General features: G+C 44.1%; 1 protein-coding gene across 2 annotated transcripts; it reads right to left on the reverse strand.

Moving 5' to 3' along the window:
* Positions 1 to 14494: 14494 nt before the first annotated feature.
* Clint1 (clathrin interactor 1) lies at positions 14495 to 74650 on the reverse strand. 2 transcript variants are annotated; one of them, XM_041676073.1, is made up of 12 exons: positions 74356 to 74650; positions 43503 to 43607; positions 42879 to 42975; positions 40514 to 40622; positions 39512 to 39676; positions 36339 to 36516; positions 33317 to 33563; positions 32345 to 32414; positions 21998 to 22072; positions 18769 to 19055; positions 17221 to 17425; positions 14495 to 16200 (listed from the first exon to the last, which is right to left on the reverse strand). In XM_041676073.1, the coding sequence occupies exons 1-12, from the start codon at positions 74394 to 74396 to the stop codon at positions 15854 to 15856; spliced, it is 1926 nt and encodes a 641-aa protein (XP_041532007.1). In that variant the 5' UTR covers positions 74397 to 74650; the 3' UTR covers positions 14495 to 15853. The 2 variants fall into 2 exon arrangements, with proteins under 2 accessions (XP_041532007.1, XP_041532008.1); XM_041676074.1 differs by having other exon boundaries at positions 17221 to 17371; positions 74356 to 74648.
* Positions 74651 to 144179: the final 69529 nt, after the last annotated feature.

Here is a 144179-nt window from a genome sequence, read left to right on the forward strand (position 1 = left end):
GGAAGCTGAGAAAGGAAAATTGAGCAATCTGAAGCGGGAGTCTACATTAACATATGCAACTATGCGCCGGAAAACAGTCCTCTTCAGGCGGTCTATAAACAACTCCTATGGCAGCTGCGGCGACCGACCGTGCACGACAATAAATGTAGAGACAGTATCAGTGTGTGCTGTGTAACACCGGGCCAGAAATAAATGCCATCTGCAGGGGCTGGAGAGATGGCTCAGAGGTAAAGAGCACTGGCTGCTCTTCCAGAGGCCTTGAGTTCAATTCCCAGCAACCACATGGTGGCTCACAACCATCTGTAATGAGATCTGGTGCCCTCTTCTGGACTGCAGGATACTGATAGGAAGAACCCTGTATACATAATAAGTAAAAATCTTAAAAAAAAAAAGTTCAAATGTCATCTGCAAAGGGAGCATTAGAAACACTTGTTTATAAGAAACGAAACCAATTTGCCGTAATGGGGAACCTTGGACCAGGGACCTGGAAGTTTCACGTTTCATTTTGAGAAAACTATTATCCTTGCAGGAATCTCGACACCAAAGGCCTTTCTGGAAGCCACAAATGAGCAGCTTTTAAGTTGAAACAAACCCAGGGCTTTATTTACATACACCTTTGACTCCAAAGTCACAGATTCTGTTCCACCCTCGCTGTCCATAACCCAGACGTAACTTCTTCTGTAGCCCACCACCGTTTAACACTAAAGCAAGTGCAAAGCAGGCGTGTTTGCGGTGTAGCCCCGTTTGCTTTTCCAGTCACTAGCCAGCTTCTGCCCTCAGCCCACTCATGGTCCTCCTGCCTCAGCCTCCTGTGGGCCTGAATTATCAGGATGCGCAACACTTGGTTTTCTTTTATAATAGTAAGAGTACTAGCCAGACATGGTGGTGCACTTTAATCCCAGCACTAGGGAAGCAGAGGCAGGCCTTAGATTCCCTCCAGTTTATCCCAGCGTGTACTATGTTTGCTGTGTGTGTTTTGGAGCAGAACCTGGAAGCAATACTCTCACCTATGCTCTCTCAGGCAGTCTGAGGGCTTAGGAGGAACTGGCAATGCTTCCATCCAGCATGGGAGACACTGCTGGCTTTGACTTGGGAAGTGCAACCAAATTCAATCCTGGTAATGGCCGGTGGTACTTCACAGGATTCCGTGGCCAAAATTGTTCCATGAGATATCGAATAAGGGGTGCAAAAAACTATGCCTGGAGTTTAGGGAACACATAACAAATGGCAGGTGCCATGCCCAGAAACAAGGTAGCTGAACATTGACACACCCTGTTGGCTCTCTGTCCATGAGACCTCAGCTTTGCCTTTGTCCTCGCCTCTTTCCACGTGGCCCCAGTTCTGAAGGTCATCTATGCTCACCTGGACAATTCAGTTAGCCTTTAAGATCAAAAACACCAATAACTTATGCTGGAGAGGATGTGGAGTAAGGGGAACACTCTTCCATTGCTGGTGGGAATGCAAACTTGTACAACCACTTTGCAAATCAGTATAGCGGTTTCTCAGAAAACTGGGAATCAAGCTACCTCAGGACCCAGCAATACCACTCTTGGGCATATACCCAAAAGATGCTCAGTCATACTAAAAGGACATTTGTTCAACTATGTTCATAGCAGCATTATTTGTAATAACCAGAATCTGGAAACAACCTAGATGACCCTCAACCAAAGAATGGATTAAAAAATAAATGTGGCACATTTACACATTAGAGTACTACTCAGCAGTAAAAAAACAATAACTTCTTGAAATTTGCATACAAATGGATGGAACTAGAAAAAAACATTCTGAGTGAGGTATCCCAGACCCAGAAAGATGAACATGGTATGTACTCACTCATAAGTGGATACTAGCTGTAAAGCAAAGGATATTGAGCCTATATATAGTTCATGAGCCTAGAGACGCTAAATAACAAGGTGAACCTGAAGAAAAACATACATAGATCCACCTGGAAGAAGGAAATAGACAAGAAAGCCTGACAAAATCAGGAGCATGGGGGTTGGGGGATAAGGCGGGCAGAAAGGGAAGACAAGGGGAAGAAGGTGGGGAGGAGAACTTGAGGGAATGGGATAATTGAGATGGAGGAAAGAAAGAGATATTTTGATTGAGGGAGCTATTATGGGGCTAGCAAGAAACCTGGCACTAGAGAAATTCCCAGGAATCCACAAGGATGACCCCAGCTAAGACTCTAAGCAATAGAGGAAAGGGTGCCCGAATTGGCCTTGCCCTGATGACTATCTTAAATATCACCAAAGAACCTTCATCCAACAACTGATGGAAAAAGAAGCAGAAACGTGCATTGGAGCACTGAACTGAGCTCCCAAAGTCCCGTTGAGAGTGGGAGAAATAAGAATATGAGCAAAGAGGTCAAGACCATGATGGGGACACCCACTGAAACAGTCTACCTGAGCTAATGGGAGCTCACCAACTCCAGCTGGACAGGGAAGGAGCCAGCATAGATCCAAACTAGTCTCTCTGAATGTGGGTGACAGTTGTATGGCTGGGGCAGACCACGGGACCACTGGCAGGGGCACCAGGATTTATCCCTACTGCTTGTAGGCTTTTTTGGAATCTATTCTCTTTGGATGGATACCTTGCTCAGCCTAGATATAGTAGGGAGGGCCTTGGGTCTTCCCCAAAGCAATGTGCCTTACCCTCTCTGGGGAGTAGATAAGGGGTAGGTGGGGGATAGGTGGAGGGAATAAGAGGAGAGGAGGGAGTAGGAACTGCTGGGATTGGTATATAAAATGAAAAAAGATAGTTTGTTTTCTTTTTTTAAAAAAAAGTATTAAAAAACCCAATTCAGTTAACCTTCTCATTTGTCCCTCAAGGGTGTCTGTGCACTGTTGACCCACACAGCTGGTAAGATGCTAGAGGCTTCAAGCAGAGTATTCTAGTGAAAGGGATTTATACATAAGAAGCCCAGTTTCTGGCCGGGTGATGGTGGAGCATGCCTTTATATCCCAGGATTTAGGAGGCAGAGGCAGGCAGATCTTTGAGTTCGAGGCTAGTCTAGTCTACAGCATGAGTTCCAGGATAGCCAGGGCTACACAGAGAAACCCTGTCCTGAACCTATCCACCCACCCACCAAAAACAAACAAACAAACAAACAAACAAAAAAACCCACAAAACTTAATTTCCATAGCTGGTTAAAAAAATCAAGCAGAAGCCGGGCAGTGGTGGCGCACGCCTTTAATCCCAGCACTTGGGAGGCAGAGGCAGGCGGATCTCTGTGAGTTCGAGGCCAGCCTGGTCTACAAGAGCTAGTTCCAGGACAGGCTCCAAAACCACAGTGAAACCCTGTCTCGAAAAACTAAAAAAAAAAAAAAAAAAAAAAATCAAGCAGTACCAGGGTTTGAGTTTAGAGGGTGTGTGAATTATGATTTTTTTGTTTTTGTTTTCTTTGACCTCTACCTCATGGTGTCAGTATGGCTGCTCTAGCTCCAAATATCACCTCTACTTATGATATCATCCAAGGGCACAGAAAATGTCTTTTTCTCTCCACCAAAAAGAAAAATTCTTCTAGAAGCGTCCTAGTATTCCTCAAAGCACAACTAACTTAAACCAACCATAGGCGGAGTGGAATAGAATTACAATGACCGGCTGTCCCTAGGCCTGGGTCTGTGTTCTCTGAGCATCGTGTTCGCCTAACATGGTCAGGATTCCTGTATCAAGGAAGGCATGATGACTGTTGAAGAAACAATTTCAGCCAGTCCTTCCTACGCTCTACTGGCACATTCAAGTCTGTCTGGCTTGGGCAAGCCTCACCCAAAGCCTATGCAGAGAAGCTCAGGCTCGACCTGTGATCAGGAGTTCCCTCCCTATTCTAGCAGACAGGGGCTCATTTGCTGGCAGATATCTTTCCTTCATAACTCCTCGGCGCCTTTTAGAATTATCCAAAGCGGGACAGCATGGCTGATGATGTCCAGCTACAAAGTGAAATCTCCAAGAGGAGGGATGGACCTGTTTTCTTCTCATGAGGCCCAACACCTGGCACAGAAATCAGACAAGGTTTTGGTCTTTCCTTCCTTCCTTCCTTCCTTCCTTCCTTCCTTCCTTCCTTCCTTTTCTTTCTTCTCGCTTCCTTCCTCCCTCTCTCTCTCTCTTCCCTCCCTCTCTTTCTTTTCTTTTTGGGCTGTGGATGAATGTATAAATGTACATACTTGCCCGAGGGAGCAGGCAGCAGTATCAACAGCTAGACATTTAATTTGGCAAGCACAGGTTTCTATGTGGTTCTGCAAAGAGGTTGAAAGAATTTGGTGCCTGAATATCACCAACATTTTGTTGAAGGACTGATTGCTGAACTCCCCCCCACCCCCGTGCACCGGGGACCATTAGTAATTCCGTAGCTATGCAAATTAAAACCCTGATGTATGATTTATAGCTTTAATAACATTCTGAAGGCTCTTAAATTTTAATCACTTGCAACATCCTTTTTAATATTCAATTACTTTATTAACTAATTAGGTCACTTGCTGAAGAGGCACATAAGGCCGGTGCTATTTTAATATCAGCTGAGCCTCACAAAATACCTTTGAAATGGTGCAAATGGTTTATTTATTTTAAACAGATCATTAAGATGCTATAATTAATAAACCAATTATGAGAAAGAGGCTCTATAGTGATAGATGCTGGCGTACAATAGCAGTGTCCGACAGATTAGTCATTTTTATATACGTACATCAAGGGGCAAAATTTAAATGAAACCCCACCATAAAAAGCGGTCTCCTAAATAATTCACTTGCTCTGTGACGGATAACCCTATCGAAGCAAGCCCAACTTGAAGCGTATTCATCACGCCAACCTGGACGCCTGCTTCCATTTCAACTTATGACAGCCTGGGTAGGGAATCCCCAGCCAGCTAAACCTGTGCCTCTTGAATACTTACAAGGACCCTTCCTTTGCAGGCGGAGCTGGGCTCCTCACCACTTACTGGCCGGTGGGCTGGAGTGAGCCCAGCCTCCCAGAGGAGAGTGGAAAAGAGCCACTCTCAGGGTCAGCAGCAAGCGGGCTTATTGATTTCTCAGTGCCTGCGAAGGGCTTCAAACAAACAAAGTGAACAAAGGAAGCAGAGGCCAACCCTGCGAGTTAGGCCAAGGATTTTTAGGAGCAGCAGGATGGGGGTGGGGCTACTAAAACACCCCGATGCTCGACCTTGGCTGGTCGGGAGGGACGGCTTTCAGGCTCTAGGGAGGATTGTTTTCTGGGGTCAGAGAGAGGCAAGAGGAAATAAATGCTTTCACTGCGAAAGAACACTCTCAAATTCTAGGGGCCAGGTCATCTTCCTGGCTAACAACACATGATAATAAAAGCCCAACAGCTTCTTTTATTGAGTGCTTGCTGTCTACCGGATTCCCGGTCATCCCCTGGGCTAGTTCCTTCGCTGTCCTCATGTCTCTCAGAATCCACCTGACACTTCTCCCTAGGGTTTCTTTCTTCAGGATGAATTGCAGTTCGATGCGTTCCACATGTCCCCTTTGTCTTCCGTAGTTGAGGGTATGTGTTTTGTACCCTAAAGGGGGCGATTTATTAAGCACAAGGGCCAGCCCCTGGGTTGGCATCAGAGACGCCGGCACAGAGACCTTGCTTTCATGTTGCTTGTATTATCTTGGGACAGATGGACAATCTGCAAGGAACAGAGTGTGAAAAAGAATGTTCGCTGGTATAAAGAATTAGGCAGATAACATTAAAAAGAGGAGGGCTGTCAAGAGAGCACCCTAGGCAAAGGCAACTGTTGCCAAGCCCAAGGACCTGGGTTCGATCCCTGGAATCCACATAGGGAGGAATCAACTCCGACAAATTGTTCCCTGAGACCGCAGAGAGGCGGTTGAGTAAGAAAATGATGGAGGAAACGGGCTGAGGTTCTGTTAAGTCATGATCATCATCAAGTCTGGGAACTTGGCTGCGATGAACGTGTGTGTGTGTGTGTGTGTGTGTGTGTGTGTGTGTGTATGTGTGTATACCATAGGGCATACCTGTGGAGGTCACAGAGGTCAGAGGATGGCTCTGGGGAGTTTTTTCTTTCCTTCTACTTTATTGAGGTATGGTCTATCTTCTTATTTCTGCCGCTCTCCTCCAGACTAGCTGACGTAGGTGCTTCTTCTCCCTGCTGTAGATTAATAAAAATTTAGGGATAGAAACTGGGGTTCAACCTAAAGGTCAGAAAAGCTCTTACCTAGACCTCAGTTCAAAAATGGTGTTCCAGCCTTCTGGAGACTCAGAATGAGACTGTGTGTCTAAGAGCCACCTCCTCCTGTTTTATAATCCTCTCTAGGGCTGGGATTTAAGGTGTGCACCACTGGGATTAAAGGCATGCACCACCCGGTTTCTATGGCAACTAGTGATTAAAGGTATATGTTACCGCTGCCTGGTCTGTAAGGGTAACCAGTGGGACTGTTTTACTCTCTGATCTTCAGGCAAGCTGTATTTATTAAAAAAGAAATGAAATGAAATTGATGCCCTTGCAGTGCTGAAGCATGTGTGGGCGGCTCGTATATCGCGGTTCTGTTAAACTTGTCCACATTGGGTTTCCTGATCTAAAATGAATGTTTTGATGAGGACAACTGACCAGGTCTCTTCCTCAGGAGGGCACCAGATCTCATTACAGATGGTTGTGGATCACTATGTGGCTGCTAGGAATTGAATTCAGGACTTTTCCGGAAGAGCAGGCAGTGCTCTTAACTGCTGAGCCATCTCTCCAGCAAACATAATGGTTAGTCAGGAGAGGCTGAGGCAGGAGGATTGCTGCCTCTGAGTTCAAGACTGGTCCAGATAACACAAAGAGGCTCCCATCTAAACCAACAACAAACAGAACTATATATAGTACAGTAATTCCACATCTAGGTGTGTACTTAACTGCAAGCAGGGAGTCGAACAGACATTTGTATAGTACCTGCGACACATCCTTCTTTGCAAAGAGCGGAAATGACTCAAGCATGGCGGATACAGACAACGAAACATTAGTCAGCCTTAAAAAAGGGGTGAAAGCCTGAGGCATGATGTGACACTGATATGAACCAGTCACACAGAATGAATACTATACAGCATGAGATACTTAGAGCACACTCAAGAGACAGAGGGCGGGATGGTGGCCACCAGCAGCTCAGAGGGCACACTCAAGAGACAGAGGGTGGGATGGTGGCCACCAGCAGCTCAGAGGAGTGAGACGGCTGGGAAATTAGTGTTTGTTGGGGAAGATGAGAGACTCAAGAGGATGGATGGTAGTGACAGCTCTGTGGCAATGAGTGACCGAATGTCACTGAGCTGTCTGCTTAAAAAATGATAAATATTGCTAGGCGGTGGCGCACACCTTTAATCCCAGCACTCGGGAGGTAGAGGCAGGCGGATCTTCGTGAGTTCGAGGCCAGTCTGGTCTACAAGAGCTAGTTCCAGGACAGTTAGGACTGTTACACAGAGAAACCCTATCTCAAAAAACAAAAACAAAAAAGGTAAATGTTATAGTATTGTGTGCTTATATACACATATTTACCAAAGTTATACACTTAAAACAAAAGTATATTTCACCATGAGTTAAAGGGTAAGGTGTGCCGGAGAGGTAGTTCAGGTACCAGCCTGGCTCATTATCCTGGTGTCGTATAAACAGGGTGTGTTGGTGCACATATGTAATCCCAGCACTCACGGAGGGGAGGCAGGACAGTCAGTTTAAGGTTGTCCTCAGTGACATGGTAAGTTTAAGGTCAGCCTGGACTGTATGAGACCATATCTTTATACAAAAGGATTAGTCCAGTGAAATCCAGAAGGTAGTTGAAAGAGCCTCCAAGAGTTTACTCTTCCTGTTGTCCTGGCATTCTCCCAAACACCTGAGTACTTGGATGAGAACTGAGCCAAGGGTGCTGTAGGAAATTCTCAATTCTGAGCTAGTGTGGGATTTAAGCGTCCATCTTCACGAGGGCACATGTTTGATTGTGAAAGTCCTAGACCCCGTCTCTCACCTGGGAAATAACCTCAGGCGAGGCTTCTAGGAACCTGCCTTTCTAGACCTCACCCAGGAAACATGAAGGCTGACTGTAAGCACACACCAGTCACACGAAGACATTGCTGACCCTGGGCTGTGAGCACACACACACCAGTCACACAGAGACATTGCTGACCCTGGGCTGTGAGCACACACACACCAGAGTCACACGGAGGCATTGCTGACCCTGGGCTGTGAGCACACACACACCAGAGTCACACGGAGGCATTGCCTACCCGGATGTGTGTGTGGTGGGGGAGGGGCGTGGGGAGGAGTCCCTCAAAAGGACCCAACAAACGCCAAACCCAACTTTCTTGTTATGTACATAGGTTTCTAAGAATTTGCTAGCTCCCCGGGAGACACACAAAACCAATTTGACGTCGACACCCTCCCTACCTTTCTCTAACGGGGATGATGCCTTCATTTTAGAGTCTTGGTGATGAGCCTGTAATTTAGGAGAACAAAATGGAAGACTTTTCAAACACGGACATTGTAAGCTTCGTATCAGGCACTCAGGGAGGAACAAAGTTGGACACGGAAGCATGGCCAGCAGTCTGGGCAGGGTTTTCGAAGCGAGGTGTTACAGAAGCAGTATGGAATCGTTAACGTCTCAAACTCAATTCAATGCGGCAATGACACTTCGCAGCATATTGCGTCCGATCTCATTTGAAGCTGACGAAGATTGCTTCTGCTTTCCATCTACTGGTTTATTAATGGGCTGCAGCCTCTAAGGCTGATGAATATTCATTAGGTAGCCAGCTGTTAGGAGGTTCCCAGATGTCGAATGTAACTCTCTTGGAACAGTTTTTTCCCCCTCCTTATCAGGAAAACAAAGTAATTGAGGCTTTATTAAGGAACTGGTTAATTACTAGAGCGGCTCCTTATGGCAACCTTTTATCATTCAAATCCAAGAACTCTTGGGACAATTAAAAGTTGGGTGACGACACAGTACTTAAGAGCCAACATTTTTATTACATACACAAAGATAGGTGACATAGGTGCTGTACACAGAGAAACACGCGATTACACACAATTCCACAGTAGAGGAGCTAAGAGTGTGTGGAAAGTTCTTTTTTATTTACTTGCGTGCATCCACTCCCTAGTGCAAGTGCGGTGGTCAGAGAAGTCAGCTTCCTCCTCCCACCACGTGGGTCACAGGGCTCGAACTCAGACCCTCAGCCTTGGTGGCTGGTGTCTTTACCTACTGAGTGAGCCTTCTCAGTGGTCTCTGTATGAAGGATTTGTTTGAAGACAGGGTTTCTCTGTGTAGCCCTGGCTGTCCTGGAACTCCCTCTGTAGACCAGGCTGGCCTCGAACTCAGAGATCCTCCTGCCTCTGCCTCACTGCATCACCACCATCTGGCTAAGAAAAGTTCTTAACTGTTTTTTCTATTACAATATCCTTTATTAGTTTATTACAGGGATGAGAGCAGAAGGACAAAATTAATAAGCCAAGTAAATTTAAATCCAAGTGCTTTAATATTTTTTATTTAACCTTATTACTTTCCTGTAAAAGAGGACTTAACATTTGTGTATGTGTGGTCCATGTTCAAATCTTTTTATATTTGCTACCCCCCATCCATCAAAAACAAACTCAACAAGTGGTAATCCAAGAGAGGTTCTCAAATGGCCGAGTGTTGTCTGAACAGCCTCCAAAGCCCTTAACAATGTCCATTCAAACATGCCCTGAAGAACATCCTTACCAGCGAGGCAGTGCAATTAATCAGTACTGGAGTTCAGAGACAGGTGGATCTCTGAGTCTGAGGCAAGCCTGGTCTACAAAGTGAGTTCCAGGATAGTCAGGCCTACAAAGAGAAACCATCTCGAAAAACACAAGAAGAACCTTACCTATAGAAATCCTTATCTAGTTTGTTTTGGTGGCAGGGCCTCTCCATTCTGTTTCCCGAGAGTTAGAGTCACGTGAGCATACACATGCTTTTGAAACCACTGTGCTTTCTGAAACGGATCCCTTCACGCGGCCACCCGGTCTCACCACCTTCTGCCTGCATCTTATTCATGACCTCCCTTTTGACCATTTGAGGTACCTCTGGGTTAACTTGCTCTGACTTTGCCGGGTTTTTCTGCTTTCTAGATTTGGTTGATGTTTTATGTGTGTGTGTGTATAAGAGACATGTTCATTTCTGGAAAATATACAAAAAAGCTTTCCCTCTAGAAGAGTGTGTAGGGTTTTATTTGCTGCGAGGCTTATCTTCCACTGCCGACCTATAGGAAATGCAAATAGGCGATACAAATATTCCATGCTTACTTAAAAACACTCGTTAAGGTCTGGTGAGAAAGCTCTGTGGGTAAAGGTGCTTGCTGCCAAGCCTAACAACCCAAGTTGGATCCCCAGAACTCACATGGTCAAAAGAAAGAACTGACTCTCAAGTTGACTTCTACAATTATGCTGTGACAAGCATGCATGCTGCACATGTATGTGTACAGACAGACAGACACACACATTTTCCACAAGCCAAATATAATCAGTTGTATATTGTATGTGGAGCGTTTGGGGATCAAGAGAAAGCGGACAGTTACCTGTGACCTGTGAAATGCCTGCAATACTAATAAACAAGTAACGAAGGAGGGTGGGATGAAATGGAATGTGAATTCCAGGGCCTGGAAGTCATGGCCTCTTCCCTAAAGACTGTGGTCTCTCCAGTCTGTACAGAAAAGCTGTACAGCCTTGCTGTCTTAGGTTGGGGCTGTTGTGCCAATCGGAGAAGAAATAACTGTGAACACACTCTTTGACCATAATAGATACATGAACACGACCGTCTGAAATACTCAACTGGCTTGTATAGTGGCCCCTTGGACTCACCCTTCACACACAATTAACTGTCAATGCATTTGTTGTTCAATTGAAGCACACCATACAAATTTTCACTGGTCTTTTTTTTTTTTCCTTCGAAGCTGAGGACCAAACCTAGGGCCTTGCCCTTGCCTGCTCTACCACTGAGCTAAATTCCCAACCCCTCCACTGATCTTTTAAAGGCCAAGTAAAGCTTCTCTCTTTTGTTAGACAGTGCTTCATGTGTTTAGTTAAACTGGCTTTGAACTGTGTGTAGCCACTGATGACAATGGACTCTTGTCTTCAGCGCCGCCCTGTTTATGTGGACCAGGACTTTGTGCATTAGCCAAGCACTCCGCCACTGAGCTCCACCCCCAGCCCATTGTCAACCAGAAAGGAGGAGGTGGGGTTGCTTCATAATGGTCCAGGTTGAGAGTCCTGTGAGGAACTCCTTACTAAGGAGTGGAATGCTTGCTAAGCCCATCTGTCCACACTCACCTGGCACCTTCTGTCTCCAGGACTGGTCTCTCTTCTCACCGAGCACAGCTGCCTCCTTCCCATTCAATTCTCCTGGCATAGCCTTGCGCCTCAGAGGGGGTCCCTAGTCACCACAGGCTTTCTGTTTTTCCATGGCACTTCTCTAAGAACATTACCCTGACCTCCCTTTGTCACACGGAAGCCTTGTCCGCACATCCCCCGGTGGTCTTGTGGCTGTGTTGCAACGACACAGCAGAGGACTTGAGGTAGGGCAGACGGAAGGCACGTGGTTAAGTCTGAATAAGCGCACCTAAGGAACACTGGGTAGTTTTGTGTTTTGGAAGAACCTTCAATACTGCAGTCTTATTTTCCAGTTCAGAAGATTTGGGCTTATTAAATTTTTGGTTAACTGCAAAAGTAAAAATACCATGGGGAAAATACAATCACTGGGACCTAGTCCACTAGCCAGTTGCATTTAAAAAAAGAAAAAAACCTGGGCATGGTGATACACACCTTTAATCCTAGCACCCGTGAAGAAGCAGGGCTAACCTGGTCTACACCTGTACCACTTACCTCCAAAACACCAAAACAATTAAGAAAAAAAAAAGCTGGGTGTGGTGTCAATAGCCTGTAATCCCAGCCTGGAGCTGGGGGGTAAACGAAAGGATCATGAATTTAGGGCCAGCCTGGACAATTTACCAAGGCATCCAGTCTCAAAAAGGCAAACCAGGCCTGTAATCCCTGCTGCTTTCGGGGCTGAGGCAGGAGGACTGCAGGCTCAAGGCCTGCCTCAGCTACAAAGTGAGTTCATTAAGAATGGGCAATTTAGTAAGACCTTGTCTTAAGAAAAGTATTTAATAAAATCTACAGGTTATGATCTAGGACATCACATTTTTAATGTTCTAGTCATGAAAAAAGGAATTCTGTATCTACACTACAAACTAGTTTCCAAAAGAAGCCGAGATGAGGATTCCGGGTGGCATTGCCTTTCCATGACAAGCCCATCAGCAACTGGGTGACTGCAACACAACCATCTTTACTTGGGAGACCACTCTTTTAGACCCCCCCCCTTTTTTTGTATTGCCCATTCTTTATGGTAAGGAAATAGTATCCGATCAGCTGGGAGAATGAAGGGAACTGAGTGGACAAGGCTGTCCCCAGCTCAGATTTTACTGCTGCATTCATAGATGAAAAGGCTCTTGAGGTCTTCCTTCTTATGGTTTGTTACACAGGGATCTTGGAACCACAATGCTTCACATACAACCTTATCTTATTATAAACTAGGAAACACATGTGCCTGGGGTAAAGACTATACTTTCAAGACGTAAGCTAAAAAAAAAAAAAAGGAAAAAAAGAAAAGGAAAAGGTCTCATATTATGAGCTACTTCGAAAAATAAAGCCCACTTTTGCTCATCAGGACTTCAATGCTTCTGGAAAGCTAAACTTTGGAGTCAGCTGCAGGCCAGTTCCTCACCTATAGCCTTGAAGGATCTTATTTTCTCCCTTTGACTTTTAAATGTAATCACTCACCTGCATCTCAAAGGAGCAAAGTCAACCAGTTAACAGATTGGAGATCTCTACAGCTCATAAAAAGCAGGGCTGGTGTGGTGGAACGCACTGTGATGCTAGCTTGGAGGAGGTTGAGAGGACGAGCACATCCTCAAGGCTATCCTGGGCTACATAGTGAGTTGGAGGTCAGCCTGGGGTACATGCAACTTTGCCTCAAAAGTAAATAAACAAGCTGTAAATATTGTGCAGATCTTAGACCAAAAGCACACTAAACAGCTCTCTCTCAGACACCTCCATGTCCATGGTAAATCCATGCGGAGTTGGTGATAATTCCTTTGACAGTTAAAAACATTTAAAGAGTGCTGTTAGATTCACAAAGGCAGCACAAATCTCAGTCACTACAGAAACCACTCCTAAGACAGCCACCTGGCTTTTTCAATGACTTGACGTTTAGGAACTTTGGAATTCTGCTGTATCAATTAAGAGACATCACAAGAAAGGGCAAAACAGCAAAGAGCAACAGGCTGAAATAGAGTTGGTGGCTAAGCACGTGTGCATAAGTAAGGCGGAGGTAGAGGACAACTGTGGGAGTCGGTCTCTCCTCCCACCACGTGGGCCCTGGCGGCAAGTGCCTTTACTCTCTGAGCCATCTCACGGGCTCCGAGTTTATGGCTCTTGAAGCTATGAGAGAAGGGAACACAGAGCTAGGGGAAATCCACAGAAATGGACCTGAACTGTCGGTGAATCCGCTGCTAGTAGCTTCCCCATTACACAACTTATAGAGTAAAGAGATCCCAACAGACAAACCCTACAGTAAACAGGCCCTTGCAGGCGTGGTGGCACATACCTGTAACCCTCGCAGGCGTGGTGGCACATACCGTAACCCTCGCAGGCGTGGGGGCACATACCTGTAACCCTTGCCTCAGGAAGCTAACAAGTTCGAGGCAGCCTTTGCTATGCAGGGAGACTATCTCAAAAGGCAAGAGAACTGGACAGGCCCTGACAGAGGGTGCACTTAGCCTTTTTCTGTGGTGGATTTTGAAACAAAAACCACTCTGGAGATGGCAAACTAAGTGTTGAGGTCCAGTGAGAAAGGGGAAGGGGTCCTTCACGTCCTCAGAGAAACAACAAAGAAAAGCAAGGGCTGGAAAAAATGTCTTGAGATAAATGGTACCAGAAAAACCAAAACCCAACAACAGCAAAAACACGCTCAGGTATAAAACATTTACTTCCTTTAAAAACTATATATATTTGAGAAAGTGAAGACATACTCCTCAATTAAAAATAAACTAAGATTACAGGGTTCAAACGTAAATGAAGACAGCCTAGCCCACTGCCAGCAGAGGTGGCTGGACCGCTTTGAAGTAACAACATTTGAAAGCTCCCATTCTTTGAAACTAATTTAAACACACAGAATTGTTGAAAGATTAAAAACCGCAGTCAGCTAATTACACCCTCTCTCATCTCTTATTCAGCAAATGAATCACTTCTCCTGCCCACTTAGCTGAGGTACATGGGTTTCTGCCTAATTAGAAATGTTGTAGACGGGACATTAGCGGGAGCGGAGCAGGCCGGGGCGTCTCTGCCGCTTCATGTTTAATTCCTGACAGCACAGCCTGATAGCAAAGAATAGAGAAGTCATTAAATAATTTTAAATTATTTATAAAAATTACTTTGCCCAAATTATAATTATTTTTCCCCAAATGGGCTCGCGTCTAGTGGAGTGAGGGAAGAGGCGGTTCCACGTTGATTTTAATGAACATTTTAATGTTGTATATAACAGAACATCATGAATACAATGGAAACAAAGTTGTATCAATTGAATAAAAAAATTTTCAACATAAGTGGGGAGGTAATAATTCGATACTTATAGTATTTATTTTAAAAAATATTCCCAGCTTGAGGCTGAAACATTTAATTTTGCATTCCAAACTCTAGCATCATGATTTTCACGTGAGCTTAATGCAGAATCACAGCAGGAAAACAAAAAATTTAATTAATTTCCTTTATTTGTCATTAAATCAATAAAATCTCTGACTGCTACAGGTCTCCTTTAATAATATATATCGAACTTCTATTGGAACCATATTGCTAATGCCGTATTATAGACACTCGAAACCCAAACAAAACAAATACTGTATAAAATCTAAACGTGAACATGGCTGAGTCCTAACATTTATATTTAACTTAAGGTTTTAATGCATTTTTACCTTTCAATTTTTTGAAAAGACACCAAAAAAGATAAAAATAAATATTTTTCTCTTCTGACTGTTTCTGACTTGAATGATGGCTACGGGGAGGTGCACAGAAGGCAGCCTTGCCAAGTCACCCACTGCGAAGTGCAGCCACCAACTGCTGCAGACAAACGACACAAGAGGTCTTCCTTCTCCAGCTTTTAAAGGAAACCGCAGTGCAGTCTTGAAAAAAAAAGTTTTCCCAGTTCTGCACGGGGCAGTAATAGAAGGAGACATGGGTGAAGCTCACAGCTATGCCAGCTGCGGACACAGGGTTCAATCCTGTAGAACTCAGATGGCCTGTCAGCAGTGTTGCTGGGACCTCGGCAAAGGTATATACATCAAGCTACCTTTGATTTAGCCATAATCACATATGTATGCCTTTTTTTGGACAAAAATATATATTTTTATAAAAAACTGATCATCCAACTTTAATGATTTCATATACGGACTCGAGAGTGGTAGCAAAGGAACAGACCCAATTATGACAAGGCGAGTGAGGGACAGAAAAATCAAGTTCCTCAGGAAAAGCAAAGTATAAAGTTAGAGAGAAGCACATTTCCTCAGCCCTGTACCAGTCCTCCCACGGACTATCCTGTGACATGCGCTCTCCGACTTGGAAAGGCCTTTGCGGTCTCCTCACCATGAGTTGGGCATCTTCACTGGGGAAATCGATCCTGACTGCCTCGTTTGAAGTGGGTTTGTGTTGCTTCTGAAACAGACACTTCACTTTATGCCTCAGACTTTTTGGTTCTTTATGTGGGTTATTTAATTAACTGATAAAAGAAAAGGGAACTGCTTAGCACTTTCCATCCCAGCATCACCTACTTGCAGCTACACATTCTTCTTCCACTTGCTTCTTTATGATCTTTTATTTGCTAAAGTTGGCAAAGTTTGCAAAGGCATCTTGCTTGGGCTGCACAGTTCCAGAAGGCATGGCCATGTTGGGCACGCCCATCCCCACTGGGCCTGTCAAGCCCATCCCCGTGGCTGACAGCCCCATGTTCATGTTCATGCCCATCATGCCCTGGCTCATCACTGGGGCGTTTCCCAGAGGGGCCATCCCCATGGTGCCCGTCATCACACCGGGCATGTTCATAGGCATGGGTCCCCCCATCAGAGGGTTAGTTTGTGGCCGGACAGGAAGCATGTTTGACGGAGAACTGAGGTTCACAGCTCCAAAGCTTTGTGTCATCACATTCAGAGGCTGTTGCATATCTACCAAGAGAAAGGAAAAGGTGACTTCAACAGAAGTGAATTCTTAAGATTCACAGAGCAGAAAAATAAGACACATTTTCCTGACTGCCAATCCTTCTAAACCCAAGAAAGAAGTTGATTAATTTGTCCTGGTTACATTCAACAAATATTCAGCAGATGTTGCTTTGGTCTCCTAGAGACAAAACATGACTCCAAAACATTGCTGAATCCTTCCTAACAAACTGTCAAAAGCAGTGTCTACCAAAAGCCTTTAAAAAGTTTATATTTGTTGACTCAAAATATTATATGAAGGAAAAAGCAGATGTACAGAATGTATGCAAATTTTTATGGTTAAAAAAGAGTTGGAAACAATTTAAATGACCAACAGGGAGCTGTGCAATGGTACAGGGGGAAAATCTAAAGATCATTTTTCTCTGAAAATGCTCAATAGAGGATAAACCATCATATTAATGTTGTTAAATGCAAATACCAAGAAAGAAAACAGTACATATATCCACATTATCACTCGGCACACTGAAAGAGAGAGGACAACAACCATGAGACAGGGCCCTGAGCTGGGGAGTTCAGATGGCTTTGTTTCTTCAGCACTGTTTACAAAAACAGCTGTACAGTAATTCTGAAAAAAACAAACAAAACCCAACTTCCTACTTTGGATCACTATGGAGCAAAAGCTGTACCAATGAGCTCTGACTTGGTGCTTGGGTTTCTAACAGTCTCCTATGTAGTTCAGGCAGTCCTAGTAACTCAAAAGCCTCTTATGTGCTGGGATTAATGGCATGCACTGTTCTCAGAAGTATTTTTATTTTAGAAGACCAGAGCCTTAGAACTCATAAATCTTATCCTACCAGAAGCACAACACAGAGTTGGTGTGCTAGGAGGAGGGGTACCAACTGAACACTAAGCAGAAAATCTTAGGTGAATATGGTTATCTTCACATATACCCCATGTGTCCTCAGTGTACGTCATCTCTATTTGAATACAGAAGATCTGAAACACAGATGGGCATTTGAGGTAACTTACTCTGTTGTTGAATCATTGTGTTAAGCGATGGCTGCTGGGGCTTGGAAGGTTGCATACCAGGTAGTAAGTTGTCTAGGCTGATGTTGACGCTGGGGTCAGACCAAGTAGAGGGCAGGGTTTTGCTGGCCGACTTCTGGACCATATCTGCATTCTGATTATAGAGAGGGTTAGGCTTCTGCAGCACTGCACTAACGTTCTGCAGAGGCTGGAAAAGAAAAGTACGATCTAGGAATCAAGACAACACCTTCATCACATACTAGCAAATTAATACTTCAGTGCCCTGAGAAACTTCCTAAATGGAACCCTCCGAAGACTCTGGGTATTCTCCCGTATAGCAATGCCCAGTTCTTTAAAAGGTACTATCTGTAAAAAACACCCAGGGCAATTACCAACTTGAGGTTACTATAGGCCCCGACCCCCAGGAAAACAGACTGAGTAGATTCCAAAGGGCAGCATCTGAATAACAGCAAAGAACCACCTGCCAGGTTAGCACAACTGAAGGTGGACAGGTGGAAATGCTGCAGCCTTACAAACAATGCAGGCCGGTCTGCTCATGTTATAAAGCCCAAGCCATCAAGCAGCAAGTTCACTGCACAGGCCCTGACTGGTGTTTCCCAGCTCTGTGCACCTCTAACTGCCTCGAGTGAGCGCCTCCAGTGGCACTCATCCATGCATGGACTCACAAAGGAAAAACTCAGGAGAAAGAAGCAGAGGTGCACGGTGGCTACTAAAGAAAGATAAATTTATAAAGGGACAGAAACAAAGAAAGGACGAGAGAAAAGAACGACCAAGGCAAAGGGTCAAAGGAGGACAACAGAGGCTGAAAGAAAGCCACCGGCCCTCTCACAATCACCTTTCTGCTTCTTTCTTCCCCTCCTTCATCCCAAACCCCAAAGATGAGGATCTATACGTTAAAACAAGCGATTAGTATTAGAAACACATCAGTAACTCAGTCAAAACTAACAAGTCCCAAGTACAACTCGGACACTCTTTTACCTCTGTCCATTCAAAATTCTACTGTTAAGCAATTTGTATTTAACTCCTAAAATGTGAATTTAAAAACTCCCACTAGTTTTCCTTTATGAAAATGAAGGTTGACAATAGGCCCAGAATGGGGGGAACATTCATCACTCAGACAATGGTTTTCTACATGAGCAATGATGTACAGAGAAACTTGGATAAGACAGAACCAGAACTTATTCACTATTTTCCATGGGTCAAAAAATGTATCTGCTCCCCAAAACAATTTTGTGACCCAACAGATTTCAGCATGTCTCCTTGTGCCAGCTACCATGCTTGGTATTTTAGGGACTCACGTAGGTAAGACGGCCTTGCCCTCTAGAACACACCTGACTCTACCAAGACACAGTGGGTGATTAGCACAACCTACAAAACAGGCACAACCCCACCTCTGTTGTGCAGTCACGTGCCACCTAATGGTGTTTAGGTCCACAGTAGACTATGGGAAGGAGGGTTCTCTGTTGTCTTACACTAACCCATCATCTTAGCAGGTGCAATAACAATTCCCAAGGAAAGCAGACAACTTACCTGTGATCTTGACATAGGCAAACCAAGCCCCACAGTGTTAGTGCTCATCAGAGAGAAATTCATACTCTGGGAAGACGTCATGGTTGCCTGGGATGAGCCCATAAGATCAAACAGGTCTGAGGAGTTTGAGGCAGCAGGAGGTGGGCCTAAAGCTGGCTGTGAGCCACTGATGAGTTCTACTGCAGGCTGTGGGGCGCTGCCAAAGAGCTCACTACCGGAAGCAACGGGGCCTGATGGGGCTTGGTTGAAGGCACTCCAGTCACCAAAGTCTCCATTCCCACTTGTTGCTGTTATCAAAACAGAAAGAAGACAGAGTAAGACGCACTCTGAACTACACAGACAAATGCAAACTCTACGAACCGCAGCTAACTGAAGTTGATAGGAGTCCACGCAGGTTAGCATCTGTGGGTCGCATCTCCATCTGGACATTATCCTTCCTCATGAATATTACAAGACTGTTAACATGTGGCAAAGAAAAGAGCTAGAACTCTCAAAGTAAAACCTACCTCTTGGCAGGTCTGTTCATGATACACAAAAAGCACCATGAAATGACTCCAACCAAGTCTGCATCAGTTAAACACATGGGACTCAAAAACAGAGGAAATTCTATACTGGTTAACTTCTTGCTAGGAGTGAGGACAACTACACAGAGTCAAATTTTGCTCATCATTTAGAAGGTTCAAAGAGAAATCCAGTTGTAAATTATAGCTGTGTAATTGGTGAAACCCCAAGTTCATGATATAAAATTTATTAAGAACAAACAGAAATCGTGAAAGATAAAAAGCTAATAAAACAAAGTGTGGGTATTTAATACATTTCTGTTAGAAGCTCTCCCTCTCCTTTTGCTTTCATGGACTCCACAGGAGCTACCATCGAGACTGCCGCTCCAGTGTGCTGACTGCTTAGTGGATGTCAATGAACAGCAGGGGAACTCAGGTTTGAATTGATGCAGTCTGAAGGGGCAGATACTAAAGGCTTAGTCTGCAGTTTGTGCCACTAAGAGGCGACTGGATGGTGACTGTGTTAAGTTTATCAATGGGCCATTTTAGTGATGAGTTCACGCAGAGTAGGTCATCAGGAGGTGGGGCCCGGCTGGAGGAAGGGTGTGCCTTTGAAGGGTGTATTTTGTCACAGTCCTGTTCTGGCAGCCTCTCCGCTTCCACTCTGAGAACAGCAGCCTTTCTACCACAGGCCCAGAAGCAAGAACCAGCTGACTCTGGAGCCTCTGAAGCTGGGAGCCAAAGGAGACTTCTCACACGTCCTCTCACAGTGATGGGAAGCTAACGCTTCAAGCTAGCTTTAGAAAGTCACCAGTAAGAGCTCATACGTTCCAGAGGCAAACTATTAAAAAGCAACTAATCAGCTAGCTCCTCTAAACCCGACTTTCAAATCTACACTGTAAAGATGGAGTAAGGGCACGTGCGGCATCAAAATTATTACTTTGGACAATTCAAATTGAGTGTACTGCATAGAAATGCTGCGTCTGGCTTCTGGAACAGCTGCATAACTATCTGTAATGTACTGATTACCCAAGGAAGTCATAGTTAAACATTAGTTTGACTAGGCTACACATGATTCCAAGTAAATACACCTGTCCTTTAGGGAGGGACATCCACATGAATAGGAGTCAGTGGCAGCTGAAAAAGCAGAAAGTAAAGAAACGCCATTTCTGGACCATCATCTGGAATTGTAAGTGCACAGCTCCACGGTCTCTATGGTCTGGGAATACGTGTCCAGCCTGAAAGGTCACCTCCACAGCAGCACTGTCTCATGAGGAGACCAGTCACATGATGCCTTGAAGCCTGCACTCCTCTATCACTGTAGTAATATGCAGCACCCTCAGGAGAGAAACCCCACACTGTGCTGACAGTTTCAGGTAAGAGTGGGGCTGCTATTCTTTATCCAGGGTTTTACTATAACCAGCTGTTAATCTTTACAAGATACTGTATTAGTCATTTTTATAATTCCTTCTTGATTATTAGATATTTTAAAACCATTTAAAATAAGGCTGCTGAATGAACATAAACTTTATCCTAATTTTCCATTTGCAGGATCCATTAAGCAGAATATGAGTGGAAATGGGCAAAGCATGCTGCTCCATCTGAAAACTCAGCCATCGGGATGATTAATCATGAAAGGACAAGATTTCAAACGGTGCAGACGCTGTTCAGAGATGATTAATCACTGTTGTAGGTTCAGCCCCTGTGTGGTGGTGATCAGACTATATTAATCACACATATATGAATGGAGATGTATGAGAAGGCTGAACTAACATATTCAAGTAATTTGCATACTAGACAACTTCATATATACAAAATAAAGTCAAGGATTACCGAGGGAGCCTGTACAAGTAGGCCATGTTTACCTTCTACTTTGATGCGCCTATAGCACATCAGCCTTGGGAAGGTGTGCCACACTCCCAGAAGGAAGCAGTTAATCAATCACAGAACAAATCTAGTTTGGGGGGAAACACTTGGAATTTATAGGAGGAGGTTGTCAAAATAATGCAAACTATCTTCAAAGTTATGTGCTTTTCTTCCTAACCACTCCCTGAACTTACATTAGGTATCATTCAATATAAAGTACAACCCAGGTTATTATAACAGCAACAGAGTCTACGTGATCTGGAGAGTAACACTGACTCAGTTACATACATTTCTCCCCTGGCCCTCATGCCTCTGATTCTCATAGCTATTGTTAAGTGCTCTCTCACAGTGTGGGCCACACAGATTCTATGAAAAAAAAAATACCACAATGCCTTCACACCCCGAGGAAAAAGACCAAAGGACCTTAGTCTGCACTCTCCAGATCTCTAGAGAGATAACTATCTATATAAGGAACCATGGTAGGCGGTGTTTATCCTTAGCTTGAGAGAGCTGCCCATTTTCATTCCTGGAAAACCAGGCCAACTAAGGGAAACACAAATTATTGTGCTTTTGCTCTAAAATGAGACCCATGTACTTACACTCATCCCTGGAGGACTAAAGAGTATGCTATTGATATAGGTGGGGTTTGCTGGCTTAGTTTGAGTCGTATACAACTAAGTCAACTGATCTAGCACACCTAAGACACTGAACCAATTTATCTTGTGGATAAAATGATTGGGAATTAAGAATTATAAATACCATAGGGATTAAAAATGCTGATTAATAGCTCTGTGTTTATGCATGTCAACTTTTCTGATAACTTTCTACAACTTCTGGTTGTGGACAGTCAAATCATCTCATACCTTGGGAAGGGAAATTGCCTGATGCAGCAGCTGAGCTGAAGTCAGCAAATCCCCCAAATAAGTCAGTGGATCCTCCTAGAAGGCAAAAATGGGGACAATGTTTTGAACAATTACAATCAATTTCAGGAATCCTTTTAAGGCAACACACAAAAATATGCCACAGGAGAGGTCCATGCTCACCAGACAAGCTGGCCTGCTTGCCTGTGGTTCTCCCAGCCAAGGTTCTTGGACTCCTTGACTTTTTGACATTTCTTCCCCCAATCTGTTAAAACTTTATCCCTCCCCCACAACCACACACACTGAAATTAACCAGACTCAAAGTCCATACATCTCAGTGGACTTCTATACAGTTAGAATAGTCATTCTGAAGCTGTGGACCTTCAGATGGAATTTTACATTTTTACTATCAGATGTATTTCCACCACCACCAAGTGAAAATTCCATGTTAGATTAAACCAGAAAAAACAACTGACTGTACATCCTCTTTCAAAAACGACACAGAGTGATGGAGGAAGGTCATTGGCTAATAAAGGAACTGCCTTGGCCCATTTTATTGGTTAGGACGTAGGTAGGTGGAGTAAACAGAACAGAATGCCGGGAAGAAGAGGAAGTGAGCTCAGAGTCTCGACAACTCTCCTCTAGGGAGTAGATGCCTGAGAGAGACGCCATGCCCCGCTCCCGGGATGAAGCTCCAACCCAGGATGGACATAGGCTAGAATCTTCCCGGTAAGCGCACCTTGGGGTGCTACACACAGATGATTAGAAATGGGCTAAATTAATATGTGAGAATTAGCCTAGAAGAGAATGGGCCAAGCAGTGATTAAATGAATACAGTTTGTGTGTTGTTATTTCGGGGCATAAGCTAGCCGTGCAGGCGGCCAGGGTACTGGGGACGCAGCCCCGCCGCCTCCCTAATTACTACAGTTGGCGCCCAACGTGATGGACTAAACCCACTTAAAAAACCTGAGAAGGCTTAAAAATAAGGGAGAGAGAGTTTAACACAGATTTTTGCTGTTTGTTGGTGGCGTGCTGTAGAGAGATTTCCTGATTCGGCAACAGTAGCAGAAAAAACGCTGTGTCATTTTAAAGCGTGACTTCCTGGGGCTGTGCCGCCATTGCGATCTTTGTCTGGCTCCTGCGGGAGACAGAGCTTTTGAATAGAGCATTTGGAGTAAAGTGCTACGATTTGTTTGATGTCAACTAGACTCGCTGTGTTCTCGGGTCTGCTCTGCTTGTTAGAGGTAAGCATGCGCTTTCTTCTAAGAGAAGCTTCCTGACTCAGCTTTAGCTGCAAAGCCTACAGCTCATTAAGAGGTCCTGCCACGAAACACTTAAACGGTGTTGACGAAAAGCTGAACGCATGCTTTTCAGTTTCAGCCATAGCAGGAAAAAAGCTGCGCCGTTTAAAAATGCCGGCTTTCTGGGCCATCCTGCCAGGGCAAACTCTGACTGTTTGAGGCAGGAGAGCCGGCTACCGAGAGAGGACTTGAGTGTTGTCTGTTGTAGCTCACTTGCTGGCAGGGACCTTGAAATGCCATACAGTTGTTGCAGTAAACATTACTACAGCCTGTATATCCGCCATGAGGCTGGAAAGCTAAGGAATGGACTGGATCTAGCTGGCAAAGCCACGCCTTTAGTCCTACTGAGATTGCTTGGTAAATTAAAGATTCATGTGGTCAGAAAAAGAGAGATATACAGTAAAGAGAGATTCAAAGACAGAGAAAATTTCTGAATGGTTTAAAGTGTGTTAAAAATATATGCAGACTAAAAGTTGAAGTTCTTAAAGTAAAAAACAAAAAAAGGAAGAGAGTTGTTGTGTGTAGTAACACACACCTTTAATCCCAGTGCCTAGAAGGCAGAGACAAACAGATCTCTGTGAGTTCAAGGTGTAGTAGTGTACACCTTTAATCCCGAATGCCTGGGAGGCAGAGACAGGCGGATCTCTGAGAGTTCAAAGACAGCCTGGTCTACAGAGTTACTTCAGGTCAAAGATACAGAGAACCTGTCTCAAAAAGCAAAGAGTTAAAAGTAAAAATAAACAAAATAGAGGTTAAAACAAAGCTGCACAAAGATGGAAAATACACAGAGAATTTTGATACTGTATGCTATTGTGCTCTCTTTGAATTGTTTGAATGCTAAGGAAAGAGCAAAAGCTACTAAAAGATATTTGTTTATAAATGCTGCTGAACTAATCCAACATAGATATTTTGAATTTGGATCTAAGGATATGATACTTTGGAAAAGAGATTCTTCTTTTCTTTTCACAGAGGATGAGACGCTGTTCATTTCTTCTATTCCAATTTGGTATGATGGACCACGCCCTCCTGAAGAGTTGTTGTGAACATCTTCAGAAAATTGCTTCGCTCAACTGCCAACTGAGATGAAACTAACACACAGGTTATACCGTGAAAGACCTAATTAACGACGCCCCCATTCAGCAGGAAGCAGTTTGGAGAGAAATAACTGCACCCATATTCCCAAAAAATGTTTATGAATGTTCTTTTACATTTAAAGGGGGATATGATATAGGTATGAATAATTTACATTAGTATAGATTTTGCTTTATTGATAGAGATTTACGGTTAATTTTGTTATATGTATATGTATTTCTGATATTGATTAAGGTATTGTGATTGTGTAGTTCATTAAAAAATGTAATGTATAATTAGGAAATATAAGTTGTTAATAGATAATCATAAATAATAGTCAAGTTTGTAGTCATGTTAGTTAATATTTTCTAGATGTGTGTAGATATATTTTAGATAGACATTCTTCATGTCTTTCAAAGATTACAGAATAGGACATTTAATGTTTTAATAACTTAGGACTTTTTATGACAATGAGACACTCTGCTCCTGGCAGCACCAATCTACTTCAAGAGGAAGATGGGCATCGAAGAGGCTCGTTATGGAGTTTGATAGCCATTTGGGCAAGAAACTGCTCTTGCCTGGACTACTGCATAAACTGGACACAGAGAACCCGCAGAGAGAGGACTACTGAACTTGCCTAAGGTGAGATGATCTTTCGGGGTTCCTGATTCATGAAAGAGTCTGCGAGACATTCTGCAGGACACAACAGATAGTGACTGAACTGACTTCGAATTTTTCTGCTTTATGGAAATGTCTGCTGGATACCATGGGCCTGAAGGCTGAAGATGGATGCCCCAATGGTACAGAGGAACTTTGGGTGACTATCCAGGCAGCGAGATGTCTCTGTCATTTCTAGAGTTTAAAAGTTGTTTTTTTCTTGTTTGCTTAGGTAGTATTATATCTTTCTGGAGTCTTTGATGGAGTTAAGAATAGTTAGTTATAGTTATAGTTTTCCTTAGTTATGATAAAGATTATTGTAACTTTTACTTGATAACTGTTTCGTTATATGTAATTTTGCTATGTTAAAGTTAAAGCCTTTTTTTTTTTAAACCGAAAAAGGGGAAATGATGGAGGAAGGTCATTGGCTAATAAAGGAACTGCCTTGGCCCATTTTATTGGTTAGGACATAGGTAGGTGGAGTAAACAGAACGCTGGGAGGAAGAGGAAGTGAGCTCAGACTTGACAGCTCTCCTCTGGGGAGCAGACGCCTCAGAGAGACGCCATGCCCCAGCTCCCAGGCAGATGCACACTATGAAGCTCCGATCCAGGATGGACAGAGGCTGGAATCTACCCGGTAAGCGCACCTAGGGGCGCTACACAGATGATTAGAAATGGGCTAAATTAATATGTGAGAATTAGCCTAGATAGAAATGGGCCAAGCAGTGATTAAATGAATACAGTTTGTGTGTTGTTATTTCGGGGCAAAAGCTAGCCGAGCAGGCGGCTGGGGTGTTGGGGACACAGCCCCACCGCCCTTATTACTACAACAGAGCAAACCATGAAACAAAGAACCGGACACACCCTGGGGAGGTGGGGAGGCGTCGGCATCAGATCTCCTTGGAATTGGAGTTGCAGAAGGTCGTGATGTGGATGCTGGGAACTGAACTTGGGTCCCCTGCAAGGGTAGTGCATGATCTAAACCACCGAGTCATCTCTCCTGCTTCCAATTTCAATGTTGTTGTTGGCTTTTGTTTGGTTGTTGCTTTTTTTCTCCCATGTCAGGATTTTTCTGTGTAGCCCTGGGTTAACCTGGAACTCACTTTGTAGACCAGGTCTGCCTTGAACTCAGAGATCTGCTTGCCTTTGCCTCCCTAGTGCTGGGATTAAAGGCACGTGCCACAACCACCTGGCTTACAATTTTATGTTTTAAAACAAAAACTTGGGGAAAAACTTGAAGTTGGTTTGCAAAAAAAATCAATTTGAACAGACAATGGGAGAAAACTCAGCGTGATAATGGTGCCTTTTCTCTCTTGCTCACTTCACAAAAGATTAAATACCTTTTCATTTTTTTAACACATGGGGGAAAATCAGCTTTTTGCTACTATTTACTTACTCACTATTTTTATTGTGTGTATGTGTGTCTCATGACACATGCTCTGGCATACAAGCAGAGGTTATAGGTCAGGATCTGCTTGTGTAATTTGAGCCATCCTGTCAACCCTTGCTACAACTGCTAAGCTGATGCTTTTAAAATGGCAAAATCACAGCCACTGGGTCAATCTCCTTCACAATTGGTGTAATACTACAAAGGTCAGGGATTTATTTTTAAGATCTAAAACTTCAAGCTATTGACTTTATTTTTGTCCTTAAGGTTTTACTTCTTAAGAGTCAGAACCTTAGAAGTCTAGAGCAGCAGCTCAGTTATAGTGCTTTTAGTGTTATGTGAACATTACACAGGTTACATCACAGCTGCTTAGCCTGCAGTGCTTAGAAACTAGCCAGGTGGGACTACATCTGGGCGGCACTCAAACACCACCAGGGACAGTTTCCAACATCTGGTGCCATTTCTGAATTGCTTTATCGCTGCGAGACATTCTGCCCCATCTGCTATACTCAGCTGGGTTAATTAAAGTATAACCCTGCCCCTTCTAAGGTGGCCAGCACAATAAAGGGAAGAATCAGTTTCTGGTACATGTGTGTTGCTCTTTCTTTTGAAGGTCCATTTACTGCAGCCAACTATCAGCAGGTGTAACTGCTTCCTCCTTCCCTCTCCACACCGCACCATTACACGCACTACAGATACATCCGTACAGCAGCCAGCTAGTGCCAACCACAGGCTCTGCACTCCTACCAACACAACCGTGCCCATGGCTATATTAACACTCATCCAAAGGACAGTATCAAAGTACTTTTGTTTTGTTTCTTTCCTTACAGGTATATGGGACAAGATAAATTGCTATGAGCACAAAGAACAGTGAGCTAATGTGCATACAACAGATAAGCACATATTAAAAGTTAGCAGGGAAATGAATGTTGCAAACATTGGAGCTTAATATTCAAGTTTGTTTTCCATGTTCCTTCATGTTCAACATTTTGATCAAAGTATACTGCTAACAGGATGACAACTTCTATTAGCAGTAAGGGATTTCAAAACATATCATTTTAATTTGCTTCATGCAGGCAGTGAATAAAACACCAGTAATTTTTATGGTAAGCACAGACCATCAAATCTGAACTAGTCTAAAGTTACAGAGAAAAACCCACGCTGCAGATAAAAGCGGTGAAGAGCACAGATTTTAAGAAGCTTTTCATGAATGTGGTATTTCAGTGTGTCAGTTCTTCCCCTTCTCCCATCTACACGAAAACTATACACATCAAATGTCCACGGCAACTCCTACCCAGTCTACCCACTCACGTGTGGCTTGGTCTCTATATGACCTGGGGAAGGAGCAGCGAGAATGGGCACGCATGCTCTCTAGCATGGATCTGCCCTTTTCTGATGCAAGACAAAACCGCCTTTAACTGTAAGAAGTGTTTGAGAAATTACAAACCTGTTTCTTCAGGGGCAAGCTTCTCAGAAGAGGGAGAAGCACGGTGATGCTCTAACAGCACACGTGCCCATGCTCCAGCACCTCCCATATCATCTCTAAGGAAATACAGGGAAGACTCTCTCTTAAGAGTGCTACATGAGGAAGGCCGCTGCAGATTCCCACATGAGAGCTGTCATCATAAATGAATCATATCCTTCTGCCTTTCCAGGGCAGCACGGAGGTTATTTACAACCACCATCTGGGAACATCAATTTTCCAAAGCAATACTGGGAACAAGAAAAAACATGGACAGACAGTGCCTAAACTACAAATGAAAAATTAAATAGTTGAATTCAATGAAGAGTTTTAATATATATATATATAAAGTTAAGTGACTGATGAAAAAGAACTTTTAAATAATCATTAAGAATAAATACCTACACTAGAGAGAAAAAAAAAAACCTAGACCACCAGTAGGAAAAGTAACAACTGGCCTATAAAATATAATGTGTTCGAACCCAGTACTCAAAACGACATGTGATTCCTCATAAAACAAAGATTCCAAAAGGTGTAAATGTCCTGTGTTTGGAACAGAAGAATTTAGGAAAACGTCAAGCTAAGAAACCTGAAGTACAGAAAACAGAGATCATTAAGTTACAAAACTTGGTGTAAATCACAGCAGGTCAGCAGACAAGCTGTCCTCAACTATCAGGTCTCACAGCTTGGTCACATAATAAATGCTAACGTCCATCTGACTGAATACGCACAAAGAACACTGGGGAGGCAATGTGCACACCTGGGAGGCCAATGTAGAAGGGTCAGGTGTGCAGCCAGTTTGGGCTGGACGGCAAAGCCTCATCTTAAAAGCATTTTACAAAGAATAGACACCAAAAAATGTTGACAGCTACCTTTATATATTTATTTGGTGCAAATCAGTTGTTTCCCACATTTAAAAAGTGGGCACAATCATCATCACCATCAGCGAAAAATTCCCTAACAATAACTTTTGAGTAAATCCAACTTAAAGATAGCTTCCATCCAATGCACAATGATGTGCTTAGACTCCCCACAGCGCTTCCAAGTCACATAAAATACAGTTAGGGTCAAATGGCAATGGGAAATTTGGACTTAACACACGTTGTTTTGTTTTTTACTTGACAGAAGGAATTTAGCCTATACTAAGACCTATTAACACAGCTGTTCTAGGTACTGATGACATTTCTCTCCACTCCCAAGAGAAACACATCTTATAGAGCAACAAGACAAGACCTAAACTCTTAATCAGAGACACAAGGCCTACAGGGTGGACCCATTCTAAAAGAGAAATGAAATGATTTTAGCATTGTTTCTAGTTGGCTTAGTTTCTAATTTTAATACCTATTTTCTGGCATGGTCTTAGGAAAATGCTCCCTTAGAAATGAGCTGTTATATAGGAGCCTGCAATGGAAGATCATAACAGGACAGTTATGAAAACAATCTCAAGAGCAAGCCGGCAGCTTAGGTTTTGCATTTTTAAATTTGGTCAGATGGTCCATAGTGATTTTAGCAGACACTCTGTAAATGTAAAATATGAAGATACAATCACACACCCACACAAGGAGGAACGGAAGACAGGAGGAAGCAGGAAGAAGCACAGAGAACCTGAGTGTGGCTGGTGGAGACACTCATCTGATGAGTGGTACAGATGTTCATCTGCTTGCTTCACCGTCTGCAGCTGGATTACTGGCATGGCAGCCCTGTGATGAATACAGGACATCTGGCATATCCTTACACACTCTCATGTGCAAGTGCGAAGATTTAAATCTAACTTCCTTCTGTGGCAGAACTTCAATTAAAACCTATAGTTAAATATACTATCTCAAATGAAATAATTAAAAAGTAATTCTGATGTCAAACCACGTCAGCTGCTTTTGAGATAATATTAAGATAAATTTTAAGGACAAGAAACCTTCCAGATTTCATTTAAACCCTTCCCAGTTACTGTATTAGTATTAACTGTTGTTCATATACAATTAGTCTACCATTTATACCAGAGAAGAAAAACCACACAAAGGTTTTTTTCTGCTCAAAGCAATCTTGGGATCACAGAGGAAAAGTCACATCCACACAGCTGACCTTCCTAGTTAGTTAATTCTTCTTTGTTCCACAGAAGCACAAAAGAAACCTTTCAATATTTCATGCCAGGAAGTCCAAAATAGTTGATACTCCCTAACACTGTATCCACATTAGATGGCTGTATGCTAACCACCAGTCCATACTATAGTACAAATCTTAAAGATACAAAGACAGCACATCTGTTGTTAAATAACCAAGGCAGTGGTTTACCACTGAGAGCACTGCAGTCTCACCAAGTCACAGTAACTTTAGGACAGTTACAGAAGAGACTGGAAGGGAAATGAAGAATCTCAGAACTGGGCCAAACTAGATGTCTTGCAAGTTTATTCCTAGGTCAGTAATTTTATGACAGTAGGCAAGAAAGAAGAGAGAATAACTGGGGGTTCTATATTAATTACACGTACTAATCTATCAGTGAAAAGTGATAGTGAAATTTACATCATGGACCTATGCTTAAAGCAAACAAGCAAGTTTAAAAACAACCTTGCTTCTGAGAATTATTACACTTACACACTATTTGTAAACAGCTGCATTCTACACACTAGTCACACCCAATCCTGCTGATCTTTATTTTAATGTAATGAACTTTAAACAGCCTTAGAAAAGCTAATCTTTAAAAAGCTCTAGTTTTGAGCTGTTTTTACTTGGAGTACAGCAGTTTATTAAGACTACAACCATCAAGTGCAATTCTACAGCATTAATTTACTTGGATTCAATTTTTTAGGAGTTACTCAAAATATAGCACATGCTGGAGATCACAATGAAGGTATTTTCAATCTCACTGATGAGAGAGGCTTGGTCTTTTTTGTTCAGTGTGATGTCTCCCTTCTCTTTCTTCTCCTGACAGCTCTGTGTATGTTGCCCAGGTTGCTCTGGAACTCCTCAGGCCAGGCGACCCCCACCCCCAACTCTGCCTGCTAAGAACTGTAATTATAGGCACATGCATTCCGCCTGGGCCACAGACCTCTTACAACACGCTCGATGGGGATGCATATTCATATAAGGCCCCTTTCCTCCAAAGCACCAGCATGTTTATAACTAGGTAACAACAGTCAATGACCTCCCTTTGACTAATGATTACTTTCTGCACTTGACTTTTCCAGAGCCTAAGAATTCCATTTTAAGCACCCAAACAGTGTCTGGGTCAGCAAATACACGCTGACAGATGAACAAGAAGGTAAAGAACACAAGGCATATCTGCTTTGACAACCACAATGAAGGTTTAGCGAAAATCATGAAAACATGCAGGGTAACACATCTTTTTATAAAAAGAAATTTTAAAATGTTAATTTTCATGTAATTTTTTTTAAAGTTTTTTTTAAGATTTATTTATATATTATATACACAGTGTTCAGCCTCCATGTATGCCTGCAGGCCAGAAGAGGGCACCAGATCTCATTACAGATGGTTGTGAGCCACCATGTGGTTGCTGGGAATTGAACTCAGGACCTCTGGAAGAGCAGTCATTGCTCTTAACCTCTGAGCCATCTCCCCAGCCCCTTCATTTTTTACATCTTCAAAATTACTTGTAGAGCTTAAAAATGTAAACTACAAAGCCTCCAAAATCTTAGTGGAAAATTTCTTAAGTATATTAAACCCTGAAGGAGGAAACAGTACGGAGAGGAAGCCCTGTAAGTTAAAACATGTTACAGTGACTGATGACATACATTCACTAATACTGGTGACTACCACAAACAAGTCTTTTCTCCCTCCAAACCTAAAGATCAGAAAAAAGTACAAAACAGAGCGAGTTACTTTTCAAAGAATGCTTTGAGAAATAGGTGCATGCATATGATATAAAAACAGCAATGGTAAACCCAGAGACACATTCACAAAGGCCACAGGCACTGAAGACAATAGGGGAAGAGGCTACCAAATTATCATCTTCCCCCATCAGGCAGTTATGTAATTCTCTCCAAACAACACTGAGTGCTCATATTAATGTCATATTAGCAAATCCGGAAGTATTTTTTGCAGGACTGGAGAGACAGTCCAAAGTCACCTAAATACTTGGCAAGTGCTCTATCAACGAGCTGTATTCCCAAACCCCTTTCTAAATTTTATTTTGAAATGAGGTCTCTTTTGGTTGCCCAGGCTGGCCTTAAATCTGTAACCTTTCCTGCCTTAACCTCCTAAGAACCAGTGCTTACAGGCTGCATAACATGACCTGGCTAAAGAGACAGGATCTCTCTATATAGTCCTGGCTGTCCTGGAACTTGCTCTGTAGACCAGGCTGGCCTCAAATCACAGAGATTCACCTACTTCTGCCTTCCAAGTGCTGGGATTAAAGGTGTGTGCTACCACACCTGGCTAGAATTCTTTTATTCCATCTTTCACATAGCATTAGAAAGTAAATAGCAGAAACCGCAGTTGCTGGAAAGAAGGAGCCTTACCCGCTGATTGGCTGTTGCCATCAAACAGGTCAACGAGGTCCCCTGATGACTTGCTGCTGGGCACTGAGGGCTGAAACAGTAGAACAGTGAGTGAGCTTACAAAGAACTCTAGTGCCAACCCCCAACTTTGACAGAAATTATGTAATCATCTAAACAAGTCTAGATTTAGATTTCTAAAAGAAGTAAGAGAGGAAGAGCAAGCATCTATATAATCATCGTGAAGTTCTATCACATCTTAAACAGTTCTTCCATCTTAAGATTTTATTAAGGAAATATATATGTGTGAATGCTAATGCACGAGTGTAGGTGACATGGAGTTGGGGGATCAGATCTCCTGGAGCTGGAATACTGTACGGTGATTCTGAGCTGCCTGATGTGGGCCAATAAAAGCATACGCCATCTCTCTAGCCTCCACAATACATGGATGGTCTTGCTATGTAGCCCAGGGTAGTCTTGAACTCAATCCTACTGCTTTAGCTTCCCAAGTGTTGGAATTACAGGCATGCATGACTGAACCAAGATCTAATAAATTAGAAGTGAATTTTAACTCATTTTTCTTCATACTGCATTTCAATGTGGAAAAGCACTGCACTTCACACCAATCATGGTACAGCACCAGCCTGTTCTTTTATCATTTCTCAGAACTAACTGTCATATTTGGCCATGCTTTCCCTAGTGAATGTGGGTGAGACTGGAGATGCTGGTGGTATGAGATGGGCACAGATGGGATACACTGGGACTCACAACCTCCCTGTGTGAATGACAGTGTCATTTCTACCTCACAGGAAAAGTCATTCAGCCCTGGGACAGGTTTTTTCTCCCAAAGAGATCTCTTCCTATTGACTGAATAGGGCATGCCAGATGAGCAAATAATATGACTGATTAAAAGGCCCCAGCTTACTAAGGCAGGAATTCTGAAAGCAGTTTACGAGAATAAGGCAAACATGCTGTGTAGATCCATGTTGTCCACACCTTCGCTGAAGACTGAGGTGTGTGGGTTGAAGCGTTCTGATCCGGGCTAGCTTTGTCCCCTGTGTAATGTGCTGCTGCTCCGAGATCAATGGTTTTGGAAGGGTTAGCTGTGCGCTTGTGCCGGGTTGTGGTGGTCTCTGTGGCCTGTGTGATATGGATATGCTTCGTCGTCACTGTTTCCTCTTCGTCTTTGAATTCACCTTTGGGAGATCTGCCTCTTCTTGCTTTCTTTTCTTCATCGCTGTCACTAAAAGATATTAAAAATGAAACAACATAATAAGACTTGGGAATATTGTAAGATGGAGTCCTTAGTGGTTTGAGTGAAAGAATCAAATGCACTAATTTCAAAATTCGACACTTTGACTGTTTGACAGGATCAACACAATGTTATTTAGGCTGTTGAATAATGATGTGTATGTATTAGGGAGGAAGAGGGAATGTGCACAATTTCCTAGTTAAGTCTAAAACACCCCTACAAAGGGGGGAAGTTATTTTCAAAAATGTGCCTGAGCAAAAGAATGTCTAAACCACCTTAGTGTTTGATACAGATGTAAAACTTAACTAGTAGATAAATACTGTGCAAATGTTTACAATTTCATTTGTCTTCTTTTAAACATTACCAACTTTCTGAAAAAAAAAATGTAGTCTTAGATGGTCTCTGTCTTACCATATAGGCAAAGATGACCTGGACCTCTTGAACTTCCTGCTTCTACCTCCCAAGCTGGGGTCTGAGGCTGTGACCACACAGGCTTTTCACAGCTCTAGTTAAGAATTCAGTGTGTTAGCAATTCTCATGCACTAATCTAGGGACATAACAAAGACCCGGCTAAGGTGAGGTATGCAGAGCACCTTTGTAACCCCAACACCTGGGAGGAAAATCAGGAGCTGAAGGCCATCGCTGGCTGTAGAATGAGTTTGAAGTCAGCTTGAGCTACCAGAGACTGATGGTCGGCCCTATCAACTGTCACCTGAGAATGAACACAAGCACAAAGCCAGGTCTTTTGTAACTGCTGCGTTTCGCTCCTCTGTCACATCACACATTACCTACCTGTCAGCTATGCTTTGTAGAAACTCGGCCCTATTTAAAATATTGCTGAAACAACTCTCTTACTCATGTTAACACTGAAAGTCAACTGATCAAAACCCCTAGAGAGCAGGAAACCAGGATTTTCATATGTTGGGAATGAAGAGTCTACTATCAAGCCATTGAATTTCTGGTCTGGGTGCAAGCAGGAGGGAGGAAGAAGAGTGCCATGAGAACCTGAAATACATCCCATTACTTTATTGCTTAATTACAAAATATAGACATACAGCTTCTATATTTTTCAGGTCAGACCAAACACTTTTGAGGAAGGGGAGAGAGGAGAGTGCTCAGACACTGGTTCTCAAAGTTCAGTGCTAGAATTCAAACACACAGATCTCTGGGAGAAAGCAGATATGCTCCTACTGCTGACATAAACTCTGTCCCTTCAAAGACCATGTTCCTACAAGTCCTGAAAAGGGCATTCTAGAGATGTAATGACTCTGGATGACACTGAAAATACACTAAAGTACTCATTTCTAGAGTCCTCAACAACCTATTTCAAAATCAGATTATGGTTTTATTTGAACTTCATTTCCATGGCACCCTAAAACAAAACTACTATGAATTTATGGGTAGGAAAAAGATGGTATTTAGTTAAAAAACAAACAAAAAAAGCGAACAACAAATGAACAGCGACAAAAAAAAAAAAAAGCAAACAAAAACAAAACAAAAAAACCCTCATTTTGCCGTGCGGTGGTGGCGCACGCCTTTAATCCCAGCACTCCGGAGGCAGAGGCAGAGGCAGAGGCAGGCGGATCTCTGTGAGTTCGAGGCCAGCCTGGTCTACAAGAGCTAGTTCCAGGACAGGCACCAAAAACTACAGAGAAACCCTGTCTCGAAAATCCGAAAAAAAAAAAAAAAACAACAAAAACCTCATTTTACAGAGGCCCACACAGTCTGATGGGTCTCAGGTTTTACTTCTATTGTTTGATATAAGTTCAATCACCTACATCAGAAAAATAATATTTATAAATACAGGCCTGTATTACAACTCTAGGAGCCAACTGCACAGGATTCTTCTGGTCATGTGAGCACGGGATGGTAATGCAGTATCTCAGGTAGTTCAACTTCAGCCCTTAACTTTCTCTAAAACAGTTTGTAAGTGTTATTTCTCCAACATTATTTTAGATCATGGAACCGTATGTTGTCCAAATGTAAAATTATGAATAAAAATTTTATCATGATAAAAAAACTTCAGGGCAAGACTAAGATGCCTGAAGGAAAATGCAGACGACAGGACCAGATCACTATAGAAACAGACAGGTGTGGACAGTACGGAAGAAGTGTGAACACTTACAGTACTTCTATCTGACCTAGTGTTCAAAGAGATGTGGTTTTTGTGTGGAACTGCCTAGCAGCATCGTGAACGGTTCCCATTGTTTGACACGGGGCATTTCCAGGAGTTGACATTCCTCTGTGAGATGTGACTGGAGAAATTCGCACATTCGCCACACTGCACATCCATACTGGTTTCTCAGTTAACAAATATATCAAATTAACACAATTATCTTGAAACTTCGGGAAGGAGTGGGGTATGTAGCCACCTTCGGTACTTTATAACCAAGTTTCAAGTGTCCTCTAAGCGGGGAGGTGGTGGCACATGCCTGTAATTCCAGCACTTGGGAGGCAGAGACAGGCAGATCACTGTGAGTTTGAGGCCAGCCTGGTCTACAGAGCAAGTTCTAGGACAGCCACCAAAGCTACATAGAGAAACCCTGTTGGAGGTGGGGAGAGAAAAAGAAAGGAAGGAGAGAAGAGGGAGGGAGGGAAGGAGGGAGGGAGGGAATGAGGGAGAAAAAAAAGACTCATCTAACAAAGTCTGTTAAAATCCAAAAGCTGAACTTCAGATAAGATCAACACCTTGAAATCAGACAAAAGCAAACCAAACAGCTGCATAAGCCCGCAGCCCTCCAGTGAGTGGCGGGGAAGGCGGCACACCTGCAGCGTTCCGGAGAGTCCTCCCGGTCTTTCCTCCGGAACTTGCTGATGGTGTCATCGATTGTGCTTCCGATCTTATCGCTCAGCTCACCTAACTTATCACTGAATGGAAAAGCACTCTTGTTTTTATCCCATTCTTCATCCCATTTGGACTTGGGTTCAGGATCATATCTTTCATCTGTGTAAACAATGAAGAAAGAAACAACTAAGGATATTGAATTTGGAAGGTTCCACAGTCTTTCCTTCTGAAGACTTTCTCATAAAACATTATTTTGAAGAGAAAACAGAAATCTCGCAGAGCCACACAAGCTTTGCATGGCAGGGTGCAACAAATGCCAATCATTGTGTCAGGAATGCAGATTCACAAGTGTTTCTTCATGAGAACGTCACAGCCCTGATGGCTGGCAGCCGTCGTGAAGCCCCTGAACCCTGCTGTGGAGAAGGAGCGGACACAAAACACACTTCACAAATAGAAGTCGGAGGGAAATCTTTCAAGTTTCCAAAAGTCATTTAATGAATCCTATTTTTGTCTCAATGGTGCTTCAGTTTTAGAAAAATCTGAGACAACAACAATATCTTACAAGAACAGAAAGTAAAGCTAGGTGCTGTGGCACACACCTATAGTCCCAACATTCAGGAGACGGAAGCACAGTGCTAGTTCCAGGACAGCAAAACAGGTCACACTTCCAACAACCGAACAACAAAGAAAGGCGGTGGAGTGGGGCAGAGACTTGAAGGGAGAGAGAGAAGAGGACAAGGCCGGAAGAGTGAGCACACACATACAAAGCAAACTAAAGACATGGAGGCTGTACTCTAGACTGCTCCAGACTGAAGTTGAGTGAGCATTTGAGGTCAAGACTTTAAGGCCATCTAGTGAAATACAACACAGTGAGATAACTTCTTAGAAACAGATGAAAGAGGAAGAATGGACAGACAGACAGACAGACAGGCTGTCTTACACGACTGAGAAACCAACCAACCTCCTCTAAAAACACTGTCTCCCTAATAGAACTCAAGTCTGACTTCTGCAGCCCAATTAGCTGAAAGAATCCCATTCTTTGGTACCAAACTAGAAACACTGTAACAGAATGGATTTTAAGGTCTCGGAAAGAAATCTGTAATTTTCATAAAAAGAATTCTAATTTTCCAAACCTTACACTTTAGAACTCCAAGTGTGTCAGCAGCTCTGAGCTGTGAGGATCTGCAAGAGCGGTGGAAATCCCCGGAGAGCTCTGGAGGGAAAGATCAGTGATGGAAGGCAAGCACCATGATCTGCACTGGTGTGGTCTGGAGCTCAGTGAGGAGGTGGGGATTATGGACACAAGCAGAAACAACCCATTTCCATCTCCAAATTTAACTTAGAAAGCAAACTTGGGATCTAGTGAGATCACATGAGCTTAAAGAAAGAGAAACGATATGAACGCAGGCAGGGTGGGGGGCGACGAGAACAAAACACTCCAAGGACAGCAAAAGGGGATTCTACTCAGAACCCATTACAGGGAGGGGTGACATAGGCGTCCTTCGGGAAAGTTCTTACACATAATCTGCTCAACTGCCTGCTAGATCCTCAAGGTTAAATTTTACAGTACAGGGTTAACGATTTTAAAATATGTGTAGTAGGAGCTCGGAACCCAGGTCTGAGCGAAGGCCCAGGGTTCAAACCCAAATGCTGCAGAATGAATCAATGAATGAATGGATGAAGAAGTAAAACCACACAAAGCAGCTCAAGCTGTTGAGAAATCCAAAACCCATTAATAAAAACCAAAGACTGTCAATGCAAACACAAGCTATTCCACTCCACTGTAACACAGAAGCTGAACCAGCCCACTACGATATTGTCTACAAACTCACTCAACTTTCTGAACTCATCAGCTGCAATTACACACTGGTAACCAAACAGGATGCATGCACATGGAAGGAAAGTTGCCAGCGGCAATTTAGTGGTACAGAAAAAGTCAAGAACAAAAAGACTACTTGGACAAACCCAAAGACTTTTCACGCTCTCAGAGAAGCCACTCCAAGACTTAAGTGCTTACTAGAAGAGACGTGCATTCAATCAATTCAAGGTCTGGCTTTTTTTTTTTTTTTGAGGAAAAGTTTTCTCTGTAGCTTTGGAGCTAGCTCTTGTACACCAAGCTGGCCTTGAACTCACAAAGATTCACCTGCCTCTGCCTCCCGAGTGCTGGGATTAAAGGCATGTGCCACCACCTCCCGGCTGAAGACCTGGCTTTTTATGTGATATATGAGATAAAAAAGACTGGTTTTCTGCTGCTAGAAACAACTTTCAATACTAACTAAAGGCAGCATTTTTCCTCCGGAAGCAGCTAAGCAAAGGAACAGAAGAGAGAAGATATTTTCCAGGAAATCACAAAATGATAAATTTTATTTTATTTATTTTATTTTTTTTTGGAGACAAGATTCACTATATATCCCTGGCTGGCTTGGAACACCATATGTCAACCAGGCTGACTTTGAACTCACAGAGATCTGCCTGCGTCTAGTGTCCACCACGCCAGCAATAAGAAATTTCCTTTTACCAATATCCACAACCTCAACAGGATCCAACTGTAAGCAAAGTCAGAAGCAGGCGCAGGAGTTGGAGAGCCTCATGAATGCTAAGACGACATACAGCACTGGCCCACGTGTGTCCACACTGGCCAGGCACTGTCACAGTGCACAGAAGACGGGGAGGCCCAAGAGACACGCTACCCAAAAGAACCTGTGTGTGTTTCTGCACTCAGAGTACCATTTTCACTTTAAGAATAAACATTAGAAACAAATGTTCAAACTATCCTCTGTGTGGCCAGGACTAGTCTCATGATTAAACTGGCTTGCTGGAAACTGTTAGAGGAGCTTCCCTTCTGTAAGAAGGCTAATCCTAAGAGGAGGGTGTGTGCCTCTTTGTTCTCTGATTAACTCAAAATGTTTGTACTTATCTAACTAGCCACAATCAGCAAAACCCTATTTTTTGGATTCACAATAAAAATAGAAAGATTCCAAAGATCTAGGCAAATAGGAGTCAAAATATTACATATATTTTAGAATTCTGTGTATTCCTGGGGAAAAAAGTATTTTTTTTAATTTTGTTTTGTTTTGTATTTCAATGATTTAAAATACATCCAAGGCTAAGTAAGTGGAGGCCTGGGTGGCCATGGCCTGGCCCTGATACTCACTGTATCTGAATCCACCAACGCTGTCTGAGGAGACTCCAACATACTTGTCTTTGTTCTTCTTTGCTTTCTTTCGCTCTTCTCGAAGCCTGTCATCATCCTGTGCAAATTCAACTAGCTCCTTTACTTTCTGTCGAATGTTGATGCCTTGATCCTTGCCGTGTTCATCTTGAGGACAGTAAGGGAGAAAGCAAACTTTAAGAACTCTCTTAGTGTGTACCGACTGTTTCAGAACAGAACTGAAATGAAAACAGCTACAAAACTAACTTCAAATTTTTTAAGGAGGCAGATTATGACATTAAATTCTAATTTGACTTGATGACCTAGATCACAACTAGACAAGATCAACCTATGAGCTACTGAATTACAAATGTGACATGTGGAGTGCAGAGAGCTGGAAGTGTTTTCTATCATATTTTAATGACTAAAAAAGGAACTACTCACTTTTAACATTCTGATGATCCAAAAGTACCAGGTATCTTGATTTCCCCAAGATTGGGAACACTAACTAGGACTCAGTATCGCTAAACCCTGACATTTTACAGTCACTACAAGTAAAGCAGGGTACAAAATGAAACGCTAGCCACCCTCTGCCGCTTTCACATTCAGAACATATTCTGTCCTGCTGTCGAGCCCAGTAGATACTATCTGGTGGGAGGGACCAGCTTCAAACAGATGTGTGTGTTTTGGAGCTCTAACCTTCTCTTCCCACATGATTAAAGCTATTCCTTTATGAACACCACAGGGGACCAGTCTCCAGTGCATATTTTAATATAAACCCCAACACTCATGTTGCGTTGGTTCTGTTGTTATTAGCCAGTCCTTTCTGCAAGCTCCTGTCTCCACTAATTAATACTCTAGGGCCCACGCCTTGGATTCTGCACTCGTCACATAACCAGCAAGAGTCACATGCTAATTAGAGCAGAGAAGCTTCCAAGCTGGTTCAGATGACTGACAACTCCAACTACTGTTTTAATTTGCTTATGAGGGTTTTCTATTGCTCACCTACAAAGTGGTAATTTTCCAGGGATCGCAAATCATAAATGTGCTCTCTGGCGCTTGTAACAACTCGCTCCGATCCATTTCTTATGAGGTAAGCGAGGAGCAGCAACGACTGTGGAAATATAAGCACCAAATGACTTAATGGAATAAGCTCTAGAAGAGCTCTGGTACACAGCTACACAAACACAAAACCCCAATATTACTAGACGGGAAAACTTCATGTTAGTGGTATGGAGTGTGCCCTTTCATTACTGTTTGACCAAAATAGTTTGAACTTCAACCTGAAGTTCCTCTGATAACTAGTTAATAATTACAAACTACCTAGTCATTGACCACTTTAATTCTAATTTTTTAAAAAATAAAAACAAAAACAAAACACCCAGTAATTCTGACATTCAACACTAAGTGTGTGATTTAAATGAACCTGGAGACTTGGGGGACTGGCCCAGCTTTCACTGTGGGCATTACAGAGTGAAATACTAGGGACTTGGGGAGATCCTTCTGTCTCTACAGGACCTTGCACCACTGTCCTCAGATGAAATCTCATTTTGAAGCTAGTAAGGTTTCAAAACCAAAAAGCCCACAAAAGAAAAAATGAGAGTTTGAGAACACTTTGCTGAAATGTCAACTTCAAGGATGCTAAGGGGCGTGGCTTCTCTGCTGAACTAGGCAGACAGGCTCTTGCAGTCTTGTGAACACAGCAGGAACACTCTTTTCTTTCTCAAGTGAACCTTCATTTCACAAGCATTCGATGCCTGAGGGTCTCTGCAGGATGATAAAACCAAGAGTACAAACCTACATTTTACTACTCAGTTTTGGGGGTTGGTTTTGAGACAGGGTCTTGCCATGCAGTCCTGGACGGCCTCTAGCTCACAGTAATCCTCCTGCCTCAGTCTCCTAAGTGTTGAGGTTACAGCCCTATGTCACCATACTCAGATTCCACAGTTTTTTGAAAAGAAGTCCAACAATATTTAAAAGTCCTCATTTTAGAGAAATTTATAAAATTTATAGAAATTCCAGAGAATATCTTAGAAAAAAATACCATAAAAAAACCCAGAATTTCTCGAAAAACCAAAAAAAAAAAAAAAAAAACCCCAGAATTTGTTGGACGTGACAGCACACATCTTTAATTCCAGTGGGAGGTAGAAGCAGCCAGATTTCTATGAGTTCAAAATCAACCAGGATTACACAGAGAGACTTTGTTGTCTCCGGACCCCTCTAAAAAATTCATAGAATGGGGAGTGATAGCTGGGGAGGTTTCATGATACAGAACCATGCCAACATGGAAACAGAAGTTTGGCTCCCTATCACCCACGTAAATAGCCAGGCAGGCCTGGCTGCCACCTAATCCTAGTGTTCAGGAAACAGGGTCCCATGGCAAGCTGGCTGCACTAGCTGAGTCAGAAAGCTCTGAGTTCAGTGAGCCCCGGCTCAGAAGCTAATGTGGAACGCCTGAGGAAGACACGAGGCAGCGCCCTGGCCTCCACACACATTCAAACACACTTATGTGAAATACTCACACATCCACAACAAAAACCTCCACCTGAAACAGGTTTTGAATCCCAAGAGCCAAAATATCTGAAGTTTCAAATGTGAGCACTGCTTTGGCATGCAGCATGTTAATATAAATCCTATTTGGCACACAGCGTGCACTGGAAATAAAATTTGAGGAGCAGGAAAACATGATGAAAGAGAAAGCCCATCACCTTGTTTTAGAAATACAGAAAGCGGGGGCTGGAGAGATGGCTCAGTGGTTAAGAGCATTGCTTGCTCTTCCAAAGGTCCTGAGTTCAATTCCCGGCAACCACATGGTGGCTCACAACCATCTGTAATGAGGTCTGGTGCCCTCTTCTGGGCTGCAGACATATACACAGACAGACTATTGTATATATAATAAATAAATATATATAAAGAAATACAGAAAGCGAAGTGAAATGAAATGAACCTGACAGACAGTGCTTGCACAATGGAAGTGTCAGCAGCCTACACAGGTCACAGTACCAACCAGTGTCCTTGGCTGTCCTGAACACTATCACAACACAGCCATAAATTAAACAGAGTTTACACAGAAGTGACAAACATGAGACTCGCTTTTAATCTCAAATGCTTACGTAGTAAACATGTATATGACTACAGATTCAGTTCTCAGAAATATCCAAATTAATTTAGTAGGGAAAAAATGAAGAGATAATAAAAACCTTCCATATTTAAAAGAACACAAGTATGCAAACCCTCTGTAGTATGAAGAGCTGCTCGCGACGGAAACAAAGCAGGCACAGCCACTCTCGTGTGTCTGCGGCAAGTCTGGACTTAGTGGACAGCAGCCGCTTGTACGCTGTCAACACTCACTCTGTGACCCCCACCGTACCTTATAAACTCTTCTCCAGTTCTTTTTGTTGTCTTTCAGCATTCGGGACCAAAGCATGTTCATAAGTTCTGGGAACTGTTCGTACATAAAAGTAGCCCTGCAAGAAAGGAGTTTTCCTTAAGCATTTGTAATAGGTTAACTTTGACAGTAGGTGGCAGGCTTGCTCTAGGTCCTTTAGATTACCCAAATAGCTTAAAAAATAAGCCTAAATCAAATTTCAATGACATTCCTGCTAAATACGGCTCCTCTTTTTCTGCGCAGCATCCAGAACATCTATAAGGCCAGAAAGCACTGTGTCATGCTGCAAGCTTTTCACTCACGGCCTCGGTGCCCCACATTATTATCAAGAAAGAAAAACTTTATTGACTTTTACTTTAAATCATTTATATGTATTCTTCAAAATTTCCATGAGAATTCTAGTGAATCTCTAAACTTGATGGACACATTTTTAAAAGCTAATTTTTAATAGGAATGGAAACTAAATAAAACTCTCCACACCATGATCAAAATGGATATGCAGAATGTATGACTGTTGTTCAACAGTTTAAACCTGAAAGCAAACTTCATTTTCTGTGTAAAGACACTTTGATTCTTCCTGCACTGTTGAGTCAAATCACCACTTACTTGGCAATCTCTCCCATGAGCTGCCCAGAAGGTCCCCAAGGATCATCATTCGTTGCTTCTCGAACTTTAGACTCAATCTCTGAATAATTCATAACCACATTGGTGCTGTAGAGAAAACAATGCACACGTGTGAATGCACACACATACACATACATACACAAAGATTAGCATCAAAACTGAGCAACATATGAAAGCTTAATCATGATACTAGTCCTATGTATGTCCTAATGAGTGGCCTCTATGGGGTGGGGCAGAGGGCGTCTCTGTGCAGAGGGCACCCCAAGGACACCACATTTCAGGCTTAAGTTATCCTAGGAAGGGCTGGAGAGATGGCTCAGAGGTTAAGAGCACTGGCTGCTCTTCCAGAGGTCCTGAGTTCAATTCTCAGCAACCACATGGTGGCTCACAGCCATCTGTACTGAGATCTGGCGCCCTCCTCTGGCGTGTGGGCATACATCGAGGCAGAATGTTGTATACATAATAAATAAATAAATCTTAAAAAATAAAGTTATCCTAGGAAGATTTTACTTTCAAGAACACAGGCGAGAGATCCCATCAGCCCTGGTATGAGCCCAGGAGAAACAGCTTGAACCAAATCTCACAGACAACTGAACATGCTAGAATAGATCACGGAACTAAGAAGTCAATTTCCTCACCAGTTGTGCTTTACAAGAATTTAGTTTCGTGTTTACAGGAATTCTATTCTCTCCCTCGTGTACTTCACCTGGGCGAGCTCTCTAGCACATCCTTGACTAGCTCACCCTATGCAGTAAGCAGCAAGGGGCGGGAATGGTTCTGCTCTCACAGCCTCAGGGCCAGCTCACCTCTGCCTTTCTCCCCACCCCTATCGACAGCATCTGCTCTACTGTGCTGCCCAGGCGAGGTGCAGGACCTGCTCTCCTGAGTGCTGCAGCTGGTGAGGGGCAGGCCGAGCTTTTCCACTCTCACGACCCAAGGGCCAGCTCTTCCAGCTGCCACAGGCAGCAAGGGGCAATAGGTAAGGGGAGGCATCTCTCCTCCGTCCGCTATGTAGTTTTTAAAAGTCATCAAAAAGTTGTTTTCTAAGTCCAGAAGTGGCAGCTCATGCCTTTAATCCTGGCACTGGTTAGGCAGAGCAGGCGGATTTCTGAGTTTGAGGTCAATCTGGTCTACAAAGTGAGTTTCAATACAGCCAGGACTACACAGAGAAATCCTGTCTCGAACTACACCCCTCCACCCCCGCCCAAGTTGTTTTTTAAATAAGGAAGGAGACCTTTTAAATCTTATTCATTCCTTCAAGTATGTAGCCTGGGTAAGATACCAATAAACAGATCCATGTCAGATCCTGGACACTTCTTCCGACTGCACCAATATCTGATAGCGTGACTAGAAGTTATTTCTTGAGATCCCACGACTCCTGCTGCCCTTGAAGACTATTAACAAACTTTCCTAAAATTCCAGTGATGATTGTGTTGACAACAATTTATGAATAAATAGTAGTGTCCCTCTTCTCCTTAATTTTATCAACAATGGAAAAAAACAAAAGTGAGTCAGCCAAAACCAGGTCTGCAATATAAGATGCTACAAAACAATATATTTCACACTATAGTTTATCCTGGTGGCTGAAGACTCCATGGCTGCGGGCCATGTAGCATGCATCCAAATGTAGCTGGGAAAGTGAGCAGTACCAATTAGGATTATACTCCACCTTGCACTTCGTTACAGAGCTTTCCGCTCAAGGATGAAGGGTCTGCACTCATGCAGCTGACAGTCCCACCAGAGCCAGAGCAGTCAGCAGTGCAGAGGCTCCCACAACACTGCTTCCCTTGCTCCTGAAGAGGCCCGTGGGCAAACGAGAACCTTTCAAAGGCTCTTAGCTCAAGGCCTGCATGCTGGAGCCCTCTGTGTTTAGGAGAGGTGGCAAAGGGCCAGCAATTTAAGAATTTCCTCATTTCCTTAGCTAAAAAACAATGGGAGCCATTAAAACATAATGTTGGTTATAAAAGACACCCACAGAAGTATCCTATGTTGTTACTATGATAGCAAAAATCTAATACTTCCACAAGAACACTGTTCTAAAGCTATTTTTCAATAAAACTGTTGCTTTCAGAAATGAGCAAAAATAATACTTTTTTTTTTTCAGTTTCACTAACTCAGAAGTAAGTCTTAACTAAAACAAAACAAAGAACACTGTAGTTAGGCCTCATTCCATGCATTTCAAAGTACCAATTTCTAAAAAGGTAAAAGCAGCATATTGACCCTTTGTTATTTGGATGCTCTCAATGTTGAACCTATTCTTAACATCAGTAACATTTTAAAAATGGAAAACAACTCCCTTCAAAAATAAAAATTAGAAACAACTTTAATCCCAGGTAGCTTAATTCTAGATCTTCCTAAAATGGACAGAGACATATGTCCCTGACTGTTTCAGTTGCTGGAGGGGCTCTCTAATCAGTGTTTGGACATACAAATTCTAGAAAACCATCTGAATTTGGCTAAGCTGGAAACAGCTTCCCAGGACCTGAATCAAGGAGTTTCTGGGCTTGTAGCAATCTGAGCTCAAACTCTGGACTGAAGCTCTTTCAGAAGGCGAAAAGAACAGGACAAGTCTCACCACCACCGTCTTTTGAAGGAGGCGGCACTACAGAGACAGCCTTTAAACAGTGGCCCTGCTCTTCATTCCCCATTCCCCCTTACCTGACCACCTGAGAAGAGTAAAAAATCAAGTTGTTTTCCTTGCACAGTCCGTGTCCCGGTTACAGGGGCAGAACTACCCAAAGGAAGCAGGGGTACCGCTGCTTCCGAGCCATGGTCAGCAAAACCATAAGGGGAACATGAGTGGCAACAAGACCTTGAACACTCCCATCTTGCTGATATTCTCTAAGACATTTTCAAGAACATGATTTACTTAAAAATATAAGCCAAGAAAAGTGTGGAGAAAACTCAGGACCAACTGTGAATGAACAATGTGGTACCAAGCACTCACTTCTCCTTCTGTCTGTCTGTCTGCCTGTTTCTCTCTTTTCCAAATGGGGTCAAATGGGTTTGGACCCTCATAGGCCATCACCCTTTAAGTCAAAGCTTACAACTTTGCTCATCCCAAGATCATGAAACATTAGACCTCTAAATGTGTTTTGTCATATTCAAGTGTACAAGTTTAAGACAGAAAGACAGCTAGAAACGGACCCAATAACTTAGTTCCAAGCAACAGTTTCAAGTAACAGTATTTTCTTCATTCTGTCTCAGATTTTCCTAAGTCATCCCCACAAGCATTACTAACCAAGGGAAACTATACAATGTTACTAAAATGCACTCCAAATTCTGTGTCACAGTTGGCTACATTTTAACTATTACAGGTTAGAGACATGAGGATGAGCAACAGGGATACTACCTGCACATCCAGTGTTCCTTTACCTGGACAGTGAGTGCCACAAAGCAGCGACTGAAGTATGTCACCTAGTGTTATGTGAATAAGGCAGTACACAAACTTAAGTTCCTGCAACTGGAATAATATTTTTAAAACAGGAACCGAGAATTAGGTCTACATCTAAGTAACCTCTTAAGATGTCCCTGCCAGAAGAACTTCAAAAGGACATTCTGATAATGAAGTTTTGTGAAACAGTTATGTTTCCTGATAAATGCCAATGTTTGGCTGGGTCTCACTTCTGCAACACCCACCTGGAGACAGAGGCAACAGGATCAGGATCAACACAGCAGCCTGGGCTATGCTGTTAAGACTCTGCCTCATAAAATTTCTTTTTTTTTCTTTTTTTTTTTTTTTTTTGGTTTTTCGAGACAGGGTTTCTCTGTGGCTTTGGAGCCTGTCCTGGACTAGCTCTGTAGACCAGGCTGGTCTCGAACTCACAGAGATTCACCTGTCTCTGCCTCCCGAGTGCTGGGATTAAAGGCGTGCGCCACCATCGCCCGGCTTAAAATTTCTTTACATGTTACAGCACCCCGATTAACAGAAGAAGACATCAAGTATGGGTACTGTACTCCTCAAAGAACTTAAAGTTGAAATTATGTTTAAAGATACACTCTCAGCTACTGAACTGCTTTTGTTTTGTAAGCATCTATTAAAGAAGGAGGAAGTGGGAGTTAGAAAGACGGCTCAAGGGTTACTAGCTAGCACTTCCTGCTTTAGCAGAGGACCAGTGTCCAGTTCCCACCACTCAGGGATGCAGTCCGCTCACCAAGTTCCTGCAACTCCAGCTGCAGGGGACCTGATGCCTTTTTGACTTTTTGCAGCACCAAAACACACATACAAATAAATAATAAGTCTTTCTTTAAAAAAAAAGAGATAAAAATAATTTTTTTCCTCTCTTACAACACATGTACTCTCTTTCTCTGTTACCTGGCAGTCAGAGGACAACTTGCAGAAGCAGACTCATCTTTTTTTCCATCAGGTGAACCCTAACAATACACTGTAAGTGAGAATAAAGTAAACTTTCAGGGCAAAGCCCTAACCTGAAGACTATACCCTTGGTCTGAACAACGCAATGGCTACAAAGGCCCTGGGAACAGGCGGTGAATACTGCTATTTTCTCGCTATGGGGTGGCCCATATTTAAAGCTACTTACATTTTTATTTCTCAAAACAAGACATTTTTATGATTAGTACACTTTACTCATTGACTCTACAGAGCTGACACAAACCTCGTGTATATGTCTATGTAAGCACACTCACTGAAGCCAGAAGAGGGCACTGGATCCCGGAGTTAACTCAAGTTCCCTGCAGACACAGGGGCTCTGAAGAGCTGAGCCATCTCTCAGTCCCCAGAGATGACTCTGAGACAGTTTTCCCCAAGGCCCCCAGATTGGAAATCACCCTGAGCTGTGAGGTGGAACACAATAATAGACTTGTTCCCAACCCCACACAGTATATTCGGGTCATGACAGAAGTATAAACTATGTCTTTGTTTTGTAAATTTTCCAATTTTTTACTAAAAATGAAAACTTTCAACGGAAAGTCTAGTAAGAAACTATTGCGTTTTAGAATTTAGCACAGAGGTAAATGCAATGTCAGAGAATAATCTGTTAACTTAGCTGCCACTGACATGGACGGATGACACCACCTAATACTTTCTCTTCTGGTTCTAAACTGTCTTTCTCTAAAACTTCCAAGAGTAAAAAATAAGCATTCCAAGTTGGGCATGTTGACCTATGTCTGTAATCCAGCACCTACAAGGACTCCAAATTGTGAAGCCAGCCTGCATTCTATATTGTGAGATGCTGTCTTTTTTAAAAATATTTATTTATTTATTTATTTTTTAGTATACAATATTCTGTCTTTATATCTGCAGGCCAGAAGAGGGCACCAAACCCCATTACAGATGGTTGTGAGCCACCATGTGGTTGCTGGGAATTGAACTCAGGACCTTTGGAAGAGCAGGCAATGCTCTTAACCTCTGAGCCAGTGAGATGCTCTCTTGAAGGAAGGAAGAAAGGAACAAAGAAGGAAGCATTCATTCTAAAACCCTGTAATTTTACTGTGCGAATCAAAGAAGTGTTTGTTCCCCCACTTAAATGATCACATATCTAACACTCCAGGAAAATCCCCACCACTTCATGTCAGTGTGGAGCAGGCAATAGTAACCAAACTCAAGTATAAATTTCTGAGATTCATAAAAACCAGTTTGCTCGTTTCTCACTCTAAAACTGTCCTAAAATGTAACTAGAAGTTCTGTTTCCACAAAGCACCAACTTTCTGATTGCAGCTAATGGTGACTTAATCGGGCAAGTTTTCAGGAAAATCCTTGAATAATTTATGAGACAGACATGCTAAGAAAATGACATGAATGGGACAAGCCAAGAAAAACATCCTGGTGTGAGCAGCTAAACCCTGAGCTGTAGGAAGATGCCATTTCCCTTTCCTTACTCTCCAGGGGTGAGCAGCACTAAGCAAAACAAGCTAACCAACAGCAGTCCTTTCTCAGACTTAACACGGGCCTTGGCTCCAGGAACTACTCCACAACACAAGGCCAGAGTAAAAGAACATACTGTATACGTGTGTGTTTTCATCAAGCTACTTCATCGTTTACAGACATTTTGTATAAGAGCAAGGCAATACACAGATTTACTCCATCAGTGACTTAAGTTACTGAGGAGTGAACTGATGTCTCTGGTACACACCTACTGTTAAGGTCTCTAAACAAACCGATCACTGGCATGTCTCAGTCTCCTCGTTTACTAAGTCCTCATACATCATTATTATGGTGACCAAACAGTATGTACAGGCAGTTAGCTGAGTTTTCTGATCCACTTGCTGTTTTAGGTCGAGTGTTTAACCCTAAATATGACTTCATATGGACTGAATATGAAACACCCTACTGACTCATGTGTCAAAAACCTGAACCCTGCTGGTGGCCGTATTTTAGGAGGTTCTGGAAACTACAGGAGACAAGGTCTCTCTGGAAGAAGACAGTCACTAGGAAAGGTCCTCTATCTTTACTGGCTGCTAGAATGTGAATCTCTGTGCTCCACCTCCTCCTTGTCCCAATGGCCTGGCACTGCTGAGACCATGAGCTAACAAGCCCCTTCCTGTCTGAGATGTCTGTCAAGTAACTGGTCACAAACACAAAGAAATTAACTATAAAGTCCCTCATCAGAAGGGTAAGAATACATGTGATGCCTAATTCTGACTGTCTCAAAAACAAATAAATAAATAATTAGCAGAGTGTTGGAGAGATGGTTCTCCGGTAAAGAGTGCATCCCGTTCTCTCAGAGGGCTCTCCATCACCCACTTCTGACAACTCACAACTACCTGTAACTCCTGGTACCAGCATTCCTTTTTGGACTCACTGGGCAACTGCACTCATACCCACAATGTATACTGATGTATAGCCATATAACTCAAAGTCAAAGTCAAACTCAATTTTTAAAAGATAATTAGCAGAAGCTGGGAGTATGGTTTGGTGGTACAGCACAAGGTCCTGGGTTCAATTTGCACTACCAAAACTAATCAATACCCAAAGTATTAGAAGTCTGAACTCTTAAAATATCCAAACCAATGTCCATATAATTACTCCATGTGGCATGCGGCTGAATAAGGGGTTTTAGAAGTGCCATAAAACCTAGTTTCCTTTCCAAAGACATAAATTATACTATGAAATATCTGGATAGTCACTGGGTCTTACTGATTTGTGTGGAACTCTGCTCACTTCCTAGGAGGGGTGCTGCTTTTATGATTTAGGCAAACTTACAGAAAATCTATCACCAAACAGCTTCTCTCATGACATGGCAAAGTTACTTTTTTCCACAGAGGCACCATGCCGGCTAAGACTGAAAGATCAAGCTTATCATGGCTAGCAAAACAGAATAAATTACCCTCAAGAAGTAGAATAAGAAGTAACTCCCATGTGGGTAAAATTCCAATCCTGAGAAATCCCTTCCCCGGAAAAAGTTCTCACAAAACTTTATGAATGTGTTTAACAACTATATAAAAACATATGCACGTGGAGAAAAAGACACCCCCCCCCCAAACCAAAAACCAAACCAAAGCTCCAAACAAGATGCCAGTGAGCAGAGTGGGGTGAATGGAGATGGCCAATTTAAAATGTTTAATATTATTTAGACAATAAAAAAAAAACAGAGGAAAAAAAAACAGTATCAAGTTTTGCCCCATTTTCTAGCAAGTGCTGGATGGCTGGACAGACATAACTGTGCTGGGAATCTTCCCAGCTCCTTGGTTCAGCAGTCACCCATCTACAAATGGACAGCTGTGCTCGCTGTTCTCACCTTCTGGCCAGAACATCTGGCCATCACCAGGACACTAGTCCCTAAGGATGACAGTCACAACCCCGAACAATTTCTGTTTTCTGCTTTTTAAAACCTTTTATGTTTCTCAGCTACTTTAAAGATTTGAAACCATTTTATTTCCTCTGAAACAGCAGTCTAAACAGTTGTGGGAAAACTGTGACTGGAGATTGACGACGGGTACGCCCTGAGAAGAGGGTTCTCTGGGGAGCTAGGCAACACCGGATGCAGAGAAACTTCCCAACTGTACTGCTTCTGAGACCCGCCTAGTGTAATGGCTCACCCCAAAGGTGACAGCACTGTACATTCCTCAGACTTTTGAGTAACATTTCTTTCCTTGAACATCGTGTTTGAATGTCCCCAAACCCACCTTAATATGACTGCTGTAAATACAAGTGCCTCTTCAAACTGTCAAATACACGTCCACCTCACTCTTCTTTTTTTCTTCTTAGGAATAACTTTCCCTTTAGTCCTAAGTTTTTATTTTGACAACTCTTTGGGAGTACACGATGGCTCTGTGGGTAAGGGGGCTTGCTGCCAAGCCTGACAACCAGAGTTCAACCCTTGAACTCACATCTGGAAGAACAACCAGTTCCGCACTGTCCCTGTCATCCGAGTGTGTGTCACGGTGTGCTTGTGTACATGTACACCCAGGCACACACATAATAAAAGTAAAAAAAAAAAATTAACTCTTGGGCTAAGATTTCAGCCTTTTAACTTGTCTCAAGTTTCACCTATTTGTGGTGTCTTTAAAAATCTCAGTTGTTCCTGAGTTGTTCCTTTCCCTACTTGCTGGCTTTACTTACCTACCTTACTTTATACTGACACAAAGTTGCACACATGCAGACAGCTTCATGTTTTGATGCAGTTATACACCAGGCGGTGTAGGAGGTCCTTCTGTTTATGTGTTGTTTTCATTGATTAATCAATAAAGAAACTGCTTGGCCTGATAGGGCTGAACTTAGGTAGGCGGAGAAGACAGAACTGAATTCTGGGAGGAAGAAAGCAGAGTCTGAGAGCCACCAGGTCAGACATGATGAATCTTTCCTGGTAAGCCACGACCTTGTGTTAATACACAGATTTATAGAAATGGGTTCAATCAAGATGTGAGAGTTAGCCAATAAGAGACTAGAGCTAATGGGCCAGGCAGTGATTTAATTAATACAATTTCTGTGTGGTTATTTGGGGTGTAAGCTAGCCAGGTGGCTGGAACAAAGGGACCCTCTCGTGCAACAACCAGGTAAGACTCGGCACCCCGTCTCTGGGCGCACTGTGAGCGCCCAGATGATGCGCTGATGCAGTCAGCAAACCTTCCTGTCCTTTTCCATTCCTGTATTGACTACTGTGCTGGGGACCAACCTAGGCCCTTTCTCATGCTGGGAAGTACTCTGGTTCAAACCACCAATGCCTCTTTCTCCAAGACACGATCTTACTGTGTAGTTTAGGCTTATCTGGAACTTGCTACATAGCCCAGGTTGACCCACCACCTGAGGCTAAGATTACTGGAATGTGCCACCATTACAAAGTGTCCCGAGCATCTTTGTAACAACAAACTCATCTCCTCTCAATTTCTTCCTCTTTCCCCAGCCTCTGCTAACCACTATTCCCTCTAGTTTCCACTTCTGCAGTCAGCTTCTGTGTCTAGCCCATTTCCCCCATCATATTCCCCAGTTTCATCTATGCTACTGCATAAGACAAGAACATCCCATGGTGGAAATGTGCATTGTCTTCGTGTAGCAACCGAAGCACACAACTGATTTCATGTTTTGGCTGCTGTGAATGCTTTAATAAACATGAGAGCTCTGTGTATCTCATCAACAGACTATTTCCTTTGGACATACACCTGCAAGTGGGGCTATGGAGTCATATGGTTGGCTTGGTTTTTGCTTTTTTAAGGTATCTTTAAAAAATCTTTTGTGTATAGGTGTTTTGCCTGTATGTATATTTGTGTACCATGTGCATGCCTCGTGCCCAAGAAGGCCTGAAGAGGGTGTCAGATCCTCTGAATCTGAAGTGGAAGCTAGAAATTGAACTCTGGTCCTTTGGGAAGTGCAGCCATGCTCTAACCACTGAGCCATCTCTTCAGCCCATTTATGCCTAACTTTTGCCTTAAGTCTCCATACTATTCTCTGTAATGGCTGTGCTAGCTTACTTCACACCCAACCTTCTTTGCCCCAACCCTCTGCCATCTTAACCCCTGCTGTAACTGGGCTAATGTTATATAGCACATGGGGTTTGCTAAAGGCATTTAACCTTTACTTTAATCCCTTCAAAATTCCTATATTTTAATTTCTTTTCTTTCGTTCCTTTTTTTCTTTTTTCTTTTCACGACAGGGTTTCTCTGTGCAATAGCCCTAGCTGTCCTGGAACTAGCTCTTGTAGACCAAGCTGCCCTCGAACTTACAGAAATCCATTTGCCCCTATCTCCCAAGTGCTGGGATTAGAGGTGTACACCACCACCACCCAGTTACATTTTAATTTCTAATCACCACTTTAATCATTTTATGCCAAACACCTTCCCCTTCACTCTGTGCTAATTGTATTTGGCACTGAACAGATAGGCAATAAAGTACTCAATGGGATGAATGGATGGCCCCTCCACATGGCCTGACTCTGGACCAGCAGCACTTCTCTGGGCCCTGCACCCTCGTGAAGAGATGTAATATTGCTCACAAATGCCAATTAAAGATGCACGTGATGTTTTCAAAAGAATTAACTTCATCAAATCCCAAGAGTAAAAATGATTATTTTTGTAAACCAGGGCTGTTTTTAAACAACAGAGTGATATTTTTCTTTGTATTATTTGACAAGGAGTAATATGAGTTCTGAGCTCATCAGAAGGCTGGGCAGGCTACATGCAGCAGCTGGAATGCTTACAGCCTACCTGTTCACTTCCGTATTAAGCAAACAGCTCTTCCCTTTGACCAGGAATAAGCCCTTTCAGTCTCCTTCTAACTTGTGGTGGTGGCCAAGTTAACCTCAAGCACTGTCCTCTTGCTTCCGTGGGCACTCCTGCCCGAGCTAATAGCTTGAGCACTGCTGCTGGTCACTCTTCACATTCTCCACCAACTGTCCATATCCTCCAGGTCTTTCCCTGGCCTTCTACATTCCTCTACAATGCACCTCTCTACTTCTTTCGCCCACACAGCACTATCTTAGTTCAGTCACCTTTTCCCCACCTGGATTGCCAAAAGCCCTCTAACTAGTCTTTTTGTGTCTATTTACAAATTCCTACCACACTAGAGCCAAACTCTTGATCATATACAAGTCCTACTTAAAGTTAGCAAAGGCCACCCTCCCCCTTTGCTTTCAACTCAAAACCCAAGTCACTTGACATGAAGTAAGGTTCTTGTTGGATAACAATTTACCTCTCCAGTTTCAACACTCAGCAATCTTTAGGTTGCTTGCTTAGGTTTTCTTGGTTTTGTTTTTAAGTTCTTTGCTCTACTGCTAACCACATTAGCACTTGGTTTTACAAATGCCATTTCCTCCAAAAAACCTTCCTGCAGTGCTCCAAACAGGTGGAGTCCATCTATCTATACCTGCCTTCTACAACTGATCTGAAACAAAAACAAGTGTCCTGCTTGTTTCTTTCCCCTGCCCTGGACTTAAGACTATGACACAGTATTCTGCTTACTTAAACCCCTAGGTCCTGAAATAGGCTTGGTGACAGCAAATATCAAACCTTTACTGAATAGTCTCAAAACAACACCAACAACAACAACAAAATAAGTAAATAAACAAACAAGAGGCTGTGACAGGAGGACACAGCAGGGGATGAAGCAGACGAGGCAGAACCAAAGTTGACTAAACTCCCTCTTGGAGACAAAGTGTGCAAGCAGAAACAGCGAAGGCGGTGAGAGCCCCATCTGCAACATCACACACTGACAGGAAAGCACAGAGCTTCTCAGTGAACCCAAGGGCTTAGAAAGAAACCTGCTTAGGCAGCTGGTTTAGAATTTCTTTGGTTCCGACCAAAGTTCTGTCACCTGATACCAAGCCTACATGAGCTGGAAAAGTTCAAGGAAACCATACACAAAAATTTGGTTTGAACATCTCTTCAATTAGTCAAAATGTTAATAAGCTAAAAGACAGCAAAAGTTACTAAGGATCGTGTCAAGTTCAGCTGCAGCCAGAACCACAAAAGATAGAAAGAGAAAGAGTGTGCTCTAGCCCAGTGATTCTCAACCTTCCTAATGCTGTGACCTTTTAGTACAGTTTCTCAAGTTGTGGTGACCCCAAAACTAAATTATTTTTGCTGCTGCTTCCGAACTATAATTTTGCTTCTGTTATTACTCTTACTGTAAATATTTGATACGCAGGATATCTGAGATTTGACTCCTGTGAAAAGGTCATTCAACCCCAGAGGGATCTTGACCCACAGGTTGAGAACAGCGTTCTAGGTCATCTGATGAAAAGTTGTTGACCAGCTCTGATCTCTAGCGAACTCTGGTTCTTCTTGGTTACTTGTATGCTTAAGTGCAGTCACATGAAGTTGGCTAGTAATGGAGACGCCAGCCCACTAAGCACACCCATGACAACCAGCAGAAAACTGATGCTTTCTGGTTGGGCTTTTAAGGTCGCTGGGTTTTTGTTTGTTTTTGGTACCTTTTCTTTCTTTTTAATTCTTCTCTCATATATTACATCTCGACTGCAGTTTCCTCTCTCTCCCTCCCCTCCCAAGTTTGCTGTTTTTATAGTTTGCTGTTAATTGTTGGGCAGCAGTCAAGGGTGGGGTGTGGACTCCATACTTGCAAACTGACTAAGAAACTAAAGTATACCTGCAACCCTAAAACCAACAGTCATGTGCTGTCCTGATCTCTTGTGGACATGTCTGTGCAAAGCAGTGTCCACCATACTGGTTTCTCAGTGGAGGTCAAGGATAACACTGTGCCCTCGTTCACTCAGTACAGATGTCTGTTGTCTATTCAATAACATGTTTCCATAATCCTGCTGTTTAAACAGCCCACAAAGGCAGTGCACAAGTGCTGTCCAGTGGTGCTCTAAGTCCAAGAGGGCTGGACAGTGCCTCACAGAAGTATGTGAGTTACAACGCTGTGTACAGGGGTTCAATGAGATAGATACAACATATAAAGTTAAGGGTTGGGACTGGAGAGTTGGCTCAGTGGATAAGAGCACTCTGCTCTTCTAACGACCCAGGTTCAATTCCCAGCATCCATATGGCAGTTCACAACTAGCTGTAACTCCAGACCCAGAAAATCAAACATCTTCACACAGACATACATACAGGCAAAACACAAATGCACATCAAATTATTTAAGAAAAGTGTCTTACATCAGAAACACACTTTTGGAAGGTTATGGATCAAATGAAGCAAATGTTGTGGCTCAGGCTCACAGAACCTAACTCTACCTTTTTCCCTAGGAGCAAGCACTTGGTTCTTGCTAACTTTGCTGATGATAACTTTACAAAACTGAACAAGGACTGACTGCTGTTTCTTATGCACTGGTGACTTACGGTTCAATTTCTACCATCAAAAACAGGTAAATGGACACATAAAATCTGACTTGAGAAGGGAATGCATAAATGAAATTGAGTTGTATTGGACAGAGGTGGGCTGGAAGGTAAAGAAGTGAGATCAAGAGATTAAAAGACATCCACCCAAAGCACACAGAGGATGAATGCAGGAATGTCCTAATGAACACCACCACATGGTAGGGGACGGTTATTGATGTTGCTTTTAAAAGGTATCATAAAACCAGGGGTCATTTGGGGCTTGGATAGAATTTGGTCTGTCACCTGAAATTACCTCAGTGGCAGGAGCTGTGTCTTAAAGAAACAACTGAAGAACAATATTAGAAACCTACAACTTAATGGGATACTCGAACATTTAGTTAAGCCTCCTCCCTCCTCATGCTGAGTGTTACATGAAGACCCAGGCATCACCACAGACGCCATTTAACACATGAAGAAAAGTCTTCCATGTCTCTTTCTTTGCATGGAAACTTGTTTACTAAAACCCTTCCATGCTGGAAATGTGTTCTCCGCACAATCTGTTCCCATGGAAGAAGTGCGCAAAGCTGCCATTGCTTGTATAGTGATAAATACTCTTGGGTTCTCTCCAAAGCACAGAAAATCTGCAGCAAAGCACAGCATCCCTGGCTCTACTCTCTCCCCTATAAAATGGCTGTATTTGTTGTTCACTGTTTTTTTTTTTTTTAAATACACAAACCTGGTAGTTAAGAGTGCTTGCTGCTCTTCCAGAGACTACAGTTCAGTTCCCAGCATCTACATCAGGTGGCAAGACAGCTAGAAGGCAGTGACAAAAACACGCAGGTGCTGTGGGGGTATAAACAAGAACAGTCCTTACAGGCCCATATATAGGAATACTTAGTCATTAGGGGACGGCATCACTTGAGAGGGATTAGGAGGTGTGGCCTTGTTGGAGGAAGTGTTCCACTAGTGGAGATTTTGAAGTTTCAAAAGTTCAAGCCAGGCTCTCTCTCCACGCTGCCTGAAGATCAGGGCATAACTCTGTTACTTCTCCAGCACCATGTCTGCCTGTATACTTCCAGGCTCCCCAAGAAGATGATAATGGGCTAACCCTCTGAAACTGTTAACAACCCCCAGTTAAATGTTTTTTTCTTTTATAAGAGTTGCTTTGGTCATGATGTCTCATCACAGCAATAGAACACTGATTAAGATGAGTGTTATGTGTATGCATTTGTGCCTGTGTGTATACATACACTTAACACACAAATAAAATAATATAAATCTTTAACACAGAGAACAATAATAGAGTGGGTAGCGATTTATTTAATCCCTAAACTCAGGTTTTGTTAGTATCCCTATTTTACAGAAGGTAAACTGAGGTACAAGGTTAAAGCCTCTCATTCATCACATAACCACTAAATGGATGTGTTGAGTACCCAAGCTCAGGGGCCTTAGAGCCTTGTGCTATTCAGTGTTGTCATAGCCATGACTTCAACTCAGCACCAGGAGTAAGGGACATGCTTGGGGTCATTTCACTCCCTTGCTTTTCAAAATCCCTCATGGGTATCTTATAGTATGTAGGACAAATCCAGATTCCACACACATGACTTACAAATCCCCATAGGCATGACTCTTCCCTGCTCTGCCACATGCCGTCCCATTGTCTGCACGCACAGCACAGAACCCCTGCATAGTCCCTCCTCTTTATATACTCTATTTTTCAGTCTTACTGGAAGCTTTGCATTCTCAGAAGGGAAAAGCCCTCATCATCACTCATTATCAGAGCCTCTTCATAACCCTCCTGAACATCTAGTGTTCCTTAGAATTTACTTTTATTTAAATGTGTATGCACATGCCTGCTTATCCATAATCCACGTGTTTGCAGTACCCACGGCGGCCAGAAGGTGGTGTTGGATTTCCCCCAGGACAGGCATTACAGATGTTTATGAGCCATCTGCTACCGGTGGTTGGGAACTGAGCCCAGATGTTCTTTAAGAGCAAGTACTCTTAACCACTAGCCATCTCTCAAGCCCCAACTATTGTTTTCAGCCCTGTCTCTACCTAAACATTTTCACAACTTCAGTACCACAAGAGCTCCAGGTAAAAGATAATTATTCATACAATAAACTACCCTGTGGTTTCCTGTATTCCCTGTTAAGACACTGTTCCTTTGGATGTGGGCATCTGCCACGAGACAAATGCCTTTACTAGAGTTATTCATCACGGATTACATAAGCATAAAGAACAAAGTTAAAAGACAGACAGAGAGGGTAAAGGTACTTGCTGCTGAGCCTGACAACCAGAGTTTAATCCCTGGAACCAACATGGTAGAAGGAGAAAACTGAGTCCCACAAGCAAGTGTACGTACGTATATGCACACACACACACACACACACACACACCAATAAAACAAAAAACAAAGTCATTTGTTTTTTTAAAGAAAAAATTTAAGGGATAGGCTCCATGACAAGATTTTTGTCTATCCAGAATATGCAAAGTCCTGAGTTTGGTTCATAGATACAACACACACATACATATACTTTTGCGAGCTCAGAAAATACATTTTATATTTACTCACCATGTAGAAATTATCTACCAAATGAGCAACATTTGTACCTCAAGCTCTTTCATTTAAGATTTAAGATTTTTATTTAATTGTAATGGGTGTGGGGGTGGGGACATAAACACCACAGTGCACATGTGCAGGCCAGAGGACAACTTCTCAGAGTTGGTGCCCTCCTCCCCGTTACACAGAGGACAAGTTCTCAGAGTTGGTGCCCTCCTCCCCGTTACACAGAGGACAACTTCTCAGAGTTGGTGCCCTCCTCCCCGTTACACAGAGGACAACTTCTCAGAGTTGGTGCCCTCCTCCCCGTTACACAGAGGACAACTTCTCAGAGTTGGTGCTCTCCTCCCCGTTACACAGATTCTGGGGATTAAACTCAGGAGAGCTTGCACAACAAGCAGCTTTATCCACTGGGCCATCTTCCCAGTCTAGCTCGTCTATATTCTTTTTGTTTTTTATCTTATTTCTTTCTTTTTTCTTTTTTAAGACAGGGTTCTCTCTGTGTAGCACTGGCTGTCCTGGAACTTGCTTATAGACCAGACTCACACAGTTCCGACTGCTCTGCCTCCCAAATGCTGTGTTTAAAGGCATGTGCCACCTCGCCTGGCAAGTTCCTCTTCTATTCTTAATGTTAATGTTGAAATTAAGAAACTGGGGCTAGGGAGATGGCTCCCTGCATAAAAAGTTTGTTGTCAACCATGGAGACCTGAACTTGAGGGCCCAGCACCCAAGCAAAAGCTGGCATATGTGACTATAACCCAACACTGAAGGGGTGGAGACAGGCAGATCTCAGGGCTAAATGGCCAGCCACTCTAGTGAAAGGGCTAACTCTAGGTTCAGTGAAAGACCTTGTCTCAAAGGGGAGAAAGGGTGTGCAGGACAGAAATGAATGAGAAAGACCACCTGATACCAAACTCTGCCCCCCCCCCCCATAGGTGAATAGCCACAAGCATACAGCATATACACACAGGGAAAAAGTAAGAAACTGCATCTGTGCTGCGTACAGTGGTCCAGACCTATAATCCTAGCACCTGGGAGTCTGGAGCAGGAACACTGCCAGTTCAAACTGTCCAGCCTGGGCTACAAAGTAAGAACTCATATTCTCCAGCCTCAGTCTCCTGAGTGCTGGCATACATAGATTTTTAATCGGTGGGAAAATGCTACTCAGAACACATAGCCAGTTCCTCTCCAACTTTCTTCAAAATGATTACCTATTTCAAGTAAGCTGTGGTTTAGTCTGGAAGGAAAGCACAGCATCTAACCTTAGATATCTACAGATCCACCACCAGTCAGCTCTCCCTTAGACAAACTTCAAAACACTTACTTCACACTTGTAGTTGCTAAATGAAGCGCCAACAGCTAGCATTCTAATTAGAACACCGCTGCCATAATTGACTCTTACTGAGCAATCAGCTAAGGCTAAAGGAGGAGCACTGCAACACAGTGCTGAACACAGGTGTGCGCGGGGACAGGAAGTGCTACTAGCAGGCATGCCGTCCCTGAGAGCGACTTATTGACATAATCAGAATAAATATGCTTTGATTGTTGTCTGTTCATATCTAATTGGTTTAAGGAGAGCAAACTGCATTGCTGGAGATAAAAAAAAAGGAGAAAACAGATAGATAAATGTGTTCTTAACCTCCAAGTCTCTGCTCTGAACTAGCTGTCTTCATACACGGTCGTCTAACATGAAGCCTGACTGAGGATGGTGCTTAGCTGGCAGACGGCTGCACATTACAAGCATTTTTTTAAAAAGAGGGGCACGATTTAAGTAACCTCTTCATGGAGATCAGAATATGTGTCTACAGACACATGGGGTGGGGGTGGGGAATGACACATGTAAACACTGAGCAGTGTGGAAAGGGATTCAGGAATGCCCCATCATAATTTTCTAGAACTTTCATTTCAAAATACCAAGGTTTAAAAAGTCAGGGTGCTGGCTGCTAGACAGTGCCTTCTAAACACGACAGGCAAGCCGCAGCAACGAGATTAACAGTGTGGTTGCTGAAACAAGACCTGGATGGTGACAATACCTGCTGACACAACAATGTGGACCCAGAAGATTTCACAAGTCCTTACCTTAGATGAAGAAACACAGGCAATCAGTGTGCTGGGAGAGGGAGGGTTAGTTTTTTCCAAGGACAGGGGCCTCCTGGTAGGTTTTCCAAACCCAAGTGGTCAGTCTTAAACACATATACATATGATCAACACTAAATGGACTCAGGTTATTTTTACATATATACCTATATGTATACATTCATACATCTGTGTCAGTATGTCTAAAAATAATAATTATAGAAAAGGTCATGTATTTAGAAGGGCATGGGAGGAGCTGGTGAGGAGAGGGGAAGAGGTGAAAATGATGCAAGCAAAATAGCCAAACATGAAATTCTAAAAAAAAGAAAAGAGAGACAGGCTGAGATTTGGCTCAGTGGTTAAGAGTACATCTTGCTCTTGCAGAGGACCTGGATTCAGTTCCCAGCACTACATGGTGGCTCACAACCATCTGTTAACTCCAGTTCCAAAGATTCTGACATCTTCTACAAGCCCCTGAGGGTTCAATAAACTCAAGTGCACATACACACAATACATTTAAAAATTAAAGTTAAATCAGGGGCAAGGGATATAGCTTAGATGGTGGAGTGCTAGTCTAGCATGCACAAGGCCCTGGGTTCTATCCATAGCACCACACATCTGTCATTCCAGCAGTGGGAAGGTGGACACATTAGGTTCATATTAATTTTAGGATAGCCTGAGCTTTGTGAGAAAATGCTCTTACTGCCCATGCTGCAATGTACTAGGCGCTACTAAACAGTTTAAAATGATCAGTGTATCTTACATGACCTATCTTAATAATGCTGTATGCACAGATTAGCTGCTTTTCAGTAAACCGATGCTTTGCTGTTGTTTTTAAGAAAGGACAGTGTAGTATTATTCTCCTGGGGGAAATAGTGAAATAGTCAAGGTACTTTAAAAAAATGAACACAGCCCAAGAATTTTATTTGGATAAGATTGCAATTCTAGTTGGAATTACAGCCATAATAATTACTAATAAAACTGCTACATTTAAACTAGGTTAAAATGTTATAAAAATATCATATTTTACTTATTAATTTATAAACAGGGTCTCACTTTATAGCTCTGGCTGGCCTAGAACTCACAGGCTTCAAACTCAGAGACCCTGACTCTGCCTCCAGAGTGCTGGTAATAAAGGTTTGGGTCACCATGCTTGGATAAATAAATTTTAAATTCCTATGAATTAAAACTAACCTGAAAAAAATACTGTCATTATGTAACTTTAAAACCTGTGGGTCATAATTTAAAAAAGTTACAAATCTGCTGTGGGAGTGGTTTATATGTGGAGGACAGAGGACAACTTGCAGAAGTTGTTTCTCTCCTATTACTATGCAAATTCTGGAAACTGAACTTAGATTATTAGGCTTAGTGACAAGTGCCACTGAGCCACTTTGATGACCCCGTGTTATAACTTTTAAAGTTATCTCAATGAAAAAATTTAAACAAAAACCCAGAAGAACAATCTACTCAGAACACAATGATAAAACCTAACACATCAGTTCATTTAATCCTTTAACAGATCCACAGGCAAACTATACCAATTCTGACTCCATGTTTGGTAGCTCATTTGAGTTTCTTTCAGCAGTCACATTTGAACACAAGGATCTTCATCAGGTTTTGGCTCCGCCTGGTTCTTTTGGGAGTCTGGCTTTGTGTTGTACTTGAAGTATCCAAACTGGAAGAACATCCCCTATAGTATTGTTTCTTTTTCACAGACAACTTCACAGAGCTATAGAATCCATTAGAACCTGAAGGTCTGGCTTCATGTTGCCCAGGACTCGGTGGAGCTCTTTAGAAACGAGTAAGACTTTTCAAAGTCTGCAGAATACTTGTAAACTCTCAACAGTGTATCCAGTTACTACGTAACATTTAAATATTTGGAATGGATTAGAAAAGCACAGTATCTAGACATGAAGATACAAGTCTAAGATGCTATTTCCAAGTGGTTCATTTGGAACACAAGAAATATTAGGAAAAATAGATAGTAATCAAACCAGTATGGGAATACCAAAGTGACCATCGTGCAAAAACCAAAGGGCTGGGAAACTGAAGAGCTTTGGAAGCTATTTACAGATGATGACTGATTCTGCATCGTGATAATTCCCATAAATGGGACAACATTCTTTGCGACTGATGTCAGAAATGCCTTCATGACAATAGTGAAGGTTTCCTATCTCACATATGAAAACGTCTGTCTTTCCCTCCATTTTGGGTCAGCTAATGTAAAGATGGTATGTGGGATACTGCAGAAAAGGGTAACTGCCAAGTTTGGTTCTGAATCTTAAGTAACAAATATATTTTCCAAGTAAGTCTCAATTTGCAAAAGGTATACACTAGTAACTCAACTTTGGGATAATGAATGATACAAGTTTGTCAGGTGACTCTTTAGGAAGACTAGCGAAGACTGCAGATGTATGTCCTAAAGGCAGATGGCTGTGGTTTTAGCTTAGACTACTTTCCAGGTCTGCTGCCTCAGAAATGTGCCAGACTTATGTAGCTCATTTTCTTACTAGAATAGTAAAACTGTGGAGCAGGGAGGTAGGGGTGGGATGGTCAAAATGGTACTTTTAATAAGATTTATTTTAAAAGATTAAAAAGAATCTGTGTGCCTGAAGTTGGCAGAGGCTAGAAGAGAGTGTCTGATCCCCTAAAACTGGAGTTGCAGATGTTGACCCGCCACGTAGGTGCTGGGAATGGACTCAGGTCCTCTGCAAGAGCACATACTCTTAACTGCAGAGACACCTCTTCAGGTTCCCACAAAAACATTCTTAAAAAGGAAGGAGGGAGGAAGGGAGGGAAGGGGAGAGGAGGGGAGGGGAGGGGAGGAGAGGGGAGGGAAGAGCAAACTTGAACATTGACGGTCACTTACTTGGTACATAATGACCTTTATTACTAGAAATGTCTTGATTTAAAGGACAGTCTAACAAATATCAAGTTAGCAAGTTTAGCAAATTTATTCAAAAACATTTATTAAGTGTCTACTGCACATCATGAAGTTCTAGCATTTGGGCAATAAAGACAGCAGGAACTACAATAGACAACTACACACAAACAGAAGAAGGCAGGCACAGGGATGCTGTTTGCGTGCAGGTTATGAAATACAGAAGTCCAGGGCAGCAATGAGACACGAGGTCAGAGGGAGAGCCTGATCACAGAGGTGAGATGAGAAGCCACTGAAGAATTCCGAGCAGAACTAGCTGGTATTTTTGCTTTTAAGATACGTCTATGTGACGTAGTACAGACATCCGGGAATCTGTGATCCTCCTGCCTTAGGCTCCTTAGCACAGGGTCACAGGAGTGCTGCACCATGTGCAGCGCTGAGTGTCCTGCCGCTCTAAGGGGGGCCCTATAAACTCTATGTTTATTACTGTATGTGTGCAGGATATGTGTGTCAGAGTACACACCACAGTACATGTGTGGAGGTCAGAGCATAACGTTTTGGGGTCAGTTCTTGCTTTCCACCTTCACGTGGGTTTCACAGATCAAACTCAGGGCTCCAGACTTGTATAGCAAATGCCTTTACTAACTCAAATCACTAAACCATCACACCAGCCCCGTTACAAACTTTTATTTGCCTTCGTGATAAATGAGCTACCTGCCAAAAGTCCATGCCAAAAGCACCAAATATAACCATGAGCCAAACATGCCAAACAAAGAATATGAAATGCAAGTAGCACATGACTTTGTCTAAACAACTTCATGTCACCTAAAAAAGACAAATATGGATGGTAGCAGAAAGCTGAGGCAGGAGGAACATAACCATGTTTGAAGCTAGCCTGGATATCTAACAAGGCCCAGGTTTTTTTAAAAAAAAATTAAAGACAATAACGAATCTGAGAAAAACTACAGAAGACACCAGCTAGCCTGATATATTATTTTTCAGATTTGCTAAAAATGCATGAAATGTCAAGAAAAATAAAATTAACCTGAATGTGGCTGGGCATGGTGAAACAAGCCTTTAATCCCAGCACTTGGGAGGCAGATCTCTGAGTTCCAAGACAGCCAGGACTATGTAGAGATATCCTGTCTCGAAAAATAAAACAAAACCACAATAAACCCTGAGCTTACGATGCACGTTTCCACCAGGAAAATATAGAGCTCTATGGATAGGAGATGAGTGAAGTGCTAAGAAAGTGCGTGCGCAGGCTGAGCAACCAAAGTCAGTGCGTGCACATCGTCAAACAGCCAACCTCGCACGCACAGAGCCCTGAGTTCAATCCCTAGCCCTGCATTGTTCAGGTGTGATGGCATTCACATCATCCCAGTAGTTAGGAGGTGGAGCCAAGATGACCACAAGTTCAAGGGAGCTCAGGGTCAGTGTGGGCTACAAAAGACTGTCTTAAAGAAAACACTGTAGTTGGGTGTACTGGTTCATGCCTTCAATCCCAACATGGGGGGGGGGGAGGGGGACAAAGCAAAAGAAGCTGATCTCTCCAAGTTCACCACACAGAGCTCCAGGCCAGGCAGGGCCACATAGTGAGACCTTGTTGTGTTTGTTTTTTAAAAAGGAAAAGCAAGATTACAAAAAGATTATTTATATTCAAATTATACACAGCATTTAAATGTTCTCCTACACTAAAAAATTAACAAAAATCCATGTCAAAAGATATTCTAAAATAATTAGTTATTAGATTTTTAAAGTAAAAAACAAAACCTATTGTTATTGTCAGACTCTAAGAACCATTTGCATTTAACAAATCACTAGTCTAATCTACTCAAAAGCAGCTATATTTGGGATCCAGCACGGGAATGTGCTCTATTACTTTGCCTATACTGGGATCCAGCACGGGAATGTGCTCTATTACTTTGCCTATACTGGGATCCAGCACGGGAATGTGCTCTATTACTTTACCTATATTGGGATCCAGCACGGGAATGTGCTCTATTACTTTACCTATATTGGGATCCAGCACGGGAATGTGCTCTATTACTTTACCTGTATTGGGATCCAGCATGGGAATGTGCTCTATTACTTTACCTGTATTGGGATCCAGCATGGGAATGTGCTCTATTACTTTACCTGTATTGGGATCCAGCACGGGAATGTGCTCTATTACTTTACCTATATTGGGATCCAGCACGGGAATGTGCTCTATTACTTTACCTGTATTGGGATCCAGCATGGGAATGTGCTCTATTACTTTACCTGTATTGGGATCCAGCATGGGAATGTGCTCTATTACTTTACCTGTATTGGGATCCAGCATGGGAATGTGCTCTATTACTGTATTGGGATCCAGCACGGGAATGTGCTCTATTACTTTACCTGTATTGGGATCCAGCACGGGAATGTGCTCTATTACTGTATTGGGATCCAGCACGGGAATGTGCTCTATTACTGTATTGGGATCCAGCACGGGAATGTGCTCTATTACTATATCTGGGATCCAGCACGGGAATGTGCTCTATTACTGTATTGGGATCCAGCACAGGAATGTGCTCTGTAACTATATCTGGAATCCAGCACGGGAATGTGCTCTATTACTATATCTGGGATCCAGCATGGGAATGGGCTCTATTACTTTACCTCTACTCACTCACCTTTCAGAAAAGCCCCAGTGGGTTTTAAAAGACTTCATTACGGAACTAGGAAGCCCTTTCTCTACTCATTCACTGTCAAGCGATCATGTACTGGGGGTGGAGAGAAGCCTCAAAACTACTTATAGCTCTTGCAAAGAATCACAGTTGGTTCCCAGCATCCATCAGGTCACAAACACCTGTAATTTTAGTTCAAGGAGCCCAATGCCCTCTGACCTCTAAGTGCCCATAAATTCACGTGAACACCAGATTCAGATAAATAAAAATTAAATCTTTAAAAGAAAGAAACTGTGTATTTGTTATCACATATTTTAGTGATATCTTACGGTCCAGTTTAAGGATGAAATGCCAGCTTCCATTGGCATTCATAAAATCTTTTCATGTTTTAGATAAAATGTTTTACAGTGGCAATATTTTTAAAATCTCAGGGAAATACAAAACAAGCTAAACGGCACCATGGAAGTGGCAGGTGGAAACTGCAATATGTCTTTCCAAACACTTCAGTCCTCAATATGTCTTTTATTCTGCAATACACTTCACAATATTAAAGTAAAAGCATCCATGAGTTGGTAAAAATAACACAGCGTATGCACAGCAGTGTTTAAGACAAAAGGCTGAGCATGGAGGCCCACACCTATAACGCCAGCACTCAGGATGGAGGGAAGCTGAGGCAAAAAGAATGAGATTTAAGGTCACCCTGTAGGACACAGCAAGTCCTTGTCTAGTGAGAACTTCTTAGGAATAAAAATAAAACCCAAACAACAAAGAATGCCCACTGAGGGGCTGGAGAGATGGCTAGTGGTTAAGAGCACTCGCTGCTCTTGCAGAGGTCCTGATTTGGTTCCCAGCATCTACATGGCAGTTCACAATTGTCTGTAAGTCCAGTTCTAGAGAATCTGCCTCCTCCTTCTGGCCTCCACAGGAACTGTATATGAGCAGTGCACACACATATATGCAAACACTCATACACATAAGATAAAAAGAAATACATCTTTCTAAAAAGCCCAATGTAAACAATGAGCTCATCATTAGGACACAGATCTACACACTAGTAAATAATCTACTGTATCTTTATTCTCTCACTGTACTCAATTTCCTCAGTGCTACTGACTACTATCACAAAACAGGAACAACAGATTTCCCAAGAAGGTACTAGATTTCAAGGTATTTTTTAAAAGGTTTCATATGTAACACCCATGAGCCTATAAAACATGCAAGCATGTCTTAGATTATAGTTGGGAAGTCATAGGCACTGCTCTAACACCCACAGCTACAGCTACTGTTTCTCATTAGTGGCCCCGAGTTTCAATCCATGTTTTACCTCTGATCCACTAGCGGTGTCCAGATTCAGTAAGCACTAACTAGAGACAGCTGAACGTGGTGGGAAGCGTCTTTGGCTAGCAAAGATCAATGAAGTAGGCAAACCAAAGAAAGCTCAAAGGAAGTGACAAGAAAGTTAAATCACATGTAAGTGGGACTAAAAGGCAGTAACTCTACACAAGAATCAGCAGAAGTCAGAAAAATAAACTTCTAAGCCAGCTGGTGGTGACACATGCCTTTCAGCACTTGGGAGGCAGAGACAGGGGATGGATCTCTGCAAGTTTGGGGCCAGACTGGTCTACAGAGTGAGTTCTGGGACAGGCGCCAAAACTACAGAGAAACCTTGTCTCAAAAAACAAAACAAAACAAACAAAAACCAAACTTCTAAACTAGGAAGGAAGCTGTCTTGCTTCCTCAAACTGGAGCTTAAATTTACCAAGATGTCATAATTGTCATATCTTTAGGTAATACAGTGGACGATGAGGGTAGAATTTGCAAAATCCAGACTGAGGAGAAATGCAAATAACCCAGGCTCTCCAATAAACAAACAACTAGGGAGACATTTAGGACTAAAAGATGGAGTTTGACTTGCAGGATAAGAGAATCAAGGGAAGATTGGCATGTCTGGCAGTATTACAGGTGAAGCAAGGAAAACTAACAAATATATCTTCCAATCAGAACATTGGAAACAAATGACAGGGCTGGGGTGGGGCTCAGAGGTTAAAAATGCTGGCTCTGTAGAGGACCAGGCTTTGGTCTCCAGCACCTGCATGGTAAGGCTCACAACTGACTATAATTCCAGCTGCAGGGATCCAACATCCTCTTTTGGTGTTCATGGGTAATGCACTCACCCCCCACTCCACACACATACACAATTAAAAACAAAATGGCTAGGTATGGTGGCAAATTCCAAGCCAGTGAAGGCTATATAACCAGACTTTGTCTCAAAAAACAAAAACAAACAAACAAAAAACCCAAACTAAACAAGGAAATAAAAAAAGAATCATGAAGAAATTAAGAAACACAGGACCAGACATTTGATACCAAGGAATCACTGAGGATGACAATCAATGGTATTGTGGTCATGACTGAAATCAATGATTCCTAGCTGACTACAGGGATTCACACCTTAATCCCAGCACCTGGGCACTCAATCAGGAAGGCTGCTCCAGGCTAGAGGCCAGTCTGAGCTGCTCAGGGAGTTCTAGGTCAGCCAGCGCAACTGGCAAGACCCTGTCTCAAACCAACCAACACACACACACACACACACACACACACAAATAAATAAGATAATGCCTCACCTTTTAGGAACTGATTCATTTATAGAATAGACAAATTGATATGATATCTGGGATTTGCTCCAAAATGCCACGCTAGGCTACACAAAGACTGTGTTCCACCTAGTTGTCCCCCCGCCCCCAAAGAAAGCAGGCATACAAGAATATAGGCAGCATAAAGAACATTTAAAATCTTCTAGAAGCTGGGTGGTTGTGGGACACGCCTTTAATCCCAGCACTTGGGAGGCAGAGGCAGGTGGATCTCTATGAGTTCGAGGCCAGCCTGGTTCCAGGACAGGCTCCAAGGCTACACAGAGAAATTCTGTCTCAAAAAACAAAAGCAAACAAAAAATCTTCTAGAAGCTTTACCTATTTTCATATCTAGATCTTTGATGCTGGCACTTATTTTCAGTTTTTATCACACCAAATTTCAAATACAGCTTCCTAAATACTAGGCTCTTTACCAACTAAGCTGCATCTCCAGCCCCACTTTTCTTTTTCTTAAAGAAATTATTAAATGTCATAAAGGAGTATGAAAAATAATATAGAAGTGTACACACACACAACTGTGAAGCCATATTGTATAAAGTAGGAATATGACTAGTTAGTGTTGCTTACAACGAAGACGGCAAGTACCTTTAGTGGCCATATTGGGAAACACATAAAAGCTACCTGTAAACTAAAACTGAAGTGCACACCAAAAGGTACGGGCAGGTCAAGGCTGTTAGGAGGCACCCTGGGAGCAGTACTGAACTCACTAACTTAAGCTCCCGAAAATTACCCAACGAAATGCTGGCAAGAGGGAAACTACCTCATCTTTCTCTGGAGTTACATTCTCAATACCTACTTGTGTCCTGTTACCAGGAGAAAAGAAGGATAATTAATTCATTGTCTCGGTGGCAACAATTCTCCACAACTGGTTCAGAGCAGTTGTTCTCGGAAGATCAGAGCTGACAAGCCCCTTCTCATCTTTGATGCCAAGTTCCAAGAACTGAATAAAGGCTTACTGGCAAGATGGAGATAAACAAGAGTGGGGGGATGAAAGAAAAGCAAAGGAAGAGTCTTCCCATTGCAGTGGATTGCAGCAAAGTGCCCTGCCAAGTATGGGTCACACTGCACAAGTTCCACAGGGCTGATCTAAGACAACGAATGCACGCTCTGTTCAAACAACTGAAGAGCTAAGTTTCCGCATGGAGTCAGTCAGACTCCAACAGCAGTGCACACAGCTCTATCACATTAGCTAAACACCCAGGAACTAAAAACAAGCAATGTATGGCAAGGAAAATAACTAAAGGGGATCTATAATTGAGAGAACAACTTAAAACGAACTATCCACCGCAGATGCCTTGACCTTAAACAGCCAGAGCTGTTTAAACAACTGTGCTAAGAAAGGGCTGCTGGTGGAATACATGGCTCCCTGTAAGGAAAGAGAAGGGCTGGCTGGCTTGCAGAGCCAGCAGCAGCTTCTCTGGACCAGACCATGCATGTCACTTTTGCCACATTCCCGAAATTCCCAGAGAAAAATGCTACAGAGCTACAGAACTTGCAATTAATACCTTGTGTGGGATTACAGATTATAAATGTATTCAGTTTATTACAGTTTTGAATTCGGGTCAGAGATAACAACGCCTAGCTAGCTGCAGCTGGAAGTTTCTTCACTTATCCTTTCCTGCCACAGTTGGCCTTGAGAGCAACTAGAAAAGACAGGGGAAATGGGTGCCCTCAGCACTGGCTGGCCTATGGGGCCTTCTTTGCTTTCCGGATGTTTTATAATGTTCTGCTCTAGACCCATTTCATACCACCTGGAGGGGTAACCACGGAGGGCACTATACCCTGACTTCGCAGAAGGAGGCTTCAGGCTACCAAGAGTTCGTGTTTGAAGCCCCTCCTTACTTTTGAGTACTGCCTTGGCATAGACGCCAAGGGCTGCTCTGGGAAACGGAAACATTCAGAAAGCATATATTTATCTTGTTGAAATAAGTCATATTTGCTAGTGGGTATAAGCTAAAAGTATTAAGTTTTCCTGAGTCATGAGCTGTACTTATTGATTGCTTCAAACATTTAAATGTAACATTTATTGGTCATCTTTTTTGGCTATACTTTGAAGTACCCAGGACTTCCACATATCAGGTAAGCACTCTACCAGTGAGCCATATATCCCTCATTCTCACTCCCTCCCTAAACCCAGGACAGAGTCTCCATTAGCCCAGCAGGCCTCAAAGGGGCTATGTAGCAGAGAATGACCCTGAACTCCTGATCTTGTTTCTACTGCCAAAGTGTTGGGATTATGGGTATTTGCCACCATCCATAGCTTTTAGTACTGGCCCCAGTACTGGGACTGAACCAAGCAAGAACTCCATCACTGAGTTATAGCCTCAACCTTTGATTACCATAAAATTAAAAAAAAAAAAGTTCATTGTTAGCTCTGTGTGTGTTTGTGTGTTAGTGTGGGGGGGAGGAGGCAGTCGTGATGCTGAGGCTTCATATTACTTGAAACTGGAGTTTCAGGTGGTTGTAAGCTGCCTGATATAGGTGCTGGGAAATTATATTCTGATCCTCCAGAAGTGCAATACATACTCTTAATAGACGAGTCATCTTTTCAGGCCTCTTTAATTGCCATTAAAATAATAAAGATAACAATAATGATAATAATAATAATAAACACTCTTTTCAAACTAAATTGTCTCTGGAGGACCACGATTTTCCAAAACTTGGTTGCTTATGTGAAATACTAGTTTTATTGTTTCCTTGATGGGAATTTATCTCATCATGTACCCAATAAATCTGAAGTCACACCTAGCCCGTGGCCACCATTTTACAAATAAGAAATTCGAAGTTGGAGTCATTCTGCCTTAAACTACAAACATGGCTGGCTAGAGGCAGAACCTGAACTCTTTATTCCTATCACAGTCTGACAGTCTGGCTACAGAGCGGCCATATTAGTCACCTGGCCATTTCCTCCTCATAATCTCATCCCTCTACTAGACCAATCAGCCATTCCACGGATGCGATCCCCCTCCATCATGGTTTTCTAAGCATACAATGGGTCTGTACAATGGGTCTGTACAATGCTTATATTTTCAAGAATTTTTCTCCCTACCAGATAAAGACAAAGATCAAATGCTAAGCACTCATCAGTAAAGCCGCCTCCTGTTTTAGCCCCAGTGTGTCTGTCAGGCGCACACACAACTTTGGAAAAGTTCTTGGCGGCAGCATTCTTACACATCCTTGAGTAAGCTGGCTCAAGGCTGGACTCCACACCGGGCAGAAACAAGAAAGGAGGCATGTTTCACTGTCCCTTCAGACTCTCAAGTAGCACACATTCGGTGGGGGTGGGTGGCGAGTTTCTTAGTTTTCTTCAGCTACCCTCTGACTTAGAAGCAGAGGTAGGGTAGTTTTCTTGAGACTTCTTACAACTTCTAAACTAAGTTGGTATTCTACTTCTTATGTGATACCCTGAAAACACCCAAGGATTCGGAAAAGAAATGATTTTTCTCTTTGGTTAAACCAAAACAGAGTTTACAAAGAGTGGAATGGCCCCATATAAATTTCTGAAAACTTAATGGAAAAATGAACGATAAAACCACTAAAGGAAAATCTTTTCAGACTTGCAGCTTCTCTGTGTGGTTTATCTCACTTCAAAGTCTCAAAAGTGTGCTCTTTCAGAAGCACACTGACATGAACATGTTTTGTTATTAAGACTCCTATGAAATGGAAGCCCTCGGCTCTTCATTTTCACAGCTTAACAGGGCCATAATTATCTTCATTCTGAACCAGGGAAGACAGGAGTACAACAAGGTTGTGATAAGAACCCAGCTCTTTCGGATCTGAAAAACGGTACTCTTTAAGCATTGGACCAACTTCTTAGGTCGCGAGGCAAAATTTGCACTGTCAAACTCTGGTTCCATCTGAAGCATTATCCAAGTCGCTGCAAAATATGCTGCTTTTTGGAGTCATGAAGAGCTTCTTCACTTCCTGGTTTTAGGTTAGGAGAGTGGCTCAAACCAACTGTTTTCTTACCACACTTATTGCATAATCGCAAAAACCCAAAAGGAAGAGGACTGGTTAAATATTTTAAACTTTTATTTCCTGGTGACCTAGAAGACCTGTTAAATTCGATATGCTCAACCTAAGGGTTAAGGGTTCCTAGTATACTAAGGTCACTGGAGTTATTTCGGTCTGAAAGGCGTTAAAAGCAGGTCAACAGGATACACAAACTTGGTTGTTGGGTTTTCCCCCCTTCCTTTAGAGAAATTCTTATTGGAACGATGTCTTAATGAAAACGAATGGAACAAGCGACCCACTCAAAACTAAGAGTAGTGGGTGGGAACGTTACAGGGAAACGATCGTGAAAAGTTGTCTGGTCATCTGCTTTCACTCTGGGTGAGAAACCAGAAGGGTGAGTCTCCAGCAACTCCAGCCTGGCCACAATGACCACTTGTTACACCTCCCACCCACGGCACTGAAGGTTCACTAGAAATTAAAAGGACTCCAACAAGCTAAAGGGCATACCCGGCCAGGCCTAAGGTGTCTCCGGGTTATAACCCAAGGGGGACGGTGGGCGGGTGCACTGTGTCCCCTCGCCCCCAAGCCCGGCCTGGTGTCCAGGAGGCCAAACTCCAGCCAGGCTGGGTACGATCAAAGCATCCGCCTGCCAGGCGAGGGGTAGGGGCGCGGTGAGGACGTCCCGGGGAGCAGAGATGAGAACGGGGGAAGGGGGTTCTGCACCACCGTAGGCTCAGGGACCGAGGCCCAGGCCCGCAGCGGCCGCCGCCACCACCAGGCCGCGGGGCGGGGGGGCGTGCCGCGCGCCCCCGCGCGCCGGACCACCGTGCGCACGCTCCCCGCCCCCGGCGTGGCCCCAGCCGCAACTGCCCCCCGATACTCACGCTTTGTCCACCAGCTCCCGCACTTTCCACATGTTCAGCATCGCGCCCCGCGCGGCCCGGCCCGCTGCCGCCTGCCGCCGTACCCCACGGACCCCGGGACGCCTCCGCGCCGGGGCTGGTCCAGGCCCGGGTCGCCGCCGCCACCCACCGCCGCGAACTCTCCCTCGCTGGAGCTCCTTCTCCCGGCCACAGCCACGGCGCCTCCGGTGACACGTCGAGACGCGGCCGCACCGGCGCTGCGTGGGGCGGAAGTGGCCGGCTTTCCGCCCGCGCCGCGCGCCGCACGCCGGGAATTGTAGTCTGCGTCCTGCGCTCTTGAAGTGCCGGCGGACTAAGGTCGCCACGGTTTGAGGACTTTGGACCGAACCTCCAGGTGATTGCCATCCCAGTGACGGTTGCAAGACTTATGCTCACCTTCTTCAGGTGCACAACGTGGCTGCTAAGCTTGATTATACGGGTGTGATTGGCGTGCGTGTTCTTCCTTTACGCACGTGTCTCTGCACTTACTTCCAAACATCTAGGTATCTATACATCACTAAGCCTGGAGCTTCCAGCTCTGATTAGTTAAGAGTTTTTTGCTAAATCCTTTCTCATTCTAATTCTATGATACAATGATTTTATATGTAAACAGTTGCTTGGTAACTTCGTTGGATACATTGTTACAAGCCTTAAAAACTCAGCTCACTATCGTTGGGAAACCAGAAAGCCAGCGTTAAACATACACAACATACCTATATGTATTTATGTGATACATCCAAGCACTTCGTAGTTTTAATTTCTAAAAGCACACATACACTCTGCTCTCTGAGATCTGCTAAAATAATCGTCACTGATCACGTTTCCACTTATTTATGTCAGTCAAAGCGGCTGAGAAAACTTGACATAACCTTAAGTTTCATTTTAGGCAACTCCTTGAACTCACAGAGAGCCACCTGCCTCTGCCTCCCTTGGGCTGGGATTAAAGGAGTGCATCACCACCGTCCAGAGACTCCTTAAATTTTATAGGTTTTGGCCGCCCTGATGGCACACTGCACTTGGGAGGCAGTGACAGAGGCTTCTCGATGAGTTCGAGGACAGTCTGATTAACATAGGAAGTACTAGGTCAGCCAGAGTTACACAATAACACCTTGTTTTTCCTTGAGAAAAAAAACCCTACAACTTAGCAAAAGAGCAGTGGATAAATATGTTACAAGATTCTCTGAGTAAGTAAACACATCTGAGCTATGTTCAAGTCCAAGCCTGAGCTTGAATAAATAAAGACTCTTTGCTTTTGTGTATGGAAAAAAGACCTTGTTTTCAAGATTATAATTTTAAAAATTAATTAAATATTTATAGAAATATTTAAACATTAGATAAAATGTGATTCTTATTTTTTACTTTAAAAACTCTGCCACTTTTGCTGAGCATCTTCAAGATGGCACAAGCAAAGACTGCAGCTGGGGCTCCAGTTCCCTGGAAGCTAAAAGGTCCTTGGAGGAGGGACATAACAATCAAAAACCATTTAATTAGAGAGAAGAAATGCTTGTTGAAATAAAGGACAATGTTACAGACAATGGTGTCAGAGGAAAATAACATGAGAGAATATTTAGGGCTCTTTGAGGAGATGGAATGTAAAACTAGACCGATACAAAGGAACTGGCTGTAAGAAGATCAAGAGAAGAACTATTGGGGGGAGGGAACATGCGCGTGCGCGCACACACACACACACATACACACACACACACACACACACACACACCACACACAAACCCTTAACATTCACAATGGAGGGGGAAATGGTGGCTGTCAGTAGCAATGGTCCCAGGCCCTCTGATTCCAGATCTGTCAGCCCAGACCGCTGATCAGTCTGCATTTACTTGGTCATTGGAAGCAGCAATGAAAGCGCTCCAGTAAGGCCCTGAAAAAGGGCAAACTAAACCGAGAAGTACCAAGAGCAGAAATCAAGCTACAGCTGGCTCACATATTCCATAAGACAGGGCGCTGGAGATCACACTAAATAAGTTGGAGTGTTAGGTTGGGAAGGGAGGCAGACAGACAGGTACAGAGGCAATCTTTTAAAGCAATGTTTACTTTCCCTTTGTAAGTATTGTCCAGCCCAAAGTTTAAAGGATGGAATGCGACCAAGGCAGATGAAAGAAACTGTTTTGCATAAATAAGAGCTCAGCAAGTTAAGTTCCAAATAAGCCAGTGGGAGGGGGGTATCGGGGAGGGGGGAACACCTGCAGAATGGGCATGGCACAAAACTAGCAGCTTCTGTGCCCTGGGCTCTTCATAGCAGTGCACGGCCAGGCTCGCCATTCACCCACCAAACACAATGTGAGTGTCTCATATTCTCATTCCAACGCCAAGTTTGAGTATATCTAGAATTAATCTGAGTTGTCACCTTTGGCGTGTTTAGAGTCCACTGGGGCCAAATAGAATGTAACACTAAAACCCTTCTGTACACTGTTCAGAGGGAGGGGAGCCCCCCAAAAAGGGCTCAGAAAGAGTTTGTTTGAAAGGTGGTCTCCTGAGACTAAGCATTTGCATATTGGCAGAGTGTTCCATTTTTACCTTTTTATCTTGCAAGTTTGAGGGCAGTTTCCATAGTAACTTCTTTATAGCCAGTTAACTATGTCCACGGTAGAAAAATAAATGGGGACACGCCCCGCCAATCCCTCCTCAGGAAACATTTTTTCACTAAGTGAGCCAACGCTTTTAAAGTAAGGCGAAGCCAACATGTGCTCTGAAAGGCAACACACTCAGCTCTGTTTGTTACATGCAATGAACAGTTACAGGCAAATGGCCACCAACTGCTTAGCTCGGGTGGTTGGCTCTCAAGTGGTTCCTTCGGAGAGCACAGTGTGACAGTCACGGGACAACACTTTTACCAAAGATCACAGTGGAGGTCTAGGGGGTTCCAGGATTTTGGCTTCTTGTTCAAATAATTGAAATAAGGGCTCACACTGGTTTCCAAAGTAGCAAAAAAGCTTTATTTAAAGCAAAGCAATAGGTCAGAATACCAAAAAAAAAAAAAAAAAGAAAGAAAAAAAGAAGAAAGAAAGAAAGAAAAAAAATCAGAATCCACTGCAAGAGCTGTGTGAATGAAGGCTCTCAAGGTCCCTTTTATGGGGTTTAAAAGGAGGGATTTGGTTGCTAAAGCAAGCGATGGGAGTGGTTGTGTATTTGATTGATAGATTAGGTCTTAAGATCATTTTTTTTTTTACTGCACATGTTCTTGCCCAACTATGCATAGGCACAACAGGATGGTAAGTAGGGGACTATCCCTCGATGGTCATTTGAAGACCTTATTTTGCCTTGTTGCTCATGCACCCAAACCCACTTCATGCTGGATTGACATTTCCACTTGTTATGCTGGATACATGGTGGATATAGTTGGACAGAAACTGTCTTGTGTTTGGTTGTTGTTAGGTAAGGAGAAACATACTCCCTTGTTCAGAGGGAGGGGGATATGGGTAATTCACTGTAGGTGGGGGTTCTAAGGTTTCGAGGTGCATTGTTCACAGAGGGGTTTGTGTTCATAGAGCATACAGGTGAGGGAGATAGGCGGTCAAGTGCATTATGAGAAGAGGGGGTTTGTGTATAACTCAAACCTAGCAGGGTCCCAGGTTGCTAGGCTCTTTTGTGCTTGACTGATTCAGCACCATGCACCATCCAGACTTCCAAGAGGACCAGTTGGCTAGGGCATAAAATCCTATCACCCAGGGATTCAATCAGGAGGACTAGCAGGAGTTCTGGGCTCACATGGCAACATACTTTGTTCCAAGACAGGCTGAGCTACAGAATGACATGTTGTCTCGATAAACAAACAAACAAATAAAATAGAGGCGGTTCAGCAGCTAAGAGTACTGACTGATCTTTCAGAAGACCAGGACTTGATTCTAAGCACCCACAGGGTAACTCACAACCCTCTGGAACTTCCGTTCCAGGGCATCTAATGTCATCTTCTGGCTTCCATGAGCACTAGGCATACACAGATACACATGCAGACAAAACTCAGGAAAGAAAAAGAAGGGGATGGGATGGTAATTCAAAATGATGAAAAAAAATGGTGAACAAAGCAAGCAAGACAACAGACAGACGACAAAGAAACAAAGGACCAGTTGCAAGGTGTATGACTGGCAGACACCCTCTAATGACCTCTCTTCTAGGACCATTTGTTCCCAGGCTCAAGGTAGGCCAGAACTGGGCTGTTTCTGCCCAATGTTCCACCCACTTCCTCCACTCCCGGGCAACCAGAGCTTTGCTGCAATGACTCCTCTTGTGCCCACTATTTTTTTTTTCCTCCTCTCCTTTCGCAGGTGGCAGAACTGCCTTGGGGCTTGAAACTCTAGCCACCTGGTCTTGCTTTCCACTCCTCCCTTCCTCCCTACACCCATACGTCTCTACACCCCTAATTCCCTCTTAGCTTCTTGTCTGCTGTACGCACACTGACCCAGGAAGTAAAACCACAGATCTTAGCTTTCTGTAGTTGGATCCTGAGTCTTGATTTTGATCACACCTGACTGTTCTTCCTCTTTAGGAGGGAGAATACTTCATTTCTAGATGTATTATATGGGCTGCCACAAAAAGCCAGGTAGATTATAGATTGTGCAACCCCTTGGGCACCGTTTACATAGACTATCATGAATAGGCTATACAATCAACTAGGAAGGATGTGGTTAATGCGTGTGGGATATTAGCGGCAAACTAAATAAATAGGTGTTGCAGTACACACCTTTAGTCCCAGCACTCAGGAGGTAGAGGTAGATGGACCTCGGTGAGTTTGAGGCCAGCCTTGACTGCACAGCAAGCTCCAGGCCAGCAAGGGCTATGTAGAGAGACCCTGTTTCAAAATAAAATAAAAAATAAAATAGAGTTGTTGGCTGAGACTTTCAGAACTTGGGGCCAAGCAGGCTGGATTTAAAATTTTAATCTTTATTTTGCCACTCACTAGCCATATGATCCAAATTATTTTACATCTCAATCTCAGTGTTCTTTTATGAGTAGGGAGAATTAATTGGAGCTCTATTGTGAAGGCATTTTTCAGCCACTCATCAGTAAGTCATGGACATCTTTCAAAATTCCAGTCTTCTGGTCTACCTCTTGGGTTTCTGATTCAGTTTCTTCCATAAATGCTTGTTTGCTAGTGACCTAATCATCTGCAATCTCCTTAGGCAGAATAAAAAGGCCTTAAACTGTACCTCAGGGGTAGCACTTTTGCCTAGTGCGCACAAGGTAAGAAAGTAACGTGTGAATAAATGATGGAATGACAAAATCAGGAAATTACAGCCTTGGAAACTGAGACACTTGCTGTGCAAACTTAATAAGTATTGCCAGAACTCCCCATCTGATTTTCATTTTAGCTGCCTGCAGGTAGGCATCTCATTGTCCAGAGGAAGAAGGCCTAGCCCCTTTACAGGGATAGTAGACATTTGTTTTCAGTTAATCATCCTTGGGGGGAAAGGTATCTGTTTGGTCCAGGAGGCTAACATTAGGAGTGATGATTCTCATCAGCCTAATTTGGCACACGCAGCCATCAGGGCTACTCATCTCCAGGGGGAACGGATTGGTTTGGGTTGGGACACACGCCCCCTTCTCACTGCAGAATTTAGTGAGTCGGCAGCTCTAGCAGAGCCACACCACCAGCAAACGACACGCTCTCTGATGCAGGCAAGAGCACCCACTGGGGTTGAAGTTCGGGAGTGTATTTTCAGGCCTAACGAAGCCCAAAACCATTTTTGCCAGACTTGGGAATGATCTGTACTAGGTTTGACTAGTTTCATTCTTCCTCGTTATCTGAATTTCACAGACAGCCAGGGTAGGGAAGGCAGAAGTGAAAAGAAAGGCAGGAGGAATAACAGGAAAGAGCCTTCAAGAAAGAAGCAGTGAAAGGCTGCCACTGGTTGCTGTCTAGGCAGCAGGTAAGCGGACTATCCAGACTTTGTCGCTCACTGTCTGTTCTGCTGGTAGCTGGGCCCTTCCTGGATGAAACTCGATCCCATTCAGTGTGCTCAGAGGCTCAGAGGGGCCTCCTCAGGGAGCCTGGCCGGGAGTGCTCCAGAGAGAAGGCAGGCCTTCCTGGAGATGGGCGGGTCCTAGTCTATAGAAGCGCTGGTGTATGGCCTGACAGAAGCGATGGTGTATGGCCTGCCTGGGTGCCTCCTGGCTGTTCCTTTGCTTTCTGAACAGGGAGAGCCTCAGGGCACAAGCTGCCCCTAGTGTAGACCTCTGAAAAGGATGCCATCAGCTTATGCCCTGAGGCTTATTTTTATGTGAATGAATTTTTTTTTGTCTGCATGTATATATGTGCACCATGTGCATGTCTGGTGGCTGCAGAGGTAGAAGAGGGTATTTGGTCCCCTGGGACCAGACTTACAGACAGTTGTGAGCTGCCATGTGGGTGCTGGGAATCGAACCCAGGTCCTTTGACCACCGAGCCAACTCTCTATCCTTTGCTAGCTCATTTTTTTTAAAGATTTATTTATTTATTATGTATACAACATTCTGCCTTGATGTATGCCCGCACGCCAGAGGAGAGCGCCAGATCTCAGTACAGATGGTTGTGAGCCACCATGTGGTTGCTGGGAATTGAACTCATGACCTCTGGAAGAGCAGCCAGTGCTCTTAACCTCTGAGCCATCTCTCCAGCCCCCTGCTACCTCATTTTTAAAGAAGGGATTTCTGAGGCCAGGCAGTTGGTGGCACAAGCCTTTAATCTCAGCACTCAGGAGGCAGAAGCAGGCAGATCTTAAGAGGGAGTTCCAGGACAGCCAGGGCTACACAGAAAAACCTTGTGTCGAAACCCCTGCCCGCCCCCACCAAAAGGGATGGATTTCGGGAAAGACCAAGTACTCTGAGAAAACCCACAGAGTCTTTGCTAGCTCCTGAACTCTCTTAGGTCTCGAGAATTATGCCCAGTGCTATAGAGCAGCATCTGATACCACGAAGACTAACTGATGGACAGCTTGTCTTTAGTAAACCGTGAATGTGACCGAAGACTTGGGGGAGGAGCAATCGGGGAGGTGTGTTTTCTTTCTGGGATAGTCAACCTTTGTCATCTACGGGGTCATCTGTAATACACGGTGGGACTAAGGAGTAGCTGTCACCTGAAAAACGTAGTGTAAAGGCGGGAACCCCTACTCTGTACTCTGCTGTCTCTCCACCCAGGGACCTGTGAATGAGACTGGGCCAGGACAGGCTGGCAAGGAAGAGTTCCTGTGTGTAAGGTGCATCCACGCGGAAGTGCTTGGCCATGAAGAACACAGGGGTGGGAGGAGTTAGAAAGCCTGGCTCCTATACCTAACTCAGCAGGGAAAGAGAACAGGGAGAAAAGCTACCCACAGGCAGGGGAAGCACATTTTATCCTGCTATGGGAGAAAGGTTTGTGAAGATGCTTCTCTGTACATCTGTGACTGGCCTTAGTGTTGTCATCAGGCTCTGGCCAGAGAGGGACTGTATGGCCAGTTCATTCTTGGTGTCTGTCCTTGGGGCAGATGCCTTCCAGAAAAGGGAATTTATGGCAGTCTTTCTCAGAATTTTCTTTTGAGGTCAGGTAAGGGGATTTCCAGAAGGCTTCTTTCTGTGCTGGTGAATCTCAAATGTCTTCAGCTTAATTTGTTAGCTAACTCTAGAGTTCTGGTGTGCCCCCCACACCGCCCAATACGGAAGACAGGTGTGAAAGCGAAAAACCTGAAGGGAGATAGGTGAGTCGGGGTTGTGCGCCAAGGACAGAAGTAGCGGCTGTGGCATCTACAAGCCCCTGGGTCACATCCAGTCTCTATGACGGAGCTGTGTGACGTTAACTAAATGTAACTTAGGTCTTAGCACCCTCATTGTAAAGGCGAGTCTCGGTCTCATCGGGTTTGCTGTGAGAAGTGGATGGACTGACCCACATTAAACTTCCATCATAGGGGATGAAAAGATGATCGATAGTCCTAAGGTCCCAAGTTGAGTTCCCAGCACCCAAATCAGATAGCTCATAACTGTCTGGAGCATAATTCAGTTACAGGGGATTCAATGCCCCCCTTTTGGCCTCCAGAGTTATTTATACTCCTACATGTGCTTGTGGGCATGTGTGCACACACACATGTAAAACCTTAAAATCTTAAAAAAAAAATTCTACCTTAGCACCTGACATGGCTTAAGATCCCATTAAAGACAAGGTCTATTACTGCTAAATTGTTTATATCTAGACATCTCAGTTGAGGTGGGAGAGGGTGTTGGGTGAATTTTGTTAACTCTTACAATAACTGTTCATCCAGGCACTTATCTCCGTGGGAAAAAAAATGTACCGTGAAAACCAGACCCGCTTCCTGTTCTCATGGAGCTTGCCATCTTGGGGGAGAATTCATATGCTAAACTAATAAGCCCTGGGGAATGCCGTGGAGGAGAGAACAGGATGGTGCGAGAGAACGCAGGGTGGTGGTACGTCATCTAGACAGGGTAGGCGTGGGGCCAGGAAAGGCCTCTCTGGCAGGGTGACCTTTAAAGCAGGAGTGGAAAGATAATCTTGAGGTGAGGGAATGGAAGAACTGTCCGGGTAGAGAGAGCAGTCAAGGCCTCCCATGGGTGGAGATTAGCTTGTTCTGGGACCTGAGAGGAGGTCCTGGGGACTGGAAGGAGAGAGAAGGAAGGGAAGAGGTGAGCTTGGGGACTTGGTGGTTCCTTGCTTGCTCAACTCATCCTCTGCTCTGCTTTAGTCTGACTTGTGTGGACTTCGGGGCCCACAGTATCATGGCTTCGGACTCCCCGAAGATTCTGCCTTTTTGGGGAGAGGGAGAGCAAAATACAGGGAGGGGAGAGAGTGGTTCAATACCATGATTGCCGTGGGGGACATTCTACTGACAGATGGCACTTTTTCATGGTTCTAGCAACCCCTAAGGCTCCTTCCCTTGAGTCTTCAGGTTTTGGAGGACAATATCTTTACTCCGATGGTAACCGTCTTTGCTTTTCTATATGTTGATTTGTCCCACCTTGCCCACCTTACTGGGAATTACATCTTGTTAAGGTTTTGGCCATAATTTCAAATCATGCTGTTATGCTGACTGACTGAAGGAATCCCAACATGGAATACTCTTTCTTTCTTTCTTTCTTTCTCCTTCCTTCCTTCCTTTCTTTCTTTTCACTTTTTGGTTTTTCAAGACACAGTTTCTCAGTAGCTATGCAGCCAGTCCTGGAACTTGCTCTCTAGACCAGGCTGGCCTTGAACTTACAGATCTGCCTGCCTCTGCCTCCCAAGGGTGCCACCACCAGCCAGCTTCTTTTGTTTGTTAAATTGTGAGTATGTTCACATTAGTGCAATGTTCACAGGGGCCAGATGAGCTGGGCAGTTGTAAGCTGACATAGATGCTAGGGACTGAACTTTGGAAGAGCAGTACATGTTCTTAACTGCTAACCCATATTCCCAGTCCTGGAGGCTTTTTAAAAGGGCATTTTTATTTATTTTTTACATGTATGATGTTTGTGGGGGGGCTATATACATGCCATGGCACACATGTAGAAGTATCCTTCAACCTTTACACAGGTTCTAAGGGTTGAACTCGGGTTGTCAGACATGAGTGACAAGCACACACTTTGTCCAGGGAGCCATCTTGCTCACATCAAAACATGGAGGGTTTTGCACATCAGATTAAGTTGTTATTTTTCATCTTTCTGGGATCCTTCTTTCTTCTTTCTTTTTTTCTTTCCATGTAGTCCTAACTGGTCCCAAGACCCAAATACTTCTGTCTCAAGACTCCTGCGTGCTAGGGTATGAGTATGTAGCCAAAGATGTCTTTGAACTTGTGCTCCCTCTACCTCTACCTCACTAGTGCTGGGAGTATAGGTGTGCATAAACCTGCCCTGTTGTGCAGAGCTGGGGTTTAAACCCAGGGCTTCATGCACACGAGGCAAGCACTCTACCAACTGAGCTGTATCCCAGCCTCATTTGTTTCTATCAACATCTCCATCACGACTTCCTGAGCCACTGTGAACCCTCCGTCCCTTTACAGAAGGCCTCTCTCCACATAGTCCAGACTCCTTGGAAAGCTTGGTTTCCTCTCTTGCTACTAGACGAGGGGAGAGAGAAGCCTCTGGCTTTTCCTCTCTAATGCAGATATTAGCCACGGTTCATCTCTCGAGATTTCTTGAAGTATTTGCAAGCACCCCTCAGTCTGGGTATCCATAACCTATCTTGGATTGATTGTAAATTAGATCATGTTCCTGACAGTACATAATTCTTAAGTTATTTCCCATGATATGTAGAGCTCAAATTTAACCCTTCAGGTTTTCCTCTCCAAGTCTGGAAGGACAGATGCTTCTGTGGTTTTGCTCTGAGTTAGGACTCAAGGCCAGTTCTCAGGACGAGCTCAACAGATTGAGAGTGTGGGTCACCAGAACAGCAGATACCACAAAGGTCTGTCAACTACATTCGTTTTCTCCGTTATCTGTGGTGTCCATTTTTGTTCACACCCACATCGTATTTATCTCCAGGCAGCGCTTCTTGAGACTGTGTCTTCATGTTATCAGTACTTATTGAGGATGTACCTTCACGGTACCAGCTGGATTTTTAAGACAGGTAAGCCACTGAAGCTTGGCTCACACTGCATGTACACACCCTCCCAGAGGTGAGGCTGCTTCTTCATGTGTTGACTTCACTGGTCCCAGAACCTATTCCCTTTTTCTATTTAAATGCTAAGTATATATTGCAGTGACACCCTGTGATTATAGAATACAAGCCTCCTGTGTACAGTCTAGCTTGCCGAGCCCTCTATGTGGTGAAACTGTTTTTCCAGTCTGCTGGCGGGGCTTATAACCTTACTTGAGTCTCTTAATAAAGCTTAATTTCCCTCAGGCAGGCATACCATTAGGAATGTCCCTTTCCCATGATCCACTCCAGAGGCCATTGAGTCATGGACCTGACCGGGAAAGTGAAGATCTAAGAGACCCAAATACCTACTAGGAGAAAAAAGATAGAATATTTTATTACACATTATAACAATCAACATCCTTAATAGAGTTTTCTTCCCATCAAAAATTCTTTTTAAGGCAGTGGCTACAACTCTCTAGGTAGCTGAGAACCTTCAATTTTTTAAAAATTTTCCTCCCTCTGTCACTCAAGTGCTATGATTACAGGCAAGTACTGTGACACTCTCTTTCTGCATTGTTGTCAGGGGAACCTAGGGCTTTTTGTGTGCTTAGTGAGCCCTCCAAACTGAACTACACTTCAGCCCTCCTTTTTCCTCTCTATAGAAGAGTCTATTCATTTTCTCAATAATAAATACGGCATGCTCATGTGTCTTCTTTTAATCCAGAAATTCAACTCTTAGGTATTTACCTAGAATGAAAAGCTTTATAAAAATTATAATGGAAAAATATTCTTAGCAACTTTATTCACAGTAGCAGAAACCCAAAATCAACCCAAAATGTGCATCAGCAGGGTTTGGATGAACAGAATGGCTTGCATCATCTGAGTGAAATCTGACTCAGCAAGAGAAATGAATGAATTGCTAAGATAGCAACAACCTGGGCTAATGGGCAAAAGCAACTGGACACAAAAGTTATGATTCTATTTGTTCAAAATGCTAGAACAGGAAGAGCTGAGGTGAAAAAAAAATTAGCACTGTGGTTTCCTGAGGTGAGGTATAAAGAATTGTGGGAAAGGAGAATGAAAAGTGAAAGGACCAGTACAGTCACTTTAAAAGTGGGAATGATCCAAGCCAGGTGGTGGTGGCTCACGCCTTTAATCCTGACACACAGGAGGCAGAGGTAGGTGGATCTCTGTGAGTTCGAGGCTAGCCTGGTCTACAGAGCGAGTTCCAGGATAGGCTCCAAAGCTATCTGGAGAAATACTGGAGAGAGAGAAAGAAAGAAAGAGAGAGAGAGAGAGAGAGAGAGAGAGAGAACCCAAAACTCAAAAAATGCTTTCTCCCCTCTTTAGCAATTTTGATAAAAGGTCACTGGATTTTCCCACCCTTTATCCTTGTCCATACAGATATTAGCAAACATATCTACACATAAGTAGGTTTTGAGATCATGCTATGATGCTTACTTTAAAAAATAATACAACAGGGCTAGAAACATGGCTTAGCAGGTAAAAGTGCATGTTTCTAAGTTAGGTTTCATCTTGAAGACCGCATGATAGAACTACAGAACTGACTCTCACAAGTCTTTAGCCTAAGCTAGCTCCAATTCCCAAGCATGGCTTTGAATGTATCATCCTCCGGACTCCACCTTCTGAGAGTTGTGATTGCTGGGATTATAGATAGGCATGTGCCACCATGCTTGGTTCGTGTAGTGTTAGGAATCAAACCCAGGACCTTGTGCATACTAGGCAAACACTGTCCCGACTAAGTCCCAGTTATTTATGTTCTTGATGACATGTCTGAAGATCTGTTCTTTATGACATTATCTAAGTCCTACATTTTCTTCCAAGAGTTTCGTAGATCTAGTTCTCACATTCAGATGGTCCATTTCATTGACTTCTTTATTATTTCTTCTTCTCCTTTTCCTCCATCTCTTCCTCCTCCTCCTTCCTCCTCCTCCTTCCTCCTCCTCCTTTCACTTCCTTCCTTCTTCTGTCTTCTTCCTCCTCCTCCTCTTTCCCTTCCTTCCTTCCTTCCTTCCTTCCTCTTTCCCCCTCCTTCTTCCTTATTCCCCCTTCTCCCCATTCTTGACAAAATCTTGCTATGTAGTCCAGTTTGTTCTCAAACTTGCCATCCTCCTGCCTCTGTCTCTAGAGTCCTAAGTTTCTAAACACATGCTATGACTTTTGGATTTCTGTAGAAGAGGACTCCATTCTTTTGCTTGAAGATGTCCAGTTGTCCCAGCACCATTTACAGAGTTTATTTTTTCCCTCTAATGAATTGTTTTGGTGCCTTGCTGAAAATGAATTGCTCACGCTCAGTAATTATTCCCAGTGTCAAGGATAATAACATGACTGCTGGCTTGTAGCTTGTCTTACCACCCTTTGCCCTTTCCACTCTGAGGCCGTTTGTTCCAGAGATTGTCCTGGGATCTGTAATCTTTGAGTAACACCGTACCAAACACACTGAAGCATTTCAAGGGCACACTTATATAGGGGCACATGGGCCAATAACTGCAAATTTTCCTTATCTTTCGGGCGGGGGAAATAAAAGTCCTTACACATAGAGTGTTTATGGAGATGGAAGAGGGTTTAAAAGATGCCTTTGAATCATACAGTAGGGGGACAACTGTAAAATACTTTACAACATAAAGGAACAAACTCAATGCTTTGGCAAGATTTGGCCTAGGACGCCAGAAAAGAAGCTTTGCTCTTTGATTAACCGGCTGAATGACCTTGCCCAGTCGCTTGACTCTAAGCAGCTCCATTTCCTGGTCTACTGAATGCAGGTAATGACGCCAGCTCTAATCACTGTTCTGAATTATTAGATTGAAACCGGGGAGTGTGTGTGTAAATGTGCATCAGAAAGTTTGTTATTCTGGGCCCCGTGAACAGTGTGAGTCGCTTTCATTGAAAAGAAATCTCTTTGGCTTGTTTATAGTGAGTGATTTACCCTTCTTGGGGAACAACCACAAGCAATGTTTACCCCAATAAAACATTAACATGAGGTTTCTTACCACTTATCTGGGCAAAGGCCAAGGACTGGTATTTGGCTCAAAGAAAGTAGTTATACATTGTTTAATAACAACCAGGCCCTTAGGCAACTCCCAATAAAAACCTTGGGTGTCTGGATTACAGCGTGACTAAGGACTACCTCCAACACAGCCTTTTATTGATTGCTTAGACTGAGGAAGGAGTATTCTTTTCTTTTTTTTTTTTCTTTAAAGAAGTCCTGGGCTTAATTGGCTTAATTGATATATGGTTTAATTGACAGAGCACTTACCTGGGTTTGATATCCAGTACCCCATAAACTTGGCATGGTGGTACATGCCTATATCCTCGCACTTTGGAGATGGACAGGAGGATCAAAAGTTCGAGGTCATTCTTGGCTACATAGCGGGGAATTTGAGGCGAGCCTGAATTCATGAGCCCCTATATCAAAACAACAATCTGAATAAGCTTCATTTACACTATGATGAGCTTAAAGCCTAAGCCTTCCTCGGCTCCATTTGCCACCTCATGGAGTTAAGGGGAGAAAAATGGCGTGCCCGAGGGAACCTGATTTGTAGGGAAGAAGCAGTGAGCCAAATAATAGTAGCAGCCCAAAGTAATAGCTGCCTCATTGGGAAAGAGAGACATCACGCAGCTTTTCTAGACATTTCTCCCCATTCAAACAGGTCACTATAGAGCCACTGTACTCTGGAGACACTCTGGAGGACACAAGTATGACCTAACAGTTACAGACAGACCAGGGCGGGAAGAAAGGGTCTTTAGTTGTGGCTAAGTGTCAATGGCACCAAAGAAGTCAGGCAACTGGGATACTAACCTCTCTGAGAAGGCTGGATGTTACTTTAAATGGAGTAACTCAAGCGTTGAGTTTGCTTCACAGTGACGTTTTACCTAGTACAAGAAGAGGGATGGCCATGGGCAAGAATAGTCCCTGTACAGAGAATGGACTGTTCTAGAAAGCGGTGAAAAGGGCAAAAACTCAGGCGAATGAGGTCAGAGAAGCGAGATGAGGATCTAGAGATTTCCAAAAGGGAACTTCCCCTATGAATGTTTCTTCCAAGGTGCCTTCCACTTTAACCACAGAAAGTTACACATTGTTATAGAATTTTACTTGACTTATCCGAGGTTCTGAAACTGCCTTTAGCTTCTGCCTTCAGTAAAGTGTGAGCATAGCTTGATGTGGCGGCATGTGCCTATGGTCTCAGCATTTGGGAAGTGGAGGCAGAGAATCAACACCAGTCTGAGGCTAGCTCATGTTACACATGAAGAGCTAAGGCAGCCAGGGCTATATATTGGGTCCTTCCTTGACAGAAATGTACACACATCTACTTATTGACTGTGCCTCCGTTTTCTTACCTGTGAAATGGATGTTGTGATGAGGGTTAAATATATAGGCACAAATCAAATGGGCTTATAAATGGGCCAAGTGAGGGCATGGTGAGTGGCCACCAGATAAAAGTGTGTGTTAATAATTGTAGCTTTTAGAACCACATCTCCCCCTTCTTCCTCTCAGGAAATGTCTTCTTCTAGGTCTTTCAGATACCCAGAAATCCTAGAGCTACTAGTATCTTTTTGAAGCCAATGGGATATTAACAGTATTATCACAAGCAGAAGATGTTAGCTCAGTGGTGGACAACTTGCCTAGACCGAGTGAGATTCTGGATTCCATCCCTAGTCCTGTAAAGGTGAAACAACTTAAATAAAACCCAAAGCCCAGTACAAAGCTCTGGTATTTTGTTCAGGTTGGGTGACTCACAACTATAATCTCAGCATTCAGCAGGCTGAGGTTAAGAATGCCATACAGAGTTTGAGGCCAGCCAAGTAACAGAGTGACTTTCAAGCCAGCTAAGATTACTGGACTATGTAGAGTTGAGCTTTTGCCCCAAAGGAAAGGGGGTGGGAGCGGTATGCTTTAAACATTTAAGTTAATATTTGGGAACCAAATTCAAGCAATAAAACAGTGCTGTTTGCTGTACTTATCATATACAAACAGTGCACTCACTATAGGCATATGATCAGAGATCGGAAATGTCAATCTCCTCCAGATCTGGTATGTTGGCCTGACTTCTGTCTTTTTATGTAACTGCACATGGAGCACCTCAGAGACAAATTTTAGTCTTTTCATGGAGGAGAGATCAGACTAAAGGTCTTCATTCTACTAAATTCTTGAGCCCTGGGTAGTTTACTGAAGAAAGAGAGTAAGGGCTCCCTCTTGCAGACCCCTCTCTCAGAGTGATCTATTGCCAGAGGGGGAAAAAACAGCTCAACGATGTCCAGGTCTTTCTGGAAGGGACGAGTTCTTCCCTAATGTTGATGAGGGAGGTAAAAATCTAGATGGAGAAGTTCCATTCCAGGAGCTTGGTTAATGAACCCCTGGAGAGTGTCAGCCAGGGCCAATGGCTTCGGCCTCATGTGCCTGCATTTTTATGTGTTCTGATGGAGCCAAGAAATGGAGTCCACTTCCTTCTGTCATTAAAAAGAATAGTGAAAGGTAAAACAGAACGAAAACAGACTTTACGAACAAAAAGGATCTATGGTATTTTGAGATACTCTGCTTTTGAGTCCTGTCTGAGGAGTTCCCCTTTGCTGCAGGAGAGAGCCTGGAACCTCAAGCAGGAGACGGCTGCTCAGGCTGGGGAGGTGGCCTGCCATGGTAAGCATGAGGACCGGAGTTACAATCCCCAGAACCCTGGTAAAGCTAAGTGGGGTGACATGCATCTGCAAGCCCAGTACTCCTGTGGTGAGACGGCTTGTGAAGACAAGAGATTTTCACTAGAAGTTTGTGGATCACCTCTTGTGTGACATATACAACAAGAGACCCTGCCTGAAATAAGGTTCAGGATGGCACCTAAGGTTGTCTTCTGACTTTCACATGAACTCGCACACCACACACACACACACACCACACACACACACACACACACACACTCACACATGCTCATACACGTTCATGCGCACTTACACACGATCACACACACACCCATGTATGTGCCATACACACACACTCACATAAATCATACACTCACACCACACACACACACACCACACACACACACTCACACATGATCGCAGGCATATACCATGCACATACCACCCACACTGCGCACACATGCACACTGCGCACACATGCACCTCAAACACACATCGCACACACACCACGCACACCCCCCACACCCCCCACATCCCCCACACACTCCATACACCACACACACACACCACATTCACACCTCACTGTAGTGATATTTCATTTGTATTTTAATAAATAAAGCTTGCCTGAAGTTCAGAGAGTAAAACAGTCACACTGGTCAGCCTTCCAGATCAGGCAATGGTGACACACACCTTTCATTTCAGTAACCACACTAGTTGGCCATAGAAACCGGGTGGTGCATGCCTTTAATCCCAGCGCCTGGGAGGCAAAGACAGGGTTTCTCTGTGTAACAGTCCTGGCTGTCCTGGAACTCGCTTTGTAGACCAGGCTGGCCTCGAACTCACAGAGACCCACCTACCTCTGCCTTGTTCACACTGCACACCACACACAAGCACCCCCCCCCCACTCATACATGTTTCCCCCCATTCTGTTTAGTTTCCTGCTTCTGTCACAGCACATCACAGGGATGAAGACAGGCTGTTCACAGCTGTAAAATTGAACAAATGAGACCACAAGTACTCCGTGGGAGGAGGGCCTTGCTATGTGCTTTTTGTTTTAAAGCTAAACAGTGCCTAAGCACACTGTGGAGGCACACACCAAGTGATCCCAGCCCTTGAGAGGTAGACACAGGATGAACAGGAATTTCAGGTCACCCTTGGGCACATGAGTTAGAGGATAGTCTGGCCTGTCTGAGCCACCTCTTCCCCCTCCCCTCCCTTCCTCCTCTGTCCCTCTGGGTGAGACTGAGGTTCAACCTAGGGGTTTAAGTATGTTAGGTCTCCTCTGTACCACCAGGCTGTATCCCTAGCCTTTGAGACCCTTCTCTCCTGACTCCCCTCTACCTGCCCCTCCCTTCCAACAGCCAGGGTGGAGTGAGGGAAAGGGTAAACCAGGTCCTAGGCTGGTCTGCCTCCCGTCCATTCCTGCTTGTGGTTTTGGCATCGTGAGGACTGGTTCCTTTGCTGTAAATGCGGCAGCCCTGCTCTCCTCCCTGCTTCTGGACTGTATAAAGATGGAAGGCAATGGATATTCGATGGTTGTTAGGTCTCAGCCCAGGACAAATGACTGACTGAGGCATCTGTTAACAAATCAAAACAGACTCTGACTACCAGGTTCTTCCAGTACCCTCAGTCCCTCCCAGTTACAATGCTTTCCTTCCTGGCTGGCATACCCCACCCCTTCCCTGAACTCTTCAACTGAGGGATGGGCTGCCCTTCCCCCAGCTGCTCTTCCCTATATAATTCAGACATTTTGGCTACACTGGCCCTTTTTACTCCCTTTACCCCTTAAGTCCCCCTTTGCCCCCCTTACCCCCTTTTTACCCCTCCCACCCTTTACCCATTTTGCCCCTATGGACCTCTCGGTCTCCTGGCTCTCCCCTCTCCTCACAGGGCCCTGCTCAGTCTGCAGGTCATGTCCACTCCGGACTCTCCCAGACGTCTCTGCTTCTGGCTATGCCCTCCCTCATGTCTACATAAACCTTCTTCTCCACCGTACCTAGGAGCAATCATATCCTCCTTTTTACTTTACTATTTTTTCATCCAGTGACTATAACTAGAGATGGGTCCTCGAAAGGGCTGCCAGCATTCTCGAACAGTCTAGCTTCCCTGTGGTCCTTCAGGATGTTAGTCTTCCCCATCTGCTTTAGCTCACTGGGATGTATGGCACATTCATTCATTCATTCATTCATTCATTCATTTCTTCCTTCCTTCATTCCTTCACGTATTTGTAAACTTAGTTTTTTGTTTTTGTTTTTTTTATATATAAATTACACTCATTTTAAGAGAGAGGGATAGAGCCAGCGAGTGAGCATGTTGGGGCATGTATGGAGGTCAACAGACAACCTATAGGAGTTCATCATGTAGTTTTTAGGAATCAAACTAAGATTCCCATGCAAGTGCCTCTCCCCCACGGAATCCTCTCAACAGCTCCTTAAAAGCTTTCATTTGTGGAAACCTTCAAACATAAAATAGAATACTATAATAAATCCCCGTGTACCCATCACTTCAATGGGATTATGAGCTCACTGCTGCTCTTCTTTCAAAGATACTTCCATCTCCATAGCTAAGACACTTTAAATAAATACTGTGTTCTATTGTGTGTCTGTAAATGTCTTCCATGTGGATCTCAAAAATGAGTGCTCTCAACAATAAAAGATACCAGGACGCCATTACTTTGTCTTTTAAATTTTAAAGCTGGGTTATAATCTGTAGGAGGCTGAGGCAGGAGGATCATCATTAGTTCCAGAGTAGCCTGAAAAAAGAAACACACACCAAAAGACAGCAGCAAAATGGTGGCGTGGATGAAAGTTAAATCTCAAAACCAAATTGCATTCACAACACTAGTTTTGCCCCTTCTGCCTGTTCTCTCTTCCAGCAGGCATTTCTGTTTTTAAGTATTTATAATCATATATGTGGCCATATAACATATACACATGCATGTACTATATATATGTAAGTGTAAATGTGTTTGAACCAGCTGGATAAAACCACCTTTCTCTGTCTTGATTTCTTATCGGTTACTGTACCTTGAGAACTATAACATTCTAAGGACACCGGAGAATACACACATGTTATTTATTCAGCCAGCTCCCAATAATGAACAGCTTCATTGTTTCTATTCTTTTACTGTTTCAGTTTTGTTGGTTTGGTGGTTTGTTTTTGTCAACTTGACACTAGCTAAGGTTATCTGGGAAGAGGGAACCTCAAGTGAGAATCTGCTTCCATCAACTTGGCCCTGTGGGCAAGTAGCCTGTGAGGCATTTTCTTGGTTGACGAATGGCGTGGGAGGGCCCTGCCCACTGTGGTGGCACTACCCCTGGACAAGTGGTCCTGGGTTGTATAAGGATTCAGGCTGAGCAAGCCAGTAAGCAGCACTTCTCCATTTACTTGGCTCAGCATCTGCTTCCAGGTTCCTGCTTGAGTTCCTGCCCTGACTTCTCTAAAGATGGACCAGGGTCAGGCATACAAATTAAATAAATGCTTTCCTCACCTACCTGCCCCCCGTTGCTTTTGATCAGTGTTTCAGTACAGCAATAGAAAGCAAACTGAGATACCAGCCAGTGCCAATTCATACTTGACACAGTACATATAACCTTTCCTATCCTTGTAATGTGCAAATTTGGGGTAGATATCTGGAGCGGGATTTGGAGGTCAAAGAAAAACATGCCAATGAGAATTCTGCATCAAGGGCTGGTTCTCCTCTGTGGGAGTTTACCTTTTGGCTTCTCACCATTGATGAATGCCAAGGATCTATTTCTGCACAGTATTTCACAACATGCCAATCCTTTGAATGTTTTGCTGATAATTCTTTTCCCCCCTTCCCTCTCTATCTTTCTCCCTTGCTCTCCCTCTTTCTCCAATCTCATGAAGTCATTAAGTTATCTTCAGTTACTGGGTAATCCAAGCTGGCCTTAAATTTATTATCTTCTTGCTCCTGCCTCCTGAGCTGGGATTGCAGGTGTGTGTCACAATACATGGTTTAAGATGGACATACTGTATGTTTAGAAGCATTTGCATTTCTTTTAAAGTTATGTGCATATATTTCCCATCATACTATATACATAATTGCCATGTCTCTCTACTTAGCTCTTTTCATGGGATGATCAGATAGGCATCTTCCCATACAGCTTGGTCAGCACCTTCCTGGCTCCTCCCTTCCAGTGCTTGTCAATCATCAGTGGTTGGGTGTTACCTCTGCTTTTGATCCCCTACTGTCTAAATTTGTAATGCTCCATCTTTCTCACCTACTGCCTGCTGGGGAGTCAGGGAAGAAACTGCTTACTCCATTTTTCTGGACACGGCTTGGGGATTCTACACTTATTTTCTTTCCTAACTGAAGTCCTTTTAGATCTGATCCCAGAGCATGAACCTGGGGCCTTCTCCATAGCAGATGGATGCTCTGCTTCCAAGCTGCATCCTTCATACCCAGACATCTTTGTCCTATCATTGTGATGTTACCTCCAGTGGCACTCAATGGAATCCCCTTGTGTGTGTCTTTAGTGGCTTCCTTCCCTCTTCTCTACAAAGCACCCATGTTTTGCAGTATTTAGAACACTGACCTGCAGAAAGCATTTACAAGTGGATGCTCAGCAAAGGCCTGCTTCAGCAGTAAGCAGCATTTATTAAAATACTATGTACGGTGACTGAGGGGGTAAATTACACACTGTCAAATCTGATGATCCCAGTTTGGTCCTGTGACCCACATGGCAGAAAGAAAGAAGCAACCTCTTGCGAGTCACGCCACAGGTATGTTCACACACTCACACAAAACAAATAAAATTATTGCAAAAGTTAATAAAATAACATGTACTTGCTGATGGTCTAAGGAGATCTTGCTACAGATGAGGTCACAGACATGGGGCGTGTGTGGGTGACAGTGCCACCCGAGAAGGCAGGGGTAACTGGATGGATGGTCTCAGAGTGTAAATGTAAAAAAATCAAAGGCTGTGTTCTCTCCCTGGCTGTGCCAGAGGTCTGCTTTGCCACTCGGGAAAAAAAAAATCACTTCATCTTTTTGGCTTTCATTTCCTCTTCTGTGAAACACTAGACCGAGATTTGCTGCTGAATAAGGCTTCCCGGTTGCGGCATTTTGGGATCCTCAAGTGTTTGACTCAACAGTTGGCTTGCTGTAAGGTTTAATTACGTGATCCAAATGATCAGTTCTGCCGGCACAACCTGTCTCTCCACTGCACAAAATCCTGCCTTGGCAAGAACACGAATGATATAATTACAAGAGAAAAGATCTCCTAGAATTCTGACACCAAAAGGCCTGCTAGCTTCTGGCAGTGCGCATCCATTTTAACAATTATGTTCTCTCGTTGCCTGCGTAACATTTGTTTACTCGGGATGGGTAGGCACCATGTGCTTATCACAGTTTTTGACTCTAGAAACTGTTGAACAGTACATCGTCTGGGTTGCCCCCATTGCGGGGGGAGGGGTTACGGGGGGGGGAGTTGTCTCAAAACATCTGACACCACCAACTGTCTTCTCCCAAAAGCACTTGGCTCAGGAAGGACTCTGGGTTGATCTGGATTCGCCAAGTTACACCCCTCCTTTCCACCATAGTAAGCACAGACACACGGTTCCTGTTATATTTAGCTTATAGCAGATATCACAGGCCCCTCTCGGTGGCTTAAATATCTTAGTTTCCTGCAAGTTCCTTGAAGATGTATTTGGGAGACATCCAGGCCCATTTCAGATGCAGTGACTGACCCTTCCCAAGAAAGTCAAGAGGCTTTCTCCCATTTCCTTTAGTTTCTCTTATGTTTTCAGCGGTTCACTGGGTCATGTCCTTATTTGCTCCTTGGCCATGGGCAATGTCTTGAATCGAGAAAGACCTTTATTTGCCATGTGCTGGATTCTAGACCTGGAAAGAAGCCACATACAGGGAGAGCTTTGTTTTTCTTCGTAGGTATTTCAACCTCTTCCTGCTTTTCTGTCCTCCCATCCTGCATCTGAGTCAATCATGACTCGGTACCAGCGGTTTTTCTAAATCTAAAGCTAATAAAATTATCTCTCAGAGAACTTTTAAATAATCTGTGCGGTCATCAGGCATCATGCAAGCTGGGCGGCCGGATGTAATTTCGTTTTACCGTCTTAAGTTATTAAAGTGAAGACATTTCTAGGGTGCAGGTCTTGTTGGGAGGGTTGCTTTTCATCACGAGGCTGCACGGTGTGGAGTGGTTAGAGGTTGGCTGTGGTGGTGCCTGCTTTAATCTCAGTTCTCAGATGCTGCAGGCCACTGGGACAGGAGTCGATGCTCAACCCTCATCACACAGAGAGCTCAGGGCCAGTCTGAGCTACCTGAGATCAGTTTTCTCTCAGGAAAAAAAAAGCACAGATTAAAAGTAGACAGTGAGCATAACTGTTTAAATGCAGAGATGGTCAGTATAGTTAAAAACATTGAATATAGTCTAGCTATACAGCATAACAAAATTAAATAAGCTAAAATTTAGAATAGTTTTAGTACAGCCACTAAAATCATTTTAAAATGATCATATTGGAATTTGTTAGTAATCTATTATTTTATAAAAGAATTAAGCTTTGCAGTATACAACCCAATTTTCTAAAATTCTAAATGAGACTAATTGCAGTGGAATAAGCCTGAGAGGCCATCACTCCAGAGTCTGAGGCTTAAAGAATGTCATGCGTTTGAAGGTAGGCTGGGGCTCATAGTTCCAGGACAGCCTGGACTACAGTGTAAACTGTGTCTTAAAAAACCCAAAATATACAAAAATTATATTATAATCTTAAATGTTAAAAATGTAAAACAAAAGGAAAATTATTTAGATGGAAATATATTTAAATACTTTCACTAATGTTTTATATTTGTGCATACATCTATATACATGAAGGTATATATTCGTGTTTACCACTTGGAAGGAAATATGAAATTCTCTGTAAAAAATTAACAATTTTATCTGCTAATTATGGGTGTTTTTTTTGAAATAGCATCACTGTGTAGCACACTTGATTAGTCTCTCAGACTATGACTGCAGCATGTGGAGGCAGCTCCTGGCCATGTGATCTTCTCTAAATTATATAACAGAACATGTGCACTATACAATAATCAAATCAACGTAATTAACATCAATTAGTACCAATTGTTATCATTGCTATGATAAAAACATTTAAAATCCTCTTGTAGCTTTTTTTTTCTTTTTTGAGACAGGGTCTCTCCATGTAGCTTTGCCCGGCCTAGAATTTGTTAATGTGGACCAGGCTGGCTTTGAACTCGTAGAGATCCCCATGCCTCTGTCTCTTGTGTGCTCGGATTGAAAGCATGCACCATGACACCCGGATTCTTGCAACTGATTTGAAATAGAGAGTACATAATTATTGCATTGATGTACCTTGTATAGACATATTTTTTTGTAGCATAAATATTTTGAACTAGCAAAAAAGACACAATAATAATGTACTCCAGGTTTCTAAAATAGATTGTTCCATAAAGTGTATTATCAGATATAAGTGGAGAATGAGTCTCCTAACTGCGTTGCCAAACTTTGACACACATCGGTATCAGCTGGAGGGTTTAGGTGGACAGATTGCTGGGTCCCACCCTAGACTGTCTGATTCAGCAGGTCTGGGTGGATTTTGAAAATCTGCATCTCTCATAAGATGGCTGCTGTTGACTCAGGACCACCCTGTGATAGCCTCTGACCTCCAGCATCCACTGCCAGCATCACAGACCTGGGAAAGTCTGCGGATTCACCCTCTCTGGCTTTTTAACCGTTCCTATTGCATACCACTAGACTTTTTTCCCTACTCCCCTTGTTTCCTCCCATAAGCATTCATGGGCCACTTATGGACCAGGCACTGTATTTGGGGCTAGAGACAAAAAAAAGTTTCTGTTGGGGAGTTTATAGACCAGGAGGACTTTTGAGTGATTTGCTATTTGCTGGCAGTTCAACTAGGAAATGAAGAGTTTGGTCGCTTTTTTTTTTTTTTTTGATACAGTGTCTTCTCAAAATATATTATGCAACACCATGCTGTATGTGTATGTGTGCGTGAATGTTTTGCCTGCATGTGTGAATGTGCACTCTATGCCTGCTTGGTGCCTGTCAGAAGAGGGCGTCACATCCCCTGGAACCGGAGTTATGGATAGATGGGATCTGCCATGTGGGTGCTGGTGTACAAACCCAGGTTCTCTGCTATAGTAGCAAGTGTTCTTATCTGCTGAGCCATCTTTCCAGTCTCAATGTTAACTTATTTTAATGGTAATTACTATACATCCATTGCCCCAGGCTCTGCAGAAAACAAAATAGAAATTTACCATAATGTTTTCTGTATGTCAAGTATTTCCATAAGCTTTCTTTCAGAGGAGCCTCACACAGCCACTTAAACCTGAGTAAACTTATTGGCAAACAAATGACCCAAACCACAGGGTTAAGGGTTTGCCTTTTCTGCACAGTAGTTAAAACAGACTTGAAATGAATTCCTTATTTCCTGTCTTGTTGTTGATCTAAATTTATAGAGGAGACTGGAGACATGGCTCAGCAGTTATGACCACTGGCTACTCTTCCGGAGGATACCGATCTGATTCCCAGCACCCACATGACAGCTCGCAATCATCTCTAACTCAAGTCCTGGGGGATTTGATGTTCTCTTATGAACTCTGTGGGCATCAGGCACATATGTGGTACACAGAAGTACATGCAGGCAAAAACCCACACACATTCAATAAATACAAATAAATTTATAGAGAACTAAAGTTTCCCTAAGGTGTCTTTTTCTTTCATTGACTTTGTGATATTGATTGAATTAACTGATCATTTCAACCTATTATTTCAAGGATGTACGTAATACTTAAATAAAGGTTTTAAGAGTTTTTAATTTATTATTTTGGGAGTGTGAGTGAGCGCAGGTGCATGCATGCCACAGTGTGTGTGTGCAGGTCAGACGAAAACCTTGTGGAGTTGGTTCTGGGGATCAACCTCAGGCCATCAGGTGTGCAGAGTTAAGCACCTTTATCTGCTGAGTCATCCCGCTGCCCCACCCCATCATGTGTGGTACTTTCAGGTAAGCATTTAATTTAATATCAGCAGCCAATGCAAATCTAAAAACACTTATTATCCAATAGAAGCAATGTACTAGCTTATAGGTTTATATAAATTGTCACATAATACGATTATATAAAAATATAAATGTCGTTTTACTCACACATGTACATGCACACACACACACAAACGAGAGGAAAATGCAGACGATGGTGACTATAGACTGCCTGGGGTTTTGGTGGATAACAGTGAGGACACAAACCCAGTCTGGGGAAAGGATTAGGTACGGTTTCCCAAGAGAGCTCAGGATTCATTTGATTTTGTGTGCGATGGTTCGCATAGGCTGGAGAGGAAGAGATCCTGTTAACGGGACTCAGACCTACAGGAGTAGAGCGTCTCTAGGCAGGTTATGTTCTCTGATTGACTCAGCGTCACACGTGGCTTATAGAAGCCTAGAGAGGTGAGTGGACTGGACCAAGGAGGTGCTGGTAGGGCATGTTTGGATAGAAGCTGCCTGTGGGAGGAAGACTGAATCACAGAAGGTCAAAGCTTCGGCTTTGGAGTCGCCGAGTCCTTGAGTTTTGCTGTTTCTCTTATTAGTCAGTGATCCTGGGCAACTTAGCGTGATTTCTCTACGTGGAGGATGCGGGCGGCAATGGCGACTTCAGTAGGTGCCTGTGAGACTGAGTAAGGTAATGAGTGCATGCCTAGCTCTTGACACAGTGCTCGTGTTCGGACTCAGCAGAGCGTACCCCAAAGTGAAGGTATCCTCGAAAGACCGGCTACGTCACCCTCTGTTACACCCAGCCCGTTATGCACCACGAGGAAGGAGAGAGACAACACTTACGGCTTCTAAGATTTTAATAAAGCACCACGTAGGCTGGTCAGGGTTGAAGGACAAGTACTCGGGAGCCCTGTTTCTCCCAACAGCCCCGAGCCGGGGCAGAAGTGGGGTTTATAAGCATAAAGTTCATGAACATTAGCTGCCAAGTTGCAGTTACGATTTTCACCAATCAAGATTTAGAGATCAGGGGCTTCCATGACTGTTCCATTATCGTCAATTGACATACAATGAAAGCCTCTCAGTCCAACCAATCTGATTCATTTGTCCTTTCTGTTGCTGGGAACAGTCATAACGTGTCTAAAGAAGTAAAGATATACAACGACTATTTCTCTGGTTAGGGAGGAGGTTGGTCAGCCATTCTCTGCTCCCCCAGGGCTTGGGGACCTGAACTTTATTTCACCCAGCTGGTGAAATGGAGTTGGGAGTTAGGCTAAGGTTCTTTTCCCAAGCACCCTTCATCTCTGTCATTCTCCCCAACGGGAACACATTGACACTAGAATTCCTCTTTCCCCAGACAGTTCATAGAGATTAGAAAACCCCTCTTTCCTAATTCAACTACAAATCCCAAACATCCTATTCTGACCTTGGTCTAGCCTTCCTGTGTTAAGAGCTGGCCATCAGGAGGTTATATATTGGGTTGGAGATGTTAGAGTTGTTACCTTGATGTTTCATTTCAAACTCAGGGCAAACAGCTGAGGTGCCTATTTAACGTATCAGAGCGGACCTGGCCACTAGGTTCTCCCAGCATCCCTCAGTCCCTACCTGTTACAGGGTATGACAGGCATGCTCAGCCCTCTACCCTCAAGTTTCCAGTCCAGGGGCTGGGCTGCCCTTCCCCCAGAGCTCTTCCCTATATAATCAAGACATTTTGGTTGCCCGCCCTTTTTGTACCTTTGGCATCCTGGCTGCTGCACCTGGCTCCTCTCTCTTCCCTCTCCCTTCTCCTCCCCCTCTCCCTGCATGGTCCAGCTCGGTCTGGTCATATCCACTCTGGACTCTCCCAGATGTCCCCTACTCTGGCTATACTCTCTCTTTTATCGACAATAAACTTCCTCCACTACCATACCTAGGCCTTTCCTTTCCTTTTTATTCCCCCCCCCCATCCCGCCATTTACCTAGCACACACAAAATCCCAGCACGGAATAAGCCAGGCATGGCGTTGTACATCTGTAACCCTAGCAGCTGGGAAGAAGAGACAAAAAGATCAAGAGTTCAGAGTCACCCTCGACTACAGAGTAAGTTCAAGGCCAGGTTGGACTACAGAGACTCAAAAAAACTTAAAAATAAACAAGAAAGAACTTTAACCTACTTCGCTTGGTAATAGGTCGTATGACATTTTGGTTACCCGCCCTTTTTGTATCTTTGGCCTCCTGGCTGCTGCACCTGGCTCCTCTCTCTTCCCTCTCCCTTCTCCTCCCCCTCTCCCTGCATGGTCCAGCTCAGTCTGGTCATATCCACTCTGGACTCTCCCAGATGTCCCTGACTCTGGCTATACTCTCTTTTATCGTATGACCTATTACCTAGGTCATGTTACCGCCTAGGAATGCTGCAGCTGGGGACTTGAAACAGAAGTGTAGAGCGACAGCCCTTGCTGGGTTTTCCCTCACTTCCTTCAGAGCTTCCCATTTTGTGCAAATCACATTTCTAACAAGGCTGTTCTTGTTCCTTGAAACCTAAACACAAATCTGATAACTTCCTCTGCCTCTTGGAGTCTGCAGTCCCAAGAGTACTGTGTCAGACAGAGCTGAAACCAAATACTTTATATGCGTTTCTCTCGCTGTCCTGTCCTTCAGTATAGCTGGGTGACCCATCATGAAGGGTGCCTCCTATACTTCCACAAAGTAAGCTCCCAACAAATGATGATAATAGAATAACGCTGTTGATGGTGGTGGGGGGATCACCATCAGTGCCAACCTCGTTGTGTATGATGTACGCTGCAGAGCAAGCATGGGGTGATGGATCCTGGGGCATTCACTCTCGGTGTGACCTTGGACAAACTTGGCTGAGCAACTTGCCAGCCTGTGCAGAAAGATTTACTAAAGTGGAGGAGGGAGAAATAGCTGTGGTTCTATATGTAGCAGCCTCTACTTTTGCTCTATGTGTTATAGTAGAATTGGGGCCAGAGAACGAATGGATAGGCTTGCCATTCAGAAACCGGGAAAAGCAAGCTATCAGGAGCCGTGAATTCCTTTGATTTATACGTCCACTGGCATCTGTTTTGTTGGCCTTTCTTAGTGCTGCAACAAACCCCTGAAAAACACAACAAAGGAAGGGAAGGGTTTGTTTTGGTTCAGTCTGAGGGTATCTCTTCTACTGTGGTGGTGTCATTTGGTGGCAGGGGCACTTAACTCACTTCCTCTTTAGATACAGTATACCACCCCAACCTATGGAATGGGGCTTCCTACATTTAGGGTGAGTCGTCCCACCGAAATGTAGGAAACCCTTCCTAAATAAGTCTAAAAGACGTGTCTCTTCGGTGACTCTAGGTCCTGTTACGTTGACAATCAATAGGAACCATTCCATCTGTCTTCACTGTCGAGGTAAGAAAGGAATAAGTATGATTGACTTTTGGGTAGACTGCCCCAAATCTAGGCTGCTGCTTGTATAATACACTTGAAACATGCTGGGTCCTTGCCCAGAGAGTGGTTATGTTGGTGAGCTGTTCTTAGGAAGAAGGAATCAGTTCTTATAGACCAGAGACCTTAGGGAAGGAAGGCTGAGGGAGACCACAGCTAGCACCGATGTTTGAGGAACCAATTCTCTCATCCACCACCTGTAATGGGTGGAGCAGTGGAAAGGAGGGAACAGTGGAACCATAGTACTGGCGATGAGCTGTCTGCCAGAAGCCTCGCTCCCATTTTCCCATGACTGCATCAGAATTCCCTTTCCGAGAGCACGAGACGCCAAAACGACAGCTGCTGGGCCTCTCCCTGACCTCAGTGTGTGGGGTTGGAAGGTGCAATCGGAAAGCTTGGGAAATGGCTTAAGCCCAGAATACCAAGTCACAATTTCTCTTGTTAACTTCCACGCAGACATCTCATTCCAAATCACGGGCTGAAGAAACCTGCCATGGAGAACTTTCATCACCAAGCACGGTAGCCTGAACTACCTGACTGGGGGCTCTGGTGACTCTCCAATGGCCTTCCTTCTCGTTCAGTCCCCTAAGTCCCCTGTACATTGGCACAGTCCCCAAGCATGGAAGAGCAGGCATCCGTCTTGAGTGGCCTCCTTTGAAAGGCTGCCAGCCCTAGGTGGTTGTATTTCTTCACGGGGGGTCAGGGTGTCTCGGCTGGTCTCCTGTCTGCAGTTATACATGATTCCTCAGATTTGGGCAGAGTTCCACCACCACGGAACTTCATCTCCACTGCCTCAACGCCCAGAGTCTTGGCACGAGAACGAACGTCTCTCCATGCTCTCCACCACTCCCATCCACCCATACAGCACCCTACTCTCTCCATAAAGGTCTCCAGGGCAGGGGCTGCCACCTGCACTATGCTTCCCTGGTTTGACTGGTTTTTCCTGCTAAGGCAGCTCAGCTCACTCCTTCAGGAGTGATGACCTACAGAGACCTGTGGTTAGTAGACAGGACCAAAAAAGAAAAAAAAAAATCCTTCAAGTTTGCCAGGCAAATAGTAAAATAGGTCTTTTCAAGAGATTCTGAGAACCTGAAAAGTGACTTTGTTGTAAAACCTGTGATTTTCCTTTCTCCTTTCCAATGAGTTGCGTTTTTGAACTATACTTAGTATTCGGAGCTCAAAGCGTTCTCTGTTCTTGGGCTTGAGAGCCAACCCTTCCTCTCAGTTAGGGGCAGGGCTTTTTGAAGAACCCTGCTGCAGTCCTTCAGATGGACTTGAGCTGACCATGAGCCCCCCCCAGATTCTACATTCCTTTCTGAGGGAGGAAAAGGAAAAAAACGGCTGACCCGCTTACTCTTAAAAATATACAAAAGTTATTCATTAAATTCAGCCTTCTCCAGTTAGGAACTGGTTGCCGCAGAAGCGAGGTAAGAAGGCAAGGTCGGCTGTAGAACCTACCCTGTGTTCCAAACGCACAGTTTAACCTTCCAGCAGGCTAGCTGGGACAGATGGCCCTTGGTGTCTGGCAGGCTCTCACTAATTAACATGGCGGCTGCTCTAGGAAAGCAATGTCAGAGAGTCCAGGGCTTAATTGTGTTTTCCTGGATGGCTTCCTCGCTGTTCGGTTGCTTTAAGCACTTGCTAAGATGAAACCAGATTCAAGAGGCGGGGAAAAGTCGAGGCCATTTGTGTGCATACGAAGGCTGGCTGCATTTCCGGAGGTTACCCCTTCAGATCTACAGCAGGAGACATGAACCAAAAGGAGTAACGAGAATGGCCCTGCCCCTAGTTAAAAAAAACAAAAGATATTTTTCTTTTCTTTTTTTCTTTTTGGCCTTGAACTTGATATTGAATTGTTGATTTCTCTGCCTCCACCATCTCAAATGTTGACATTACAGGCATGTACTATCTCACCAGGTTTATGAAGTGTTGGGAATTGAACTCAGCCCTTCAGTTATGCAGGGCAACTGCTCTAACACCCCCGGTTCCTATGTAATATGTGTGTATATACGTGTATGTGTGTATGTATAGAAATATGTATGGGTGATTGATAGAACGGCAGGATTTCACTCTGTAGCCCAGCCTGGCCTTGAACTTTCTATTCTCCTGCTTCTATCTGAGTACCTGGGTTATAGGCGTGCACCACTGTACCCAGCTAAACAGGATAATGTTAAATGGCATGAAGGGGCCTGAGCCGTACAGTGTATAGTCATCATAGGGGTGTAGATCTTCACTAAACAAACAGCAGAGGATTTTGTTGGCCAGCACGACATGCAAAATGAAGTAGGGAGATTTCATCAGAGTTAGAGGGCGTGGCTGCAACGGTCAGACAGAGTAAAGGTGAAATCCATTTAGCAAGCATGTGACTCACTGAGAAAAGCTTCAGGGGAGTGCTTGACTCGATCAACAGAGGCAGGTAGACTGCTCGCTGGAAGGGTGTGAACAAAGATGGAGAAAACACACTGGTTTCAGATATGAACCCCAAGTTGAAAGGCTCCAAATTCCTGGGTCAGTGGGGAAAGTGCTTGCTGGATGAGCACGAGGTCCTGAGTTCAGTTCCTAGAACCTATGGAAAGCTGAACACAGTAGCACCCTCTGCAGTCAGTACTCCTCCGTGAAAAGGAAGATGGAGACCAGAGCATCCCCGAACTCACAGGCCGCCTAGCCCTACACACACAGCAGCAAAACAGGAGACTGTCTCAATAGAGGTGGAAGGTGAGGACTGAAGTCAAATGTTGACCTTTTACCCCCATGGAGCATCTGCTGGTTCCTCACTTACACACACACACACACACACACACACACACACACACACACACACGGGAGGGGAAATTAAAAAGGTGTGTGTGTAGGGCTAGCTGGAGATGGCCCAGCAGTTAAAGAGTGCTTGCAGCTCTTCCAGAAGACTCTTAACTGGGTTCCTAGCACACATGCTGAGTGGCTCAGAATCGTCTATAACTCCAGCTCCAGGAGACCTGACTCATTCGACTGACCTCTTCCAGAACTGCCTTAGTTTCTGTTTGCTATCATAAAACACCATGACTAAAAGCAACTGGGGGAGGAAAGGACTTACTTTAGCTTACAGTTCCAAATTACAGTCTGTCAATGAGGGAAATCAGGCACTCAAGACAGGAACCTGGAGTCAGGGACTGGAGTCAGGGACTGATGCAGAGGCCATAGAGGAGTGCTGCTTACTGGCTTGCTCATCATGGCTTACTTGGCCTGCTTTCCTTTTTTCATTTCTTACTGAGGAGCTTCTTTTTTATTAGTTTATTTTTATTTTATGTTTGTGTTTTGGCTGCATGTATGTCTGTGTGCGGGTGTCAGAATCCCTAGAACTTGAGTTACAGCTAGATGTAAGCCACCATGTGGTGCTGGGAATTGAACCCAGGTCCTCTGGAAGAGCAACCAGTGCTCTTAACCACGAAACATCTCTCCAGTCCTCTCAGGCAGCTTTCTTATAGAACCTAGGACTACTAGCCCAAGGGTGGCACTACTCACAGTGATCTGGGTCTTTCTGTATTAATAATCAATTGGTAAAATGTACCACAGGCTTACCCAAAGGGTGGCACTACTCACATCTGGGTTTTTCTGTATTAATAACCAAAAGATAAAATGTACCACAGGCTTACCCATGACCTAATCTAGTGGGGGAATCTTCTCAAATGAAGTTCCATTTTCTAAAATGACTCTAGTTTGTGTCAGGTTGACATAGAACTAGCGAACACAGGCAGGCACACATGTGTAATATACATGCAGAAAAGTGAAAAGAAAGCCAAGGAGGTGAAGGCTTCTAAAAGCAGGTGTTGATATGTAGCTAAGCTTCTTGCTATCTGGACTAGCAGCAACCATGGCTTATTTATCGAACAACGGTTAATGATTCTCCAGAACGCTCCAAGTAGACATGCAAGCTATTAGTGTCCATGGCTATTCCCCAGCCTCTAAAGGCGTTAGTTCTCTGAGAGTCGGTGTGATGCCCTGGATGTGGCTTTTCCAGGAGGTTTCCAGAATGACCTTGGTGTTCTCGTTTCCTGGGGATGCCTTCAGAAGTGCAGCCAAGGAAGCAGCATGGCAGGCAGTGTAGCTCTCCTGGCTGGAAGAAGGTATTTAAAAGAGGGTACACCTGTGCCCCTCTGTCGGCTTATCAGATTATTCAAACAATGGTCCCCAGGATATTGGAATTTCCTCAGGAATTTCTTGCTGGGAGAAGGGAAAGGCTGAAGCTTGGTACCAGCCAGGGAAGGAACATGTCTCCTAGGAAGAGGTTTTTGTGAAGCTGTGACAGCTTACCAGATCATCTTGCAAGACTAACTGGGTCCTAGACATTGAAGGCTTAATGTACGATTGCTTCCTTACATCTATCTCTTGCCTTCCATTTGAAATCAAACCTCATGTCGGTACCGTGAAGATGGACATGGGTGGGTACTGGAGGGGTGGGCGTTGGATCTCTGTTTTTGCTCTTGCTGATGTGGCCACATTGATACATTTCCTTCTCGCTGTTACCTATCTGTCCAGTTGGACTACTAGGGATGAGTGGCTGGGCCTGGCTTTAACAGGCTCTGACCCTAATGACACAGTAACAGCAGCGCAGGAAGAAAAGCAACCTCTAAAGTCACCGTGTGTAAAACAGAAGTGGCAAGGACATCACACAGGAAGCAACCAGCCTGGCAATGGATCCTCTCATGCTCCCCCCCCACCATGGGTAAGGAGCTGCCTGGATGTCTCTCTGATCTAGTCTCTGTATTTCATGTGCCCTGCTCTTACAGTGGACTCATCGACTGCCAATTAGGGTAAAGATACAGCTTTTCTAAAGTTCATCGTGGATCTTGTCATTTTTCCTTTTTCAAGATGTATTATTTTATCTGTGTCTGTGTGTATATGTGTATATGTGTGTGTATACACATGTGTGTATGTGTGTACTCATAGATTCCAGAGAGATTTCAGATCCTTTTAAGTGGAGTTACTGGTGTGTGTGTGTGTGTGTGTGTGTGTGTGTGTGTACCCACAGATGCCAGAGAGATGTCAGATCCCTTTGTGTAGAGTTACAGGCATGTGTGTGAGTTGCTTAGTGTTTGTGCTGGGATCTGAACACTGGTTCTCTGATAGAGTAGAAAGTGCCCCCATCCTGCCATAGCATGTTCAGGCTCCTGAGCATCTGAGCATTAAAAGCAAAACTTCACAATTGACCTTAACTTCTCTTCATTCTTCCTCCTTGCTGCTTTTCTCCCTGAAGGCAAGAACACATGTGCCAAGCGCAAAGGAACGGAGTGAGCCAGCAAGAGAAAACACAAGTCTCCCCTTGTGTGTGTGTGTGTGTTTGCTTTACAGAGATTATGTGGTCTCTCCCATTAGGGATTGATTCTGTTTCTTGACCCTCGGCTCTGGGATGGCCTTAAGACTTGTTTCATTCATTAAGAATACTCGACATGGTATTGTGTCAATTCTGAGCCTAGACTTAGAGACATGGAGAATTTCTGCTGGCTCTTGGAACCTGTCACTGCTGTGTACACAGGGCCAGGATAACCTGCCAGATAGGGACCTATTTGGAAGAGAGACTGCTTAGTACATCCAAGGCTGTCTTAAGCCAACCTCCAGCTAGTTAATGCCCAGACATGCAAGAAAGGTATCTGTGTAATGTCTGCTGATTGCTAGTGCTTATATGAACCTTGCTGAGAAAAGGACAGTTCAGCTGACCCTGAATTCATGAGCCAAAACAATGCTGTTTAGTCTGTGTGCCTGCTACATGTATGTACATATCCATTAGTGTGCCAAGATGCATGCAGGAAGCCATGCATGTGTGTGTGTGTGTGTGTGTGTGTGTGTGGTGTGTGTGTGTGTGTAGGTAAAGTTGATTTTAGGACATCTTCCTCAATTGCTCTTGACCTTTTGTTTTCATTTTTATGTTGTATGTGTATGTGTACACATGCTTGAGTGAATGCATGTGTGTGTGTGTGGGGGGGGGGGACACAGGCCACGGTGCATGTGTGAAGAATAGAGGACAACTTTCAGGAGTTGGTTCTTCTACTGTGCATGGCCTGGGAGACAAACTCAGGCCATCGGTTTTGGCAGTGGGTTCTTTTACTGGCGGAATCTCTTGCTCAACCTTATATTTTGAGATAGGGTCTTTCATTAACCTCTGAGCTCACCAATTCAGATACACTAGCTGGCCAGCCAGCTCTGTGGATCCCCTGCCTCCAACTCCTTTACAGATTACAGATGTGGGCCCACACTTGGGCGTTTTACATTGGGTCTAGGGACCGAAACTCAGGCCCTCAACTTGCAAGCACTTTCCCTCTCTCCAACTCCTACTATTACGACTTTAAGTCATAAAGACTCGATAAAGTTTATTACACAGCAATTGCTTATTGATACACACACACCTCACTATTTTGTGCATAATATGCCATCTTCATCTTAATTTTCAACTTTTGTTTTAAGCAACACTGCTTAAACCTGGGTGAGTTCCCCTGCCTGAGAGGCTCTTATTGTAAGAATATTCATATTTTAAGACCTGGTGGCTTTTCTTTAAATAGGTTTTCCTTAACCCTCACATGCTGAGGTTAAATGTCACTATTGATGACTTCTTGACCTTACTTTGTTCAAACGTATCTAAGTACTCTAGGTCTTGGCCTTCAGTATATGTCCTTGTTCAACCTGAATCTCCCAACTTAATAAGAATACTATTAGTCAGCTTAGGAGGAATTCCCAACTTGAAGATCACTCTCATTTGCTTTTAGCAAAAATCCAGTTAAATTGGCTTAGCTATAATCATTCTGAACTCTTGGTAATCACCTAATACCTCCAGTCTGCTTCTCAGCTATAAATCTCCAGTCTTCCTTATTGTATTTGGAGGTGTGCCCAGTCTTTCATGCCTGTTGCAAAACCCTGTACAGTAGTCTTTCCCTGATCGTCTTTGGCAAGTGCTGGAATAAATCCCTTTCTTCCTTCCTCTCTATCCCCCTTTCTCCTCTTCCTTTCCTTTCTCCCCTCCCCTTTTTTTAAGTTAAAAAGATTAGGTTTATTTATTTTATATGTATGAGGTTTTTGTTTGTTTTGTTTTGCCTGAATGTATATATGCATACTGCATGCATGCCTAGAGCCCACGGAGGTCAGCAGTCATGGAAGGCCAGGTCCCCTGGAACTAGAGATGGTTGTAAAGCAAACATTGGAACCAAACCCAGGTCCTCAGCCAAGAGGAACAAGTGCTTTTAACCACCAAGTCACCTCTCAGTCCCTCTTTCCTCCTTCTTGACAGGGTGTCAGGTAGCCTTGGCTGGTTTCAAATTTGCCAGGTAGCTGAGACTGACCTTGAACTCAATGATCCTCCTGCCTCCAACTCTCACAGTTGGGATTCCAGGTGTGAAGCACCTATTTAGGGGTTAGTTCGCTTCTCTTCAACACAGACACAATCTCCTTCACTGACCTGTCTTTGCTAGACACTTGTTCCACTGAGGTGTAATCACTAGTTCACTCAACTCTGAACTCGCTTTATACTCTCCTGCATGTGTGTTTGTTGAAGGTCAGCCTAGATTTTTTTCTTAAGTAACATTGTCTGAACCTAGAAGAATATTTAGAAAATCACACGGACACAATGTACCTTTGTCAGTGGGAGGATGGATGGATGGATAAGTTACTCTGTTTCTCTGGGTTTCAGCTTTCCGGCAGAGAGAAGGTATGGAATGGAAGGATTCTGGAATGCGGATAAGTCTTGCTTTTATAAGCCAGCTCTAACAAGTCACTGGCCCTGAATGTTTGCTATTCTTTCCTGATGAAGACCCTGCCTGTTGTCTCTGGAGTTGAAGGGAAGGAATGTCATGATTAATTAGCCATGTTTGCCATGGTCAGGAAATGGGAAACGACAGCCGACCTGCCAGAAATGGACCAATTCTAGGGCAAGATGATTGCTCTGCCTCCTGTGGCTATCAATCAATCTTGCTCAACCCAGCCATGTCTGCACTGCACATTGTGCCAGCGAAAGGCAGAAGCCAATGTGAAGCTGACTCGATGCCAACATTAATGGTGCTTGCTGTGCTAGAGACCAGGTGCTTACTAATCCATTTTTCCTTTCCCCTGGGCACGCTCATGAAGCTGGACTGTATTTTTTCCAGCCTCACACCACTGAGTTTGTGCCAGAGACCAGTTTCCATGGATGCAATGCAAGCTGAAGTGATAGGAGTCCTTTCTGCTAGGTGCGGTAGAGCCTTCTTGGTGCAAATCCAAAATTATCTTCCTGACTTACTATCCTCCTCTCCCTCCTCCCCGCTTCTTCTCTCTCTTTGCTGCCTCCTACTTCTCTTCCTTCTTTTCTCGGTAGAGCCATTGGGAGGTATAGGCTAATACTTGGCATCTATGGACACCAATAAAAATGACATCTGAGGAGATGGGGAGATGGCTCACTCAGTAGGGTGCTGACCTTGCAAACAGAAGGAATTCTAGCTCCAAAATCATGTAAAAAAAAAAAAGCCAGCCATACTTGGTACATAAGTCATTCCAGGACTGATGTAACTCTGGAGCTTGATGGTCAGAAATTTAGCCAACCAGGCAAGTTTCTGGCCAGTGAGCGATACTGTCACTTTAAAAAAAAAAGTACTTTAAGGTTTTATTTTTATTTCTAGTAATCTATATTTTGTCAGTGTGGGTTTGGGCATATGAGTACATGGTCCCTTCAGAAGCCCGAAGAGGGTGATGGATTCCCCTGGAACCAGAGTTACAGGGAACTGTTAACTTCCTCCCTCTTGTGGGTGCTGGGAACTGAGCTCTGGTCATATGCAAGAGCAGTTATACTGTTCACCACAGAGCCACCTCCCCAGTCCCTAGGTTGCTGCGTGTGTGTGTGGGTGCACGAGTCCCAGGGTGCAATGACCAGAGTGCAGCCTTTGAGGGCCAGCTCTTGCCTTCTCCCTAAGAGGCAGAATCTCTTATTGCTTCTGCTGCTGTTCGAGCGCTCTGGGAGTTTCTAGACCCTCTTCCTGTCTCCTCTCTCCTCTTACCAGAGGAGTGCTGGGTTATAGATGCCTGCTGCCTCATCCAGCTTCTTACGTGTGGTATGGGGGTTGGATGCTGGTTGGCAGGCTTGTGTGGTAGTTTCTTTAACCACGGATCCATCTCCTAGGCCCCTGAGAGACCCATAACCTAAAAGAAAACAGCTGATGTCCTCCGGCCTTCCCCAGCGCACACACATGTGTGCACACACAACTACACCCAGCCACCCCATGTGAAAAAAATGACATTTTTTGATACATCACATGTTTTAGCCAACAGAGAGTAATGACTGTAGAAACCTGTGGGGTTTCTGTCTGCATTTATTGCTGTTCACTTCTAGCCCATGGGTTCTTTTCCCACAGAAAATGACCCACCACAGGGCATCATAAAAAAAAAAAAACCCACATCCATTCCCTGCCTTTCATTCTTGATCTCAGTTACTTGGCAGTCCCTGCAGAAGAAAGAGTTTATTCTTCAAGTTCAAGAACGTATGTGTTCCCTCCTCCAACTTAACGGCCGTCCACATTTTGATTGCCAAAGTTTTTGAGCTCCCGACAGATACAGAAAATACAGACTTAATATTCACGCCTCTGCCTGCAGCAGTGCAGGGCATGAATATGCATATTCAGGCACACAGCTGCCACCAGCTGCTCCAGCGAGGCAGGTCTCAGGCCCCTTGGTGACACTGGGAGAAACTGCTCCAGGGAGACAGGTCCCAGGCCCCTTGGTGACACTGGGAGAAGCTGACCTTTCTGTGTCTGCCCTACACCCCTGGCCATTTCACGTTCTCAGTTCCTAGTGTGAGTCCTCATTTGTCCCCAAGGACTTAGGGCTCCTAGAGCTGCTTACTGTTCATGAGTGACGTGTTTTTCTCCCTACGGTCTCATCAAAATGTTTCTATCCCAGATGTTGCTCACTGACAGAGTATTTGTTTGGTATTCGTGAACCCCCGTGTGTGTGTTCCACCTTCAGTACCCTATAACCTCAGCATTTGGGAGCTGGAGGCAAGAGGAGCAAGGTTCAAAGTCATCTTCAGCTACTTGGTGAATCAGGCCAGCCTGATATACATAGGACCCTGTCTCAGACACTATTTCCCCATTGTGAGGCCTTGCTTTCCCGCTACTCTTTTTTTTAGTGTGCTGATCTGATGAGTCTTGTGCACCGGTGGCTTCACCACAGTCCCTAGAAAAGGAAGTGGATGGCTCTCCTTTGCTGCCTTGTCATGAATGGCCACCTCTCAAACAGCCTTGCCTAACTGGGCAGCCTCTCAAACAGCCTTGCCTAACAGGGCAGCCTCTCAAACAGTGTTGCCTAACTGGGAGGTTTCAGACTGATAAGGAGAAAAGGAACAGCTCTGCAGCAGCACAGTGCAGAGGGGGCCATGGATATCACCCTGCTCTGACCCGCCAGTTCCCAGCGCTGGTCCTCTGTAGATGGTGTTGATAGAGAGGGTAGCAACAGAAACAAACAAACAAACAGTGGGAGGCAGGGGGTGCAGGAGGCGGGTGCGGGAGGCAGGGTGCTAACGCTGAGTGGGTACCTGCAGGAGAACTGCCAGAGGAGGGAAGGTCAGTGGGGTGGTGTAGCTTTCTGATAACAGAACAGGAAGCAAGTTGATTGTGTTGGCACCAGCCTGTACTCCCACCATTTGGGAGGTACAGGGAACCGGAGTTGAAGGTCGTGCTTGAGCACAAAGCAAGGTCAAAGCCAGCATGGCTTATAAAAGACCCTGACTCAAAAAAAAAAAAAAATTAAAAATAAAAAAATAAAAAGTTTATTTTGTTGTTGTTGTTTGTTAATTTAAAAAGTCCCTCAAAGGTTTAGGGAACATTGTCAAGACAGAGCAGAAAGAATGGAAAGAGCCCCAGAGAGTGGGGAGGTGTGTTGCGAAAAGAAGTCTTTTGGACTTGACATTGGCCCTTACACTATTGAATTCCCTGTAGCTGTGGTTACCCGCACAACCTCGTAGAAGACCAGGCCTGTCGGCACTTTTCCGTGGAAAGGGCCCCCAGAGGCACCACTGCTCTGGGGGACTACTGAAGGCTAATGGTGGCCGGGGAAGTCACTTACTTCCATCGTAGTCATTCATGGGTAGCCCTTTATCTAGTAAATAACCTCCCTCGTGTTCATGCAAACAATCTTCACCCCCAAAAGTCATGAAAATAAGAGGAGGGTCTGGGAAGAAGGATTTGAACAGGAGGAGGCTGGGGGAATAAGAGAGTATAACGGATGGCAATGACGAAAATCCATTATATATATAAAACTGCCAAAGAATGAATAAAAACGGGAGCAGAGAGATGGCTTGGCAGTTAAAAGCACTGCCTACTCTTGCAGAAGAGGACCTGGATGCAGTTCCTAGCACCCACACGGCTGCTAACTACTGTAACTAACTGCCATTCCAGAGGACCCAACGCCCTCTTGTGGCCTCTGTGGGCACCGCACATTCACGGTGCACAGACATACAGACAGGCAAAAACATCCAGGCACACAAAATAAAAACAAATTTAAAAATGAAAATGGGACAGGAGGGGCTAGGCAAAGATAAAGGTTTTATAATGAAAAAAAGGTCCGTAAGAGATGGAGACATGCCACAGGGTTTTGTGTTCATTTTTGCGAATGTCACTGAGTAGGATGCAAACATGAATTTGATACACATTGCCACCATCAGTCCCCATGGTTGCATTGACTGAGGGCTCACCATATATTAGTGGTTCATTTATTGCCCACTTCAACTTAAAACATACTATCTCACACATATCCACGAGAAAGCTATAGTTAAAAAGTAACTTTATAGGAGGTTACAGAGTTAGCTAAGTGACAGAGATGAGAACCTTGTTCTGAATTGCCACACCTGACTGTTGCACTCCAAGAGGGTGAGGTGGGTGTCAAGCAGCTCTTGTAGGGCCTGGTCTGTCCCACTGTTATCAAGAGCAGAGCAGAGAGTTTGGCGAACACCTGCTGAAATCTCCAGAATCTTCTGTGAGTGGAAAAAAAAATTGAAAGGACATGGCTGCTCCTAGGTATGGTGGACAAGAAGCTTTATTATCGATACATGGGAGAGCATAGCCAGAGGCAGGGACATCCAGGAGACTTCAGAGTGAACATGACCACACTGAGCTGGAGTGTGTGAGGAGAGTGGGGAGGTGAGAGGGGAGAGCCAAACCAAAAGGGGTAGTTTTAGCCAAGAGACAGAAAGACCAGTAACCAAAATGTCTGGATTATATAGGGCAGGGCAGCCTAGTCCCTGGGCTGGAGAGTTCAGGGTAGAGGGTGGGGTGTGCCAGCCATACCCTTTAACATGTAGGGACTGAGGGATGCTCAGAAAACCTGGTGGCCAGGTCCACTTTGATTTGTTACATAGGTACCTCAGCTGTTTGCCCCAGGATCTGAGACTTAACATTCCACCTCAGGAAGAAGAATCACACTAGGCAGATACCCTGGGATGCCCAGCTATGAATAGAAATTGTGTTGGTTTATTAAGATAATGAAAGCATTTCTGAGAATTGGAGTGAGCTAATGACCCGGGGAAAGGCCCCAAATCACTAGGCCAAAGAGGCTTATGACCTTTCATAGGCCCTTTATGTTGAGCTTGCTCCTCCTCTTCCATTTTTGTATATGCAAGCTTCCACCCACCCCCAAGCTCATAGCCCAGGTAGGAAAGGATTTCCAGTCTTTTTATCAGATGGCTTCTTTATTTGTGAATGTTGATGTCCACCTCTCTGGTCTTCCCATCTCATGAGACACCATTTTCTTCATGAAATATTAGAGGAAAGCCAAAAGGGTGGAGATGGCAGTGGCAATCTGTGCTGTTGGGCTGTGGTCCCACCAGCCACCAGCATCTATCTCTGGCTAGCCCTATTCCCTTCGGGGAGGTCTTCACTAGTGTCCTTTGGCTAATCCGAGAGAGCAGGCTGCCAGCTCTAATACGGTACAGTCTCATCAGTGTAAGAGAGTGGAAAACATCGAAGCGAATGCCCTTGAGAGTAGCCTCCAGGGCCATCATATACCTGTCAGGCAAGCAGAACCTCTCGATGGAAGCTCTCCAGCCTTCGATGGCCCCCGGAAGATGTGCTGGGCTGCCCTTCAGAGAGCCAAGGTGACGACAACAGGCGTGCATAGGCAGACATCAGAAGTAGAAAAAACGTATCCTGACAATGGACTGCTTTCCAGTCACCACATGCCCTTGGCCACGTGGCGGGAACTTGTCCACTGCAGACAGCACTGCACTTCTGGAGAAGTCAGGCATGGGGTGCGGGCGCAAGGAAAGCAGCTTTGCAATCAGATCTTTCAAAGTCCATTTAGTTCCCGCTCCAAAGTCTCGGGCTGGAACTGACAGCAACTTCCTCCCCGGTTTTTGAAATGGTCAGATAATAGTGCAGAGGCATTAAGCCCTTTTGAGACCAAGGCTCAGCTTCAGGGAGACTCTTGTAAGAGAAGTCTGCAAGGAGACTTGACTCCATTGTAGCCCCTTTCTTCCCAGAACTGTGAATAGTTAGCAACACAATACCTACCCGTGGTACCTGGAGCTTAAGTCTAGTGATCTGGAGAGGAGAAACATTTAAGAGGCCAAGCGAAAAATAATTCCTGTCCACCTTCTCTCTGTTCGAAGAACCCGGGGCTAAGGATAACAAACTCTGCTGGGTAGGTGCCGGCCAATTAGTCCGAAGTCTGTAAACCTCTGAAGTCTTATCAGGGCTTTACTGTGCATAGAGAGTGGGCAGCCCATTTGGGTGACTTTGCATGTGAAACTAATTGCCCTAGAAATGCTGGGAATTTGATCTTCCATCAAATCTGCCAGCCCTTCAGATCCCTTGACGATCTTTGCTGATTTGCATCTCAAGGTTAAAACAGGCTGTTGCTTTCTGGATGCTAATCAGTTGTGAAAACTTTTCATCTTCTCTGGAAAACACGGACAGACACAGATGCACATAGACAGACACAGGCACACAGACACACGCAGATACACACTCACACATTGACACGCACACAGACAGGCACACAGACACACACACAGACAAGACACAGAAACACACACAGATACACACATACACACATAGACAGACACAGGCACACAGACACATACACACTGACACACACAGACAGACACACGCAGATACACACTCACACGTTGACATGCACACAGACAGGCACACAGACACACACACAGACAAGAAACAGAAACACACACAGATACACACATACACACATAGACAGACACGGGCATACAGACACACACATTGACACGCACACACACAGACACAGAAACACACACAATCATACACAGACAGACACACACAGACACACAGACACAGGCCGACAGACACAGGCAGACACACACACACACACACACACACACACACACACACACACACCTTCTTCTGCAATGGATTTCTTTGAAGACCTGAGCGTGGGAAGGTGGATTTGCTGGAAGTGCACTATGCTTACCGGTTGCTTTTCTTCCTTTTTAGGGCTCCATGGGAGCCTGGAATATCCTCTATTTCTGAGTTCCCTCTACCAAATGCAGGCAGGATTTTGTCATAGCTCTCCCTGGGAGGGGGTGGTGGTGTTTCATCATGATAAAATACTAATTTCAAACTGGCCCTAGAACTCAATGGGGGCAATTTTACACTCTATGTGCAAGGCCCCCATGTTCCAGCCCCACACTGCAAAACAAACAAGCGCAAAAGAATGACACATTCCTCAAGAGTCCCTCAGAATGTTCGCAGTTTTAGCAGTTCATAGATTTGAAATAAACTTCGCAAACATGCTTTCAAAGCTGATGGGGGTGGGGTGGTTGAGAGTCTTATAGGTATATAGAGGGACAGTTATCCTCATGGGCTATTTTAAAGACACTTGATTTTTTGTTGTTGTTAGGGCTAAGGACAAATGTCCTATTGCTGAGTTATATCCCTAGCCGAATACTGAATCCTTTACAATGATACTGTCTTTCTTGGAGACAGTGTCTTGCTATGTAGCCCAGGCTCTCTCTTCAAACTTGCCACCATCCTGCTGCCGTCAATGCTGTACCTTGTCCCCACCCCCTATTCAGCTTTTATCCACTCTATTCTTTTCCTTTTTCCTCTTTAAGAGCAGGGTCTAATGTAGTCCAGGCTGGCCTCAGCTTGCTACGTAGTCAAGGATGACCCTGAGTTACTGATCTTCCTTCTTCTATCTCCCGAGTGCAAGGGGGAAGTGTGGGTTTCTTTCAGGTTCTTAGTCTCATAAAAAATAAGACTTAAAAACAGAACCAGAAGGGAGTCTGAGGACAATCAGAGACTGAGAGAAAAGTGTAAAGGAATATCAGCAGCTGCTGGAAGAAGGGGAGAGAGAAGAGACACAGAGGAAGTTATGCTTTTTGGAGTTAGGGTCTGAGAAAGTTGACATGCTCAGCCATGGAGCTCTACCTAAAGCTGTGTGGTAGATAGAGAAGGGGCTTCAGACAAAGATTGACAGAGTCCAAATTGCCAGGGAAGCTTGCTTTGACTGTTAACCAGTTCATGAAAGAGGTTAAAGAAGAAACGTGCTAAGTGCAGGGCTGCAGATCTGAGCTAAGAGGGCATCTTATTCCAGGCTCTCATGTTCTGGGGCAGGGACTGATTGCACCAAGGATACGTGGTTAGAAACAGAAAAATGGTTTATTAAGAAAGGGAAACCCTCCCAGAATAGAAGAGGGCTACTGAGTAGAGAGAAAAGGCCTAGAGAGCATTGGGCCATGAGGTGGAGAGCACAGGAAGTTCCTATTGCATTGCCTCTTCTGTTTGTACAGCAAGGGCTCTTCTCAGGCATGCTCTGTCCTTTGGATGAAGCCCAGACAAGGAAGGGCATCCAGTGTTTCTCTATAGCCGTCCTGAGCACACTGCATTTCTTCATGAGACCCCAGGTTGGGGAAGGCTTCATCTTTCTCTGCGAACTTTCCTCTTCAGATGTTCTTCTTGATGTCTCAGCCTCTAGTCCCTTCTCTCCTGCCACACAAATGTTGAGATCACAGGGGTGTGTTAACACACCCCTCTTCAGTATAACGAGTTTCTTTTATGATCTGATTGGGGTTTGTGTGTTTGCACTACTGAGACTAGAGCCCATGACCTTGCACACGCAAAACCTCACTTTCCTGAACGCTGGGATTCTACCCACTCCCTCACTTAAATCAGAGTTCCGTGGTTAATATTTGGGGCCAGATTACTTTGGGCTGACTCTGCCTTGCAGGGTCTCTGGTCTTCATTTGCTAGAAACCAGTTAATTTTCAATAGTGAAAACCTGTCCGGGTTTTGTCACTTGTCCCTTGGGGGGTAAGGATGACATTTTAGCGAGTAAAAATAGAGGATGCTTAATTAAATTTGAATCTCAGAGAAACAACAAAATTACCATTAAGTATAAATTGAACTGAATATACTCTACAGACTGAGGGAGCCTACTGGGATAGTGTGTGTAAAATTTCCCAATAGTTAAGAAACTTCTTCTAGACAAAGGTTTTCATGCACGCATGATCGCACGGTGTCAGCGACTGCATGCTCGCAATTCTGCCTGGTTTTCTTTCTTCCACACTCTTGACTTTTCAATTCCAGCCCTCATGGTAAGTCCACCCCACTGTCAGTCCTCACGATCCTCACCACTGAGCATTATGGCTTTAGGTGCAAGAGGATGTAGAACCACTTGAAATATAAAATGCTAAAGCGAGAAAGAGCTGCAAACCAAAACCGGGCAAGACAGCGTAGGATGGTGCCTACACAAGCCGTGTTCTTCCATCAGTGACGAAGGACTGAGTCAGATAAAGATCGGAGGGAACTCTGTGTTCCTCCAAGACCTCCATGAACCCCTTGGAAGTCAGACCCGGAAATCACCATGAGATTTTCATCTTGCCAGTTGATCATTAGATCCTTCTGGGCAGTGGCTGTGGTGGCCCAGGAGCTGGCATTGTAAGAAGAAAGGACCCAGTTCTGTGTCAATGATTAGCACATTGGGCCTCCATGAAGAGATGCTCATAGATAGCAGGTAGCACATATCCAGGGGCTATTAAGGGACAGGTGACAATCAAGTGACCCTGAACAGAGTGGGAGGCTGGAAGCCTTTGTAGATAGTGTAGGAGGATGGAAGGAAGGTTGGGTTTGGGTCGGGGCTGGGCTGGTTGCAGCCACTGAGTGCTGGTGGAAGATTATAATTGGGTGTTCAAAGAAGGAGGGAAAGGCTGGTTTCTTCTTCGATAGTCCTTAGATATTTACTGTTCAGAGGAGAGGCGGGGAGTGTGCTTGGGAAAAGGACAAGAAGGAAGCTTGCTTTCTGTGTCTTTATTTTCTTCCTTATTGTTCCCAACGAATTGGTACACTCCACTCTGCAAACAAGCTAATCGGACTGAAACAAGGACTCAGGTTGCCTTTGCCAAGAAGTTCTGACGGTTTACTTGGTCTCTCAGGTGTCTGATGGGCGACTGAAAGCTGGGCCTCTCTCTCTCTGTTTCCCACGTGTGTCATTGACTGGCTTGAACTTCGGGTCAGAGACTCTTCACAAGGGTGTATTTAATCTACACATGGCAGTCCCCCCACCCCGATTCCAGCCTAAGGCTGTTACCACATTCAACACATTATTAATCCTCAATGTTGAAGCCATCTTCCTGATAACTGGATGGTGCCTAGAAACTATCAGTCGTTGACCTTAATCCCAAAGCCTTACTGAGGCCGCCTCGCTGGTCTGACTTCTCGTTGGTCTCAGTGGTCCTTTCTCTGTGTCATTCTTTCCTGCAATTATCTTACGTTCCAGGAACAACAGGCCTCAGTAGTAAACGTCTTGTGACAGAGGAAACCGGCTCCAGGCAGCAGCTACTGGCTTATTGCAGAGGAGACTGGAGACTCAGCAGAACGTCCTGAGATAAGGATGAACCAGTCCAAAGGAATGAACCAGCCCACTGTTTGTTTGAGAGATGACTTGGCTCTGCATACTTTCCAGACCACAAGGCTGTTCCTCTCCACAGAGGCCTAGACTTCTTATCAGCACACTGCTGACTGCAGCAGGGAACGCTCAGTCCTCGTGCTCCTCCCCAGGGTGACTACACTGAATACAATCCCTTCTTGCCTCCCCGCTGTGGCTGTCCATCATTTGGTCAGTTGAGTTGCAGTGAGTCACTGAGCCTGGTCCAGCGCTGAACCCACAGAATCAGGCCTCCGGCCTAGGGATCCAATAGCAAGACTCATACCTTAAAGACGACATGACAGGGTCTCGTGTGTTGATGCATGCCCCAAATGCATGCCCTGTGGAGACTGATGCAGGAGAAGCCTGGGTTCCAGGCCAGCCTGGGATCCATAGAGGGATCCTATGCCAAATGTTTTTTTAAAAATAGAACATTAACGTCTGTATGTACTGGGTCTGTTACATGGAATGACATTTATTCCCCCACAACCTCTGAAGCTTTTTATTTTATATTTCTTTTATTTCCCTAGGTCACTCTCTCCAAGACAGTTTCTCCATTTTCTGTGTTCACCATTTTGTTTGGGTGTGCTTTATGGATTATTGTTCTTATTGCTTATTCAGCTATGTTCCCCCTCGACTTTTTTACATTTGTCTTTTTTAAATATTATTACTTTTTGGACAGGGTCTCATATATCCCAGGTTGGCTTCCACCACACTGTGTACTCAAGGATGACTTGATTCAGTCAATTTATCTGTTACCTTCCTTCCTTTTTCTCTTTCTCTCTCTCTTTTTTGTTTGGTTATTTCTTCTTCTTCTTCTTCTTCTTCTTCTTCTTCTTCTTCTTCTTCTTCTTCTTCTGGTTTTTCGAGACAGGGTTTCTCTGTAGCTTTGGGGACTGTCCTGGAACTAGCTCTTGTAGACCAGGTTGGCCTCCAACTCACAGAGATCCACCTGCCTCTGCCTCTTGAGTGCTGGGATTAAAGGCGTGTGCCACCACTGCCCACTGCCCAGCTTCTTTCCCTCCTTCCTTCCTTCCTTCCTCTCTTTCTTTTTTTTTTTTTTTGGTTTTTCGAGACAGGGTTTCTCTGTGGTTTTGGAGCCTGCCCTGGAACTAGCTCTTGTAGACCAGGCTGGTCTCCAACTCACAGAGATCCGCCTGTCTCTGCCTCCCGAGTGCTGGGATTAAAGGCGTGCGCCACCACCGCCCGGCCCTTCCTCTCTTTCTATTCTTCTTTCTTTTCTCCTTCCCTCTTCTTCTTCCTTCCCCCATTCCCCTCCCTTCTTCCCTTCCTCCCTCACTCTCTCCCTCCCCCCTCTTTTTCTTTCAACAGTATGGCCTGCAATTTTCTATCCTCCTGCTTCCTGGCTGCAGGGATTGAAGGCAAATGGCACCATATAAGGAATCTTAGGTTTATAGATTGACATTACCTCTAAGGGCTTACAAGGTAATACTATACATTGAAAATTTTATTACAAAACAGGATGGTATAATAAAAAGCAAATAAAACCAAACCAAACATTATAAACTAAATTAAAGGGTAAGTTATAAGTAATGTGAAAATATTTGTTAATGTTTACCTGAAACATACTCAGGAGACAAACTTGTAAAATCAGAGGAAGAAAGTAAGGGCTTCATACCCATGGAATCATGTGACCGTGCGTGGTCTTCTTTACTCATTGTAATTATTTTGAGACTCATTCATGCTGTGTGTATTGGCAGTGGTTGCTTTTTGTTATTAAACAGTAGTCTATTAGGTGGGTTTCCAGTTCACTCTTTGTGAGGGCAAATAGGATTAGTTCTAGTGTTGGGATGTTCCAGGGAAAGCTATTGTGAACACTGTATATACGTCCTTGTGTGAATGTAAGCATCCATCGTAGGGGATTGTGTATATGGACTTGAGAAGAAGGGAGAAATTATTGTATGAAAGGTGTACACTTGACTTTTTTTTTTTTTACCAAGTTGGCAAATCATTCTTGAAGAGGGTCTACCGTTTTTCATGTTCACTACAAGTCACACATATTTCATGCGATACACATTTACCAGGGCTTAGTATCATCAACCTGGAATCTGGCTGCTCTGGGGCTCTGGTGACCTGATTTACTCCTCTGTAGTTAGCGACTCTGCAGCACATCTTTGTGTGCTAATTTGCTGTGATTTTTTTTAATGAAATGTCTTCATTTTAAAAAATATTATATTTTGTGTGTGGTTTATAAGTGTGTAAGGGTGTGTATATGATAGAAATCAGAGTCAGGTGTCTTCCTCAGTTGCCTATCTTTTTAAAATATCTCTATCTATCTATCTATCTATCGATCGATCGACCTACCTACCTACCTACCTACCTATCCTTGAGACAAGGCCTCTCACTAAGCATGGAACTCACATTATTGTTCAGATGCTATCCCATCTTAGCCCCCCCCCTGCCCCCGACACTAGGATCATGGGTTTGTAGCACTATGACCGACTTTATGTGGATGCTGGGGTCTGAACTCGGGTCTGTTTCTGTGGTATGCGCATGCACTTTATGGATGGAGTCAGCTCCCCAGCCTCTATTTTGATTATTTTATTATTAGGCTCTTAGTTTTCTTATGATAGAGAATAAATTTCGGACTACTCTCTCTGCTTATGTACGTACGTATTTACAAACAGGCCTCCATTTCTTGGGTGCTGGGATCACAGTGTCTACCACCTCACCTGGCTTGATTTTGAGGTTTTTTTTAAATTAATTTATATATATATATATTTCCTTATCTATTTATTTATTTATTTATTTAATGTGTCATGTTTCTTTTTTTAATTAATTTATTTATTTAAGGATTTCTGCCTCCTCCCTGCCACTGCCTCCCATTTCCCTCCCCCTCCCCCGATCAAGTCCCCTTCCCTCATCAGCTCGAAGAGCAATCAGGGTTCCCTGACCTGTGGGAAGTCCAAGGACCACCCACCTCCATCCAGGTCTAGTAAGGTGAGCATCCAAACTGCCTAGGCTCCCCCAAAGCCAGTACGTGCAGTAGGATCAAAAACCCACTGCCATTGTTCTTGAGTTCTCAGTATTCCTCATTGTCCACTATGTTCAGCTAGTCCGGTTTTATCCCATGCTTTTTCAGACCCAGGCCAGCTGGCCTTGGTGAGTTCCTGATAGAACATCCCCATTGTCTCAGTAATTTATATTTTTTATAGTTCAAAGTTAGGATGAAAATTTTCCATACTGTTTTGGGGAGAGATAATCCTCTCCCTACTGATCTGCCTCAGTGGCTTCATTTTAAGTTAGTGAATATGTATGTAGATCTGGCTTTGGTGTCTCCTACTTTGTTTCATTATTAATGAGAGTGTCTTTCGATAACACAGTATCTTGTTATGATAGCTTTATATTAACTGGAGAATTTAGGCAGTGTGAGTTATCTTGACTTGTTCTTTAAAATACAGTTTTTTGTTTTTTGGTTTTGTAGTGCTATGGACCCAGGACCTTGTGCTTGGTGAGAAAGTGCTTTACCCCTAAGTCACATTTCCAACCTTGGTTCTGTTTTCTCCAGCAACGTTATGCATTCTTTACAGTTCTATATATGGTGTAACATGAACATGTCAATTTCTATAAAGGAATCTGGATTTTCTAAGGACCTATGCTGATTTTACAGAGGACTTTGAGAGAAAAACACTATCTTCTAGATTTTTTGTTTTGAGAAAGCATCTCACTATATAGATGAGACTGGCCATGAACTTCCCAACAATCCTCCTGCCTCAGCCTTCTAAGTGCTAGGACTATAGACGTATGCCCTTGTTGCTAGTGAACACTGATTTCTTCACATTAAAAGTTCACTTAATTTTTATTGGGTCTTTATACAACAGGATAGTGTACATTTCTGACTAAATGTATCACGTTGGCAGGGCATGCATTCAGGAATCGCTTGGCAGCCAGTCACCTGGGACCACCTCTGACCTCAGCAACATAGTATTGAAAGCAGGCACTCCTTAGCTCCATCCAGACAGAATTTATTTGTGCTAAATTAACTCATATTTTTGCATAGTACAAAAACCAGAGATGTTTGTAGTCTCTGGGGAGTAGAGGATATCTCAGGACTGACAGGCCACTGGGAATCACAAACACGCGTGACAAACCTCTCACTCCTAGGCATCTGTCTTCACTTTCCACCCTGTTCGGGACGGGGGGTTCTTAGTTGCTTACAACTGCTTTCAGTAAGCTAGTGGCTCTGAGCTTCTGGTGATCCTCCTGTCTTGGCCTCCCCCATCTTTCTGTCTCAAGAGCACTGAGATTACATACCCATGCAACTGTGCCCTGATTCATATGGGTTCTGGGGATTTGAACTCAGGTCCTCATGCTTACATGAAAAGTGTCTAATGCACTGAGTCATCTCCCTAGCTCTCTGCCACTTAAAAAAAATTAATGGCACAGCTTAATAAATAAGTATGGCTTTCCTGCAGTAAAGGGAACCTTGCCACTGTGACCAGGTGCTTGAGTTGACTGACAAGCATCTTAATACTGACTTGAGATAGGCAGGGTAGGATGCACTGGATCACAGTGAAAGAGATGCAGGTTGGGCACTTGGGAAAAGGTCAACATCAGCCACGTGGGTTAAGAAGACATTTTCATGTAGGTACCTGTGTAAGACGGAATGACAGGTGAAGTTTTCCAAGAGGAAATCAGCAGAGATACCCTCAGTATGGACTTGAGGAGCACTCTCATTTGGGAGACTGAAGGAAAATGGTGGCAGGCCAATCAACAGAGAAGACGGAAAAGAGTCAGTGATGAGAAAACCAGCCCTGGTATAATGACACCCTCCCCAGGTTCTGCCTGTCTGTGCACACTCTGCCTTCAACCTGACACATAGTTGGTGTTCAATAAATGTTTATCGGAAAACTAAATGAAGGATAGGATGGTTAATACTGTTAATAAAATTTAGAGGATCTAGAATTGCTTAGGAGCAAGCCTCAAGGTACACTCCTGAGGGATCATCTAGATAAAGTTAACATCTGGGTATGCTTTTTGAGGAATTATCTACATTGGATAAATTGAGGTAGGAAGATAAGAACTTCCACACTTAATTGTAGCTGGAGACTGCACTTTTGTTTCCCAGCCACCCAGACCCGAATAATCACACAGAAACTATATAAATTATAACACTGTTTGGGCAATGGCTCAGGCATATTCCTAGCTAGCTCCTATATCTTAAGTTAAACCATTTCTATTTATCTGGCTATTGCCACAAGACTGTGATTTACCAGTAAAGTTCTGGCATCGTTCTCCTTCTGCACCAACATGGCATCTGCCTGACTCCACCTTCTTTCTCCCTGAATTCAGTTTAGTTTTCCCACCTAGTTGTATTCTGCCCTGCCATAGGCCAAAGTTGCTTCTTTATTAACTAATGGTAATAAAACATATTCATAGCATACTGAGAGGATTCCCACATCACTTGATGAGCTGTATCCCCCTGGAACTTTGGGCCAGAATAAACCCTTTCTTATTCTGCGCCTTGCCACACTAAGTCAGGTGTTTGGTCATAGCAATGAGTACAATGGCTGCCTGCAGATTTTTGTTTTTCTTTTCAGAAGTTTATGATAAATAGTTTCCAATGTTGACGTGAACTTGGAATGAATGAGGGAAGGTTTCTCTGAGAAAAGGGTTTTGAAGTTTGGACAAATGAAATTACTACTGACCTCACTGAAAAAAAAATGAGGACATGACCACTCTTAGGAACAGTTGAAGAAAAACTTTTTATTGTAGATGTGAGGGAGGGAGCACCAGAGGCACCTGGAAGAGTCCAGACTGAATGAGTCCAGCAGAATGAACCAGGCCACGAGAGGAAAGATAGGGCAGAGAGCAAGAAGGGAAGAGAAGAGAGGGCAAAGAGGCCAAGAGCAAGTCCGTGAGGAATCAAGAGAGCATGTAGCCAAAACGACTGAGTAATATTGAAGAATCAGAAGCCAGGGGTTGGGAAGTGGTGCCCAGTCACTGGGCTGGAGAGGTTTAGGGTAGGGGGTGGAGTGAGAAGTTCTGGGAGGAGCCACAGGTACTGAGTGAGACCCTTGGTTTCTTTGGAATCTGTCATTCCAGCCTTTTGTTGATAAAGTTTTTAACTCATCACCTCGACAAAGATGGTGGGAACCTCTAAAACACAAAATAAAAAAACTCAATCTAGGGCTTGCATTCCACAACACAGCCCTAAGCTTTGTTAAGTACTTGGCTTGGCTCCTAGCGCAGAGTTAAAACACTCATTCATGAAACTGATATTTACGAGTGTTTAGCGAGGGCCCGAGGGAGGGCTTAATGGCTGTGGGTAGAAGAGTGAGCGAGACAGACAGGGTTTGTGCTTTTGTAGACCTGACATTCGCCCTGGGGTGGGGACAGGTAAATAAAGACATCCGAGTGATAGGTGCTTACAGAAACCAAGGGACGGCGATTCGATCGCGATGGCACGGCTACGATTGGTGGCTGGACAGGGCAGGGCCTGAGCTCCAAGGAGAGCTGACACGGACCTGACCATTGCCATGTTTATTCCTTTTGCCTTAATTTTGACAACAGTTTTGCTATGTGTGTATATGGTAGGGAAGGCACACATGTGGCGCTCAGAGGACAATTTTGAGGACTCAGTTTTCTCCTTTAACCTTACGGGACTCCAGGGATTGAACTTGGGTGATCAGACTTGTGCAGCAAGCCCCTCTGCCCACTGAGCCGTCTCACCAGTCCATTGTAATTTGAGACTCGTTCCTTTCTGCCCTCCACACCGGCTCATCACGACATTTCATATTCCTGTCCATGTCTCTCTGAGTGACTTTGCAAGTCAGATCTCTACGCAGACAAAGTGTGGTTCCTACATTCAAAATTGTGGCGTGCGTGCTGCTCGGTGCGGGGAGCTGGAGAAAAGGTGTCCTTGCCCCGAGGCAAAGGCAGTTATACCTTCTAGGGAGTTATGTGATTAGAGAACCAGGCATAGAGGAGGGGGTGGTAGAAGGCTAATCGGAACTTAATCTATTAGAAGAGGCAAGGCCTTTGTAAGGTGAATTAATGATATTTACCGTGGCATCGGCTGAGTAGCTAGCAAGAGCTTGCTGACAATGAGGCCAAGGTTGAAATGAATTACCTGACGGACCAGAGAGTTTCGTGGGAAACTGTGCTCTTTGTTAACCGTCTATGAGACTTACGCAAACATAGAACTGCTTGAGCTTTATTTAGTTCCTTAGTCTAAGATGGGCTGGCCTCCCACTTTCCCTCCCCACAGTGCTGTGAGGAGCCAATGGGAAGGACTAATAAAGTGCTTTATAAAATCATGCTCCATAAATATGATCTAGTGTTACCTGATGACAGTGTTTTTTTTTTAACTTTTTTTTTTATTGAGAAAAGAGAAAAAAAAAAACAAACAAATTTCCTCCTCCTCCCAGCCTCCCATTTCCCTCCCCCTCCTCCCACCCTTCTCCCCCTCCCCCCACTCCTCTCCCCCTCCCTCTCCAGCCCAAAGAGCAGTCAGATTTCCCTGCCCTGTGGTAAGTCCTAGGTCCTCCCCCCTCCGTGCATTTCTAGGAAGGTGAACATCCAAACTGGCTAGGCTCCCACAAAGCCAGCACATTACGTAGGTTCAAAACCCCGTGCCATTGTCCTTGGGTTCTCATCAGCCCTCATTGTTGGCCATGCTCAGAGAGTCCAGTTTTATCCCATGCTTTTTCAGTCACAGTCCAGCTGGCCTTGGTGAGCTCCCAATAGATCAGCTCCACTGTCTCAGTGGGTGGGTGCTCCCCTCGTGGTCCCGACTTCTTTGCTCATGTTCTCCCTCCTTCTGCTCCTCATCGGGACCTTCTTACACCTGTCAGAATGGCTAAAATAAAAAACTCCAATGATAGCCTTTGCTGGAGAGGCTGTGGAGGAAGGGGAACACTCATCCATTGCTGGTGGGAATGCAATCTTGTGCAACCACTTTGGAAATCGGTGTTTCGGTTTCTCAGGAAATTCGGGATCAACTTACCCCTGGACCCAGCAATACCACTCCTGGGAATATACCCAAGAGATGCCCTATCACATGACAAGAGCATTTGTTCAACTATGTTCATAGCAGTATTATTTGTAATAGCCAGAACCTGGAAACAACCTAGATGCCCTTCAATGGAAGAATGGATGAAGAAAGTGTGGAATATCTACACATTAGAGTACTATGCTGCGGTAAAAAACAATGACTTCTCGAATTTTGCATGCAAATGGATGGAAATAGAAAACACTATCCTGAGTGAGGTATCCCAGAGCCAAAAAGATGAACATGGGATGTACTCACTCATAATTGGTTTCTAGCCATAAACAAGGGTCACGGAGTCTACACTTGGTGATCCCAAAGAAGCTAAGTAAGAAGGTGAACCAAAGGAAAAGCATATAGTTGTCCTCTTGGCTATGATGACAGTGTTTTAATGGTTAACTTATTTCTCGTTTGCTGTGTATCAGCTGACTCTGTCTTGTGTGGAGGTTTAACCACGTTGCACATGGTAGCTTATAAATACTTTGTGGTCTTCCAGTGATTCAGTATATCGATCCCTAGTCAGGAAGATTATTTCTGTAGCATGAATACACTCTATACTATGTGTTTATGTGTGTAAGTGTATGGTCCCATATGTGTGCGTGAGGGGGTCAGAGGAGAGGATAACCCTGGGTTCTGTTCCTCGGGAACTGTCTACATTTTTTTTAAAAATATTTTTGGTTTTTTTTGAGACAGGGTTTCTCAGTAGCTATAGAGCCAGTCCTGGAATTCACTCTGTAGACCAGGCTGGCCTTGAACTCATAGAGATCTGCCTACCTCTGCTGGGATTAGTGGCATGCACCACCACTGCCTGGTTTGTCACTGGCCTGGAGCTCACCAATTAGTTGAGGTTGCTTGATGAATGATCCCCAGGGATGCTCTGGTCCCTGCCTCCGGGTTACTGGGATTACAAGCAAGCCCAATGCTCCATCTTCCCCACCTAAACCCTGCATTTTTAAAGGTTAATGCTAGGTCTTATGCTGTCAGTAGCTCCGGGGAACCTTTTTCTGGCAAAATCTTTTCCTCTGAAAAAGTTTTAGAATTACTTTTTATGTTTATTTTATGATCAAGTGTGCACGTGTGTGGGTCTGTGTGTGCTGGGACACATGTATGAAGTCAGAGGACAACTTTCAGGAGTTAGTTCTTTTCTACCTGGTGGGTCTCGGGGATGGAATTCACAGTATGTGGCTTGGCAGCAGGCACCTTTACCCTCTGAGCTGTCTCTCTTCTAAGCACTCTTCACTCAACTGTAATGTTCCTAACCACTGACTACGAGGGCGTATTTCCCCTTTTATCTCTACATTGAATGAGTCCTAGGCCGAGTCACCTTTGAACCTTGTATCTTTCCTTGTTCTCTAGAGAAGCAGAAATCAGGTGGTTTAGCATCCACACAGGGCGATGGTCCTCTGACACAGAACCCCAATTTACTGCTTGTCACGACACTGGTTATTGGCCATTGCTTACTCGCAGGAGCTGATAATGTAGAACCCAGTGTCTGCTGTGGCTGCTAAGTATTTAAAATGGGGCCAGTCTGAATTCAGGCATGTCGTGTGCACAGTGGACACACTAGATTGAAGAATTAGCATATGAGAAAAGAATACACTGATTTTGTTATATTGTTTAGCCGCTGAAATGATACTTTGGATTAAGTAAAGTGTTGCCACAATGAATTTTACCTGCCTTTTAGCTTTTTGAAAATAGGAACTACATAATGTTAAGCACTCTTTGTTGTCTCCATTTGTGGTTCATGATATATGTCTGCACGGTGGGTACAATTTTCTAATACTTCTTAAGGCAGTTCTGTAGGTAATAGATGCACAAAGATATAAAAAACAATAGTATTCTATGGGAAAGGCAAGAGGCGTCTATATATTTTGACTTTTATATCTTAAGGTAATAGGAAAACCCACAAAAGAAAAGAAAACCCACCAAGACAACAACTACTACCAACCAAAGAATTTACAGTTTGTCTAGTTTATTGGTTTATAAACCTACCTATGTTTTAGAAACCACTAGAATCATGTTATTTATTATTTTTCAGACTTCCACCTTGGATGTGGTGGTTTCATAGGTCTGGGATGGAATCTTGGACTATCTTTTATTTATTTAATTTTGAGACAAGGACTCACTAAGTAACTCTTGGTTGACCTGGAAGTAGATAAATGAACCAGGCTGGTTTGAACTCACAGTTCTGCATAAGATTAAAGTGTTTAGGATTAAAGGCATGCACGACCATACCTAGCATTGGACTGTGTGTTTTTAAAAATATCTTTTGAAGTTGATATTTACTTTTTTTTAGATGTAGTTATTTTATGTGTATGTATACCATATGTGTGCATTGCCCCAGGAGGTCAGAAAGAGGGTGTTGGATCCTGTGGAACTGGAGTTATGGTTGTGAGTTACCCTGTAGGTGCTGGGAACCTAGCCTGTGTCTTCTGCAAGAGCAACAAGTACCCTAACCATGGAGCCATCTCTCTAGGCTCTGGACTATATATTTTTTGATAATCAACACAGTGGTTTAGCTCAGTAGATAATGAATATTAAATAATGAATTATTAAAAGCCATGAAAGTTGGTTTTAGTGGCTGTGTGTGGGCAGGACAATCAAGAGTTTGAAAGCCGTCCATGGGGTACATAGTGAGTTCAAGGTCAGCCTGGGGTATATGAGACCTTGTCTCAAAACAAACAAACAAACAAAAAACAAAACCAAAAGCTAAACAAATGAATAAAAACAAATAGCCCAGTGGTTTCTAGTGTGCAGCCAGATGAGAACTCCTAGCTAGGATTTTTCTTTCTTTTTTTTCCACATTTCCTTGCAGGGACTTTTCTGGGGGGATAAGTTGTTACTGGCAAAGTGCCACAGAACATGCTGGTCTGGGCTTGAGTTTCATGTTACAGATCGCCCACGTTTTGTTGTTCTGCTTGGCCTCAGAGACCTGAGAAACTTCTCTGAACTCAGAAGGGGAAGGAGTCAGGCAGTCTCGGAACAGTTTGGGTTTGGCTCAGCAGCCCCCTCTGCTGTCGGAAATCCAAGGTTCCGTTTAGCGGAGCAGGCAGGGGATCTGGGAGGGGAGTAAATGGCAAAGACGGTTTAGTCACTTGTGGGTTGAAAATAATAGCCAAGGCAAGGAAACCTATTGACACCTTGAAAGTCACAGAAGGAGTGATGGCAGATGAAGAGCCTTCAAGCCACAGGAGCTGTGGCGGTCATTTGTCCCCCGCACCGCCCCAATCCTCTTAAATATCTGAGGCGTTTGGGTAAATTCTTAAATTTCCCTGACCTCAGTTTCCTCCTCTGAGCAGGGAAACAATGACACCTCTGTCATCTTCCCACACTGAAGACCATTGCAGCCTTCTAGTAGATTAAGGAAAGTACTTGTGTCTGGCAAATGCTACCAGATAGCGACACCCACTTGTTGAGGGAGCTCTGGTCTCTTAATTGAGGTGGATCAACCTCACCAAACAAAGAAGAGGTGTGTTCACCTGCTTCCAGAACAGAAAGGGCCGAGTGAGTATGGGTGGTGGAAATTGGCTTTGTGTCTGGATGAATTAGAGTCAGGTGATTGGATGAATCCATTCATTCTCTCCCGTATTCAGCTATTTTTTTTTATTTTTTAATTAGTTAATTAATTAATTTTTTTAAAGGGAGATGGCGTGAGGAAAGATTTCATGTCCCATAGGCTGACCTCAAACTCGTCTTGTAGCTGAGGATGACCTCGAACTTCTGATTCTTCTGTTTGTGCATCCCAAGGTTTTCACAGGCGTGTGCCACCACACCAGTCTGTCAAGTGCTTTTGATTGAACTCAGGCCGTCACACCTGTCAGGTAAACGCTCCCCTACCCGAGCCACCTCCCCAGCCCAAAATTTGTTTTACTTTTATTAGGCAACTCTTGCGTGGCTGAAATTGTATGGGAAGGGATGTTGAGTCCAATTAGGCGCTCTTGTTTTGCCTTTGGCTCTTACCGTATCTTGTGTGTTTCTGTTGCCAGAGATGTGTTCAGTTAGGTGTTGTACATAATACCATAATTAGGGGACATAATAGCTACCGTAAGGAGGGAGTTAGCTATGCGTCAGGCCCGGCTTGTGTGCTATCTTGTTCCACAATCAGTGCTGAGGAGGAAATCGGTCTGAGGTAGCAGCACGGGAAGTGGTGGTGGTTCACACCTCCCCTTTAGCCTACATGGAAAAGTACTTGTTTTTGTTAGAGGCATTCAGTGGCTATAAAGTTCTAGGGAAAATACATCTACGTGTGTGTGTGTGTGTGTGTGTGTGTGTGTGTGTGTGTTCATCAGCTCTGCTCATGGCAGTGAAAATAACTCCAAGGAGACAAAATATTTGTAAGTACATAGCAACACACTTTAAAACATATGTTGTGTGTCTGGGTGTGGGTTTATGCATATAAATGTGCCTGCAGTGGTCAGAAGAGCACGTCAAATTCCCCCGGAATATGCTGTGAGAGCTGGGAGTCAAACTTGGGTCCTCTGCAAGAGCAGCATGTTCTCTTGACTGCTGAGCCAGCCCTCCGTCCCCGCAACACACTATTTTTGAAGAACAATGCCATTCCATAGTAGGAAGACACAGTAGGTAGAAAGATGAGGGTGGTTACCAGCTGTTTTATCGTTGGGTAGTTTCTGCTGGGCTTTGGCAGAGTCTTGTTTCCTTTGTGTTTTCAATTTTCTAAACCGTCACTACTGACAGTTGGGTGTGTGTGTAGACCAGGGGAGACTTCAGGTGTCGTTCCTTAGACACCATACTCCTTTGTAGTTGTTGTTGTTGTTTTGGTACAGGGTCTCCCACTGACTGGGACTTGCCAAGTAGGCATGGAAGAAGATGGCTTAGAGAGCGGGACAGTTGCCTTGCAAACATAAGCACCTGATTTAAATCCCTCAGAAAGCTGGGTGTGGTGGGATCCTTACGTCTGTGCTCTCACTATTTCTAGAGTGAGGTGGAAGATAGAGGCAGGAGAGCCCCTGAAAGCTTGCTTGCTGGCCATCTGGACTGGCTTAGGCAGCAGTGGACAAAAAGGAGAACAAAACCTGCTTCAAGGTAGAAGGCAAGGACCAAGGCATGAGGTTTCTATAGGTGCTATAGCATATGTACTCTCTCTCCTCTCTCTCTCTCTCTCAGACACACACACACACACACACACACACACACACACACACACACCCATGCATCATGCATACAATATCAAACAGATGCAGCCCATCACAGATGGCTTTTATTTTTTTAACGTGGGTTCTGGGGGATCGAACTCAGATCCTCACGCTTACATGGCGAGCTCTTTGCAAGCTACGCTCCCTTCTACCACCACTGGCAGTTTTATTTTGACAATGTCTAAACATACAGAGAACTTGAAAGTAGGTCACAGCCTGAAGGCATCAAGCAGAGTGAAGAGCCGTTGGCCGCAGGGGTCTGAAAATAAAATGTAATTGTGAGAACAGATGTTAGGGCTAACAGGGTTAGGTTAATAACAGCGTGGAAGGAAAGTAAGGCTCACAGCTGGGGATGAGAGAGTCAAGCTGACTAGATAAGAGGGAGGGCAGGGGTCAGGGAAGGCAAGGTCAATGGCCTCAAATGCTGGCTGGCTGGCTCCTACGAAGGTATGCAAGGCTCCTTTTGCCCTTTTACAAATCTCGTTTCTTATTCAGCTAAGTGTCCAATGGGGTAAACACTAAGTAAGGATGACATCTAACAAGAATTTCCCAGGCCACTCCATAGATAGGTAGACATGGTGCCACGTAGAATGTAATCAAGAGAGACTACAGTTCCACCTTGGCAACTAGGATAAGAATGAACTCCCTACCAAGGCTAGCTGGTCATGTAAGAATGAGAACAGAGAGAGGACATAGCTTAGCTAAGGGCTAAGAGACCCTGGCAAAATCTTCAAGGTCAGGGAGTGATGGGGCCCCCCAGGTCGAATGGCCAGAAGACAACCAAAGTCAACAGCTATCAAAGCAAGTCAGATACAAGGAGAGGATTTCACAGCGTGACCACTCTCCTGTTTGCACGAGCGGTTGTGTACAGCACAACATATACCCCTGGTTGGGCCAGGGGGCCCATGTATTGAGCCCATGGGCTCTCCATTGGCTAAACATTCTAGGTGCTCAGAGAATTAATCAGTCTTAAGAGAAACCACCCTAGGCTTTGTTCAGTTTCTACCATAAGTCCTGCATGAATCCTTAGACAAGGAAGGCCAGTGGAAACCTGTGTGGGCCCCCCCTCCTGGTACCGCAGGAGCCTTGCTTTTCTCACAACCATTTTGGGTTCCCTTCTGTTGCCTCTCTTGATTTCGGTCACTCTCAAATCCTTTACTGAGCCTTCTTTCTATAATAAAAGCTCCTTTTTAGGGCCTAGACAGATGGGCAAGCAGTTGAATCCTTGTTGCTCTTGTAGAAGACTTGGGTTCAATTCCCAACACCTACATAGCAGCTCCAACCATCTTTAATTCCAGTCCCAGGGGTTCTAGCACTCTCTTCTGGGCTCTGACAGCACCAGGCATAAACATGGTCTACAAAACACAAAACTATGTGCAAACAAAGCACTTATACATCGAAAAGAAAAAAAAAGGGAAAAATAATAACCCCCCAAATCCTTTAAAAGTGCATCCTGTTTGTTGCTGTGAGATAAAATCAGAAGCAAACTGTGGGTTGTCAAAAGCGTAATCAACAAGAGAAGCAAGCTCTCCAAGAGACCTGAGGGAGGGAGATGAACTCTTCAGCTCTAACGCTCACCAGGAAAGCAGTAGCCATACAATCCATGCTGTCAGTCACTTAGCTTTACCACAAAGATGTTCATTGTCCTGGACCAAGGTTCTCCCCTCGACATGCACATGTTACCCATAAAGAGATTTTCTGTGTTCGTCTCGTGCATGGAAACTTTCCTCTATTATTCTGAGTTATGGGATGGCAACTTCTTTTCCCCAAACTGCACGGTCTCCATCACACTGAAGACAGCAAATGTCTCAGTCATGATAACCCAGTCGGTGTCTGTCTGCTTGGTAGAAATGTCATGGCAGTAGTATTCCCTTCTGCTTAATTTCACATTAAGAATTTTTGGAACCTAGCGTGGTTAAAGAGATGGCACAGTTGCTAAAAGCACTGGCTTCTCTTCCAGAGGACTGGAGTTGGAGTCCCGGCACCCTCATGGCAGCCAACAACTGTCGGTTATTCCAATTCCAGGGTACCAGGTGCTCTCTTATGACCTCTGCAGGCCCTGTGTGCATGTGTGCACAGGCAAAACATCCAATCACATGATATGCAAGAAATTAATACATCTTAAGTTTGTTCACAAAACTAATAATCAAGCACTTAGACTTCCTTTAAACCTTTGTCTATAGATACCTAGTAATCTTTTATAGGTGGTTTGATTGGATAAGTGAACAAGAATGAAATTTATTTATTTATTTATTTATTTATTTATGTGTGTGTTTGTGTGTGTGTGTGTGTGTGTATGCATGCACATGTGTCCTGCTTGTGGAAGACAGAGGCTAATGTCCAATGTCTTTCTCAATTGCTTTTCTACCTTTTTCTTCTTTTTTTCCTTTCCCTTTCCTTCCCTTCTCCTCCCTTTCCCTCCCCTCCTTTCTTGTCCCCTCCCTTTCCCTCCCCTCCCCTCCCCTCCCCTCCCCTCCCCTTCCTTTCTCTCTCTCTCTCTCTCTCTCTCTCTCTCTCTCTTTCTCTCTCTCTCTCTTGAGACAGGCAAGGTTTCTCACTGAACCCAGATCACATTGATTTGACTAGATTGGTTGGCCAGCAAACTCCAAGGATCCTCCTGTCTCTGAATCCCCGACCCCCATTGATGGATTATAGATGCTCTACCATTGTGTGTGTTTGTGTTTGTGTGTGTGTATTTGTAAGGGGTCCAACTCAGGTCCTTGTGCTTGCACGACAAGTACTTTATAAACTGAGTCAACTACCAGATTGGATTTCTAGTGCCTCCGACCCAAGCTTCTACAAAAGTCTCCTCTCCCTGTATGCTGCTCCTTTCCCAGGCTTTGCAAAGGGCCACTCCCAAGTTAATCAGATCTCCCTCTGCCTGGAGATCATGAGTCAGGGAATACCAACATTAGATAATCCTTGGGAAGGCTGTTTTCACTCTAGTTTGTCTTCAGACTCATTCAAAAAGTCATGAACAGCTTTTGAGCAAGCCTTTGAGGAATCCCCTGAGTTTTCTGACATGTCTCATGGTGTAGAAGATTAAGATGACTTTAGGATGCTGTGAAGATTAACACTGGGTCATCTTCCCATGTCCGTTTCAGAGGGCCAGGATCCACTTTGGACCGGAAGGAATGTGCTATTGTGCCAAGGCATGGAAAGCATGGAGGGAATACTGTGTTGTTTTGTCTAGTTCTCAGACAGGGATCTCCTGTATACTCCAGACTAGCCTGGAAGTCGCCTTTATAGCCCAGGCTGGTCTGAATCTCACAACCCTCCAACATTGGCCTCTTGAGTGCTGAGATTATGAACACACGCCACCAAGGCTTGCTTTGTCTATTCATTCTTCTGCTTTCCAACACAAATTTGTTTCAGAGCCCTTGCTGCTATGAAGAAATTCTTTGAAAGCAAAAATGTAAGAGAGCTTTGTTTATTGAAAAACCCGTTCGTTCCTTGTCTGAGGCTTCTTTGTTCATCCACTGTTTCTGCGCCTTCTGCTTTGTTTATACAACAAAGTCAATATTGTACTCCACTTACTATCACTTACTGTGGTAGGGAAGATGCTTGGTTTGTAAACTGTGGCCAAAAGGCAACTGTGGCATAATAGAAGGACCCAGAATTCAGTCTCACATTGTGGAATTGAGGTTTGGATTTTGTTAATGTCTTCTCAGACATTAGGAATCAGCCATGTCTAAGAACAAGACTTAGACTTCATTTCTTAGATTTCCTTAGGTGAGATATTGGATACAGTAAGCCTCTGGCAGATTCTAGCTCTAGTTGACATGAAAGTGGGCTTTACTCAATACCCTCTTTCTTAAGAGGTTAGGGAGAGAAAGCTGGATTCCCCCAAAGCATGAGGTCAATGGGTACTGAAAGGGGGGGTTGATGGGAAGAATGGCACACTACTGAAGAGACACACTGGCCAGCTCTTTCCCTAAAGGCTGTGGAGTAGGTGATGTGGTTGATAGCTCGTGGATTTTAATAGGAGAGATCTGGGCTCCAGGCTCTGCTCCGCTGCCTTGAGTGGCATCATTTAGGCAATGCTAACAGAGTCAAGTCTTTCTTCTGATGTTGTGTGGCTCACATTAGCTAAAAGAGTATAGAGTGAAGAGACCCAAGTTTTCCCTTGGTCATTCATAACTGATCTGAGAGAGCTAGGCTAGAGCCCTAGATGATGCAATTAGCTAGGCATTCTGAAGGTACCAGTATCCACTGAAGCTGAAGAGGTGTGATTTGGGATTACTAACTCCCCTCAAATTGGACTTTTCTAGTTCTAGTTTAGTATTGACAATAAGCCCATTGAAGAGATTAGCTGTAATTTGTGCTTAGTTGTTGCTTTGGTGTAAATGTTGACCCATTCCTTCTGAGGCCATTAGGTTTTGGCTTCCTTTACTTTCCTTTCTTTTTTCATTTCTTTTTTTGAGACAGAGTCTCTCTACTATGTAACTCTGGCTGTTCTGGAAATCAGTGTGTAGACCAGGCTGCTCTCGGATGGACTCACAGAGATGCACCTGCTTCTGCCCCTGCTGGGGATTAAAGGCATGTTCTGCCATGCCTGGCTTAGGTTTTGGATTTTAAATGACCCAGAAAGGACCGAATACTACAGGCTTGGTGGCTAGCCTATAGTACTCTTGGAAGGTGGTGTCTAATGGAAAGATGGACCCTTAAGTCACTGGGCTATGTCCTTCAAGGAGACACTGAGGTCCTGGGTCCTCCCTGCTTGTCTCCTGCCTAGCTGCTGTGCGATGAACAAAGTCCTTCCTGTAATCCGTTACTATGATGTGCAGCAGCCTAGCGACAGATAATCATTGGCTGACCCTCTGGAAGCAGGAGCTGGAATGCATCTTTGCTCATCACCAAGTGGTATTGTTGGATTATTTTGTTAAAGCAACAGGAAGGTTCCAATCATAGAAGGCTGAGCTGTCTAGAGTTTGCTCAAAGGCACTGATGAGGAAAAAAAAATAACTCACACTCGGATTGTTGGCCGTGTGGAAAGCCTGTTCAATCTGTCGGGTTCCCTCTACGAGCCAGTAGAGTATTTTGGTACCTTGCGGATACCAGTGTTGTGCCCAGGTTTGTAGTGTGTGTGGCTGAGATGGAGAGAATGTTTATTTGGGTTTAAAGTTGTGATGTAGGCAAGTCAGGATATTGACTTAGAAACCAAACAAATGAAAAACTCAAGTAGACATCGGCTTGCCTAACTGGTCTCGTGTGTATTTGTGTAGCTTAAAAATCTCAGTAAGCTGGGCACAGTGGGACATGTCTGCAATCCCCTCATTTGGGTGTGGAGGGGGAGGAAGAGGAGTTTGACTATCTAATAAGTCAAGGCAAGCCCAGGCTGTATGAGACCTGTCTCAAAACGAACAACAACAACAAAAGAAATGTAATTATTTTCATTTATGAACATGGTCCATTATGCACTCTAATAATTTAAAGAATATTTTTCATATTATATGGATGAGTATTTTGCCTGCATGTATAAGTGTATAAGTGTGCACCAGGCGTGTGTCTGGAGCCAATGGAGGTCAGGAGCAAACACCAAATCCTGTTCCCTGGAATGGGAGTTACAGAGAGTTGTGAGCCGCTCTGTGTTAGGGATTAAACCTGGGTCCTCTGTGAGAGCAGCAAGCACTCTTAACTACTGAGCCATCTCTCCAGCCCCAAATTCTAATTTCCGTGAATTCCAGGCCGGTCTTGAATGCTAACCTTCTGCTTCCATTTCCCGAGGGTTAGAATTTCAGGTACAAACGCCACAATACATAGTACGAATCATTCCTGTGCGTTTTCCCCATCCCTCCTTGCTTCTTCCTTCCTTCCCTCCTTCCTTCCTGCGAAGCCCGTTGAGCATGGCTGCTTTGTGTTAGAAATGAAATCTAAGGACTAAAACCTGCCTTTGAAACAGCAGACAAGGCCCCGCAGGACCCGGCTGGCATTTCCTCTTTCTGTCTAGCCTCACCTCTCATCCTTCTAGCTCTTAATCTTCAAGCCACACGGACGTTTTCACTCCCTCTAACTTTCAGAGGCGCTGTAGGCCCTTAGCCCCGACTGGACCCCTTCTGAAGCCAGCTTTCTTCTTCCCTTGTACTTCTCCTTTGTTTTCCGACTCCTACTCAACCTTCAGCTGAGAGGTGACATCCTTAGATTGATTTTCCTTGACCCCTCACGTGGAATGTCCCCTTGCCAGGCTGCTATTTCATGGCCACTTCCCGCCTCTCTTTTATCCGAGCATCAGCTTCAGGAGAAGCTTGCATGATGGTGGTGGTGGTGGTGGTGGGGGCTATGTCTCTTTTGTTCATTTGTCCCCTACCTTCTAACAGACTGGCACTCTGCCTGTGGGCCAAATTTACCTCACTCAGCCTTTTCTACCTCCCCATTTGTTTTAATTGCACAGTTGTACATGACCGAGCAAACGGCAGACAGGTACCTGTAATCAAACAGTCCGGAGAATTTAAGCACTCTCGTTCATCCCCGGAGCAGTCAGTGAGCCTTGACAATAGGTAATTTAAATTCTGGACAACGAGTTTTCCAGCTGCTTCATTGGCTACCTTTGGAGGAGAGCGGAGACAGCCGGGCCCTCTGATAATTAGGCTGACTCAGTTTTCATAATTCTGCTTTACTCACTAGAGTGGTTAGCAAACTTCATTATCGGAGGCTTGATGAGAAAGCTTTATGCATGTAATATAGATCTGGCGAGCAATTTCTCGTTGCAAGGAGGCTAAGGCCGCGCCACGCGGAAGTGCTTCTGAGATGCGATGGTCTCAGCGTTTCGCCATTGTAGATAATTTCCAACTGGCTACAGGGAAATCATACAATTAGCATCTTGTCTGTGTGTGTTTGATCCGGAGAAGGGGCAGCAGACCGTCGCAGACGAAAGCAGCCACTGCAGACTGGTGTAACCAAGCAGCCTGCATCTACTGAAATTGTAAATTGATATCTTTTCCTTTACTCTGTGTATCTGGAACATTGCCAGAAGCCAGATGATGATCCGTAATTAAGGGGAACCATTCTTTAAGAAATTTCCAGAAAAAGACATGTGGCTTATCTGTCAAGGACTCAAAGCGGCTTGGGCTTCCCCTCTTTGTAACAGTCATAAATTACTCTTTGTAGATCTCTCTAACCAACAATAGCCTGCAAGCTCTGTCAAGGCAGAGATGACTTCGGTCTCTGCTGCTGAACTCCCAGCACACACAAGAGGTGCATTGTTGGCTGGGGAATTGACTGACGTGGATGAATACAGTTGTGTGGTGCTTTATATTCAAGTTTTGTCTTTGGTGATCAGTCTGACTGTGTTCTGAGTCAGGACTCTGTAGCTTGTTTGTGACCTTGCTTCACACTCTGGTTCAGTGACTGTGGATAGGCGATAAACGACTTCAAAACTGAGTGTGTTGGGTGTACGTCTGTGTGCATGCAGGTGTGCTAGGGGTCACATGTGGAGGTCAGAGGACAACTTGAAGGAATCGGTTTTCTCCTTATACCACGTGGGTCCCAGGATTCAAACTCAGGGCCTCAGGCTTGGCAGCAGGCACCTTTATGTGCTGAGTCATCCTGGTTGGTCCCATGCTTGCTCTTGATAGTGACAGGTGGAAACCTAGCTTAAGGACTGACGGGTAGGCGTGGAATTATCCTGGCCTAGGAACCCAGACCATTGTGGGCCGGGGTCTATCATGTCTATAATACATTCAATAAACACCACATTCCACATTGCTGGGAATGCTTGCTAGTTAGCAAGGGAGAATTCTGCCATGGAACCACCAGAGTTGACTGTCATTGGATGGGATTATGACTGGCTGTCAAGTCAAACATCATATCATTAAAAATTCTTAGCACTGTCGTACATAGCTTGAATAGTTGTAATGTATGGTGTGAAGTTTCATTGATGATGTGGCCGATAAACTATGGATATGGGGTTTAAAAAGTCTCCGGTGTTCCCGTGACACATTGCATTAACCACTGTTAAGACACTGTCAATAGGTAGATAAATTATAGTTCAATAATATATAGTGTAATGTGTGATGTGTGCATGTATGTGCCTGTTTTTTTTTTTTTTTGCTAGACTAGGGACTGGAGAATTTTTTCTTATTTCTAAGATAGTAAACATTTAAGATTTGATGGTCTCTGTTAGAAAGAGCCTAGTTCCAGTGTGCCATTTTAGCTCTAAAATAGCCATAGGGGCTGCTAAGATAGATTTGCCCTGGGAGCTAGTATTCAAGTCCTAGACTTGATGTTAAGGTGGAAGGAGAGACCTCAACTCCACAAAGCCGACCTCTGACCTCCACACACGAACCCTGGCGTGTCTCACACTAACACACGCGCGATGGGCAAGCAGCCAGTCTGCCAGCCACAGGTGATGCAGAAGTAAAAGGTGATGCTGTTGGCCAAAGAAGCTATAGGTACAGATACAGGTGGAAGGCAGCGTGGGGTCCTTGGGTCTTTGTCTGCCAACTCATGTTCAGAAGCTCGCAGGCAGGCAGCCTGTAAAGGTGGACCGGAGGGAAGAAAAGAGCTATATAAAGGGAATAGAGATGCTTGAAGAGGAGACAGGGCCAAACAGGCAAGGGAGAGAACAGAGAGACGCCAGAGGCACAGTGCTTGTGGCAGGTAAAACACCAGACATGAGAAGAGCAAAGGGGGGAAGGGATCCTGAAATGGTCTAAGATAAGCCGTGCTGGACTTGACACTGAGAGAATTAGTGGACAGCAAGTGTGGAGGGGGGGCTTGCTCTGACCTTTCTTTTCCTGCTAAAGACAATCTTCTAAAAAGACCCAACAATACCAAATCTTGTCCCTGGAATCTCTTCCAGCAGTGAGGAGTAGATCCTGGTATATGAGGGGAGACAGGCAGGCACCATCCCCAGGCAGGCTGTCATAGGCAGCGTCCCCGTTCCTTCTGAGAGCCCACTCACCGTTTCTGCGAATGTCTTACTTGTGTTAGTATTTCTTTGCTGCGCCAAGGTCGTTCAGAGCTTTGACTCTTTGGTTGTGGTTGGTTGGCCTTGTTTGTTTGTGCCTGTGGCTAGGCAGGGCATCTGCAGTGGTGAAGGGCAAGTGTGACTCAGATCTAATCATCTTGCTTTGGCCAGGAAGCAAAGGGGTGAGAGAGCCAGATTGATTGAGATTGGAATACATGTATGCATACACCAGGGTCCCAATATTCTCTCCAGGAGCCCCATCCCTGACCTAAGTTCCTTTGCTGAACCACATCTCTGAAAGGTTTTACTGTCTTCCAATAATACCAAAGGCCAGAGACCAAGCCTTTAACATATGAACTATTGGGTCAAGATATAAACCACAACCTGCTCCTAACTTGCTTGCATTTCCTTTTCCTATACCCCATGAACAGAGTATGTAAAATTCCGGAGATCACTGGGGTGTCTGTCTGTCTGTCTATCTTGTCTGTCTATCTTGTCTCTCTCTCTCTCTCTCTCTCTCTCTCTCTTTCTCTCCCTACCTACCTATTACTAGTTTTATTTTATCTAGTTCAGTTTATTTTACAGACTCAGTTATTAAACCCTTAGAAATAGAGGAAAACTCTTCCCTTTGTGATGGAGAAATGGTTAACACTGAAGAAATGGAGACTTAGGCTAAATGGTAGCTGTTTCTGTGTAGTAGCAGAAAGCTTTTCGTAAAGGGCACAAGTCTTACATCATTCAAAGAACACTGGATGCAGCTCAGGCTCTCCTTTGGCAAGGTTGCTAACTTCAACAACAGTACCCATTTGTGCCTCTTGAAATCCCACACCTTATGCAGTCAGGAAAGCAGCAATGATTCTTGACGCTCACAGCAAGATGATCCTGGTACCCAGGCCTACTTGTGGGATGTTTGAGAAGTTTCTGGAAGGATCCAGGCTTCGGTACTGGAACCCATCTTATTCTCCTTCAGTCTCCCAACCAACAGCTTCCGTCCAATTACCCTCAGAGGCCAACGTGCCAGGCAGCTGGTCCTCTCCAATCTGCAACAGCCGAGCTAGTTGCAAGTAGTTGCCCCTAGACCAGTCTGCCCAGATGTCCTCTGGGCAGCTAGCTGGATATTTATGGTTCTGTCTGGAAAGAGTCTATCTCTGCTCAAGGCCTGACCTCTAGGGTGATTCATCAGGAATGCGGGGATCAGTGTAAGCAGGAAGGATTCTCCCTCCCCCTTTCTGGAAGCTTTGCTTTGTGGTCT

Source organism: Microtus oregoni, unplaced genomic scaffold (genome assembly GCF_018167655.1).
Source record: "Microtus oregoni isolate MIOR12 unplaced genomic scaffold, Mior012 000027F_ref0000203, whole genome shotgun sequence".
Classification (NCBI taxonomy): domain Eukaryota; kingdom Metazoa; phylum Chordata; class Mammalia; order Rodentia; family Cricetidae; genus Microtus; species Microtus oregoni.

Excerpts from the sequence above, each read along its gene's own strand:
- Clint1 (XM_041676073.1), bottom strand. The coding sequence starts at position 74,396 with ATGCTGAACATGTGGAAAGTGCGGGAGCTGGTGGACAAAGC. Across the intron at positions 32,415-33,316 it reads CACCTCAGTCTTCAGCGAAG|CCCTCAGTGCCCAGCAGCAA; the intron begins GTGTGGACAACA and ends CTACTGTTTCAG. Across the intron at positions 17,426-18,768 it reads TGCCTATGTCAAGATCACAG|CCTCTGCAGAACGTTAGTGC; the intron begins GTAAGTTGTCTG and ends TTTCTTTTCCAG.